The sequence below is a fragment of the Scyliorhinus torazame genome, chromosome 18 (genome assembly GCF_047496885.1).
Source record: "Scyliorhinus torazame isolate Kashiwa2021f chromosome 18, sScyTor2.1, whole genome shotgun sequence".
NCBI lineage: Eukaryota > Metazoa > Chordata > Chondrichthyes > Carcharhiniformes > Scyliorhinidae > Scyliorhinus > Scyliorhinus torazame.
The window spans coordinates 22,423,069-22,567,247 of NC_092724.1; the positions used below are offsets into that span (position 1 = coordinate 22,423,069).

Here is a 144,179-nt window from a genome sequence, read left to right on the forward strand (position 1 = left end):
TTGGTCATGCTAAATTGCCCCTTAATTGAAAAAACAAATGAATTGGGTACTTCTAATTTTTTTTTTTTTTTAATGACAGTGCGAATGGTGGTTTGATAAGCCATATGGCCTACTCCAGGTCCTATTTCCTCTGCTCTTTGACAGGGTTTGTCTTATCTGTGTTGCCCCACATAGTCCAACAACCTGTAAACATTTTCCTGCCCTGTAGGGATAAGTTAGCGGCATTGGTTGGAATTCGGTCTCTAAATTCCAAGTCTCTCCACTGTTCTCCCAGAAATCAGTTAATCTAACAATGGTCCAGGAATCAAACTTGGGTATTTCTCAACTGCGAGACTCCCTTATTGGGGAAAATGTAAAAGTAGGCACCCTTAAAAAAGAAATCATGACTCATTTGATGTTTAGAAGGATAAAATTTATTTAAGCACAAACATGCAGCAGTTCCTACATTTTGCAAGAAAATGTTTGATTGACCTTCTTCCACAGATTAAAACGTTACTGAGCAACTATCAGAGATGTCCAAAACGGTTGAGATTTCTCCTGCCGGATGTCAGGGCCTTAGTGACACATCCCCAGGTTTTTCTCCGAGTGTTTAAAGCAGCTGCAGAGAATTGCTCCCTCAGCCACAGGGTCAAGGTATACGAGAGCAGAGTGAGATGCACTACAGTCTAGTCTTGCACCGGAATCTCTGCAGAGTGGGTAGATGAGAAAGGAGGGGGTTGGACTTCCTCTCCGAATGTACCAGGACTCCAAATTGCTGTCATCTTTACTGCTTACTGTGAGATTCAGCACCGCTTTCATGGTATTGGGAACCAAACAAGACATTTTAAAAAAAAAGAACAACCTCCTCTCTGCACGGTCCTCATTTCTGTGGTGAGGGAAAGAGTGTATTTGAGACCGGAAAGGTAATTGGAAGGAATGCGGCCCAATAGCAGTGGTACAGAATGTTCCGGCATTGTTGTTTTTCACGGAAATCCAACTTGAGTTCATCCCTCGCCAGCACGGTCATCTGATCACTGCACCTTTGAAGAACCAAACTAAACATCACAGCCAACGATTGAATGGTGAAGTCTCCTTGTATCTGCGTGTGGAAGTGTCGGAGTCAGTAATAAGGCCTCCTCGGGTTGTTCTGAAACACAGGACAGTCCACTGTTAATTCATCCAGAAATGTCAGGCAGCAAAAAGAACACAGTCCCACAAGCCTGGCTGACAAACCAGGATGGTTGGAACATGACCAGCTCTGCCTACACCCCTCCACATAAAACACCCCCCGCCATGTAACCGCCTGGGGAAGGCAAACAAGGGGGAGCAAAAACCTAGGGACAATAAGGGGAAAAACATAATCTGGAAAATGCTCAAGTCAGCAGCCAGATGGCGAACTCACAACCCTGGACAAGTGCAGCCACTATAACAGGGCATTCCACTCGATTGCCCCATTGGCTCAATATCCATCCATCAATACCCTACATCACCCACGCACCGCGGCTACACTGTGAACAAATTCGCTGTAGTAACACAGTTAATTCAACTTTAAGCTTCCTGTGACCCTGAAACTGAGGATAACGGCAGCAATGTAGTGGGAACATCATCACCTCGCAGTCACACACAGAATCAATGACTAATACTAGACCACGGAGGCCAATTGTCCCAATGTCCTATTCAATCAGAAACATAGGAACAGGAGGCCATTCAGCCCCTCAGCCCTGTAGATCAACTAAAATGAAAGCAGTATCCTTTATTTTCAAATTTAAGATCCCAAATCCAGCGATCGAAGTCTTTACGGAGAAGAGGAGGCTCTCGGGTAATCGGAATAAATTCCATGAAATTGGAACGCACAACACAGAGTGGCAAGAGCCCTTGGCCCTTTCTCCACCCCTTGTTGTGATCACCTACCAGCGGGTTGGGCCTGAACCTGTAGGCCAGCATCATCCTCTTGCGGAATGCTTCATACTCATCATCGTCTTTATTCAGCTCTGCTGGGCGATCGATGCCAAACCCAGCTCCATCCATCGCTGTAGTCCCTCTGTGCAGGCAAAAAATAAAGAGGCAGGTCAGTCACATGGAGAGACTAGAGAAGCTGGGATGTGTCACCTCAGAGCAGAGAAAGTTAGAGAGACTTAAAATCAAAATTACTGGGCATATTGAGAGAGTATATGTGGGGAGATTGTTTCCAGTGGCAGGAGCGTTGGTAACCAGAGGGGCAACCGTTTTAAGATAATTGGGAAAAGAATGAAACTGGAGAGGAGAACTTGTTTTTTTTGGATCTTGTTATATTTCTTACTTGCCGCAAAGAGAAATAGGTATGGAGGTGCCCCAATCCTCATCGCCAGTTTTCTCTCCTGTTATATTTCTTAGTTGCCACAAAGAGAAATGGTATAGAGGTGCCCGCATTCTGGATTCTTGTGAAACACGATGAGAGGTTTATTAAGAGGTGTTGCTCATACAATTAAAGGTGGTGATCTGTTCAAAGCCCACACAAACACTCTGTTGACGTCACTACACATCACATGACACAGAACCAGCAGGAATGTATTCCCAGATACATAACAGATCTGCAATTAGATTGAGATTCAAAAAGCATGCAGATCTGGAGAATTGGCACGTGTGGAAGTGTTCCCCCCCCCCCCCCCCACCCCCACCTAATCCTGCAAGGAATAACCTTGGCTGTGTTTTTTTTAATTTAAAGTAACCCATTTCCCCCCCAATTAAGGAGCAATTTATTGTGACCAATCCACCTACCCTGCACATCTTTGGGTTGTGGGGGTGAGACCCACGCAGACATGGGGAGTGTGTGCAAACTTCACATGGAAAGTGACCCGGGGCCGGGATTGAAGTCCTCAGCGCTAGGAGGCAGCAGTGCTAGCCACTGTGCCACCTCCTTGGTTGTGTTGAGAATATAACATAACTCAGGCAGTGGCCTGATGCCATGTGATTTCCTGCTCTAGGCTATTGGCCATTTCATCATTCATATTAGGTTCAGATGGGCATCCAAATTGGAAAATTAAAATGAGAAAAGGCGAATAAAGGGGGGCATTCAGGGTGGTGGGCAAATGAAGGGGCAGGATTGGGGTTGGCGGTGATGTCTCCCATTTCCAACTATCATGATACTTACCATCCAAGTTGACATGCGCAAGAATGGCCTCCAATACAGATCTTTTGCTGTACAAGGATTGGGATTAAAATAACTACCAACAGGTAGTATTGAGGAAGCAAGTGGGCTGCAGAAGGACTTGGACAAGCTAGGAGAATGGGCAATGAAGTGGCAAATGAAATACAATGTGGAAAAGTGTGAGGTTATGCTCTTTGGAAGGAGGAATCTAGGCATAGACTATTTTCTAAATGGGAAAATGCTTCGGAAAGCAGAAACACAAAGGGACTTGGGAGTCCTTGTTCACAATTCTCTTAAGGTTAATGTGCAGGTTCAGTTGGCAGTTCAGAAGGCAAGTGGAATGTTAGCATTCATGTCAAGAGGGCTAGAATACAAGACCAGGGATGTACTTCTGAGGCTGCATAAGGCTCTGGTCAGATCCCATTTGGAGTATTGGGAGCAGTTTTGGGCCCCATATCTAAGGATGTGCTGGCCTTGGAAAAGGTCCAGAGGAGGTTCACAAGAATGATCCCTGGAATGAAGAACTTGTCTTATGAGGAATGTTTGAGGACTCTGGGTCTGTACTCGTTGGAGTTTAGAAGGATGAGAGGGGATCTTATTGAAACGTACAAGATACTGCGAGGCCTGGATAGAGTGGACGTGGAGAGGATGTTTCCACTTGTAGGAAAAACTAGAACCAGAGGACACCATCTCAGATTAAAGGGACGATCCTTTAAAACAGAGATGAGGAGGAATTTTTTCAGCCACAGGGTGGTGAATCTGTGGAACTCTTTGCCGCTGAAGGCTGTGGAGGCCAATTCACTGAGTGTCTATAAGACAGAAATAGATAGGTTCTTGATTAATAAGGGGATCAGGGGTTATGGGCAGAAGGCAGGAGAATGGGGATGATAAAATATCAGCCATGATTGAATGGCGGAGCAGACTTGATGGTCCAAGTGGCCCAATTCTGCTCCTATGTCTTATGGTCTTATTCCCCCGCCCCCATTAAAAGTACATTACTGGTACTTCGAAAACATGGACAACAATGTTGAAGAATGCTCGTCGCAGAATTGTCATGAAGGCACCCAAAAACTCCCTCCCTATTCCCCAGTTTAGGCAACTGAATTATTTCATGCACCAGAGCCTGGGTGGTCCACTACTATTTCAGTACCTGGGGACGGGAGCTTTGATGCCTTGTCCGTCCGAGCCCAATCCATCGCCCTCCTTCCAGCCCATTTTCATAAGCATCTGGTAACCAATGTTCTCCACAGTAATTTTGAAATCCTTGTAGTCAGAGTAATCCGGCTCTCTCCCTTCCTGTGAGAGACGAACAAGAAAATGTTGAAGCATTCAGACACTCGGAACACTGGCAGGGTGCGTGCACGCATTTCCCCCATGCTCTCACTGACCTACAACAGTTCCCAATTCAGCAAGCCCTCGCTTTTCAACTTCTCATCCTAGGTTTTCAAAAGCTCTCCATTGCCTCTCCCTTTACTATCTCTAATCTCCAGCCCAACAACCCCTCACCCAGAACTCTGTACTCCTTCAATTCGTATGCATCAATGATTTTCATTGCTCCACTACTGGCAGTAATGCACCTTTTCTTTGTTCTGTAGTGGATGACTATCTGGTTACACGCATCAGCCCTTCAATGCTTATGCTCAGTCACAAATGAGCAGTGGCTTCAAAGGGGTCAAATTGTGCGCAGTTTGTGCGGAAACCATTCAATTGCAGCATGGAGGCAACATTGATTGGCAGCCGATTCTTAGAAATCTAGTCCTGAAGCACTGGAATTCGCTCCACAAACCATTCCATCTCTATTCCCTCCTCCAAGAAATTCTTTAACATCAAAATCTTTGACCAAACTTTGAGTTCATCTGTCCAAATATATCCTTAGGTGGCTCAGGATCAGCTATTCTTTGATGTTGCTCCTGTAAAACACTCAGGATGTTTTTATCATGTTAGAGGCACTACATTCTCCCAGTGTCTGCCTAGGTCTCACCCCCACAACCCAAAGATGTACAGGGTGGGTGGATTGGCCAGCTAAATTGCCCAATTGGAAAATGTTTTTAAAAAGGCATGACACAACTGCAAGTTGTTACTGTTGCTAAATGTCATGATGGTCCAGATGTTGGTGGCACTTAACACGGAATATCATAGGTCCGCAGCTTCTATCTTGATGTGCACTAGGTACAATTGAGGCACTGCTAGCTGTGCAGAGAATTGCAAAATTCACTTTCATAACTACAAGAATGAATTCAATCATTACCAACATGCTTCACTGATAGAAAAGCCTGAATCCCTGATTAAGGGTAGCTTGAATGAACCAAAATGGAATTGGAAAAGCAAGCGATAAAACTCAACCTTGTCCACTAACTGTGATGACAGCATGAAATCAATTGGCAAGTCTCAATCGAGCTCCCACTAACTACAAGCCTACAGCATAGAACATCTCCTAATTTGTCCCTAAATCTCATTGCTAGTAGACCAAGAGGGCTGGTGTAGACAAGAAAATGTCACGCCAGTGCAGTGGGGGCATTCTTCAGAATTTGACCAGAAAAACATTTGTGGGTAATGTAGAGGGAGCTTTACTCAGTACCGAGCTCGTGCTGCACCTTCCATGGGAGTGTTAGATGGGGACAGTGTAAACGGAGCTTTACTCTGTATCTAACCCCATGCTATACCTGTCCTGGGAATGTTTGATGGGGACAGTATTATCAGAACTTTACTCTGTATCTAACCCCATGCTATACCTGTCCTGGGAGTGTTTGATGGGGACAGTGTAGAGGGAGGGTAACTCTGTATCTAACCCCGTGCTGTACCTGCCCTGTGAGTGTTTGATGGGGACCGTGTAGAGGAAGCTTTACTCTGTATCTAACCCTATGCTGTATCTGTCCTGGAGTGTTTGATGGGGACAGAGTAGAGGGAGCTTAGCTCTGTATCTAACCCCGTGCTGTACCTGTCCTAGGAGTGTTTGATGGGGACAGTGTAGAGGAAGCTTTACTCTGTATCTAACCCTGTGCTGTACCTGTCCTGGGACTGTTTGATGGGGACAGTGTAGAGGGAGCTTAGCTCTGTATCTAACCCTGTGCTGTACCGGTCCTGGGACTGTTTGATGGGGACAGTGTAGAGGGAGCTTTACTGTGTATCTAACCCTGTCCTGTACCTGTCCTGGGAGTGTTTGATGGGGACAGTGTAGAGGGAGCTTTACTCTGTATCTAACCCTGTGCTGTACCTGTCCTGGGAGTGTTTAATGGGGATCTTTAAAGGGAGATTTACTCTATATCTAACCTGTGCTGCAACAGCCTTGGTTAAGATCAGAAAGGATTACTCAAAAGCAGCAACAACGACATTCCAATAGGTAGTATTTTTGGGTAGACTAACTTACCTTTAGAGCTTTGAATGTCTCCATGAATTTGTCCAGTTCATCAGGGGGTAGGAAGTCTCCAATGAAGTGTTTCCCTCGCCCCATCTCGGTCAGTTGTTCTGCCCATTCTATCAAACACAGCACAAATCGTGTTGGAATATAGGCAACTAGCTGTGTGTACCACTGCCGATGCTGTGACCCTCATAGGACCAGGGACATAAGACTTTAATAAATAGAAAGAGGGAAAAGGCCAATTGGCTCCTCAAGCCTGCTCTCCCATTCAATTAAATCATGGCTGATCTTCGACCGTAACTCCACCTTCCTGTTTAGTCACCTTATCCCTCGATAATATCCAAAAATCTCTCTCTTGGATATATTCAATGATTGAGCTTCCACAGCCCTCTGGTACAGAGAATCCCAAAGATACAGAACCCTGAAGAAAAGTCTCGCCTTTGTTTTAAATATGGCTGACACCCATTATGAGACTCTAATCCCTCGTTCTAGACTTTCCGGATAGGGGAAACAATCTCTGCAACTACCCTGTCAACCCACTAAGACAAGAGAACATAACCTGTGGTTCTCAGCAAGGAAGAATTCAATCTTTGACCCTTTCCACCGATGCAGTGTCGTCAGAGTCCATTATACCGAGTTGAAAGGAAGAGAAAATCTGCACCGACAACCTCAAGATGTCCCAAAGCGCTTCACAGCCAATGAAGTGCGTTTGAAGCACTGTCTTTCAGATAAGCTCAGATCACCAGGCTGAGCACATCTTGACATCACCCGCGGTCACCCTGCTGTTTAAATCCTTTATGATCTGCTTAAGCCTGAACCACTGCAGATAGCCACACCCCCCATGTTTACCTCAAATTTGTGCACACTGCTGCGATTCCCCCACATTTACCTCTCGTCTTCTCCATCTCCATGTGCCGCAGACGATGTTCCCAGGTTCCACCATCACCGTCAATTTCCTCGTCGCTGTCATACTCGTGTCTGTGATCCTGAACGGCTTTCTCCCACATCATCTGCATCTCATGCATGGCTTGTTTGTGCTTCATGATCATGTCATACATTTGCTGCATCTACAAACCAACCAGAATTCACTTTAGTCATCCTCCCAAATCCCCACATTGCTTCAGATCCCTCACCCCTTCCTTATACCCAGCCGCCCCCTCACGGAATCTTGGGGTGCTTTAACTCAGTCTTACGTTCTCCAAAAAGCATAGCTTTCTAGTAATATTTCTACTATTCCTCTACATCATCACTGGCCTCTCACTCTCTGTTTATGCATTACCTCATTTTAGATCCTCAAATGCTCATGTACAACCTGTCCAATATATCTCTCCTTAAATGGTAATCTCTTTCTCCATGTCCCTGCCGGTTTCCTCTCTGCTAATGCCCCTGGACAGCTATTCCTTGCTCTCTGCAAACAACTCGATCCAATCCCTCTCTAGCTCTCTCTGAACTCTGCTGAGCTGTTTCTCTATTCTGGTAATATTGCTACAAAGTCCCTCAGCCCATCTTTCCAAGTGCCCCTGTCTGGTTTCTGCCCCTTTACAAATAATGCTGCTTGGTCCTCTCTCTCTCTCTCTTCCTCCCTCTCTCTGTAGCTACAATGCTTCAGTGTCAATTTCTCTTTGTCTGTCCTTCCCCAGTGTCAGCATCTACGCCGGTTTCCTCTCTCTGGCTAATTATCACATTTAACTAATATCTGTATCCTGTATTTTTTCTTTCATTCACTCACTGTGTTGGCCTCGTGATTCTCCCTCTGAAAATAATACTGTAAACCCTCCTCTCTCCAAGCATTGCAGTTCCCAATCTCAGTGCAGTTTTTTTCTCTTATCTTACATTAAATTGGTAGCTTCTCAAGGACAATTAGGAGATGGACAATAAATGCTGGCCTTGCCAGCAATATCCATGTTCCATGAATGAATTATCAAAAAGGTTTGCGTTTGGCACGAAAGAGGCACATTTTGGAAAGTAGAAGAGGCTTCAGTTCTGCAAAGCGTTAATGAGGAGGGGTGAGCAAAGTGAGAAGAGTCAGCATCCTAGTCAGAGTGTTTAATCAAAGCTGACAATGCTGCAGGTCAGAGCAACAGTCCCTAGAAACAGGACGCATCCAACCCTAGTTGCTGCTGCAACAGAAATGGTGGTGCGCCTGCATCACTGCAGGGCTGTGCTCCCCTTGGCAACACCCTCCCATAAAGATCATCGCAATGGAATTTACCTCCTGCTGTTCCTTCAACTGTTTCTTCTGTGCATCACTGAGCTCGTTGACTCCCACCAATCCGACCGGCTTACCTTTCTGATAGCCAAGTCCCTTCAAATCCTGAGCTGCAATCGCACACATACACACACAACGGGCATTAACTTAGCATGAGAGAATAGTGTAACAATTAGAATAAAACCCCCAGGAGCTCATGTACCCCTTCATACTGGTTTAACATAACTCTGGGCCTCCATCTCCATAGTAGGTAGCCCAGGCTGGAATTTTCCACCGCTCCCCTCTCTCTCCAGAAAAGGAACACAAGGGAAATATTGCTCGAAAGCAGGGCACACCCAGCTTCCACACAGCCACTGATAAAATCACATAATCACACAGCACAGATGGAAGCCATTCAAGCCCTGGACCAGCTCTTGGAAGGATTAATCCCACTCTTCCTTCTCTTTGCCCAGAGCCCTGCAAACTTTTCTTCTTCTGAGTATTTATTACAGTTCTCAAGTGTCTTTGGTTTTCATACGTCTCTGCTATGCAGGAAGTAACAAGCATGAACCCAGGAACTTGCAATCAACAGCTCAGCGTGTGGAGTATTACTGGGACCAGGTCCATCGCCCAGAGTTGCTCAATGTTCAAAGCATTGCGAACTTTGAGCCCTGTTGGGGACCATGACTTCTGATACAAAGGTTAGTGACACGCCATCAGTGTAACCATGCAGTGATATATCACTAATATTGAGTGCAAGAAAACATACTCAGTACAAACCAACTGGGACATGGTAATGGGGGTGTCAGGGTTCAGGAAGACACCAGTTCAGGCTCCAACAACCATAGCTTTAAAAAGGATGAAGTCCCTGCAACTGGAGGAGCACAGCTACCAATCAGCACAGAAGGCCATGTTTCTTTTGTACCCAGGCACCAATGTTGACTGGAGGCATTGTGTCCCCGCTCTAGGAGTCGAAACACCACAACCAATAAGAATTTTTAACAAGAGGAAAAGATCATTTACGAATTAGGAACATAAAAATAGGAGTACCAAGCACATCCTTTTCCTCATAATGACTCCACCATTCACTTTCTCCCCATATCCCTGAACTGCACCACTTCCCTCCAGAAACACATCCACTTTCCCTTTGTACATGCCATTAGGGTCCACCCTCCTTGGCAGCTTCAACTTGGCCATTCCAGGTTGCACCTCAGCCCAGCCTTACCCCTGACTTTGTGCCACAAGACTGACAAGACCACTTTCTTGATCACAGCACTTACTTGTTAAGCCGGGAAGTTGCATCGATAAAGCCAATTCAGGAGGGGGAAGTTCAATCTTGTCATCCTCTGGGCCCCACCGGCTCTTCTTTTTCTTTTTAAACGAGGAATTGGAGGAAGATGAAGATGCTGGCACGGATGCAGGCTCGGAGGGTGAACTACCGGAAACAGGCTCAGGAGAACCTTTCCGCTTCGGTGTGGCGGGAGAGGGCATCGCCATCAAGCTGGCTTGGACGGCTTTCTGTGCGATGGTCTTGACTTTACAGAAGACTTCAACCGTGTCCCTGTAGTATCGATATGCATCGCTGTTCTGGTTGTAGAGAAACCTACAGAGACAAAGAGAGTACCTGGTGCTAGAAAACTGCACGCTTAGATTCACAAAACTTAACAATACAGAAGAAAGAAGGTAATTCAGGCCACTTGTTAATGCGTATTCGCTGAAAGAGCTGTCCACATAGATCCCTGCCCCTTCCCACATCCTTCAAAATTTTTATTTTCTACATATTTCTCTACATCCTTTTACATAGAATAATATTGTACAGAAGCAGCCTCCTCTACCCCCTGTTCCTGTACTGATTCCTAATACTGATTCTACTTTCACCATTGTTGCTGGTGGCACCTCTCATATCCCAATAACCCTTTGCACAGAAGAAAACTAATTCTCCTAAAGTCCCCGCTATTCTTGAGTGACAATATAAATTGTACGCTCTCTGATTTACTGATTCACCAACTGGTGGAAATAGTCTTGACAGTTTTATTGAAACCATTCATACTTTGAGCACTTCTTATCAAGTATGCTCACCTTGTCCGTTCTCCAGTCTCTTGCCGAGACACCCCGACCTGCACAGAATTCCTAAAGTAAGGCTCCCAGACCGGCCAGAACAACAACTTGCGTAGCATTTTTGACACAGTAAAGCAATCTCAAACTCTTTTTGGGTCGGATTACCAAGCAATATTTGACGCCAAGCCACAAAAGGCAATATTAGGACAGGTGACCAAACGTTTGGTCAATGAGGTAGGTTTTAAGGTGTATCTTGAAGGAGGGCAGAGAGGCAGGGAGGTTTAAGGAAGAAATTCCAAAGCTTAGGGCCTAGGCAGCTGAAGACATGGCCACCAATGATGGAGTGGAGTGATTAAAATCAAGAATGCTCAAGAGGCATACTGAAGGGCATCAATTGACAGCAGGACGGGAAGGCCATCCACAGGCATTCCCATCATGGATTTAACAAGAGTGGAGGCAGTAAAGTGGCATGATCCCCACCCACCATCCTCCAGCCACATTAAATCCCCCCCGCCCTATCCCATACCAAATTCACCACGGGAGGGTTGGGGCAGGGGATACAGGGTTGTGGGATTAAACTCTGCATCGGGAGTCAGAAAAAAAGTGATGAATCTCTAGCCTTAGATTTACCTCAATCCTGTTTGCGGGACACCGCCATACACAAATTCACTGAAACATTTCCTACATTAAGCAGAATGGGCCTATATTCTCTGGGCTTTAAAAGAATTAGATCGCATTGATAGAGCTCGACAGGGGAGGGTGCAGGGAAGCTGTTTTCCGCTGGCTGGACAGTCGAGAACTATGGGGTCATGGTATCAAAATAAGAGGTTGGTCATTTAGGACCAAGAGGAGGAAACATTTTCTTCACTCAGCGAATCGTATATCTTTGGAATCCTCTACCCAAGAGGTGCTCTGTGGATAATCTGTCAACGAGTGCATTCAAGACGGAGATTAATGGGTGGCACGGTGGCACAGTGGTTAGCACTGCTGCCTCACGGCGGCGAGGTCCTGGGTTCGATCCTGGCTCCGGGTCACTGTCCATGTGGAGTTTGCAGATTCACCCCGTGTCCGAGTGGGTTTCACCCCCACAACCCAAAAGATGTGCAGGTTGAGGACTTCCGGTGGCGGCCATGACCTGCTAGGTCGCGCGTTCACAGCAGCTCCTGCCGAGGTCGGTATTTCGGGCCGCTATATGGGACGACGGCGGCATTTGGAGGCTGAGACCGGTGTGGGAACGGGCGCGGGAGAGGTTCCCCCTGGTGCCGCATGGAGAGAACTAGGAGTGGGACCGGCAGATGCGCGAACGCGGGGAAAAAGGTAGAGAAGGTCCAGGAAGACAAAATGATGGCCGGAGAAGATCGGGAGGTGAGGGCCCAGTGGGCCAAAGAACAACAAGAATTCCTAAAAAACTGCTTTATGGAGCTTAAAACGGAGATGTTGGCCTCCATGGAGAAGATTGTGGTGGTCCAGAAGGCGCAGGAGAAGGAGATCAAGGAGGTGAGGGGGAAGGTGGCGGAGAATGAGGACGAGATCCTGGGCCTGGCGGTGAAGGTGGAGGCGCACGAGGCGCTACATAAGAGATGGCAAGAGAGGCTAGATGACCTTGAGTACAGGTCTCGGAGCCATAATCTGCGGATCCTGGGCCTTCCCGAAGTGCGGAGGGGGTGGACGTGAACACGTATGTGACCACGATGTTGGGGACGCTGATGGGCGCGGGGGCTTTCCTGCGGCCCTTGGAGCTGGATGGGGCGCACAGGGTCCTCGCCAGAAAGCCGAGGGTGAACGAGCCACCGAGGGCAATGGTGATACGGTTTCATTGTTTGACAGACCGGGAGCGAGTCCTGCGGTGGGCGAAGAAAGAGCGGAGCAGCAAGTGGGAGAACGGCGAGATCCGCATCTACCAGGACTTGGGAGCTGAGTTGGCGAGGAGGCATGCGGGGTTCAACCGGGCTAAGGCGGTCCTCCACAGCAAAGGGGTGAAATTTGGACTCCTTCATCCGGCGAGACTCTGGGTAACATACCAGGACAGGCACCATTACTTTGATACGCCGGATGAGGCGTGGTCATTCATCAGGCACGAGAAGCTGGACCTGAACTAAGGGACTGTTGTATGGGGGTGAAATGTGCGGGTGGGGGTGGCCCGGGGGTAAGATGGCGGGTAAAGCATAAGATTATTCGCTTGTCTGCTCCAGTTTGGTTGGTGGTTGTTGTTTGTTTTGTTTTTCAGGGGTTTGGTTTTAGGGGGCGGGAAACGTCCAGGACGGGTTGTCCGGCGCACGGGAAGGTCCCGGTTGGCGCTTGCCCCTCTAGCCTGCGGGGGAGAGGGGGGGTGGCCCGAAGGAAGCAACAAGTTTAGGGTCGGCATATAGAGGCGGGAGCGGCTGGGGTCAGCATGGGTGAGCTGACTCACGGAAGCATAGTGGGGGGGAAATCAGAGCTAAGCTGAAGGGGGAAGGGGTGCTGCTGTGCTGACTGAAGGGGAGCCAGGTGAGGGGAATGGATGGAGAGTTGGGCTGGGGGGCCACCGAGGGGAGGGCTGGAATCAGGAGGCGGGGGCACGTGGCTGGCCGAAAAAGGGAGATGGTTAGTCGGCAGGATGGGGGGGGGGGCAACCCCCCGACCAGGCTGATCACGTGGAACGTGAGGGGCCAGAATGGGCCAGTTAAGAGGTCCCGCGTGCTCTCGCATTTAAAGGGATTGAAGGCGGACGTGGCCATGTTGCAAGAGACGCACTTAAAGCTCGCGGACCAGACGAGGCTGAGGAAAGGATGGGTGGGACAGGTGTTTCACTCGGGGTTAGACTCAAAGACCAGAGGAGTGGCTATTTAGGTCAGTAAATGAGTGGCATTTGAGGCGGGGAGCATCGTGGCGGACAAGGGGGGGCAGGTACATAATGGTGAGTGGAACGCTGCAGGGGGCCCAGTTGGTGCTAGTGAATGTGTGTGCCCCAAACTGGGACGATGCGGACTTCATGAGGCGCGTGTTGGGTAGGATCCCGTACTTGGAGTAAAATAACCTGATTATGGGAGGGGACTTTAATGCGATCTTGGTTCCGATTTTGGATCGTTCCAAGTCCAGGTCGGGAAAGAGGCCGGCGGCAGCCAGGGCCCTGTGGGAGTTCATGGGCCAGATGGGGGGGGGGGGGGGGGGGGGGGGGTGGACCCGTGGAGGATTGCGCGGCCAAGGGCGAAGGAGTTCTCCTTTTTCTCCCACGTCCATAAAGTCTATTCGTGGATACTTCTTTGTGTTGAGTAGGGCGCTGATCCCAAGGGTGGAGGGGGTCAAATACTTGGCCATTGCGGTCTCGGACCATGCCCCGCACTGGGTGGACCTGCGATTGGGGGCGGAGTGGGGGCAGCGCCCTCTCTGGAGACTGGATGTGGGGCTGCTGGCGGATGAAGTGGTGTGTGGGCGGATAAGGAGGAGGATTGAGAACTATGTGGGAGCGAATGACACAGGGGGGGTAACGGTGGCAGTGGTGTGGGAGGCTTTGAAGACGGTCGTTAGGGGAGACTTAATCTCCATCAGGTCCCACAGAGAGAAGGAGAGGGCGGAGAGGGAGAGGCTGGTGGGAGAGATACTCCGGGTAGACAGGAGATACGCGGAGGCCCCAGAGGGGGGGGGCTGCTGAACGAACGCCGGAAACATCAGGCGGAGTTCAACTTGCTGACCACGGGGAAGGCGGAGGCGCAGTTCAGGAAAGAAAAGGGGCAGTCTACGAGTATGGGGAGAAGGCGAGTAGGATGCTGGCGCACCAGCTGCACAAGAGGGAGGCGGCTAGAGAGATTGGGGGAGTGCAAGTTAAGGAGGGCAACATGGTGCTGAGCCCAGAGAGGGTCAATGAAGTCTTCAGGGAGTTCTATGTGAACTTATATGAATCGGAACCCCCTGGGGAGGGGGAAGGGATGAGGCAGTTTATGGACCGGTTGAGGTTCCCAAGGGTGGAAGTGGAGCGGGTGGAGGGATTGGGGGCTCCAATTGAGTTGGAGGAGGTAGTCAGGGGGCTGGCAGGCATGCAGACGGGCAAGGCCCTGGGCCCGGACGGCTTCCCCGTAGAATTTTATAAGAAGTTCTCAGAGCTACTGAGCCCGCTCCTGCTGAGAACCTTCAATGAGGCAAAGGAGAAAGGGATCCTCCCTCCGACAATGTCGCTGGCGTTGATTTCGCTTATCTTGAAGAAGGATCCGCTTCAGTGTGGGTCCTACAGGCCGATATCGCTCCTGAATGTAGACGTCAAACTGTTGGCAAAAATTCTGGCCACCAGAATAGAGGACTGTGTCCCGGGAGTGATTGGGGAGGACCAGGTGGATTTTGTTAAGGGCAGGCAGCTGAACACGAATGTGAGGAGGATCCTGAATATTATCATGATGCCCTTGGAGGGGGGGGGATGCAGAAGTGGTGGCTGCAATGGACGTGGAGAAGGCCTTTGTGGGAGGCGCTAGGCAGGTTTGGATTCGGTGAGGGATCCATAGGGTGGGTCAAGCTGCTGTATCAGGCCCCTGTAGCGAGTGTGTCCACGAACCGGCTACGGTCGGAGTATTTCAAGCTGCACCGGGGGACAAGGCAGGGGTGTCCCCTGTCCCCGTTGCTGTTTGCCCTGGCAATTAAGCCGTTGGCCATTGCGCTCAGGACTTCAGGGGATTGGAGGGGACTGGTGCGCGGGGGAGGGGAGGAGCACCGGGTCTCCCTCTACGCGGATGACCTGTTGTTGTACATTTTGGACCCGCTAGAGGGGATGGGGGAGGTCGTGTGGATCCTGAGGGACTTTGGGAGCTTCTCGGGGTATAAATTGAACATGGGGAAGAGTGAGCTGTTCGTGGTCCACGCTAGGGGCCAGGAGGAGAGACTGAGGGAGCTCCCGCTCAAGATAGTGGAGAGGAGCTTTCGGTACTTGGGGATACAAGTGGCCAGGAACTGGGATGCCCTGCACAGGCTCAACTTAACCCGGCTAGTGGAGCAGATGGCGGGAGAGTTTAAAAGGTGGGATATGCTCCCGCTTTCCCTGACGGGATGGGTGCAGACTGTGAAGATGACGGTTCTCCCCAGGTTCCTCATCGTCTTTCAGTGCCTCCCCATTTTCATCCACAAGTCCTTTTTTAAGCGAGTGAATAGGATTGTTACGGGATTTGTGTGGGCGAATAAAACCCCGCGAGTTAAAAGGGCATTCTTGGAGACTCCTGGATTAAAGGTTCTGTGTGGTCGCTGGCTGAAACTTGCGGGCAGTCACAGTTCCTACCCAGTACCAGGAGCGCGCTGTCGAATTCATCCAGCTATTCCCCTGGGATTTGGCGCCTTATCGCTAGCAGATGCCGGGCGTAAACCTGGTTTACTGGGCGAATGTAGTGCCCTTTCAACAGGGCCATCAACTGGCTCTGCCGAACTTCTGCAGCTCTTATTGGGCGGCCAATGTGGCCATGATTAGGAAGTGGATGATGGAGGAGGGGGCGGCATCATGCAAAGGCACCAGCCTGGGGGCACTAGTCACGGCTCCGCTGCCGTTCTCACCGGCGCGATACACCACAAGTCCGGTGGTGATGGCGGCACTGACACAGGCAGGAGGAGGGGGCCTGTGTGTGGACCCCGATACGGAATAACCATAGATTTGCTCCAGGTAGGATGGATGGGGGGTTCCAAGGCTGGTATCGGGCAGGTATGAGGAGGATGGGGGACCCGTTTATAGACGGGACTTCCTCCAGCATGCAGGCGCTGGAGGAGAAGTTCGGCCTGCCCCCGGGAGGACAGGGTGGTGTCTGGCATCTGGGTAGGGGAGGGGAAGGTGTCAGACATTTATCAGGAGCTGCAGGAGGTGGAGGAAGCCTCAGTGGAGGAGTTGAAGGGCAAGTGGGAGGAGGAGCTGGATGAGGGCCTGTGGGCCGACGCCCAGGGCAGGGTGAACTCCTCTTCATCATGTGCCAGGCTCAGTTTAATTCAGTTTAAGGTGGTGCATCGGGCGCATATAACGGCGGCAAGAATGAGTACGTTTTTTGGGGTGGAGGACAGGTGCCCGAGATGTGCAGGGAGTCCGGCGAACCACGTCCATATGTTTTTGGGCATGCCCGCCGCTTAAAGAATTAAGGCAGGGGTTTGCGAGGTTGATGTCTAGAATTTTGGACACTCAGGTGAAGGCGAGTACAATAGTAGCGATATCTGGGGTGTCGGAGGATCCGGGAGTGCAGGAAGCGAAAGAGGCCGAGGTACTGGCCTTTTCCTCCCTGGTAGCCCGGAGACGGATCTTGTTAATGTGGAGGGACTTGAAACCCCCGAGTGTGGAGACCTGGGTTAGTGATATGGCGGGGTTCCTCGGCCTGGAGCGAATAAAGTTCGCCTTGAGAGGGTCCTTGATGGGGTTCTCCCGGCGGTGGCAACCTTCCCTTGACTTTCTAGGGGAGCAGTAAGTGTCAGCAGCAGCAGCATCCTGGGGGGGGGGGGGGGGGGGTCTGTTGATATAATGTAAGTTTTATATGAAGACAACACCCACCTTGTTCTGTTTAATAATTTTTGTTCATTTTTGTTATTATTTGTATTTCTATCTTTGTTATGTAAAAACGTTTGTTGGAAAAGCTTTAATAAAACACTTATTAAAAAAAAAAGATGTGCAGGTTGGTGGATTGGCCACACTAAATTGCCCCTTAATTGGAAAAAACAATTTGGGTACTCTAAATTTAAAAAAAAGATGGAGATCGATACATTTTTGGGAAATAAGTCAATCAAGGGATATGGGGCAGGACAGGAATATGGAATTGTGATAGAAGATTGGCCATGATACTGAATGATGGAGCAGACTGAAAGGGACTAGTGGTCTCCTCCAGCTCTTATCTTTTAAGTCACGTACGCTACAATTCCCAACAGTAGCTACGCTTCAGAAGTACTTAATTGGCTGTGAAGCACGTTGGGATATCCCAAAGGCATGAAAGGCACTATATTAATGCAAACTTCTCTTATAGTTGCTTAAATGACCACAAGCCACACAAACCAGGCAACACGATAAAATAGTGATTACCAAAATGCTGGATTGTCTCGATTGTCCCGAATGGCCATCTCTTCCACATCCGGACCCCCGTCAGCCACAAACTTCGCCAGCTTCTCAATCACACTCCGGATCTCCGGATCCTCTGGGGGTGAAACTTTAAGCAGGCTATCAGTACTTGAGTTCAACTCACACACCCAACAGTCAACAGCCAAACAAGGTCTACAAGATTGGATAGGTAAGAGTAGGATACAGGGAGAGCATCGGTTAAATCACACTCAAGTGGTTTAATGGAGACAGTGTCTCACACAATTGCACTTAGCTCTCAAACCTCCCGGGGTGTTACCTGGTTATTCTGTAGACAGTGTACCAAAAAGTTTACTTCTCTGAAGAGGGAGCTTTAGTCTATATCTAACACTGCTCTATCTGCTCTGGGGAGTGTTTGATGGGGTCAGTGTAGAGGAAACTTTACTCTGTATCTAACCCCGTGCTGTACCTGTCCTGGGAGTGTTTGATGGGGACAGTGTAGAGGGAGCTTTAATCTATATCTAACCCCATGCTGTACCTGTCCTGGGTGTGTTTGATGGGGACAGTGTAGAGGGAGCTTTAATCTATATCTAACCCTGTGCTGCCAATCTACGGCTAGATACTAATTCCTCCCTTCTAATATAAATTATTTCCTTCCAACAGAAACAATGCGACAGGAAACAGTCACTAATAAATCCAATAAGGAATTCAGAAAGTGGAATTTGCTATCCCAAGGAATGGTTGAGGTAAATAATATTGGTGCATTTAACGGAAAAATAGGAAATGCCTTGTGAGAAAAAGGACTAGGATCTGCTGACATGGTGAGACTAAGAGAATGATGAGGAACATAAAAACCAGCATAGATTTCTTTGGCTATAATAACAGGAGAAAATAACAAAAAGGCAAGGAGCAAAAATAAATCGCAACGTCCTCCCATTGATGGAGCATCTGTCCAACGTCCGTTCGATTCACCAACCACAACATCCCACTAATTCTAAACTCTGATTCACTGTCAGAGTCTCATCTTCAATACATAAGACCATAAGATACAGGAGCAGAATTAGGCCACTCGGCCCATCGAGTCTGCTCCGCCATTCAATCAGGGCTGATATGTTTCTCATAACCCCTGATCCCCTTATTAATCAAGAACCTATCTATCTCTGTCTTAAAGACACTCAGCCCTCCATAGCCTTCTGCGGCATAGAGTTCCACAGATTCACCACTCTCTGGCTGAAGAAATTCCTCCTCATCTCTGTTTTAAAGGATCGTCCCTTTAGTCTGAGACTGTGTCCTCTGCTTCTAGTTTTTCCTACAAGTGAAAAGATCCTCTCCAAGTCCACTCTACCCAGGTTAGCCTGAACGCTAATAAGTGGTCAGATTAACTAACCTTATATTTATGCTTTAATACAAATGTAATCAAGTCAAAATGAAGAACTATTAACGTCTTAACCAGTGACACTGATTACCAGTAAATCAATTGGTTTTCTGTTTTTGTGGCAAACTTGATTTGTATTCCCTTAGTTTAGATAGTTGAGAGGGTGATCTAATCGAGGTCTTCAATATAGGGATTTGAGATGATAGATGCAGAGAAATCTGGCGAGGGAATCCAGACCAAAGGGGCAGAATCTTAAAATTAGAGTTCGGTCATTCAAGACTGATGTGAGGAAGCACTTTCTCATACAAAGGGTTGTGGAAATCTGGGACTGTCACCGCTGTGAGTCTGTTGAAATTTGGGACTGAGTAAATAGATTTTTGTTGAGTGGGTGGTATCAAAGTATACGGCTCAAAGGTGGGTAAATGGGGTCAAGATGCATATCAACAATGATCGAATTCAATGAAGGACACGCTCAAAGGGCTGAATGGACTCCTCCTGTTCCAATTTAAAGTGCAATTTCTCTGGCTGTATCTTGGTACCAACAGATCAGAAACTTTAGTGAAGACGCTAAGAAGCAGCAAATTCTTTGAAGGTGGCAAGACAAATTAAGAAAGTTGTTCAAAAAGCATAGATCTTTGCTTTTACAAATAGATGCACAGAGAATTGGGGGACCTTCTGTGTCATGCTAGCCTATGATTCTACAGAACACAAAAGCAAAGAAATTGTGCTAAACCTTTGTAATAGTGGGTTACACCTCAGCTGGAGTATAGTATCCAATCGTGGACACAACACTCCAGGAAGGGTGTCAAGGCCTCGGAGTGGGTGCAGAGATTTCTGAATATGCTTCCAGAGATGATTGATTTTAGTTAAGTCGAGAGACTAGAGAAATTGGGCTTGTTCTCCAGAGGAAGTTGAGAGATTAACCAGAGGTGTGTAAATTATGGTAGGCTTTGGTAAGAGTGAATAGGAGAAACTGTTTTCACTGACAGAAACCAGAGGACATAAACTTATGATTGGCAGAAGGTCTAGAGAACACTTGAGACATTTTTACAATGCGGGTTATGATCTGAACCACATTGCCTGTAAGGGTGCTGGAAGAAGATTCACTAATGTCTAAAATAGAATTGGATGAATGAATCAGGGAATGTTTTTATAGGGCAATGGGGAAAGAGAAGGGAGAGTGGAATTAGTTGGATAGCTTTTTAAAAGAGCTACACATGCATGATAGGCTGAATAGACTCCTCTGGAACAATTCAACGGTTCGAGCACGGATTAACGGCAAAAAGAATCGGCCTAATTTCCCCTGCTCCATAAGGGAAGTTAACATATCTATTGAAGTAACTAAACTTGGCTTCAGTGCACAAATATAGAAGCATACTGTGTGTGGATGTGTGTGTGTGCGTGGGGGGGGGGGGGGGGGATATTCTTCAGACAGTGTGCATACTGCACTGTCAAATATCTAAGACTATCCTTTTTTTTTAAAAAAAACAACCACATTTTTCAATTAAGAAAAAAAGCTACTGGCTCTATTGGCTGGATTTCAATCCATGTGGGAGGGGTGAAAGGTCAATCGAACAACCCACTTTGGAACACTGCCCTCTGAAGTGTGCACAGTTTTGAATCTTTACGCATGAGGTTCAGTCTTAAAGACAGAGATTGTCTCCTTCCGATTCTCCTACCTTTTGGCACTGAAGACGGCGGGGTGGTGGAGGTTGGCACAGGTGACCTGGGCACTGACAGCCCAGACAGTTTCTCTCGTTTGATTTCAGCCACCTTTTTTTTGTAATAAAGAAAAGCTCGGCTGTTGCGATCATACAAAAACCTGCAAAGGTGGAGGAAATTATTTTCAGCATCTTTCTCCTGTGAAGAAACCCCAGCAGGTGGTCTCCGCAGCATTATACAGAACACGACAAGCTTCTTACAGGGTATTTATTCACCCACATCCTCATTTGTTCCACCGCCCTTGGGCCAAACAAATCAGCTCCATCAGTTTGCATTTCCCTGACTGTACTACCATCAGACCGGTCTGGAGAGCTGTCAAGGGACCGGATCTGCGAACGCGGGCACCGACAGGCGCTGCGAACGCGGGCACCGACAGGCGCTGCGAACGCGGGCACCGACAGGCGCTGCGAACGCGGGCACCGACAGGCGCTGCGAACGCGGGCACCGACAGGCGCTGCGAACGCGGGCACCGACAGGCGCTGCGAACGCGGGCACCGACAGGCGCTGCGAACGCGGGCACCGACAGGCGCTGCGAACGCGGGCACCGACAGGCGCTGCGAACGCGGGCACCGACAGGCGCTGCGAACGCGGGCGCCGACAGGCGCTGCGAACGCGGGCGCCGACAGGCGCTGCGAACGCGGGCGCCGACAGGCGCTGCGAACGCGGGCGCCGACAGGCGCTGCGAACGCGGGCGCCGACAGGCGCTGCGAACGCGGGCACCGACAGGCGCTGCGAACGCGGGCACCGACAGGCGCTGCGAACGCGGGCACCGACAGGCGCTGCGAACGCGGGCACCGACAGGCGCTGCGAACGCGGGCACCGACAGGCGCTGCGAACGCGGGCACCGACAGGCGCTGCGAACGCGGGCACCGACAGGCGCTGCGAACGCGGGCACCGACAGGCGCTGCGAACGCGGGCACCGACAGGCGCTGCGAACGCGGGCACCGACAGGCGCTGCGAACGCGGGCACCGACAGGCGCTGCGAACGCGGGCACCGACAGGCGCTGCGAACGCGGGCACCGACAGGCGCTGCGAACGCGGGCACCGACAGGCGCTGCGAACGCGGGCACCGACAGGCGCTGCGAACGCGGGCACCGACAGGCGCTGCGAACGCGGGCACCGACAGGCGCTGCGAACGCGGGCACCGACAGGCGCTGCGAACGCGGGCACCGACAGGCGCTGCGAACGCGGGCACCGACAGGCGCTGCGAACGCGGGCACCGACAGGCGCTGCGAACGCGGGCACCGACAGGCGCTGCGAACGCGGGCACCGACAGGCGCTGCGAACGCGGGCACCGACAGGCGCTGCGAACGCGGGCACCGACAGGCGCTGCGAACGCGGGCACCGACAGGCGCTGCGAACGCGGGCACCGACAGGCGCTGCGAACGCGGGCACCGACAGGCGCTGCGAACGCGGGCACCGACAGGAGCTGTAACACGGGCACCAATGCGATCCTGTTCCTGTTTTATGTAAGCTACATCATTGACTGATGGAAGAGAACGATGATACTCACGAGAAGGCAGGGTTATCCCTGTTGTTCTGAATGGCGAGCTTTTCAACCTCACGGCCCCCATCCGCTACATATTTCGCCAACTTTTCAGCGACGCTCCGGATTTCTGGCTCCTCTGGGGGTGAAACTTTAAGCAGGCTATCAGTACTTGAGTTCAACTCACACACCCAACAGTCAACAGCAAACAAGGTCTACAAGCATGGTTGGGGTAAGAGCAGGATACAGGAAAAGGGCGGGTTAAATCAAGGTTGAAGCTAATATTGAAAACATTTATGACGTAAAACACCCCCTGCTGGCATTGGATTTGTTACTGAGAGAAAACAAAAGTATTCACTCCGTCAACCTACTCAATACACACAAAGGACTGCTCCCCAAGTAACTTCGTGTAAATAAAGTCAAGGTTTGTTGTGTTACAGACGCATTTGTTCGATTTGTGGGCTGTGGTTAGCGGGTCTAAGCCGGGATAGTTGTTGAAGCCTCAAATGTCTCGGGTGGGAAACGGAAATCAGCTCCGGTTTCCTCCCTCAATCACTAATGATGATTAATGTCAGGGAGTGCACGTGCAAACCAAGGACAGGATCACACTCAGCTGTGATATTTCGAAAGGCTCAATACCCGGCTACCAGCACCTATCTATATGTCACATGATGGAGGTACCATATCTGTGGAACTGAATCCCCAGCAAGAATCAGGGATGTCAGGAAAGGGGACATGGAGGCAAAAGAGGAGAAAAATAATGAAACCTTCTTGCTCTTAACTTTTGGGGGATTCTTTGCCAAAACATGGAGACAGTTGTCTCCTTTCAATACAGGGCTGGACCCTTGATATTAGCTCCACTGGCAATCTGCTGGAGAAGTGCACTTTCTTGACAGCCATTGATTAGGGACACCCACTCCAAAAAGATTCTACATCGAATTTCCACTGGCACATATCCCTTTTCAAAATGTTCCTAACTCTCCCTTTGGCACTACATTTATATAGCACATTTCACGACTTCAGAATATCTCAAAACATTTCCAGGACAACTCAAGACTTCGGAGCTGCAGTCACTGTGTAAGGCCCGAATGTGGATACAACAAGCTCCCACAAACAGCAATATGATTAACGATCAGATCATCTGTTTCAGTGATGTGGATTGAAACACAGAAGTTCCAAGACGTAGAGGAGAACTCACCCCCCTCTTCTTTGAATAATCAAATCCTAGCCTGTAGGAAGGATTCTTCATTTTAATCCATTCTTTCTGAAACTATGGAAATTTGCCATTTATGTTCCTTTCCTCCAGAGTGGAAATAGGAGCTTCATTGGTCCTTATTCACGTTGGGCTTAGCATACACCAGTCATAGTCCAGTGGGTAGCTCGGAGTCAGAGGGTGCAGAGAAACCTATCTTTAATAATTAGTTTTAGTTATCTGCAGTTATCAAGGAGTCAAAGTATTAATCAATGTGTTTGGCACTAGTATCACACCATGAGAGCCTCATCTTTTTAGGTATAGTCCTCCTTGACAAGTGAAATGCACCATATTGCCTTAGGCCAAAGGAAAGTGTCGCAAATGCGGCAGAGATTGGATTCTGGGGAATGGTTTGACATTTTTCCTCACAGAAGTGTATTGTGCAAAGTAAAATAGCTTAAAGTCTTGAGCTACAATTCTATGCCTTGTTATGTATTTATATTGATTTCGGAGCAGCAGCACTGAAGCTGCATTGGGCACAGCATAATGATACATGCAGGTGTCACCGATCACGAGTAACTGTGCAGAGTAAAAAAGGAGGCTGGGGGCAGCACGGTGGCACAGAGGTTAGCACTCATGCCTCAAGGCACCGAGGTCTTAGGTTCGATCCCAGCCCTGGGTCACTGTCCGTGTGGAGTTTGCACATTCTCCCCGTGTCTGCGTGGGTTTTGCCCCCACAATCCAAAGATGTGAAGGGTAGGTGGATTGGTCACGCTAAATTGCCTCTTAATTGGAAAAAATGAATTGGGTACTCAAAATTTACATTTAAAAAAAAGAGAGCCTGTACTGCACACACTGCATTAATAGAGCTCCTTTAATTTGTCAGCCTCCGTGCCTCCTAGCATCAATCCTGCAGACATAACAGTCTTAAATATTTAACTTACCCAAGTGCCTTAAAGAGAAACAGACACTTCCCTTCAAAGCATACAACAGACCTACTCATTGCTGTGGTTTTGTAGCTTGTACTTGTGACTTCCATTTCTCATAGTAATGTATACTGCGCTCCCTCAACTTTAAACAATCATCTCCATGCACAGACTTTATATGTACTGTTGTAATTTTATAATTGGTATATTAGTTTAAATTGTGCATCATAGATTTTTTTTTTTTAAGTAACTTGTTCCAGGCATCAGCAGTCACTAGGAAGCCACATAAAGACATCTGAATTCTCCAGAATGCCCAAGGTGTAACAATTAGGCATCCTGGGATGGTATACGTGACAATAAATCTAAATGAGCCGGAAGCATCGATCACGAGGAAGTGACACCACACATCCTCTTATTGTAAATAAACAGACACAAATTACCTTGTGACGCCTCGTTATCTCAGTGGAAAGTTATAAACTTTATAAAATAATCGGGAAAAGTTGCAATGACAAGGATATTCCCGCTAGTGAGCTGACATCTTAGGGAACTAGTCAGCAATTCATGGGAAGTGATATCAGCAAGGTAACCATCTCCCTTAATGTGGAGATGCTGGCATTGGACTGGGGTGAGCACAGTAAGAAGTCTTACAACACCAGGTTAAAGTCCAACAGGTTTGTTTCAAATCACTAGCTTTCGGAGCGCAGCTCCTTCCTCAGGTGAATATCCACTCAGTTGAGGAAGGAGCAGTGCTCCAAAAGCTAGTGATTTGAAACAAACCTAACCTGGTGTTGTAAGACTTCTTACTGTGCTCACCTCCCTCAAGAGAACAGTTGGACCCGAATCACACATCACTTAACCACGTGTCATCTGGACTAATCAGAGATTGGGGATACCACTGCATAGAGGTAGTGGCTAGCAAGGGTTAATAAGCAGCAAGGAGACTAAAAATATAGACTTTGGTCAACAAAACAATAAGAGACAGCACCACAATCGGCCAGAGGCTTTGAGCCAGTGTTCCACTGCTACTGTTAGGTATTGCATTTTGTACTTATCGCAATTAACTTTATACATTTTGTGAAACTTGTGACAATATGCTCATATGCAGAGTGGTCTGTAGCCAGTCGAAAATGTAGATTTGTTTCAGAAAAGTGCTCCCATCTCATTCTAACAATTGCAATTGATTTAAATCTGACAATTTAGATTAGAGTGGCAATTTAAATTAGACAGAACCCCAGGTCTTATAAAGGTTATGGCTCTCAGCACCCACTCCAGAGACTCAAGCACATAATTAAACTGACACTTCCAGTGTCACGCCAAGGGAGTGCCATGCTTGTGCCTCTCAAGTGGCGTAAAAGATTCAGAGATGAGAAGAGGAGTTCCTCTGATGTCCTGGGCAGTATTTATCACTCAACCAACACCGAAAATCAGATGATCTGGTTATTACTATTTGTGGGAACATTGCATGCACAAATTAGCTGCCATGTTAGCTACATTATAACAGTGACTACACCTAAAACTCATTAGCTGCAAAGCATTTTAGGAGGTTGTGAAAGCCACAACATAAACACAAGTCCTTTGCATTCACCGACTGTAGTTTTTGCATTGACTCAAGGGAATCTTGTCTAATTTTCTACATCATATAATTACCAGTGCAGTAACAGCACCAATGACAAATAATTTAATCACTGATCAGCTACAAAATAAAAGTTTGCCCTTCCTCCCCAGTTCCCTCCTCTAATGTAAGTTTTTCACAGTAACTTCATTGCAGTGTTAATGTAAGCCTACTTGTGACACTAATAAAGATTATTATTACTATAATGGAACTGCAGTACAAAAGTCCCCACTGTCTTTCCCAAGGCGGTTCTTTAATAATAATAATAATCTTTATTGTCACATTAACACAAATGAAGTTACTGTAAAAATACGCTAGTTGTCACACTCCATTCGGGTACACAGAGGGAGAATTCAGAATGTCCAATTCACCTAACGAGCACGTCTTTCGGGACTTATGGGAGAAAATCGGAGCACCCGAAGGAAACCCATGCAGACACAGGGAGAACGTGCAGACTCCACACAGTGACCCAAGCGGGGATTGAACCCGGGACCCTGGAGCTATGAAGCATCAGTGCTAACCACTGTGCTATCGTGTCGCTCAATTACAGCCAATTAAATCCTTTTGAAGCGCAGCTAGCACTGCAATGCTGAAAATGCAGTAACCAATTTGTATTTAATGGGGTACCAATGTGGAAAAAACATAAGCAATGGAAAGGAGACTGGATAGCAATCAGGTAGGACCCCAGCTGATTCTTTTTTCTTCTCCCGCAGAGAGCCAATGGACTGGATTCCGGGCGAGACAGCGCCTTCAAGAAATGGGGTAAAACAAATACCCTCTCAGCAAACTTCACAGCATAGCAGAAACCACTAAACAGGAAGGCACATTAGTGCAGTTTAAGCAACACAAGTTACCTTTCACTTCTGCCCACTGCTCAAGGTCGTCATCCTCCTCCTCATCATCATCATCTGGCGACTGGAAGACGCTAGGGCGGGCTGCGATTGGCATCTGCTTGGCATGGGTGTAGTTCTTCATCGGACATAATGTGCTTCCCAAGGATGCCACTCCCAGGCCAGGTCGCTTCCCAATCAGAATCTGCCTCTTCTGTGCCTGGGTCCCTGAGGGGCTGGTGGAGTTACTGCTATTGCTTGTTGGTACCCCTTCAGGGAAAAAAGAATATTGAGGATTAGGGAGTCAAATATTGCAATCAAAGACAAACTTTCTCAAGTCAAAAGCACAAAACAGGAAGATGCATTGAAGTCCCACCCAAGACTACTTCCAATTCAGTCTGCATTTTGGTAAGAGGGATACCATTTGTTCCCACTCCAAAGAGTGCTGTAATAGGAGAAGATCATAAGACCACAAGACATAGGAGCAGAATTAGGCTATTCGGCCCATCGGGCCTGCTCCATCATTCAATCATGGCTGATATGTTTCTCACCCCCATTCTCCTGCCGTCTCCCCACAACTCCTGATCCCTTGGTTAATCAAGAACCTATCTATCTCTGTCTTAAAGACACCCAGTGATTTGGCCTCCACAGCCTTCTGCAGCAAAGAGTTCCACAGATTCACCACCCTCTGGCTGAAGAAATCCCTCTTCATCTCAGTTTTAAAGGATCGTCCCGTCGGTCTGAGGCTGTGTCCTCGGTCTAGATTTTCCTACTAGTGAAAAAAATCCTCTCCATGTCCACTCTATCCAGGCCTCGCAGCATCCTGTAAGTTTCAATAAGGTTCCTGCCTCATCCTTATAAACTCCAACGAGTACAGACCCAGAGTCCTCAATCGTTCCTCATACGACAAGCTCTTCATTCCAGGGATCATTCTTGTGAACCTCCTCTGGAGCCTTTCCAAGGCCAGCACATCCTTCCTTAGATATGGGGCCCAAAACTGCTCACAATACTCCAAATAGAATCTGACCAGAGCCTTATACAGCCTCAGAAGTACATCCCTGGTCTTGTATTCTAGCCCTCTTGACATGAATGCTAACATTGCATTTGCCTTCAGAACTGCCAACTGAACCTGCTCATTCACCTGAAGAGAATCTTGAACAAGGACTCCCAAGTCCCTTTGTGTTTCTGATTTCCTCAGCATCTTCCCATTTAGAAAATAGTCTTTCCCTCCTTTCCTCCTTCCAAAGTGCATAACATAGGTAGAACAAGGACAGAGGTTCTGCTAAGGAAGTATGAACAGCTAGGAGCTAAATCAAAAAGCAGAATCAAAAAGATAATAATCTCTGGATTACTACCGGAGCCATAATTGGCACAGGGTCAATAAGATTAAGGAGGTGAATGCGTGGCTCAAAGATTGGTGTGGGAGAAATGGGTTTGAATTTGTGGGACATTGGCACCAGTACTAGGAAAGAGGGGTACTGTTCCGATGGGACGGTCTTCATCTGAATCATGCTGGGACCTAAGTTAAAGGAGAAGGTAGACGTGCAGGTTAACAACGAGGACTTTAAACGAGTTAAAGGGGTCAAGGGCTCAGGAGAGGTTAGTAAAGTTTCCAGAACATGTAATAGAACAGAGAGTATAGAAAGTGGTGGAATCTTAGCTTCAGGTAGAGCAAAAAAGGGGACAAATATGAGAAGGGGAGCATTCAGTGCAGGACTGAGAGTGTTGTACCTAAATGCACACCATATACGAAATAAGATAAATGAGGACTGGAAAATGGCTAATGTAAGACTCCTGTTTAAGAAGGGAGGGAGGCAGAAGACGGGACATTAGAGGCCGGTTAGCCTGACTTTGGTCATTGGTAAGATTTTAAAGTCCATTATTAAAGATGAGATTGCGGAGTACTTGGAAGTGCATGATAAAATAGGACTGAGTCAGCATGCCTTCGTCAAAGGGAGATCATGCCTGACAAATCTGTTAGAGTTCTTTGAGGAGATAACAAGGAAGTTAGACAGAGGAGAACCAGTGGACGTGATTTATTTAGATTTCCAGAAGGCCTTTAACAAGGTGCCGTATAGGAGGCTGTTAAATAAGTTAAGAGCCCATGGTGTTAAGGGTAAGATGCTGGCATGGATAGAGGATTGGCTGACTGGCAGAAGGCAAAGAGTGGGGATAATGGGGTCTTTTTTAGGATGGCAGCCAGTGACTAGTGGTGTGCCTCAGGCATCATTGTTGGGACCACAGCTTTTCACAATATACATTACCGATCCGGAAGAAGGAACGGAGGGCACTGTTGCTACGTTTGCAGATGATACAAAGATATGCAGAGAGGCAGGTAGTATTGAGGAAGCAGGCGGGCTGCAGAAGGACTAGGACAGGTTAGGAGAGTGGGCAAAGAAGTGGCAGATGGAATACAATGTGGAAAAGTGTGAGGTTGGTATGTTGTTGGTACCTACGTGGACCACGACAACAGCATTTGTACCCTCCCACTCCACGTTCCCCTGAGGCCCAGATGAGATACCCCAAACCCGAGCACCAGACAGACAACACAACCTTCGGGATTCTCGATCCTGATCATAGAGAAGTGTCAATGCCCCTAACTATACCATCCCCTATTTTATTTTTTTTAATAAATTTAGATTACCCAATTATTTTTTCCAATTAAGGGGCAATTTAGTGTGGTCAATCCACCTGCACATTTTTGGGTTGTGGGGGAGAAACCCACGCAGACACGGGGAGAATGTACAGTGACAGTGACCCAGAGCCGGGATCGAACCTGGGACCTCAGCGGCGTGAGGCAGCTGTGCTAATCACTAGGCCACCGTGCTGCCCTGACCATCCCCTATTAAGACTACATTTCTTTTCTCTTGTGGCGGTATCCACTCTATATTAAAAATTGATCAGAACTGACTTTATATTAAATCATGTATTAACTCTATATTAAAAACTGATGACTGATGAAGTCATGTATCTCTTGTAAACCATTACTTATCGCAATAATGTTTTTCAACAAGTATTACAGACATCATCTTTGTAAAAGCCCAGCTGCAGTGAGCTCATTAAGTCTAGTGGCCTTGTCTAGAAATAAGCCTTGCCAACTAAGGGAGGCTACTGCTTGTCTAGTGACCTTGCCAACTAAGGGAGGCTACTGTTTGTCTAGAAATAACTGTTGGGAGTTGATCTAGTATCTTCAGAAGCAGGTGCTCTGCTAAACCTCCCTTCGACTCCCTAAGTAAGAAAACCATGTAAATGTTTAAGCAAAAGGCTGTGAAAAAAGATTCGCTTAGAGAGCTGTTTAGGAGATTGCTGAGCGTTTACCTGACCAAGCCGCTGCCTTTATCTCGACTCGTAGAGTTCTGCTATTGATTGAGTATTGAACTCCGAGGCTACTAGCCGTTGTAAGTATGAATTGTTTATAGCCTAATCAATTATGTAGTTAGGGAGTTCAAAGGCTAACTCATCACATATCCAGTATTTGCCGAACTGTATCATTTATTAAAAACTTGTATTACCCTTATTCTTTAAATAAATTGTGTATATATTTTACCATACAGATCCGTGTCTATTTTCATAAATAAGTGTGACATTTAACTAAGGCTCATCATATTCTCACCTCTGAGGCTACTGGAGGATGACTTACCCATACCCGGCTCTCAGAATAAGAAAGATTTAGTTGAAGTTAAGGATAAGATAGTCCCCTAAGTGATAGTCTATCTCGTATACTGAAGGTAGTGAAAGCAAGAAACATTGTTGATACTATAATTAGACATCCCAAACAGTGAGTCTTACTTTAGATATTGACAAGACCTTGTCTGGTAGCTTACAACCTCAACTAATCAGAAAGATCTTAGGGAGAATACTCCTCGACTGCTACACTCTCCCCCACTTGAATGGCTCCCTGTACCACGGTGCTGTGGTCAGTTTGCTCATCTTCTCTGCAGTCCCGCTCCCGTCCACACTGGGAGCAAGCATCTCAAACCTGTTGGACAGGGACAAGGGCTGACGCCCCTGCAACCCTACCTCCTGGATCCCTCTACCTGCCTCACTCGCAGCCACACATCCCTGTCCCTGATCACTGGCCGAATTTAAATTAGTTATTCTAAGGGATGTGACTGCTTGCTGAAACACAGTGTCCAGGTACCTCTCCCTTCCCCGCTCTGTCACAGCGCCCGAAGCTCAGAATCCACCTCATCAACTCTGACCCGAAGTTCCCCAAGCAACCAACACTCACTACACCACATTATGCAGGAAACACACATTACTTTACCCTCCATCTCTATTTTGTTTAATTAGTTTTTAATTTGGTGTTTTAATTGTAATTTGTTTCGTATAACTTTTTTTGTAGATCTCTCCTCATTAACTCAGTCTCAAAGCAATTTATAACCAGAAGCCCTTACAGATTATAAACCACGTTCAAACTATAAATTATAAAAGTTCTGAAGACTTACCACCTTTACCCACTACTAACTAATCAGCTCTCTCCCTTTTAGCCTCAGCTGCAGCAGGGCAAGACCCCTCTCTGAAGATTTTAAAAGTTACACAGCAAGGAGAAAAAGCAAGAGCACCTCTTCCCGCTCTGTACTGAATCCCCATTCTGCTTCAAATTCCCAAGTTTAAATCGCCCTCTGTCTGTGCCTCCCTCCGGGTGTGGGCTCTCCCACTGGTCGTGCGTGGCCTCTTCCACTGCTCGTGCGCAAAGCTCACTGTTCGATATGCGAGAATGATGTAAAACCTTTTGCCCAAAACCAAATCAATTTAGGCCGTACATATGAATTAGAAGGGCTGGGGCAGTACGGCATTTGTCACAGGTCAAATCAAAATTTTGATAAATCTTAGCTAATTTAACTTTGGTTAGGTGGGTACGGTGCAAGAGTTTAAATTGTAGCAACCCACGTCTTTCACAGATAGATGAGGAGTGTGCACAAGAGAGAACGGACACCCAACTATCTTCTGAAAAGTCCGAATAAAAATCTTGCTCCCACAAGAGTTTTTAAGGTAGAGAGTGAAGGGCGATGTAGTGAAAAGATGAGAGAATACAACTGAATGATCTCTCCAACAAAAAAAATTAGCTCAAATATGGAATCAATTGGCGATTTAGGGTGCGTGGAAGCAATTTATTTTGAATGCAAAATCTCTGACTTGACTTTTAAGTAGCAAAGAAGTGGTCTGTATTTTTATCCATCTACTTGCCTTGTTCCATAAACCTAACACCCTTGTGTAACAAAAATCAATCTCAGTTTTGGATGTCTTGTGGCTTGGAAAGGAGAGCACCAGCCTCTAAGCTAGAAACTCCAGGTTCAAGTCACGCTCTGGGCTGATTATCTACCTGCTATTCCTTCGAACACTTCCCCGTGATTCTCAAAGGAAGAAAAAAACGTGTGAAGTCCAAAGATGTGCAGGTTAGGTGGATTGGCCATGATAAATTGCCCTTAGTGTCCAAAATTGCCCTTAGTGTTGGGTGGAGGTGTTGACCTTGGGTAGGGTGCTCTTTCCAAGAGCCGGCGCAGACTCGATGGGCCAAATGGCCTCCTTCTGCACTGTAAATTCTGTGATAATCTATGATTAATTTTTTTTTTTTAATAAATATTTTATTGAAAATTTTTGGTCAACCAACACAGTACATTGTGCATCCTTTACACAATATTATAACAACACAAATAACAATGACCTATTTTATAAACAAAACAAAAAATGAATAAATAATAAATAACAAAAATGAAAACTAACCCCAATTGGCAACTGCCTTATCACAAGTAACACTCTCCAAAAATATAATTTAACAGTCCAATATATAATTATCTGTAGCAACGACCGATACATATTATACAGTATATATTAACAACCCTGAGAGTCCTTCTGGTTCCTCCTCCCCCCCCCCCTCCCTCCGATCCTGGGCTGCTGCTGCTGCCTTCTTTTTTCCATTCCATCTATCTTTCTGCGAGGTATTCGACGAACGGTTGCCACCACCTGGTGAACCCTTGAGCCGACCCCCTTAGAACGAACTTAATCCGCTCTAGCTTTATAAACCCTGCCATGTCATTTATCCAGGTATCCACCCCCGGGGGCTTGGCTTCTTTCCACATTAACAATATCCTGCGCCGGGCTACGAGGGACGCAAAGGCCAAAACATCGGCCTCTCTCGCCTCCTGCACTCCCGGCTCTTGTGCAACCCCAAATATAGCCAACCCCCAGCTTGGTTCGACCCAGACCCCCACTACTTTTGAAAGCACCTTTGTCACCCCCATCCAAAACCCCTGTAGTGCCGGGCATGACCAAAACATATGGGTATGATTCGCTGGGCTTCTCGAGCACCTCGCACACCTATCCTCCACCCCAAAAAATTTACTGAGCCGTGCTCCAGTCATATGCGCCCTGTGTAATACCTTAAACTGAATCAGGCTTAGCCTGGCACACGAGGACGACGAGTTTACCCTGCTTAGGGCATCTGCCCACAGCCCCTCCTCGATCTCCTCCCCCAGCTCTTCTTCCCATTTCCCTTTTAGTTCATCTACCATAGTCTCCCCATTTGTCCCTCATTTCCCTATATATATCTGACACCTTACCATCCCCCACCCATGTCTTTGAGATCACTCTGTCCTGCACCTCGTGTGTCGGGAGCTGCGGGAATTCCCTCACCTGTTGCCTCGCAAAAGCCCTCAGTTGCATATACCTGAATGCATTCCCTTGGGGCAACCCATATTTCTCAGTCAGCGCTCCCAGACTCGCGAACTTCCCATCCACAAACAGATCTTTCAGTTGCGTTATTCCTGCTCTTTGCCACATTCCATATCTCCCATCCATTCCCCCCGGGGCAAACCTATGGTTGTTTCTTATCGGGGACCCCCCCCAAGGCTCCAGTCTTTCCCCTATGCCGTCTCCACTGTCCCCAAATCTTCAGTGTAGCCACCACCACCGGGCTTGTGGTGTAGTTCCTCGGTGAGAACGGCAATGGGGCTGTCACCATAGCCTGTAGGCTAGTCCCCCTACAGGACGCCCTCTCTAATCTCTTCCACGCCGCTCCCTCCTCCTCTCCCATCCACTTACTCACCATTGAAATATTAGCGGCCCAATAATACTCACTTAGGCTCGGTAGTGCCAGCCCCCCCCTATCCCTGCTACGCTGTAAGAATCCCTTCCTCACTCTCGGGGTCTTCCCGGCCCACACAAAACCCATGATGCTCTTTTCAATCCTTTTAAAAAAAGCCTTCGTGATCACCACCGGGAGGCACTGAAACACAAAGAGGAATCTCGGGAGGACCACCATCTTAACCGCCTGTACCCTCCCTGCCAGTGACAGGGATGCCATATCCCATCTCTTGAAATCCTCCTCCATTTGTTCCACCAACCGCGTTAAATTTAACCTATGCAATGTGCCCCAATTCTTGGCTATCTGGATCCCCAGGTAACGAAAGTCCCTTGTTACCTTCCTCAACGGTAGGTCCTCTATTTCTCTACTCTGCTCCCCTGAATGCACCACAAACAACTCACTTTTCCCCATGTTCAATTCATACCCTGAAAAATCCCCAAACTCCCCAAGTATCCGCATTATTTCTGGCATCCCCTCCGCCGGGTCTGCCACGTATAGTAGCAAATCGTCCGCATACAAAGATACCCGGTGTTCTTCTCCTCCTCTAAGTACTCCCCTCCACTTCTTGGAACCCCTCAACGCTATCGCCAGGGGCTCAATCGCCAGTGCAAACAATAATGGGGACAGAGGGCATCCCTGCCTTGTCCCTCTATGGAGCCGAAAATATGCAGATCCCCGTCCATTCGTGACCACGCTCGCCATCGGGGCCCTATACAACAGCTGCACCCATCTAACATACCCCTCTCCAAAACCAAATCTCCTCAACACCTCCCACAAATAATCCCACTCCACTCTATCAAATGCTTTCTCGGCATCCATCGCCACTACTATCTCCGTTTCCCCCTCTGGTGGGGCCATCATCATTACCCCTAACAGCCTCAGTATATTCGTGTTCAGCTGTCTCCCCTTCACAAACCCAGTTTGGTCCTCGTGGACCACCCCCGGGACACATTCCTCTATTCTCATTGCCATTACCTCGGCCAGGATCTTGGCATCTACATTTAGGAGGGAAATAGGTCTATAGGATCCGCATTGTAGCGGGTCCTTTTCCTTCTTTAAGAGAAGCGATATCGTTGCTTCAGACATAGTCGGGGGCAGTTGTCCCCTTTCCTTTGCCTCATTAAAGGTCCTCGTCAATACCGGGGCGAGCAAGTCCACATATTTTCTATAGAATTCGACTGGGAATCCATCCGGTCCCGGGGCCTTTCCCGCCTGCATGCTCCTAATTCCTTTCACCACTTCTTCTACCTCAATCTGTGCTCCCAGTCCCACCCTTTCCTGCTCTTCCACCTTGGGAAATTCCAGCCGATCCAAGAAGCCCATCATTCTCTCCCTCCCACCCGGGGGTTGAGCTTCATATAATTTTTTATAAAATGTCTTGAACACTCCATTCACTCTCTCCGCTCCCCGCTCCATCTCTCCTTCCTCATCCCTCACTCCCCCTATTTCCCTCGCTGCTCCCCTTTTCCTCAATTGGTGTGCCAGCAACCTGCTCGCCTTCTCCCCATATTCGTACTGTACACCCTGTGCCTTCCTCCATTGTGCCTCTGCAGTGCCCGTAGTCAGCAAGTCAAATTCTACATGTAGCCTTTGCCTTTCCCTGTACAGTCCCTCCTCCGGTGCTTCCGCATATTGTCTGTCCACCCTCAAAAGTTCTTGCAGCAACCGCTCCCGTTCCTTACTCTCCTGCTTCCCTTTATGTGCCCTTATTGATATCAGCTCCCCTCTAACCACCGCCTTCAACGCCTCCCAGACCACTCCCACCTGGACCTCCCCATTATCATTGAGTTCCAAGTACTTTTCAATGCACCCCTTCACCCTTAGACACACCCCCTCATCTGCCATTAGTCCCATGTCCATTCTCCAGGGTGGGCGCCCTCCTGTTTCCTCCCCTATCTCCAAGTGTGGAGCGTGATCCGAAATGGCTATAGCCGTATACTCCGTTCCCCTCACCTTCGGGATCAACGCCCTTCCCAGCACAAAAAAGTCTATTCGCGAGTAGACTTTATGGACATAGGAGAAAAACGAGAACTCCTTACTCCTAGGTCTGCTAAATCTCCACGGGTCTACACCTCCCATCTGCTCCATAAAATCTTTAAGTACCTTGGCTGCTGCCGGCCTCCTTCCAGTCCTGGACTTCGACCTATCCAGCCCTGGTTCCAACACCGTATTAAAATCTCCCCCCATTATCAGCTTTCCCATCTCTAGGTCCGGAATGCGTCCTAGCATCTGCCTCATAAAATTGGCATCATCCCAGTTCGGGGCATATACGTTTACCAAAACCACCGTCTTCCCCTGTAGTTTGCCACTCACCATCACGTATCTGCCCCCGTTATCCGCCACTATAGTCTTTGCCTCGAACATTACCCGCTTCCCCACTAATATAGCCACCCCCCTGTTTTTCGCATCTAGCCCCGAATGGAACACCTGCCCCACCCATCCTTTGCGTAGCCTAACCTGGTCTATCAGTTTCAGGTGCGTTTCCTGTAACATAACCACATCTGCCTTAAGTTTCTTAAGGTGTGCGAGTACCCGTGCCCTCTTTATCGGCCCGTTCAGCCCTCTCACGTTCCACGTGATCAGCCGGGTTGGGGGGGCTTCCTACCCCCCCCCCCCCCCTCCCCCCACCCACCCTTGTCGATTAGCCATCCCCTTTTTCCAGCTCCTCACCCGGTTCCCACGCAGCTGTATCTCCCCCAGGCGGTGCCCCCCCGCCCATCCCCTCCCATACCAGCTCCCCCCTCTCCCCAGCAGCAGCAACCCAGTAATTCCCCCCTCCCACCCCCCCCCCCCACTAGATCCCCCGCTAGCGTAATTACTCCCCCCATGTTGCTCCCAGAAGTCAGCAAACTCTGGCCGACCTCGGCTTCCCCCCGTGACCTCAGCTCGCACCGTGCGACGCCCCCTCCTTCCTGCTTCTCTATTCCCGCCATGATTATCATAGCGCGGGAACCAAGCCCGCGCTTCTCCCTTGGCCCCGCCCCCAATGGCCAACGCCCCATCTCCTCCACCTCCCCTCCTCCCCCCATCACCACCTGTGGAAGAGAGAAAAGTTACCACATCGCAGGATTAGTACATAAAACTCCTCTTTCCCCCCTTTTTAACCCCCCTCTTCGCCCTCCACATTCGCCCCACCACTTTGTTCAAACGTTCTTTTTAATAACCCGCTCATTCCAGTTTTTCTTCCACAATAAAAGTCCACGCTTCATCCGCCGTCTCAAAGTAGTGGTGCCTCCCTCGGTATGTGACCCACAGTCTTGCCGGTTGCAGCATTCCAAATTTTACCTTCTTTTTATGAAGCACCGCCTTGGCCCGATTAAAGCTCGCCCTCCTTCTCGCCACCTCCGCACTCCAGTCTTGATAAACGCGGATCACCGCGTTCTCCCATTTACTGCTCCGAGTTTTCTTTGCCCACCTAAGGACCATTTCTCTATCCTTAAAACGGAGGAATCTCACCACTATGGCTCTGGGAATTTCTCCTGCTCTCGGTCCTCGCGCCATCACTCGGTATGCTCCCTCCACCTCCAACGGACCCGCCGGGGCCTCCGCTCCCATTAACGAGTGCAGCATCGTGCTCACATATGCCCCGACGTCCGCTCCCTCCGCACCTTCAGGAAGACCAAGAATCCTCAGGTTGTTCCTCCTTGCGTTGTTCTCCAGTGCCTCCAACCTTTCCACACATCGTTTCTGATGTGCCTCATGCATCTCCGTCTTCACCACCAGGCCCTGTATGTCGTCCTCATTCTCGGCTGCCTTTGCCTTCATGACCCGAAGCTCCCGCTCCTGGATCTTTTGTTCCTCCTTTAGCCCTTCGATCGCCTGTAGTATCGGGGCCAACAGCTCTTTCTTCATTTCCTTTTTGAGCTCTTCCACACAGCATTTCAAGAACTCTTGTTGTTCAGGGCCCCATGTTAAACTGCCACCTTCCGACGCCATCTTGGTTTTTGCTTGCCTTCCTTGCCGCTGTTCTAAAGGATCCACTGCAATCCGGCCACTTTCTCCTCCTTTTTTCATCCGTATCCAGGGGGGATTCCCTTCTGGTTTACCGCACAGTGTTTTTAGCCGTCAAAATTGCCATTGGGGCTCCTATCAAGAGCCCAAAAGTCCGTTTCACCGGGAGCTGCCGAAACGTGCGACTCAGCTGGTCATCGCCGCAGCCTAAAGTCCCATCTATGATTAATCTAGGACAAGGTTCGGCACAACATTGTGGGCCGAAGAGCCTGTTCTGTGCTGTATTTTTCTATGTTTTAAGATTCAAAACGAACAATCTCAGTTTTTGAATTTTCAATCACAGGCAGATTCAATTATAACTTTTAACTTGAATACAAACTGAAGATTACATTTGGGATGAATGGGCTACTCCTACGCTTTCAATCCCCCAGTTTTCTGCATACCTCATCTGTTGGCATTCAGAGTGGAGCACAGTTTCTGAGCTATTAGCTGCCCTCCAGCACCTCATTCAAGCAGACAATCATTGTATCGGAGACCAGGTCAGTGCATGGAAAGTGGGGTGGGGATAAACTGTACTGGAGGCCAAACCTGCACAACATACATTCAGCAGTCAGGTGCAGGAAGCCCATTTGATCCTGACCAATGGCACTCAGATGAATGGGTATACCCCTACTACTGGTCCTTCGGAGGTCTGCTCTGTATAGCTGACTTCACTACATTAAGTTAAGTCTGCCTGGACTCCATACTCTCCTTACCTGTACTTGCTTTCTCCTTCTGCATCTTCAAGAACTGCTGCAGGAAACTCCCGTCATTGGCAAACTTGTTGGATGTGTTCTTTTGGTCGATATCACTGTAGGATAATTAGAATGATGGTGAATTCCTGACAAATCAGCGAAAGCAGTGCCAGAAAGAACCATTTTCAATTTCAACTAGACAGCTCTGAAAATATACTTCACACATAACAAGTAAAATGTCCATCTAAAATCAACTCAACCCAACTAGAAAAAGTATTAAAACGTGCGCCCATATGCCCAAATGGGGGATAGATTAGGTTAATCTGCTTGTGCTGTGGGTTAAGCAGAGGCTTTGGGCTCAAACTCAAACTTAGTCAATGAGTTGATAGTCTTCTCCCCATGTACCTGATGGATCCTTTGTGAAATTAATTTGGTCAACTTAGCCTAGTTTTGAGTGACGGAGGGACAATAAAACACCTAATTCAATACTCAGTTGATGAACAGTGTGGAACAACAGAAATTGTTAACCTTGGTGAAATGCAATGCAATTAACTTGTTTGGCTAAGGTGTATTAATGGGACAGTGTAGAGGGAGCTTTACTCTGGATCTAACCCTGTGCTGCACCTGGCCTGAGAATATTTGATGGGGATAGCGTAGAGGGAGCTTGACTCTGTATCTAACCCCGTGTTGTACCTGTCCTGGAAATGTTTGATGGGGACAGTGCAGAGGGAGCTTTACTCTGTATCTAACCCCGTGCAGTACCTGTCCTGGGAATATTTGATGGGGACACTGTAGAGGGAGCTTTACTCTGTATCTAACCCTGTGCTGTACCTGGTGTGGTGTCAATTGATGCTGACACTTGGGAGCCTGAAATTCAATATGTTACATCCATAGTAATAGCATTCCTCAGCTCAATAAGCTCAAGTTAAAAGTGAAATGAACGGCATACTTGTCAGAAGTAATAATCACCACGTACTGAGCAGGTGTCACTTGCAGCTTTGTGAAGCTGTCCTTTTTAGCTCTTTCCATTTTGGCTTCAATTTCCTTTTTCTTCTGTGCTATCAGCTCCTCTTGTTTCATTAGATTCACATACAATTTATTGGGTCTGTTGGAGGAACCCAGACGCTCCAGACTGAAGGATCGCTCACTACTGGGCTTGGTGGCCCCACCAGCCCTACCTACAATAAAGAAAAATCAAAACACAAAAACATATCAATCTAGGAAACATTTACAAAAAGGATAATTCTGCTCGTCAATTAGTTTTGTGCAAAAAATTGTCAAAGTCTCGCGCATTGAAATGACTGGACATATGGTGGATTGAGGAACCAATGAGAGAACAGACCATCCTCGACTGGATATTAGAATACAACCATAGGATTCCTACAGTGTAGAAGGAGACCATTTGGTCCATTGTCTCTGCACCAACCCTCTGAAAGAGCACCCTGCCTAGGTTCACTCGCCTGCCCTATCCCCATGACCTCACCTAACCTGCACATCCTTGGATACTAAGGGACAATTTAGCATGGTCAATCCACCTAAGCTGCACTTCTTTGGAGTGTGGGAGGAAACCGGAGCACCAGGAGGAAACACACGCAGGCGCAGGGAAAAAGTGCAAACTCCAGACAGACAGTCTCCCAAAGTCAGAACTGAACCTGGAGCTGTGAGGCAGCAGTGCGACTACTGTGCCACCGTGCTGCCCTGTATTGTGTACTGAGAAAAAAAAAATTGACAATCTGGCTTGGGGGGGGGGGGTCGCTTGGGAATGAGCGACCATAACATGATAAAATTCTTCAACAAGATGGAGAATGACGCGTTGGTTCTGAGACTAGGGTCCTGAATCTTAATGAAATAAACTACGATGGCATGATGTGCAAATTGCCCACAATGGATTGGGAAACATTACTTAAAAGGATGACGGTGGATAGGAAATGGCAAAAAATTCAAAGAGCGCATGGGTAAACTGCAACAATTGTTTATTCCGTCAGGCGCAAAAATAAAACTGGAAAGATGGCCAAACCATGGCTTACAAAGGAAATTAGAAAAAGTGGGTAATTATAGGCCGGTAAGCTTAACTTCGGTTGTAGGGAAAATGCTGGAATCTATCATTAAGGAGGAAATAGCGGGGCACCTGGAGGGAAATTGTCCCATTGGGCAGACGCAGCATGGGTTCACAAAGGGTAGGTCGTGTCTGACTAATTTGGTAGAATTTTTTGAGGCCGTTATCAGTGCAGTAGATAACGGGGAGCCAATGGATGTGGTATATCTGGATTTCCAGAAAGCTTTTGACAAGGTGCCACACAAAAGGTTGCTGCATAAACTAAAGATGCATGGCATTGAGGGTAAAGTGGTAGCATGGGTAGAGGATTGGTTAACTAACAGGAAGCAGAGAGTGGGGATAAATGGGTGTTTCTCTGGTTGGCAACCTGTAACTAGTGGGGTCCCTCAAGGATCAGTGTTGGGCCCGCAGTTGTTCACAATTTACATAGACGATTTGGAGTTGGGGACCAAGTGCAATGTGTCAAAGTTTGCAGACGACACTAAGATGAGCGGTAAAGCAAAAAGTGCAGAGGATACCGGAAGTCTGCAGAAGGATTTGGATAGGTTAGGTGAATGGGCTAGGGTCTGGCAGATGGAATTCAATGTTGCCAAGTGTGAGGCTATCCATTTTGGGAGGAATAACAGCAGAATGGATTATTATTTAAACGATAAGATGTTAAAACATGCTGCTGTGCAGAGGGACCTGGGTGTGCTGGTGCACAAGTCGCAAAACGTTGGTGTGCAGGTGCAACAGGTGATTAAGAAGGCTAATCGAGTTTTGTCTTTCATTGCTAGAGGGATGGAGTTCAAGACTAGTGAGGTTATGCTGCAATTATATAAGGTATTGGTGAGGCCGCATCTGGAGTATTGTGTTCAGTTTTGGTCTCCTTACCTGAGAAAGGACATATTGGCACTGGAGGGAGTGCAGAGGAGATTCACTAGGTTGATCCCAGTGTTGAGGGGATTAGATTATGACGAGAGGTTGAGTAGACTGGGACTATACTCATTGGAGTTTAGAAGGATGCGGGGGGATCTTATTGAGACATATAAAATTATGAAGGGAATAGATAGGATAGATGCGGGCAGGTTGTTTCCACTGGTCGGGGAAAGCAGAACTAGGGGGCATAGCCTCAAAATAAGGGGAGGTAGATTTAGGACGGAGTGTAGGAGGAACTTCTTCACCCAAAGGGTTGTGAATCTCTGGAATTCCTTGCCCAGTGAAGCAGTTGAGGCTCCTTCTTTAAACGTTTTTAAGAAAAAGATAGATGCCTTTCTAAAGAATAAAGGGATTCGGGGATATGGTGTATGGGCCGGAGAGTGGAGCTGAGTCCACAAAGATCAGCCATGATCTCATTAAATGGCGGAGCAGGCTCGAGGGGCCAGATGGCCTACTCCTGTTCCTAATTCTTATGTTCTTATAATATTAGATCCAAAGAAGAGGCATACAAATTGGCCAGAAAAAACAGCAGACCTCCGGGTTGGGAGCAGTTTAGAATTCAGCAAAGGAGGACCAAAAGATTGAGTAAGAAGGGGAAAATAAAGTATGAGAGTAAGCTTGTGGGGGAGCATAAAAACAGATTCAATCAATTAGGATTAAACTTGCTGGAGTTCAGAAGAACGAGGGGGGATCTCATAGAAACCTATAAAACTCTAACAGAACTAGACAGTGTAGATGCAGGAAGGGCGTTCCAGTCTCCTTCTCCTCTAACTCCTTGCTCAAATACCCATCTCTCTGCCATATTAGCCTCCCGCACTAGCAAACAATCAGTGAGAATATTTGTCCCGTTCCTATAGAGTTGTAACCCTAGGACTCTTCTTCAGAGCTCAGTTCATACTTTTTATAGGTTTCTAAGAGGTACAAACAAATGATGGATATTTTTGCACTATCAAAGAATCATAGACTAATACAGCACAGAAGAGGTCCTTCAGTCCATCGAGTCTGCACTGGCGCATGAAAAACATCTGACCTGCCTACCTAATCCCATTTGCCAGCACTTGGCCCATAGCCCTGAATGTTATGATGTGCCAAGTGCTCATCCAGGTACTTTTTAGAAGATGTGAGGCAACCCACCTCTACCACCCTCCCAGGCAGTGCATTCCACACTATTCCCACACTCTGGGTAAAAAGGTTTTCCCTCAAATCCCCCTTGAACCTCCTGCCCCTCACCTTGAACTTGTGTCCCCTCGTAACTGTCCCTTCAACTAAGCTGCACCTTACCCACCCTGTCTATGCCCCTCAATCTTGTACACCACGATTGGGTTACCCCCTCCAGCTCCAACGAAAACAACCCAACCTCTCTTCATAACTTAAATGTTTCATCCCAGGCAACATCCTGGTGAATAGTCTCTGCACGCCCTCCTGTGCAATCACATCCTTCCTATAATGTAACGACCAGAATTGCACACAGTACTCCAGTACTATCAGAACCCTCAATAATACATTGCTAAAAGGGAAAGCCAATCCCTCAAACACTGCTCTCTGGCTGCTCCACAACCATAAAAGCATCTGTACAGTTTTTAAATGGAAGTTCATCAGTATTACCAAGTGTGATCGGACTCTCAGGAACTGGCCAGATCAATACAGCCCTTCTCTCATATGGTCACTACCTAGAAAATACCCTGATCCTTGCCACCACATTAGAAATGAACAAAATCAGAAAGAGCTGAGGCTACGTAACAGACCAGTCAGTAGCTGCAAAGAATAAAAACAAGATATTGATTCCAGGCATGTAACTCTTCATCAGAACACTACATCAACTGAATCAATGTATCATTCTGCACTGCAGCAAATGCCATAAACAGAATCTATAAACCGTGCCAACATGTAAACAACAAACTTATTTTTGTAAAATCCTGATGTGTGCATCTCGGACATCCAAATCTGCAAACAATGGGGTGAGAGTAATGGTGGGATCTTCAAAGTAAACAAAAGACAGCAATTGCACTTGGACACACAAAAACCCAGAGTGCTTGCACATCAACGGTGACATATTCTTAGGGCAACAACTCCTGAAATCTGGACAAGGTTGCAAGAGCAAAACGTATGCCACATTAACCAAGAATAAAAACTTTGGTTAAACAATGACAGACGATAACCAATTAAAACAAGTGAGAAGTAACTCCACAAACAATAATTAATTCCCCATCGATGTCTTGGGACATAGTAAGAAGAGGGACGGGTGAACACTTTGAGGTAAGTGGGAAGAGGAGAGTCAATGATGGAAAATTCTCCAACTGGGGCTAATCTGAATTCTCAGCTCTTGTTGGGAGGCAATAACCCTCAGGTAGTGTTAACCCCTGTCCTTCCCTCGTTATTGTTAGTTTAGCCATCAGATGGAAAGTGCATTTGGTTCGTGGAGGTTTTCCCCTCAATTCTAGCGGCTGCTTCCCCTAGTCTACCCCCATTAAACTCCTTCCTCAGCCCCCCCGCAAATCCCAACACCAACCTGCCTCACCCTCCATGGCCATGGCTTCATATCCTAGTGCCGTCACTTCCGACTAGCCAGGGATAACCGTCACACCACCGGATGTCTTGGCTCTGTGCGCCGGGCCCTCTGGGGGTTGTAGTCTCCGGCCCCGTTGGCCTCATTAGCGGGATGCGGACAAAAACTACAAACGTGTGTCCAGCCTACAAAATACACCGAACTAACCTATCGTTCCAAATGTATTTGCCCACGCATATCTGCATGAGAAATATGTGCTTATCCGTTGAAATAAAGAATTTGAAGAACTGTTTTTCCCCCAGAAGGTGCGGGTGACTTCCGGTGGGGAAGGGAAGTGACATGACGGCAGCAATGGAGGAGAGGTTTTGTCCAGGTTTGTGGGGCTAAAGTGGGGAAGGAGAGGAGATGCGGGGGCGGGAGGGAGGTGGGGAAAGAGACGGGGGATCGTACCTGGGCCCTGCCAGAGCTTTGAAGAGGGGAGGGGGACTGGAAAACCCCCGCTCTCCAGCGGCTCATAATGAAGCGGGGCCTGTAACCGGTAACTAGGGGCAACCGGGGTGGGGAGGGGACAGGCCTGATCCCCACCTTCGGGCAACAAGGCCTCGTCTTGGGGGGGAAAGATCTGACCCCCCCCCCAAAAAAAATCCCGGCAATAGCTGGGATGTATTCCTGGAGGTTTCGTTCCATGTCCTCCCGCCTCCTCCAGCAGCCTCGAAGCCCCCCACCCCACCCCCATTTTCATATTTCTAAAACAAAAGTGTTCACGGAATATGAATGAACACCATTTTTTTAAAACCTCTAATGTTTGTCACAGCAGGCTACAGGAGTTTAAACTTCACTTTCTGGAGACTCCGGATTAATCCTGGAGAACTGGTGACACTAATCCCAGGGCAGCTGGTCCCTGCTGGGGAGGGGAGGAGGGGGGGGGGGGGGGTGCTGACGCCCCGCCTGGAGTGATTGGGAGTAACAAAGCTCTGTATCGGCAAAAGGGGCTGATAACTCCATCCCAGGGCAATGATGTGCTGTTTTGATGGCAAATCCGATGCTCTGTCCCAGACCCCCTGATGCAACAAGGCCCTGGCTGAGGAGGGAATTCATACCTGGTAATTGCCACCTGGTAATGAGGGGTAACTGGCCCTCATTGGAAAATGGGTAAAAGATCTGACCCCCCCATTTCCCTTCCAAAGGCATTCTGACATTGAAGGAGATCCCAGCCCTTGGTCCGATTAAAACAATCATGAAAATAAATGCAGAAAGTCCTGAGAACACAAAAATATCAGCATCTGACTGATTAACCTTTGGCTGAGGCAAAAAACGAGAGTCCTCACTTGTTTTCTCATGCTGACAAATCTGTTGTGTGGAGAGAAAATGTTCTGTCGTTTCTTGACAAAATTTGTTGTGCGCATGTAGACGTTTGTTCTTTTTAAGTTTGAGCCTTCCTGTGGCTCTGTTTAACAACCATCTTATTGGTGCACTTATTGACTTCTGTTAATAAATGGGTTTGAGTTATATTCAATGTAAATAAAAATCCACTGTGGTCTCTGCTGTCAAACTGCACATTCACTACTGCAGTGAAAGGTTCATTCTGCTAAAATAGTTTCTATCATCTACTGCTGTTAATAATATCCAGCCCCAGAGGGTCATTTTTCAAATTGGAAACCATATTGTCAACAGGTGTATTTCTTTTGGAACCATTGTATGGTGTGCATTACCTATTTTAAGCTCTTTAAATTATACCCAATGCCCAGTGATCATCTTCCATTGCCAGTCCGATGTGCAGAATTTCCCATGTTCAAATGTACTGTATGAATTGTAAGCCTTCGGAACACTGATAGAAATGGCAGACTTTTAAGTGTTGTTGATACTGCTGATCTGTTCTTCATTGTGTATTTGTACAGTTGTAAATTGCTTCTCCAGGCACACCCAAGTTTGGAAGGACAGATCCAATAACTGTTGCTGCTGAATAACTTTTATAGTTCGAATGGACACAACTTGACAATTTAGGCTGTTTTTGCATATGCTACCACAAAGAGTAGTTGAGTGGATAACTTTATTGTGTTTAAGGGGAAGCTGGATAAATACAAATGGGGAAAAGGATCAGAAGGATTTGGTGAATAGGGTGAGATTAAGAGGGATGAGTGGAGGTTCATGCTGGCATGGACCGCTTGAGCTGAATGACTTGTTTCTGTGCTATACTTGCTTTGTAATAGTTTTTAAAAACTGTCACTAAACAACACACTGACCTTGTTTGTCCCTGTGGAACATCCGACTGGATCAGTGAGCCAGACTGATTCCTTCTGATTTTAAATAGCAACAGTAGCTGAATAGGAAATGGCCTCCTGTGCTTTTAATTAATGTTAACTAAATATTGTCACTAAACAACACACTGACCTTGTTTGTCCCTGTGGAACATCCTACTGGGTCAGTGATCCAGACTGGTTTCTTCTGATTTTAAATAGCAATAGTAGCTGGATAGGAAGTAACCTCCTGTGCTTTTAAGTAATGTTAATTAAAAAGGAGGAAGATGGAATTGTGTATATCACATTGGTTTGATTATGAATCAAATCTCTATAATTAGTGCTTTTGTTCAATAAATTAAATCTATCTGAGGCCCACAGATATTTCAATTTTAGTGGTTGTAGTAACACGGGGCAATATGGTACTCTTTTTGTGTCTGCATTCAGATGGAGAGTGATCTATCCAATATATTAGTGAAATTGTTGATGCCTGTGATGCATTTTCATCTGAGAACACAGTTTTTTATATTCTTTCATTGGATTTGGGCATCACAAGATATGTGTTTGTTGCAGGGTTGTGTGTACAGTGATGGAATTGAAAGGAAAAATATTGTCTCATATCTGCTGGTTCAGAAACATTCTTCCTGTTGAGGGTGTCCAGCGAAGGTTCACCAGACTAATAGCAGGACTGACATATGAAGAAAGACTGGATCAACTGGGCTTGTACTCACTGGAGTCTAGAAGAATGAGAGGGGACCTCATAGAAACATACAAAATCCTGATGGGACTGGACACGCTAGATGCGGGAAGAATGTTCCCGATGTTGGGGATGTCCAGAACTAGGAGTCACAGCCTAAGAATAAGGGGTAATCCATTCAGGACTGAGATGAGGAAGAACTTCTTCTCTTAGAGAGTTGTGAACTTGTGAAATTCTCTACCACAGAAAGCTGATGGGGCCCGTTCGTTGGATATATTCAAGAAGGAGCTGGGTGTGACCCTTGCAGCTAAAGGGATCAAGGTGTATGGAGAGAAAGCAGGAGCAGGACACTGAATTTGTATGATCAGCCATGATCATATTGAATGGTGGTACAGGCTCGAAGGGCCGAATGGCCTACTCCTGCACCTATTTTCTACGTTTCTATTATCTTTCATCTGAACTAGTCCAAATTGATTATCCCTCCAACTACATCAGGCACTTTAATGTTGATGCCCCCAGGGAACAGTCTACAAATAAGGAGACTACATGGCCTGGTGGGCTGCATGTTAAAGATTCCAATTTCTTTTTTAAAACAATTTCTCTTAGAATAGTTTTTTTGACTGGAGACAAAACCTTAAATGGAAAGCAACCTAAGATTTCCCTTCTCCCTTTTTACATCTAAGGGAAGAAATGATTGCAGATTTGTGCAAAGTCCGGGTACTTCTCCTAATATCAGCAAAGGCTAAGAGGAGATTTGATAGAAGTGTTTAAAATCATGAATGGTTAGTCGAGTAAATACAGAGTGTCTCCAACGCGTGAGGGGTTGAAAACCAAAGGGGCCAGATTTTAAGATGATTGGCGAAAAAGCCAGAGGTTTTATGAGGAAATTCCTTTTTTAAAATAAATTTATAATACTTATAAAATTTGGAGTACCCAATTCTTTTTTGCCAATTAAGGGGCAATTTAGCGTGACCAATCCACTTAGCCTGCACATCTTTTTGGGTTGTGGGGGTGAGACCCACACAGACACTGGGAGAATGTGCAAACTCCACACGGACAGTGACCCAGGGCCGGGATCGAACCCGGGTCCTTGGTACCATGAGACAGTAGTGCTAGCCACTGTGCTGCATGAAGACATTCCTTTTTATGCAGCAAGTGGTTTGGATAGTGCTACAGGTGATGGAAACAGATTCAATAATAACAGGATTACTCTTTAAAGGAGCCGACACAAACTTGATGGGCTAAATGGCCTATTTCTTGTGTTGTACTATTCTATGATATCTAGTTGAGCATGACCTGCAGTTCCCGATCGCTAAAAGATGTGCACCAAATGATCTTCCAAAAAACATACTTTTAAATGTGAAGTTTTATGTCTTGAATGCTGTTCTTCTTTCCCATTCCTAGTTTAATAATGTTCCAGGCTTTAGACTTTATCTATAGAATGGCTTATTCTTACTAAATCTTGAGTAGAAAGTGATAATAGTATTTGCCTTGAAAGCGAAGTACAAATACTGCTGTTTGCATTTTCTGGTTCACCACAGAACCTGACTAACTGCGCTTTGATCTTAACAGGTAAGTAAGTGTAAAGTGGAGCAGTGAAGTGTGGGGTGGCTGGTGAGGAAGACAACCTCACTGACTCTCTGACATCAGGAGGCCTAACCGAAACTTGGGACATCCTATTCTGATATCCGTAACTAGGGTTTTGTGAGGAGGATGTTGAAATGAAGCCCACTTTTAATGAACCGAAGGGAACTGAGAAGCCCCCACATCTGGAGGTGACCTTGATGCTTTTTAATATCTTGCATGTTAAGATGCTTATTTTGAATTTGCAAATCTTCGTCTTCAACTTCAGTCCTGATACTGGTAATGTCTCTTTCCTCTTTGGCCTAGAGGGAGGTTTTGGCCAGAGCACATCTTCCCTTTCTTCAGCTGTGGAGGGCAGTCCTGTGGCAGCTTCGTTTGATTTTATTTCACATGGATTTCTTTGCACATTCTTGTGTCTCCCCTACTTCCTCTCGAACATCTTTACAGATGGAGCAGGGGGCAGTGGTTTTCCATCAGTCATCTTTGCATAATAGTGCACTTTCCTTCATGCTGTGCAATGATTGTTTTTCTGTTCTGATTCAAACAGACTACATTTAAGAGTTGGACTTGGTGTCGGTAATTAATTCTTCCTTTGTCCTTGAGGACAGTGACGCTTATCAAATACCGCTTTTTCTATGTGGTACCAAGTTTTAATCCCATTGACCATTCATTCCTCTATTATTTTCCTGCTCCTACATCATGCATTATTCTTCAAGCCTCTGGTTTTCTTCCATTGGGAGGCTGAACTTGGTTGTTCTCATTCTGTGTGTCCAATTATTCCATATATAAGAAGGTTGCCCAGCTATTGTAGCAGGAGAACTGGCAGCGTCGGAGTCAATGACACCCTGTAAAGCTGGTGATATTGCAAGGGTTCATCCTAGAAATGTTCTAAAGTGCACATAACTTCCTTGGAAAAATACCAAAGAAGATTTTGTAATTGTGAGAGCAACCATTGAGATTGCACACAAATGGGGGAGACGAACAGTTGTTATAATAAAGATCTCCATGTAGACATACTCACGATATCATGGATGTCTGTGTGTACCGTTGATACTGTACACAAATTGACTGCCACGTTACCCAGATTATAATGACTGTTCCTCAAAAATATTTCATTGGCTGGAAAACTCCATGGTACGCCCTGAAGTCGTAATAGATGCTGTAGAAATGTGAGTTTTTCTTTAATAATATATGCAAAGCACAACTCATCTATCAAAGTCATCTCTGAGCCGAATAAATTCACTTCTCCTCATATTCTCACGGAACTTTCTACCTACACACCACCAGTATATTTTTTCAAAGGACTACATTGGAGATTATTTTCAAAGCAGACTCACCAGCATTCATTTGCGCTGCCATTCGAAAATGGGATTTCCAAATGGTGAAAACGTAAATTCACGTTTTTGTCTTGGTGTCAACCAGATGGGTTGCTGAAGTGATAGGTGTCAAAGAAATGCACCTTTTTCCCAACATTGGTGCCAGTCCACATAGGATGTTTTCTACTGGAATTTTATGTTTTGAACTTGCCTTGCACATTTTGTTTTATTTCCATGGCACATTGAAACCATTATCTGACTTTTCTTGTGGAGTCAGCGGAGACTGTAAGAAGACCAGAGACATTCATTGAGGATGACAAGTTTTGGAATATTTTGCAAGCTCATGAACCATTCAAAAACTCTATCCTTGGTTTATGTGTAAAGGCTAGTTTGGATGGGAGCTCTTTACAGTCAGCTACACTCAGCTTTTAGCCAAAGGATAAATTAAGGCACATCAATGTGTTGGAAATGCAGCTACATAAACTTGCACCTCCACATATAAACCTACACAATTCTGTCTTTTGTGGCTCACAAAGGAGGAAAAAACTAGCTATGGAATCTGCGCTGCTGAATTTGGTTCTAGGTGAGTGGATTACAAGTGGCCAGCATATCTTGGCCAGTATGATCCAGAGTACTTGGTCTAAAATTGGCTTTTTTCAAGCTGTTTTCCTCTACTTGAGCAAATGGGTTCATGTCAAAGCATTTCATATCTCCATTCACCATGCATTCTCAAGCCTAGTGGACAAAAGATGTGAGGCTCTCTCATTGTTTAGTATCTTGAGGAGGACAATGCATATCCCGGTTGATAGGACAAATGTTTCCTGTTTTTCTTACTTGCATCTCTTGGATTATGTCGGATTTCCCAAAAGCAGTTAGTCAGGTGCATTTGTGGTTAAAAACCCATCATGTCTTTCTGATCTTTGTGGCGTTATCAGCATGCCCAAGTGATCTCTAATACCTTAGCTTTTACATGAGATATAGATTACAACTTTTTAAAAACATTGTTTCAATTTTAATAACAGAAAAGCTAAACACTTTTTTTCTTCCTTTCTTCCCCCTCTATCATTGAAGAAATGCTCAACTATGCACCCAGGCGATATCCCAGGGAATCTTATGAAGAAAATGCACAATACGATGGCCTTCCCTATGATGACTATGAATCTCCATCTCACAGATCGGAGAGATGGAGGAATGTATCCAATAAGGCAGAAATGCCGTCTGAAGATAACAGACGATATTATGATGATGCTTCCTATTCTGCTTCAGCAAGAAAGAATTTCTTGGAGCACCATGAGAGGGATGATCACCATTCACAGTATAACGAATTAAGGAGCCCTGCTGAATCTAGTGGGAATCCAGGGTTGTTTCGAAGACCAGCAAATTCCAATGGCAGTCCTATTAGGAGAGGATCTGGAATCTACAGAAGATCAGTGAGCCCGATTGAGTCCAGAGATCGGTCAGGATCATACAGAAGGCAAACAAGCCCAAATAATTGGCAGTCTCGGAGTTCAGCTAATGACTCCAGAGGTTACCAATTCTATAGGAGATCCCAAAGTCCCAATGGCAGAGATGGTCAAAGTTTATACAATAGATCCCAAAACCCTGTTGATAATACAGGACACTCAGAATCTCACAGACGATGCTGGAGCCCTGGTCATGAGACCAGGGATCAAGGATCTAATCCTAGATCTAGGAGCCCTGTTAAGGCACCTGATGCAGAGCTATACAAGTTATTGAGTAATGTTATTGATAATGCTCGGCGTTTGGCAGCTAGTAAGAATGATTCCTCACACACATCCTGGAGAGATCCATCCAGGGAATGCTCTCAAATGGATTCTTCCAGTTACCAGACCACTACACCTACAGACGGGTTCCATGCAGCTGAGGATTATAACCCTCGCTTGAACCAACACAGTTCTACTCATAAATACACCGAAACTTCCAGAAGGGGTCATTCTTTTCCTAAAGTGCCTCCTAAAAATGTACGAGGGCCTTTGCTTAAGCGTCCAAAGGTTCAAGGACGACAGGGCCTTCTAGGCAGAGCTCCTGGCCTTCTCGGGACAGCACCTGGCCTTCTAGGGGCTGCCCCTGGTCTTCTAGGGGCTGCCCCTGGCCTCCTAGGGACAGCCCCTGGCCTTCTAGGGACAGCCCCTGGTCTTCTAGGAACAGCCCCTGCTGGTTTAGTGGGGTCTTCTGTGTCCAGCATGCCAGTGACCACCTACAAAAATGTTTCCACAGACTCTTCTACTCATTTGCATTCATTGGGGAATATATCTGCTCTAGGTAGTCAAATGGAACTGGGACAGCAAATAATAAAATGGGCTGGTTTTCATAGCGTTGCTGTTGACCATTCCATAAAACCGAATTTTGATCCCAACACGGATACCTATTCTAAGGTAGCAACGGCCTTCCAGTGCTTGATGGCAAAGCAGCATCAGGATATCTGTGATTCGACAGTAGCGGCACATTTAGGTCTCACGTACCCTGTGATAGATAATGCTTTTGTGTCTCTGTTGATAAGGAAGAGTGTCATTACGAGTAGGTTAGAGTTGGATGATATTGTGCATAAAGGAGAATCTTTTTTGCAAGAGATACAGAGCAAGCTGCTGGAATGCATAGGCCCACTTCTTGCAGTAAGCAACAATCATGAGCTGAGCTCTAAGGCTCAAAGCTCACAGATCCCTGACAAACATGCCAGTGAGCTAGAGCAGGCAATCATAGCTTGCCGCCAATCAATGGTGTTCATTGGGCAAATCTTTGCTTTTGTCAGCGAAGAAAGAAGGAAAAATTTGTTGCAGAACACCGGGCTGAACTCAGTGGCTCCAAAATACGATTATTTCATGAATCTGGAAAGCAATCAGCTGTTTGGGAACAAATACATAAATGAGCTGAAGAACCGAGTGGAGCAAATCTACCTCCCCCCGTTACATAGCCAGGGTTCTTGTTCCAGTAAATTCACAACAAAAGCAGAGGAACAATCAAAGAATGATGCTGCAATCAAGCCCTCAAGAAGTAAGTACTCAAAATTAATCTCTGATAGTTTGTAATATTTTACAACAGATGGATAGCTTGAATTAAATTTGTGATTAGAATACATTGTAGTTTTATCAAGTCTCGATTGGTGATATTTTGAATGTGCCATAATTGAAATGTTAAATATGACTTTAATATCAGACAACACAGTGAAGCCATTGATGTCAATGAATTGAGGCTGCGGCCCTCCTTTGTCCAGTTGCTGGCCTGGCTGGTACCCAGTGCCTCCAGCAGTTGGCTACATTGATGCTTTTCAGTGGTCTGGGAGTGGGTCTCGCACCTTTTCTTTTTGGTAGCAGAATCCCAAGTGCCTTGGCAAGGAGCAAGGTTGCTGTTTCAATTTGGCTCCGATCACCAGGAAAGCTGGAACATTTCCCTTCAAATTTCTATTGTGTGAGATTCCACTAAGAATTCCTGCTAGCTCACCACCTTCCACGGAGATGGCTTGAACTGTTGTGTTTTTTTAAGTTTCCTCTTTGGCAGATGCCAAAGCCAGCAAGCAGACAGAGAAAGGTTCCTCGGCATCAGACAGCAGCAATAGATGGAAGACCGAGAAAGGCTCAGCATCCACTGATGGCAGTGGCAGGAGCATTGCAGAGATAGATGCAACAGTTGTTGAGAGCGTCCACCCCCCAGGAGACACCGAGGTCAAGACCATTATCGATAAACTCGCTATGTTTGTAGCAGAGAAGGGTGAAACAGCAGAGAAAGCAGTCATCCAGTTCAAGAAGGACGATGCCAATTATCGGTAAGGGCAACTATAAAATACCACAGACTTTGGAAATCAGAAATATAAACACAATATGCGGGAAATATTCAGCAGGTGAAGCATCACCTATGGAGAGAAAAATAATTAACATTTCAGATTGTGATCTTCCATCACAACAGTTCTAATGGTAATTGTTAACGTTAACTCTTTTTCTCTACACAGAGGCTGGGTATTTCTAGCATTCTGTGTTTCGTTTATAGAACATAAGAAATAGCAGGATGTGGAAGCTAAATGCCCCCTTGAGTCTGCTTCTGTCATTCAGTAAGATCATGGCTGAACTTTAACATTCACTTCACTTTCCTGCCCTGTCCCCCACACGCGTTCATCCTCTTGGTGCCCAAAAATCTATTAATGTTAATCCTGAATAAATGCAACTTGGCATCCACAGACCCCATGGCTAGAGAATTCCAAAGTTTCAAAACTCTGAGACAAGCGAATCACGTTAAAGGGACAAGGTCAGAGAAGCTAATTTGTCCAAAACATTGTCCCCCTTTTAAAATAGAAACATTATAACCCGTTTAAAATAAGTGATCTTGTCAGGTTAGGTCCCTCTTTGAGCCAGGCTACTCATAAGACCATAAGACATAGGAGAAGAATTAGGCGACTTGGCCCATCGAGTCTGCTCTACCATTCAATCATGGCTGATATGTTTCTCATCCCCATTCTCCTGCCTACTCCCCATAACCCCTGATCCCCTTATTAAACAAAAATTTTCGATCTCTGTCTTAAAAACGCTCAGTGATTTGGCCTTCGCAGCCTTCTGCAGCAAAGAGTTCCACAGATTCGTCACCCTCTGGCTGAAGAAATTCCTCCTCATCTCTGTTTTAAAGGTTCGTCCCTTTAGTCTGAGATTGTGTCCTCTGCTTCTAGTTTTTCCTACAAGTGGAAACATCCTCTCCACGTCCACTCTATCCAGGCTTCGCAGTATCCTGTAAGTTTCAATAAGGTCCCCCCTCATCCTTCTAAACTCCAACAAGTGCAGACCCAGAGTGCTCAACCGTTCCTCATACGACAAGCTCTTCATTCCAGGGATCATTCTTGTGAACCTCCTCTGGACCCTTTCCAAGGCCAGCACATCCTTCCTTAGATACAGGGCAAAACTGCTCACAATACTCTAAATGGGCTTGGACCAGAACCTTATACAGCCTCAAAAGTACATCCGTGGTCTTGTGTTCTAGCCCTCTTGACATGAATGCTAACATTTAATTTGCCTTCCTAACTGCCGACTGAGCCTGCATTAGAGAATCGTGAACAAGGACTCCCACGTCCCTTTGTGCTTCTGATTTCCTAAGCATTTCCCCATTTTGAAAATAGTCCATGCATCCATTTCTCCTTCCAAAGTGCATAACTTCACACTTTTCCACATTGTATTCCATCTGCCACTTCTTTGCCCACTCTCCTACCCTGTCCAAGTCCTTCTGCAGCCTGCCTGCTTCCTCAATACTACCTGAACTTCTACAGATCTTTGTATCATCTGCAAACTTAACAACAGTACCTTCAGTTCCTTCTTCCAAATTATTAATGTATATTGTGAAAAGTTGTGGTCCCAACACCGACCCCTGAGGCACACCACTAGTCACAGGCTGCCATCCTGAAAATGACCCCTTTATCCCCACTCTCTGCTTTCTGCCAGTCAGCCAATCCTCTATCCATGCCAGAATCTTACCCTTAACACCAGGCTCTTAACTTATTTAACAGTCTCCGATGCGGCACCTTGTCAAAGGCCTTCTGAAAATCTAAATAAATCACGTACATTGGTTCTCCTTTGTCTAACTTCCTTGTTACTTCTTCAAAGAACTCTGATAGACTTGTCAGACATGACCTCCCCTTGACGAAGCCATGCTAACTCAGTCTTGTTTTATCACACACTTCCAAGTACTCCGCTATTTCATCTTTAATAATGGACTCTAAAATCTTACCAATCACCGAAGTCAGGCTAACCGGCCTATAATTTCCCATCTTCTGCCTCCCTCCCTTCTTCAACAGCGGTTTTACATTAGCCACTTTCCAGTCCTCTGGGACCCTTCCTGCCTCCAGTGATTCCTGAAAGATCACCACCAATGCCTCCGCTATCTCTTTTAGAACCCTGGGGTGTAGTCCATCCAGTCCAGGTGATTTATCCACCTTCAGACCTTTTAGTTTCCCCAGAACTTTCTCCTTAGTGATGGTCACTGCACTCACCTCTGGCCCCTAATTCTCCTGGAGCTCTACATCCCACCGGTGTCTTCCACTGTGAAGACTAATGCAAAGTAACTATTTAGTTCCTCTGGCATTTCTTTGTTTCCTATTATTACTTCTCCAGCCACATTTTTCAGTGGTCCAATGTCTATTTTTGCCTTTCTCTTACCTTTTATATGTTGAAAAAATCTCTTCCTATCTTCCTTTATTTATTTTTTTCATAAATTTAGAGCACCCAATTCATTTTTTTCCAATTAAGGGGCAATTTAGCGTGGCCAATCCATCTACCCTGCACATCTTTGGGTTGTAGGGGCAAAACCCACACAAACGCGGGGAGAATGTGCAAACTCCACACGGACAGTGACCCAGAGCCGGGATCGAACCTGGGATCTCGCGCCATGAGGCAGCAATGCTAACCACTGCGCCACTCTGCTGGCCTTATCTTCCTTTATATTACCTGCTAGCTTGCACTCATATTTCATCTTCTCCCCCTTTATTGCTTTTTTCGTTGTCCTCTGCTCGCTTGTAAAGGCTTCCCAATCCTCTGGCTTACCACTAATCCTCGCCACTTTATATGCTTTTATGCTGTCCTTGACTTCCCTCGTCAGCCATCGATGCCTTGTCCTCCCTTTAGCATGTTACCTCCTCCTTCGGATGAATTTCTGTTGTTTCTCCCAAATAACCCCTAAAACTCCTGCCATTGCTGTTCCACTGTCTTCCCTGCTAGGCTCCTTTTCCAATCAACTCTAGCCAGCTCCTCCCTCTTGCCTTTGTATTATCCTTATTTAATTGTAATACTGTTACATCTGATTGCAGCTTCTCTCTCTCAAACTGCAGGGTAAATTCTATCATATTGTGGTCACTGCTCCCTAAGGGTTCCTTTACCTTAAGTTCCCTAATCAAGTCTGCCTCATTACACATCACCAAATCCAGAATTGCCTGTTCCCTAGTAGGCTCTGTCACAATCTGCTCCAAAATACTATCTCTTAGACTTTCCACAAATTCCTTTTCTTGGGATCCACTACCAACTGCACATTGAAGTCCCCCTTGATTATTGCAATATTGCCTTTTTTACATGCCTTTTCTATTTCTTCATTTATTTTCTGCCCTATTTCCTGACTACTGCTAGGGGGCCTGTACATAACTCCCACCAGGGTCTTTTTACCTTTGCGATTCCTCAACTCTACCCACGGAGATTCTGATCCTATATCACTCCTTGCTATCAATTTAACTTCATTCCTTACTAACAATGCCTGCCCCCTTTGCCCATCTGCCTGTCCTTTCAATAGGACACATATCCTTGGATATTTAGATCCCAGCCCTGATCCCCTTGCAGCCATGTCTCTGTGATGCCCAGAACATCGTACCGGCCAATTTCAATGTGTGCAACAAGCTCATTTACCTTCTTCCGCATACTGCTCGCATTTAGGTACAACACCCTCAATCCTGCATTGACCACCTGCCTTCTCACACTTTTTTGCTCTGCCTGAGGGTAATGTTGTTCTCTTATTTTGGTTCTCTATTTCCCCTTCAGTTATTAAACCCATTCTGGTTCCCACCCCACTGTCATACTAGTTTAAATCCTCCCATAGCATACCCTATGCTGTCAAATAGAGATCATGTATTAAAAATGCAGTCTTAAAGGCAGCACGGTGGCGCAGTGGATAGCACTGCTGCCTCACGGCGCCGAGGTCCCAGGTTCGATCCCGGTTCTGGGTCACTGTCCGTGTGGAGTTTGCACATTCTCCCCGTGTTTGCGTGGGTTTCGACCCCACAACCCAAAGCTGTGAAGGACAGGTGGATTGGCCACTCTAAATTGCCCCTTAATTGAAAAAAATGAATTGGGTACTCTAAATTTATTTTAGAAATGCAGTCTTATAGCCCATTTTCATGATTGAATATACTAACGAAAGTCACAATAAAAGCCACCTGAATCAAGTACTGAAGGGCTGTGGGTGCTCAGGAGATGTACCACAGTGAGAATTATTAGCAGCTTCAGAAGGGGTGGATGAATTAATGATGTTAGCTATGTCCTCTGTGCCGGCATTGGCTGATAGATGCCCACTCTCTTGACTATAGATAATGCCTGGCCCAGGAAACAGTGAGGAACATAGAAAAGGGAGACTTATCGACTAACGTTTGTTTGAAAAAAAAAATTATTTTAAAGGTTTTTGCTTGACACAAGAAGCAACGAATACAGGTATTACAAGTATAAAGTGGCACAGTACTCTAGAGAAAACACCTGCCAGTCAAGCAAACCCGGTGCTGCAGAGAACCAAGAGTCAGGATGTAAAACATCCACGGACAATACGCCAAGTGCACTCCAAAATGAGTTCCTGATGCAAGTTGAGAGTTCAAAAACTTGTCCAGCTACAGAAAAAGGTAGGGACAACATAACTGTTCTGAGGAATAAAGTGACCTTGGCGTGTTTGTCCATAGATCTCTGAAGGCAGGAGGGCAGGTTAGTAGGGTGGTGAAAAAGGCATATGGGACCCAGAGATTACAAAAGCAGGGAGGTCATGTTGGAGTTGTATAGAACTTTGGTGAGGCTACAGCTGGAGTACTATGTGAAATTCTGATCACATTAGAAGAAGGATGTGATTACACTGGAGAGGATGCAGAGGAGATTCACCAGGATGTTGCCTGGGGTGGAACATTTAAGTTCTGAAGAGAGGTTGGATAGGCTTGGGTTTTTGTTGGAGCAGAGAAGATTGAGGGGCGAACTGATCGAGATGTACAAGATTATGAGGGGCATGGACAGGGTGGATAGGGAGCAGCTGTTTCCCTTGATTGAAGGGTCAGCCATTAGTGGACACAAGTTCAAGGTGAGGGGCAGGGGGGTTTAGGGCAGATGTGAGAAAAACCTTTTTACCCAGAGGGTGGTGACGGTCTAGGATGCATTGCCTGAGAGGATGGTAGAGATGGGTAACCTTGCATCCTTTAAAGAGTACCTGGATGTGCACTTGGCATATCAAAACATTCAAGGATATGGGCTAAGTGCTGGCAAATGGGATTAGGTAGGTAGGTGTTTTGCATATGTTGGTACAGATTTGATGGGCCAAAGGGCATGTTAAAAGTATTATATAGATTCAGGTTTTAGCTGTTGGCCATTAGGTTTTGACTGTTCAACAAGCCAGGTTAAATTCCCACTGACCTATTGAGCCAAGGCTGACCTGCAACACGTGTCAGCTTAGTCACCGATTTAAACCTAATTAAAAAGTCTTATTGCATTCTGATTAATCTATTTAATCAGTTGATTATAATTGCAGGGCAAACAATGGAGAACAAGTTTAAGGTTTCTGTAGAGGCAGGATATTGTCTTGGTACCAAATCAACAACAGAATTATAATTACTGCGTGCTGAGTGAAACTATTTGTAAAGGTAAAGTAAAAACGTCGTACTGCTGTAAAAATATAAGAACTCATTAGTAATAAAAGGCAAAATTATTGATTAGGAATAAGTCAGTTCCATTCTCATTATATGAAGTTGTATTTTAACAATTATATAGTGATATGATACAGAGTTGTGTGAATTGTCACGTAGAGGGAGTAAAGAGAATTGCCTGCCTGTAATAGTATTTAGATTTGTAATTTTCTAAGATACTGAGCTCAGAATTGTAGCAGCTTAGTCCCCAAATTTAATCAGCAAGGTAATATTGCAAATACTGCCTTATAAGTGTAGACTTGAGCACTGCTGCATATATGCTGTATTGCTTAATAAATCTTTACTATCCTTGTTTAATAATAATTTTGAGGAATAAATTATAAATAAAAACCCTGACTTCTAATGCTGGCATGACACAACTGTGGGCCATTTTTTTTACAATTGTCTCCAGAAGGTGCTCATTCATCCTGGGGTATGGGTCCTCAAAAGCTAAATGACATCTGTGATCTCACCCTGTGGCCACTCTTAATTTATTAGCTTAGACAGTGAGTGCCAGCACAGTACTGAACTGAACGGTATTTCATGACCAAGACTGATTTACTCTCTGCCGTCTGTCCATCGTTGCAGAATTTGCATTAATGTGCTTGTCTATTTCTGATTTGGGGTAAAGTCGGCCATGGCCTGGGAGACAGTTGGCCTGCCTGAGTGCAAGTGTATAGTGTGTGGTGGTGAATTAGGTGAGGAGGTACAGTGAGAATCAACAGCAAGTTACTGTCTCTGAGTGATTTGTGCTTTCTGCAACTTAACTTGTTTTTCTTGCAGGTGATCCTCTTGGTGATGCAAAAACGAGAACCACTGCAGAGAAACTGGCCAAGTTTGTGGCTGAGTGTGGCCCAGAACTGGAAGAGATTGCCATTGAAAACAATCGCGATAATCCAACCTTCTGGTAAGAGTACAGAGACTGGCTGCTTGCTGGCATGTCAGGAATATGAGGGTATGAAACGGGGTTCTTTTCTAGCAGTAAGAGGTAGGTACCCTTGCACTGTCTGGCCCAAGAGTGCCTTGGATCAGTTAATCCCAAAGTTAATGTTTACTTTTCCCAGGTCATATACACTGCCTGGGAGGATGAGGTGGTGGCAAGGGACACTGAATTTTGTGTGTTCCAATCGTACAGCAGATCTAACGACTGACCAATTAATTCTTCGTAGCGGTGTCGGACAACCCGGGGTTGGAAACGGGTGCGGAGGCAGATGTAGCCTTCGCCTCGTTGATCGCCGGAAGGCGGATCCTGATGGGATGGAGAGCAGCCTCTCCACCCTGTGCCCTGGCGTGGTGGGTGGACCTGCTGGAATTCTTGACTCTTGAGAAGGTTAAGTTTGAACTGAGGGGAAGAATGGAGGGGTTCTACAATTCATGGGCATTATTCATCATGCACTTTCAAGAACTGGATAACATTGAACATTAGTTGGGGGGGGGGGGGGTTGAGGGGAGGGGGACTGTGTGTGTTAATGGTGACTATGGGTGATTCCTGATTCCTTTTTGTCTTTTGTTTATGTTATCATACGGGCTAATTTTGGTGGGAGGATGGGATCGTTGTTATTGATATGGGGATTGACATTATGTTTTTTACTGATTATTGTTTATTGTTGGTGGGTGCAAATCTGGGAGAAAATGTAAAAAAGGAGGCGAATAAAAATATTTATAATAAAAAATGTTTTTTAATTTATTCGTAACGGGTTTGTTCTCTTATTTTTTTAATCCAGAATCACTTGGGGGCATCCCGAAGTTGTGAAAAACGGTTTACAAATATAGATTCATTTTGGATCAGAGTCGGAGTGAACGATTTGGATGTGACTCCCCAAAACAGATTTCGGAGAGGCAACTCTGTTTGAAAAAACTATATATAAATAATTTGCATTCACAACCTCAGGATGTTCCAAAGCACTTTACAGCCAACAAAGTATTCTTGAAATATAGTTACTGTTGTAATGTATGAAATGATGCAACAACTATTGATACAGCAAGATCCCAAAAACAGCAACGTGATAAATGACCAAGTATTCCATTGTAAGCTGTAGTTTGAAGGAGTTTCCATCGTTATAGATGTCAACTTTTGGGTGAAGCACTAAACCGTGGCCCCTTTTGATGAGGCCAGTAAAGATCCCACGGCCAATCTTTAGAAGGAGAGCATAGGGATGCTTCCCTGTATTGTGATCAATATTTATCCCTCAGCCTGTATCACTAAAATAAATTAACTGGACATTATCACCTTGCTATTTGTGGGATCTTACTGTGTTTCTGTCCTCCCACAATAGGCATGTGAGTGCCCATTGGCTGCAACATTTTGCCATCCTCCTGCTCATAAGTAGAGGTGCTGATCTGTTTTCGAGAGGAGCGGTGATCACAGTGGTTCCCTTTGTTTGCATCTTTGCAGGTTTCTCTACGATGAAAACAGTTCCTATTACAAATACTACAAGGAGAAGGTGAAGGATTACAGTGAGATGGTGGAGAAATCCAATACTTCCACAGATCCTGCACCGGAGTCGGCATCCTCAACACGTTCCGTTCTTCCCAGGAGACGGAAGGGACTGACTCTGAAAGTGGGCATGCTGCCACCCAAAAGGCTCTGCCCAAAGGCAACTTCATCACCGGGTATGCATTGACAAAGTGAAGCCAAACTGTTTCCATTTCACTAAACATGTACGGATAAAGGTTGCTAAACACGATGGTTATCCCACCTACTTCTTACTATCTTACCCAATAGAGGGCCACTGTCCATCACAGGTAGATATTAGAGAATTATAGAAATCAAGCTTCAGTTGAAATATTGGTTTGTATCTTGTAATTGATCTATTTTTAAAAAAATTATTAGTTCCCAGCTCAGATCCACAGCCTTTCATGTAAGAAAATGAAATATTCTGTGAAAATTGCTGACAGGTCCATTCATTGCTCATGTCTTGGACTCTAAATCTCTTTAGTGCTGCACTGAAGTGCCAGCCCGAGATATGAAGGCTAGTCCTGGAATTGAGGTTTGAAACAACCACCTTCTGGCCCAGATGCATCAATGCTACCCAAGTCAAACTTGTCACACCTAAAGCTGATCCAAATGTATTCAGGGTTTGAATGAAGGCCCCTCAAAAGCTTATTCACCAAATCGCATTGGCACTTCAATGCTACCCATTTGGGCCTGTCATTGATCTGTTGCAAGTTCGGCAGCGACAATCGCGGTGTCTTTTATTGAAGTTGACTGACCAAACGCTAGATATACTTGGCTACTATGCAACCCAGAGGTTTAACCAGGAAACCTCCCTGTGATCTGGACCACACCTTCTGCCCTTCGTATGCTTGTTCTTCAATCTCTCCAAAGATATGAGTTTCACACTAAATGAAGTGAAGCTTGGTTTGAACAGTTAAAAGGCTTCATAACACAGTTTGGTGACCGTTTAGGGCAACAGATACAACCAGATTCACTTAAGATAGTTTGCAAAACTTATTTTCATGGAACGTTCTAAAAGTAATGAATGCCTGGTGATATCTGCCCCGCAGTGGATTAATTGCTTTAATAGAATAGCCTCTATGCATTCTGTCCTACATTCAAGAGCAGAACCTGCTGTTATCCTTTGCAACCTTTTGCTGTCTTACTCCCTGTGCAATGTCCTGTTTAGAAAGTCTCTCTCCCTCTGCCTCAGAAGGCTCTCTCTGCCCCAAAAGGCTGTGTATCTTCACAGACAGACTGAGGTTAAAGGGTTTCCAACACATTGTCAAGAGATGTTTACTGATAACCTGTTAACAGTTATTATGGCATCTTTGTAACAAACAACTTCTGATTAGTATATTTAACCAGGTCTAACCTGTATTCCTTTAATAGACTGTCCTGAGAAAATTATCCCTTTTGAAGCCAGCCCAAACTTAAAAGTCACTTTTTAAAATAACTTCTATCTGCAACCTCAGTGAAACATTATCCAAAAAATAAAATAATAATACACAAGCGTGACTTGCCATTCTGGCTGAATTGCTGTCTCTGTCCTTTCGTTTGTTTCTAAAATCACAGGCGAAAATCACTAATAAATGTGTGCTGTCATTTCAGTCCGCGAGCTGAAGAGAATCGGCTATGACAAGCCAACATACAAACCGAAGAAAAAAATGGTAAGATTAGGAACCATCGTGTACAACCCAGCATTCAGGTCATCCCTATTGCTACTTATCTTCCTAATTATCAGTCCTGTTCCCAACCAGATATTTATTCTGCTGTTTTATTTTAAGACATCAATTCATATATTAATAGTTATTTTCTCTGGGAGTTCATTCCATACATTGCTGCTAGGGTGGATATTTGAGTGCATGCTTGGTAAGTGCAGGCAAATAGTTTTGTTTATATGCCCATTTTCTTCAAAACTCCCAAAAACATCAGCACTATCTCAATATGCAGCATGTTCTCATCTCTGAAGACCACAGGTTCCAGTCGCATTCAAGAGATTTGAGCCCCATAATTCAGGTTGAGTCTCCCAGTGCTGCACTGTTGGAGGTGCAGTTTTTCAGTTGAGACATTAAACCAAGACATTAAATCTGTCTCCTCAAGTGGATGGAAACAATCCCACAGCCATTATTTGAAAAAAAGAGCAGAGGGATTCTCCCTGGTGTTCTGAAACTAATATTAATCCTCAATCAACAACACTAAAACTAATCATTGATCTAATAGCTGCTTGCGGGATTTGAGTCAGAAGGTTGTGGGTTCCCATTCCAGAAGCTTGAGCCCATAATCCAAAGTAACACTTGCGGTGTTGTATACGGGGAGTTTTCCTGGGTGTCCTGGCCAATATGTATCCCTCAACCAACATCACTAATAACAGATAATCTGGTCATTATATTACTATTTGTGGGACTATGCTTTGTCCAAATCTGATGCCACATTTCCCTATGTTACAACAGTGACTACACTTCAAAAAGTACTTCAGTGGCTGGAAAGCCCTTTGTGATGTCCTGAGAATGTGAAACGGCCATATAAAAATCCAAGTCTTCCCTTCTTTGAAAGGCACTTGGTCTTCTGGGTGCAATTCCTCAGGGGTCAGGCACCCTTCAGTAGGTCACCCAACTGACCACCCTTCATACTTAAGTCCTAAGCATCAGAACTGAGCCTGCTCTTGCCCTTGCCCATGAACCCTCTAATTAGAGTCACTGGATGGTGGTGAGGAGAGCACAAGCCATTTGACCCTGCCAGGCTAGGAAAGCACACGGGATGCTCTGGGTACATGCATTCAAATCCCACCCTGGCCGCTGTTGAATTTTAAATTAAATTAATAAAACCCGAAGTTACGTTGTTGTAAAACCACCTGGTTCATTAATGTCCTTCAGGAAGGAAATCTGCCATCTTTACTTGGTCTGGCCTACATGTAACTCCAGACCCACAGCGATGTGGTTGGCTCTTAACTGTCCTCAGAACTGGCCTAGCAAGACACTCCGTTTAATTAGAGATGGGCAACAAATGGTGGCCTTGTCAACCACATCTCATGAAAGGATTAAGATATTGGCGAACTCAACATTGTCCAGAGACCAAACCAGGAATCTTCTGACTTATCAGACTCGGGTCTGAAACAAATCGTTTCTTTACTCCACTGAAAGCTGCTGACACTGGTGAAATTGGTCCATTGTTGAGGATATAAATGTTTATTCTGATCAAATGTTTCCCTTTCAGAGAAATGAGGATATAAATTACACTAAAAACAAGCTGGCGGTGGACAATGTTGGGTACAAGATGCTGCAAAGAATGGGCTGGAAGGATGGAGATGGGCTGGGCTTAGGAAAACAGGGCATCAGAGACCCTGTCAACAGGTATGAAACAGGTCGGAGACTTTGGTCCTAGTTTCAAACATGGCCAAAACTCCTGGGGTGCATCTTTGTTTCTCTGTGAGCCATAAGGACCCCAGCACAATCATCTCTCTTGTTAATGAGATCATAGTATGCGTTGTCATTCAGTGCCTCACTGTGAAATAGGAAACTAGAACCTTGCACCTCAGTAATGCATGATGGCAGACATACAACGTACACTGGAGCTGCAAAATCACACTGCAATTTCAACTGTATAACACTGCGTACAACACTTGGTTATATGTATAACACTGGCTGTATTACAGTACTGGTGGGGTCAGGTCTATCATGTATAACACTGGTATATTGTATTAGTGGGGACAGGTCTCACTGTTACATGAGGGTACAGTACTGGTCAGTACCAGTCTGTCACTGTATAACACTGGGATATATTGTATATTCATGGTATTTCTAGTGTTTCCTCACAAGCAGCCTTGCAGTAGGACATGGGCACTTTAAGAGATTGATCATATGACATCAAGATGACACCATCGGCAGTTTGCGTGGGCAAACGGACTGTGACATCGCAGCCTGTTAACGTCTTTTTAAAAAAATTTAGAGTACCCAATTCATTCCAATTAAGGGGCAATTTAGTGCGGCCTATCCACCTACACTGCACATCTTTGGATTGTGGGGGCGAAACCCACACAAACACGGGGAGAATGTGCAAACTCCACACGGACAGTGACCCAGAGCCAGGATCGAACCTGGGACCTCGGTGCCGTGAGGCAGCAGTGCGAACCACTGTGCTGCCCTGTTAATGTCTTTTTAGATTACCCAATTTTTTTCCAATTAAGGGGCAATTTAGCCAGGCCAATCCACCTATCCTGCTTATCTTTGGGTTGTGGGGGCAAAACCCACGCAAACACGGGGATGGTTAACGTCTTCTTAATAAAGATCTTTGTGGGCAGCATGGTGGCGCAGTGCTGAGCACTGCTGCCTCACGGCACCGAGGTTCCAGATTCGATCCTGGCTCTGGGTCACTGTCCGTGTGGAGTTTGCACATTCTCTCTGTGTTTGCGTGGGTTTCTCTCCCCCCCCCCCCCCCCCCCCCCCCCCCCCCCCCCCCCCCCCCCAACCCAAAGATGTGTAGGGTAGGTGTATTGGGCATGCTAAATTGCCCCTTAATTAGAAAAAATGAATTGGAGCACTGATAGGAACAGACCAATCACTGAATAATGTTGGGTACAGTACTGGTGGGGACAGGTCTGTCACCGAATAACGTTGGGGTACAGTACACGTGGTGACAGGTCTGTCACTGTATAACATGGGTACAGTACTAGTGGGAATGGGTCTGTCACTATAACACTAGGGTATAGTACTGGTGAGGATGGGTCTGTCACTGTATAACACTGGGATACAGGAACCAAAAAGAAAATGTTGGAAAATCTCAGCAGGTCTGGCAGCATCTGTAGGGAGAGAAAAGAGCTAACATTTCGAGTCCAGGTGACCCTTTGTCAAAGCTGGGATACAAGACTGTGAGGACGGGTCTGTCACTGTGTAACACTGGGCTACAGGACTGGTGGGGATAGGTTTGTCTCGGAGATGGTAGAGGTGGAAGCAACATAAAGGAATATATTCAGCATCACACAACCTTAATCTATATTAGCTCCAATGTTTTTTTTTTCTCATGCATTGGTAGCAATATACTAATTAAATCCTGTGATATACCTGTACATCTTTCAACGTAAATCTCTCTCCTCTATAGGGGTGTGACATCGACAGACAGAGCTGGGCTAGGAGTTCCCATTACTGCAGAAATGGAAGAGGCGGATAATGAGTTTGCAACTTTCCGTAAACGGATGATGGTGGCGTTCAGAACCAAGCTGCTGTCTAAATCCTAGGTACATATGTCATACACTGACCTCTTTATAAGTTGTTTAAATGCTGAAAATCATCTAAAGTTTGTGAGTGGGAACTTAATTGGTTAAGAATGACTTGTATTGGGAGGAGTTTGAGTTGCCAGGTGGGAAGGGGTTCCGGTACCTGTAAGTACGGGATTTTGTTCGGAGGCAGGTCTCAAGCTTTCCGCACCTCCCACAAAGGGGGCTACAGGACAAGGTGATGTCAAAACAGGAGTTGGGGAGGGGAAGGTCTCGGAGGTATAAAAGGAGCTGATGGAGTGGGAAGGAGTTCCAATAGGAGAGGTGAAGAGGAAGTGGGACGAAGAGTTGGGAGGGGAGTTGGAGGTTGGGCTATGGGAGGAGGCCCTGCAGAGAGTGAACGCGTCCTCGTCGTGTGCCAGGCTCAGCCTGATCCAGTTCAAGGTGGTCCACAGGGCTCAAATGACAGTGGCCGGATGAGCAGATTTATTGAGAAGGTGGAGGAGAGGTGCGAGAGCTGTGGGGGAGGTCCTGCGAATCATGTGCACATGTTCTGGGCGTGTCCAAGGTGGAGGGGCTTTTGGCAGGGATTTGCGGACGTCATGTCTGAGGTCCTGCTAGGGAGGGTGACTCTGAGTCCAGAGGTGGCGATATCCGGGAGCCCAGTGGGGAGAGAGGCCGACATTTTGGCCTTTGCTTCCCTGGTGGCCCGGAGACGGATTCTGCTGGGATGGAGGGACTCGGAGCCCCCGAAGTCGGGGGTATGGGTAAGCGACATGGTGGGGTTTCTCAGGTTGGAGAAAATCAAATTCGCCTTAAGCGGTTCGTTACAGGGGTTCGCCCGGAGGTGGCAGCCGTTCATCGACTTCTTTAAGAAAAATTAGTCTGTCAGCAAGGAGGGGGGTAAAAGGGGGGAAGCATAGAAGTGACAAATAAGGGTAGGAAAACCAATGAAGGGAGGGCCGTGAGGCGGAGTGTTTATATGGACCTTGTTGGTTGGGGTCTGTGTATGGGGGGGGCTATGTTATTGTGGGTTTTTTGTCTTTGTTGGATTTTTCTGTTTAAGTGTTCAAATTATAAATGCCTCAATAAAATATTTTCTAAGAAAAAGAATGACCTGTATTTATAAAGCTGATCTCAGTTCTTGGGAAAGCCCCCAAGTGCTTGAAATGCATTCATTTATGTTCAGTTGACACAGCACACAAAGACAGTGACATCGTGGTAATGTCATTGGACTAGTAACACGAACCTGTCTCCCATCCATTGACTCTTATCTGCACCTCCCGCTGCCTTGGGAAAGCGGGCTGCATAATCAAAGACCCCTCCCACCCGGCTTACTCACCCTTCCAACTTCTTCCATCGGGCAGGAGACACAAAAGTCTGAGAATATGCATGAACAGATTCAAAAACAGCTTCTTCCCCGCTGTTACCAGGCTCCTAAATGACCCTCTTATGGACTGACCTGATTAATACTACACTCATGTATGCTTCATCCGATGCCGGTGTCTGTGTATTTACATTGTGTATCTTGTGTTACCCTATTATGTATTTTTGCTCACAGAAAAATACTTTTCACTGAACTTCAGTACATGTGACAATAAACAAACCCAAAGCTCTGGGGACATGGGTTCAAATCCCACCATGGCAGCTGGTAGAATCTGAATTCAATAAGTCTCAGTAATGGTGACGATGACTGCTGTTGCGATTGTTGTAAAAACCCATCTGCTTCACTAATGTCCTTTAGGGAAGGAAATTTGCCATGCTTACCCAATCTCCATGTGACTCCAGACCCACAGTAATGTGGTTGACTCTTAACTACCCTCTGCAAGAATTGAAAAACACAGGCCAAGTTTATGCTGCAGAGGGGACACCTAGTCCCATAACCTTCTATTCATTTCACCCTCTTAAATGTATCTATAATAATAATCTATTTGACTCGACTACTCCATGTGGTAGTGAGTTCTATGTTCTTATCAATCTCTGGGTAAAGGGCTTTCTCATGAATTTCCTATTGGATTGATAGTATCTATATTATAATGATTGTTGTGGAGAAGTTAGCTTGACCTAGTATCTGGCCCTAGGACTGAGAGGAAGAAAAACAAAACAGAGTTCCCATTCCTGACCACTGTCCTAGCAGGTCACCGCATGAAGGTACATTTGTGTGTAGGTGTCAGGTGAGCACAGGATGGAGCTCGGCTGTGATGTCCTCTGTGTTTGTGTAGCCTGCCAACCAGTCACTGGATGAAACAACGGGGACAGGCAATGCTTACCATAGGGACCTATACCCTAGTGAGACAACCTTCAAGAGAAATGGGGATCTGCATCCCAGAGAGTCAGCACTGTCAGGAGAGGAGGGAAACAAACTGAGTTGGTAGGGCGGGGAGGGATGTGGAATTTATAAACTGTCAGGAATTAATCCTATTTTATTATTTTTGTTTCAGGTTAATGTCGGGCTGGTGATGCTGGGAGTTTCTGGAAAGTGGAGGATGGTCTTCATGGCACAAGCTGATTGGATTTGAGGCCACAGGAAGTGAAGTGACTTGAAAATACAAAATATTAAAAATGGAATCTATCCAGATGATGAATGTATGATGGAACCCATTATACATGGTGACTTGCTGCACCTAGCAACCCAGTAATTCACTATACTCGGTAACTCACTGTATGTGTTATCCTGACCGCAAAACGACACAATCCAGCGCAATCCAGCGCTCCAATTGGATACTCCAAATTATCCAATCACTCAACAGGAGCAAATGTTGGTGTATCTGGTTGGCCAACCTGGGTGTATACAATTAGCCCTTTTGATGTCACAGGATGAACCGTTATAGGAAATCTATAATGCACTTGCTTCGTTTTCTTCTTTTTTTACAATGTGTCTTAACATATTCTCCATTTTAGATATTGTTTTTATAGACTAATTAGGTTGCCTCTGTCCCCATTACCCAGTGTTTTTTCTCTCTCTCTACAACTCAGTTTCAGGTAATATCTTGGATTTTGCTGTCGCCCTGGTCTTAGGTAAGTATCTGTCTCGACCACATGGAAGTTCACAGTTGCATTTTCAGTGAGTTGCAGGTGGCAAATGGGTGTCTGCCCAAACATATAGTTGGGAGCACAGCAAGCTTTCAGACTGCAAGTGGAGACTCTCCTTGCCCCTTGACCTTCGGTATACTGCAACCATCCATAGCCAATCCAAGTATTAATCTAGGGACATCTAGGCTCCATCACTTATTTGTGTTTGTGCGCAGACTCTCACATCATCACAGGTACAAACAAATACAAAATGGAGCATACGGATAGACAATTATTCAGTTGTTCCAATAGCCAGAAGAAACTTATCAAGTGGAGGATCTAACAGGATAACTGACGGTCAAGTTTGACACTGCAGGGACAGATTTATAGTGAAACTGTAAACACAGTTATAGAACACCCATTTAGAGGCTCACCACAGATTATAGTCTTGCCCTTCATAATGCCAACAATTCCCCAAGATCGCATTGACCTTCAAATTGCACTGGCCCCATTATCATAAGGTGTGCCCAAATCCCATTGGGCAATGGCACAGATGTGCAAGGACAATCCTACCGAGGGTGTAGGGTGGGGATAAAGAGGGGTTCTTGTTTCACCACGAGCGTAGCTGTATGGTCTTGGTCACATGGGAGTGGACAAGAGGTGACAGCACTAGACTGAGTATGCATCAAAAGTTTGGTATGGAGACAAATGGCCCTAATGAAAAATTCTTACAGAGCTATGAGTTGTAAAAAGTATTGTAGCGAAAGTGCTTGTTCAGATTCCTGTGTTCTGTGCTGTTCTCCTTACTTAACTATCGTGTTTGTCATGTTATTTATATCAGTAGTCAAACATTGTGAGATTTTGCTGAATTATTTAGTATTGCTTTACTTATCTTGGTCACCGTGCATGCGGCACGCAGCATGGTGGTATCATTCACCACTGGCCTCGCCGACCCTCCACAACTGTACTAAAGGTGCCCGTTGAACACTGTCACCTTTGAGAGTCCATGAGTTAAAGAGAGTGACGGTTTCTTACAGATGAAAGTTTATAATCTGGATATACTGAAAAAAAAATAAAGCGTGTGTGCTTAAAACGTGTCTCACAGTACTATGTTGTAATCACATGTCCCTGAGTTCATTGTGTAGCCATTTTGTGCAAAGACCGATCACGCAAACAGCAATAAGATGAATGAGCAGTTAATCTATTTTTGATGCTGTCAGTTAAGGGTAGAATATTGGTCTGGCCATCGGGAAAGCTCCCTGCTCCTCTTCCAACTACCTGAACCCCTAGAATGTGCAGAATGGATCTCAGTTTGATGTGCCATGAGATAGACGACTCTTCTAACCCCCTCAATAAAGCACTGGATTAAGATGTTTGCATCTCTAGAGTGGGGCTTCAACACCAGAACCAGGAAGGAGCTACAATTGATAGGTTGGGAGAGAAGGCAGCTGAGGGGTTTGAAATTCTGATTTACCTAACTTGGCCCCTAGAAGAAAACATTTCAGCTCGGAGCTGTCAGTGGCCTCCAGTGAACCTCAGGAGCCAGAGCACAGGAGGAGCTTGTCGATTTTCAGCCATCCCAGGGCCCCTCGTTTAACCTTTTCTCTTTTTTTTTCTTCTGTCTTCCTTTCTCCCTCTCCAGTTATATTATTCTCCTCTGCTTTACCCCCTCCACACCTCCTTCAGTTATTTTTCCTTCACCTTTTCTTTTCTCCCCTCATTTGTGCTGTAACCTTTTTAGAAATATTTATTGAAGATTACTATACAGCTGTTTTTTATTGGCAACTGGGATTACAATCAGCAACTGAAGGCCAGCCACCCCACCGTCCCCGTGCCCTAAACAACTCTTACCTCACAAATGTTTACTCTGAGGTCACACCAAGTTTGAGGCATTAACATTTGGTCACACCAGGAACGGTTTGGGAAACACGAGTAAAATGTCACAAGGTGCTTGACAGAGTTTAATCGGGCAAAAATTGACAAGAGGACAGAAAGAAATATTAGGATAGGTGTCTCACAGCTTGAACAAAAGTAGCTTTTTGAAAAGTATCTCAAAGAAGGAGGCAGAGAGGTTTAGGGGTCAGACAGGTGAAGACCCAGCCTCCAACAGTGAAGTATAGAGATTGGGGATAAGCAAAGTTGTCAACCCTCCAAGATTGTTTTTGACTATTCAGGTATTAAAGATTAATCTGGATGTTACTGTGAAAAAACTGGAGAGAAATATCACAGTGCCATTTTTTTTCATTCTCAATGAACACTTTTGTTTCCCAGTTATTAATACAAGCATGAATATTAATTAACTGTGCATATTAAAGATGGATAACCAGATTGTTTGATTGGTCAAGGAAGATGATGAAAAAAAGAATACATCTATCCAGATTTGGGAATCCCAGGAATATACAAGACCCCAGAATTGACAGATATACTATTTCTAGCGGCAATATCTTAAGCGTTTTCATTCCAGACACCCCATCTGGAGTAGTGTGTAGGGTATTGGCCTCCTTGTATAAGGAAGGATCTAAGTGCATTGGAAACAGTTCAGAGAAGATTTACTAAACTAATGTTCCTAATATCAGGAATGGGCAGGTTGTCTTTTGAGGAAAGGTTGGAGAGACTAAGCTCGTATCCACTGGGGTTTCAGAGTAAGAGGCAACTTGACTGAAACATGAGAGTCTTGAGGATTGAGAGGGTGAATGTGGAGAGGATGTTTCCTCTTGTGGGCTAACCATAGAATATAGAATTTACAGTGCAAAAGGAGGCCATTCGGCCCATCGAGTCTGCACTAGAACTATAGGTCACTATAAAAGCTCAGATGGCCCGAGGTTCAATTTGACAACAAACGTAAAGGCCACTACGGGGCTTACAGCTCCAAAGTCCCAGTTTTTAGCCGGTCCCAATCAGGCTGGTTTTTACAAAGCAATTTCACAAGCCCCAGCTGATGGGCCTCTGCCCACTAGTGGGGGAGCTTGTATTCCACGAGTCCAACAAGGATATCAATTGGGATGTCCCCATGGATCTCGTGAGAGTTCTGGAGGCGTAGGCTATTGGCCTTTCTGTCCCATCATCCCACCGATGGGACAACACTGCCCCAATGTGCCATAGGGAGAGGTGTCGCACATGAGGATGAGCGGCTTCAACGGATCGTAATTTTGAAGATAAACAGCTGTCGCTTTACTCTGGCAAATGCTTCCAGTTGTGGTGCTTTCCATGTCCATTGCCGGGGTTTTTTTAGGAGCGTGTGAAGAGGCACCAACAAGGTAGCCAGGTTCAGGATAAACTTCCGGTAATAGTTGACAAGTCCCAGGAATGAGCTCCGATCTGTCGCATTCTCAGGTGTCGGTGCGCCCTTGATGACCTGGACGTTTTCCTCCATCAGATGCAATCCGTCCTTAGTGATGCGGTATCTCAATATATGACGTCTTTCGCCTGGAAGACACACTTGCCCCTTTTCAGGCGAACATCCACATCGGAAAACCGTCAGTGGATCTTTTTTAAGTTGCCCAGGTGTTCCTTCTCGGTGGCTCTTGTGAAAAGTACATCATCCAGGTAGACAGCCACCCTGGAGAACCCTTGGAGGATGTTTTCCATTACCCGCTGGTAAATTGCACATGCTGATGACACCCTGAATGGAAGCCGGGTGTACTCATACAGACCCCGTGTGTTAACGTTGACGTATTTTCAGACGCCGCACCTAACTGGCTGGAGGTACATGTGGCTCATCTCCAGTTTCGTGAAGGAGTGGTCCCCAGCTACCTACGTGTACTGGTCCTCTACGCATGGGATACCTGTCCAGGTGGGAGGCCTTGTTAATGGTCATTTTATAGTCGCCACACTGGCGAACGGACTTTACTGGCTTCAGCACCGGGACCGCTGGTCCGTCCACTCTGTGAACTGAGTGCGGTGTATGATGCCTAGGTGCAGCAGGCGGCTCAGCTTGTCATCCACCTTCGCAAGCAGGGCTTATGGGACTGGATGGTCCCTAAAATATTTGGGCTGGGCCTCTGGGTTGACATAGATTTTAGTTGTAGCCCCTTTTATCTTTCCCAGGCCATCCTGGAAAACCTCCAGGCACTTTCCGAGGATTTCGTACAAACCACAAGTACCCATCCGGAAGATTTGTTGCCAGTGCAAGCGAGTTGTTGTAACCAGTCACAGCCAAGGTGGCTGGGTCCTGGTCCCTGCACCACTACCAGTAGTAGCCAGACCAACTGCTGTCCATGGGTAACCGTGGTCCCAATGATGGTCAATGGTTCTATGGTGTATGTTGCCAGCCGGGCCTCAGTATCCTTCAGGTGCTGGATCCCCAGACGGAGTTTATGGAATGTCCATTGCCCAATAATTGAAATCACAGCTCCTGTATCAATTTCTATATGCACGGGGTGAGCATTAACTTGGAGGTTTATTCTTATGGAGGCTACTTTGGGGCCCTGATGCAATTTAACTGCATGAAGTCATCTTCCTCGGGCGGGGTACTTGTCTCACCTGGCCAGGGTGAAGCGCTCCTTGGCGATTCTGGTAGCCTCGACAGCCACGGTCCTTGCAACTGCAAGTGCAGCACAGATGTGGGTAATCTTAACTATCCTCGGGAGATATCCCGTTGGGCTGTGGCCAGCAGGTCTGACAACGACACTGTTTTGTAGGAAACTATGTCGCATAAGGTGGGGGGGCGGCGCTCGTCTGAATGGGTACTGGCCAACGCTGTGCATGTCGTAATCCATGAAACCCTGGAGTTCCTGAACCGCCTTTTCCGCGTTCTCGTGGGAGAACAACAACTCTACTGCCCATTTTAGATCCAAAGAATCGTCATATTATTTATGCCTCACACCAACTGGTCTCTCAATATCTTAGGGAGGGATGGGCCAAAGTCACAATGCTCGGCTAACTTGCAAAGGCGTGTCAAGAACTATGTAACCGGACTCACTTCCGGTGGCGGCTATGAAGGAGTTGATTCGCACATTTGGTGGCTCCCGCTTGGGTTGGAACTTTTCCCCCGATTTTTTGGCGGATCTGAAATGGAAAACTGATGTTGGATACAACTGTGACGAGGAATCCTACATCCGTGCATGGAGAAGCGGACCAGGAGTGCTCGCAAAGGAAGAAACAGGCGAACGGAGAAGGCTTGGGCTGAGGCTGCAACGGGAGAAAGCATGGCGGATGACCGGAGTTCTGGCTCGACGACCCAGCGGTCGACAGAGCAGTTGATGCAGTTTATACCGGAGGGCTTCGCAAAGCAGAAACAGGACTGCTTGGACCCGATTAAGGAGTCGATTGTGTGACTGGAACTCACACTGGATGCTCAAGACCGGGCGATCCAGAAAGTGGAGAAGGCACTTACTGAGCAGGAGGAGCAACAAGCTGCAGTGGAGTTGGAGGTGGGAATGTTGAGAGACCAACAGAAAAGGCTCTAGGAGAAGGTGGAGGACCTAGAGAACAGGTCCCGCCGGCAGAACATGAGAATAGTGGGTCTCCCGGAGGGATCTGAAGGAACGGAGGCAGCGGCATACATAGCGGCTGTGTTTGAGAAGCTAGGGCAGCGCGGTGGCGCAGCGGGTTAGCCCTGCAGCCTCACAGCGCCGAGGTCCCAGGTTCGATCCCGGCTCTGCGTCACTGTCTGTGTGGAGTTTGCACATTCTCCCCGCGTTTGCGTGGGCTTTGCCCCCACAACCCAAAGATGTGCAGGCTAGGTGGATTGGCCACGCTAAATTGCCCCTTAATTGGAAAAAATGAATTGGGTACGCTAAATTTTTTTTATTTTAAATTTTTTTTAAATGAGCAGCTACTGGGGGAGGGGACGTTCACCCGACGCCTGGAGGTGGACAGGGCGCACAGAGCGCTAGTGAGGAAGCTGCGTGTGGGTGACCCCCCACCCCCCGAGAGCAATGGTGGTGAGATTCCACAGGTACCTTGACAAGGAGTGCATTCTACGGTGGGCCAGGCAGACGCGGAGCTGCAAATGGGAGAACAGTGTCCTGCTTATATATCAGGATCTGAGCACAGACGTGGCCAGGAGAAGAGCGGGGTTCAACCAGATAAAATCAACACTTTTTAAGAAGAAGGTAAAGTTTGGACTACTGTACCCGGCCCGTCTTTGGGTTACGCACGACGAGGAACATTTCTACTTCGAGTCGCCCGAGGAAGCGATGGACTTCGCGAGAAGGAAAGGGCTGGTACCGGACTAAGGTGTTTGGACTGAACTTTGCTGCAGTGGTCATGTGGGCTTTTTTCTCTTCTTTGCAGTTTTATTTTTAAAAGAAAAGTTTTTGTCTTTGGATGTTACTTGTAATGCCTTTTGTATTGAGCTGGGGTCTGCAGACAAGCTGCTTGAGTTAAAATTTTCATTTGCACTGATGGGGGATGGAGGTGTGAATGTTAGATGTTGGATCTTTTTGATTTTCTTTGTGTTTTTCCTCTGGGAAATTGGGTTGGGATTGTTTACGTTTGCATATGTGTGTACGAGCCGGGGGGGGGGGGGAAGGGGGAACAATAGGTGGGAAAATGTCTGGTGCCATGGGCGGGGTCCACCAAGCTAGCTGGTCAGACTAGCTCATGGAAGCGCAGTGGGGGGTGAGGAGATGGTATGCTTGTTCGAGGGGGCTGTGTGTATAGTGCTGTTACTAGGGGCGGGGGGAACTTTTGCTGTGGGACAATAGGGAGAACGGGGACGGAGGCTGCCCGGGGGCGGGCCTGCGGCTGCGTGGGACGCGGGCTGGAGACTGCCCCAAGAAAGGTGATGGCTGATCGAGGGGCGAGAAGCCCCCCGCAACCAGGCTGATCACAAGGAATGTAAGAGGGCTAAATGGGCCGGTTAAGAGGGCACGCGTGTTCGTGCATTTGAGGGGTTTGAAGACGGACGTGGCAATGTTGCAGGAGACGCACCTTGGAGTAACTGACCAGGTCAGATTAAGGAAGGGATGGGTCGGGCAGGTTTTCCACTCGGGGCTGGACACTAAGACTAGAGGGGTCGTGATCTTGATTAATCAGCGAGTGTCATTCGAAGCGGGAAGAATAGTTGCGGACGCGGGGGGGTCGGTACATTATGGTCAGCGGAAAGCTGGAGGGGCTACCAGTGGTACTCCTGAATGTATACGCCCGAATTGGAATGATGTGGAGTTCATAAGGAGAATGTTGGGGAAGATCCCGGACCTGGAATTCGCATAAGCTGGTTATGGGGGGGACTTCAACAGTCATTAATCCAGGGCTAGACCGGTCTAGCTGAAGGACAGGCAGGGTGCCAGAAATGGCAAAGGAGCTAAAGGGGTTTATGGAGCAGATGGGGGGGGGGGGGGGGGGGGGGGGGGGGGGTGGTAGACCCATGGAGATTTGGGTGGCCGAGAGTGAAGGAGTTTTCCTTCTACTCGCCCATGCATAAAGTGTACTCCCGGATTTATTTTTTTAATCCTGAACAGGGCTATACTGACGGGGGTAGTGGACACTGATTACTCAGCGATCGTGGATCATGCCCCGCACTGGGTTGACCTACAGGTGAGCAAGGAGAGTAGCCAGCACCCGCACTGGAGGCTGGACATGGGACTTTTAGCTCATGAGGAGGTGTGTGGGCAGCTGACAAAATGTATCCAGAACTATCTGGAAGTCAACGATACGGGGGAGGTTCCGGCTGTGGTGGTCTGGGAGGCGCTGAAGGTGGTGATTGGAGGGGAGCTGATCTCGATACGGGCCCACAGGGAGAAGGCAGACAGAGCAGAGATGCACCGACTGATAAAGGAAATACTACAGGACGACAGGAGGTATGCGGAGATCCCAGAGACGGCTTCTAAGGGAACAACGGAGGCTACAGGTGGAATTTGGCTTGTTAACTACAGGGAAGGCGGTGGAGCAGCTGAGGAAGGCAAGGGGGGCGATCTATGAATATGGGGGGGAAGGCCAGTAGAATGCTTGCGCAGCAGCTTAGAAAGCAGGAAGTGGCCAGGGAGATTGGGAAAGTAAGAGTGAGAGATGGGAACCTGGTCGGAGATTCAGCTGGGGTCAATAAGACATTTGAGAAATTCTACAGCAGGCTGTATGAGTCGGAACCCCCAGCTGGGCCGGAGAGGATGAGGCAATTCTTAGGGGTCCTGAAGTTCCCGAAGGTTGAGGAAGACTTGGTAGAAGGGCTGGGGGCCCCAATCTGGTTGGAAGAGATAGCAGATGGACTGAAGGCCATGCAGTCGGGTAAAGACCCGGGACCGGACGGGTACCCCGTGGAGTTTTACAAAAAGTTCTCTGGGATGCTGGGGTAGCTGCTGATGAGGACATTTAATGAGGCAAGGGAGAGGGGGGGGGCTTCCCCCGACGATGTCACAGGCCACTATCTCATTGGTCCTGAAGTGGGATAAGGACCCGGAGTTATGCGGGTCCTACAGACCGATTTCCCTACTAACTGTAGACGCCAAATTGTTGGCTAAGATCTTGTCCTCAAGGATTGAGGACTGCGTCCCGGATGTGATTGGGGAGGACCAGGCGGGATTTGTTCAGGGGAGGCATTTGGCGGCCAACGCAAGAAGGCTGTTGAATAGATTTCATAGATTTCATAGAATTTACAGTGCAGAAGGAGGCCATTCGGCCCATCAAGTCTGCACCGGCTCTTGGAAAGAGCACCCTACCCAAGGTCAACACCACCACCCTTAGCCCCATAACCCAGTAACCCCACCCAACACTAAGGGCAATTTTGGACACTAAGGGCAATTTATCATGGCCAATCCACCTAACCTGCACATCTTTGGACTGTGGGAGGAAACCGGAGCACCCGGAGGAAACCCACGCACACACGGGGAGGATGTGCAGACTCCGCACAGACAGTGACCCAAGCCGGAATCGAACCTGGGACCCTGGAGCTGTGAAGCAATTGTGCTATCCACAAGGCTACCGTGCTGCCCCCGAATGTTATCATGATGGCCCCAGAGTGTAGGGACATAGAGGTACTGGTCGCAGTGGTAGAGACGACATTTGACCGGGTGGAATGGGACTATCTGTGGGGGGTACTGGGGCAGTTTGGATTTGGGCGGGGCTTCATTGACTGGGTCAGGCTGCTGTATCAGGTGCCCGTGGCAAGTGTTCGGATGAACAGGCTGACATTGGGCTATTTTAGGCTGCACCGGGGGACGAGGCAGGGATGCCCCCTTTCCCCGCTGAAGTTCGCACTGGCCATAGAACCGCTGGCAATTGCCTTGAGAGCCTCAAAGGGCAGGAAGGGACTGGTCCAGGAGGGTAGAACACAAAGTCTCGCTATACGCGGACGATCTGCTCTAATATGTGTCGGACCCATTGGAAGGGAAGAAATTATGGGGATTCTCGGCAATTTTGGCCGGTTTTCGGGCCACAAATTGAACATGGGGGGGCGGGGGGAAGCGAGATGTTTGTGATCCAGGCAAGGGGACAGGAGAGGCAATTGGGGAAGCTGCCCTTTAGAGTGGTAGGGGGAAGCTTTCGGTATCTAGGCATCCAGGTAGCGCGGTAATGGGAACGGCTGCACAAACTAAATCTGGCCCGACTAGTAGACCAAATGAAGGAGGATTTTCGGAGGTGGGACACGCTCCTGCTGTCACTGGCTGGGAGGTTACAGACAGTGAAAATGACGGTTCTCCCAAGATTCCGGTTTGTGTTTCCGTGTCTCCCCATCTTTATTCCTTGGTCCTTTTTTAAACGGTTCAACAACGTGATCTCTGGCTTTGTATGGGCGGGTAAGAGCCCGCGAGTTAAAAAGGGGGTGCTGGAGGGTAGCTGGGGGGAGGGCAGGCTGGCACTCCCGAACTTTAGTAATTATTACTGGACGGCGAATATAGCCATGATCAGGAAGTGGTTGGTGGAGGGGGGGAGGGGGGGTGGTTGGTGTGGGAGCGAATCGAGGCGGCATCTTGTAAGGGCACTAGTTTGGGAGCGTTGGTAATGGCACCTCTGCCGTTCCCGTCGGCACGCTACTCCACCAGCCCCATGGTGGTCGCGGCCCTGAGAGTCTGGGGGCAATGGAGGGGACATGTGGGAGCAGAGGGAGCATCGGTCTGGTCCCCAATTTGCAATAATCACCGGTTTACCCCGGGGAGGTTAGATGGAGGGTTCCGGGGGTGGCAGAGAGCAGGGATCGAGAGGATGGGCGATATGTTTATAGAACAGAGCTTTACCAGCTTGAGGGAACTGGAGGTGAAATGTGAACTGACGGGAGGGAATTAATTTAGGCATTAGACTTCCTACACAGGCAGGTCGCAACATTCCCGCTCCTACCATCAAGGGGGTTACAGGATAGGGTAGTTTCCAGAGTGTGAGTGGGAGAAGGGAGGGTTTCGGACATTCATAAGGAACTTATGGGGCCAGAGGAAACACAGACCGAGGAGCTAAAACACAAATGGGAAGAGGAGTTCGGTGGAGAGTTAGAGGATGGTCTCTGGGCGGATGCATTGAGTAGTCAAAGCATCCACAACGTGTGCCAGGCTCAGCCTGATACAATTTAAGGTCATTCACCGGGCTCACATGACAGTGGCCCGGGTGAGCAGGTTCTTTGGGGTAGAAAATAGGTGTGTGTGTGGGCCAATGAACCATGTTCACATGTTCTGGGCATGCCCGAAGCTTAGGGGATTCTGGCAGCGGTTTGCGGACGTCATGTCCAAAGTATTGAAAACAAGGGTGGTACCGAGTCCAGAGGTGGCGATTTTCAGAGTGTCGGAAGATCCGGGATTCCAGGAGGAGAAAGAGGCAGACGTTCTGGCCTTTGCCTCTCTGGTAGCCCGGAGACGGATATTATTAGCTTGGAGGGACTCAAAGCCCCCGAAGTCGGAGACTTGGCTATCGGACATGGCTAGCTTTCTCTGTCTGGAGAAAATCAAGTTCGCCTTGAGAGGGTCACTGTTAGGGTTCGCCCGGAGGTGGCGACCGTTCGTCGACTTCTTTAGGGAAAATTAACCGAGTGCTGGAAGCAAACAGAGTGTATCTGAGTTTGGGTAAGGCTGAGTTCGGGTAAGAGGTGAGTGAGGACTGTGTTTTTTTGGAGTTTGGTATTTGGGGTTGAGTTTCCAGAAAAAAAAATCCCAATTAATTAAGTAAATTAATTAACTAGTTAAGGGAATTTGGTGCTCATCTTAAGGAGGTGCAGAGAAGCAGACCTGTGAGGGAGTCTCGGGAGCAATTACATCACAGCCAGCAGGTCAGCTGGGAGCTGGAGAGAGAGAGCCGGGACATTGCAAACAGCGCGGGAGATTTAAAAAGCACGGGAGCTGCGAGTCAGAGCGGAGAGTTTAAAAGTTTGCGGCCTGGGAGAGGTAAGTACTGTTTAACAACCTCCTTACCTTGCAGGTCAGCTGGGAGCGGGAGAGAGAGAGAGCCGGGAAATTGAAAACAGCGCGGGAGATTTAAAAAGTGCGGGAGCTGCGAGTCAGAGCAGAGAGTTAAAGGTTTGCGGCCTGGGAGAGGTAAGTACTGTTTAAAAACCTCCTTACCTTGCAGGTCAGCTGTTAGTTTCGGGAGATCAGTGTCGGGAGCAGGCCTCTTGGCTGACTGTAAATCAGGAAGGATACAAAAGGTGTGGTTGAAGTGCCTTTAGAAACAGAGTGCTGGAAGCAAACAGAGTGTATCTGAGTTTGGGTAAGACTGAGTTCGGGTAAGAGGTGAGTGAGGGCTGTGTTTTTTTGGAGTTTGGTGTTTGGGGTTGAGTTTCCAGAAAAAAAACCTCAATTAATTAAGTAAATTAATTAACTAGTTAAGGGAATTTGGTGCTCATCTTAAGGAGGTGCAGAGAAGCAGACCTGTGAGGGAGTCTCGGGAGCAATTACATCACAGCCAGCAGGTAAGTGATTGGCTTGTGACTGGTCAGTGATTTCTCTCTTTGACTTTATCTTAGCTGTGTAGTGTAGTTCAAATTTAACTTCAGGTTTAAGTCATGGCAGGAGAGCTCAGACCCGTGTCATGCTCCTCTTGTGAGATGTGGCAAGTCAGGGACCCTTCTGGTGTCCCTGACTCCTTCATCTGCAAGAAGTGTGTCCAACTGCAGCTCCTGTTAGACCGCTTGACGGCTCTGGAGCTGTGGATGGATTCACTTTGGAGCATCCGCGATGCTGAGGAAGTTGTGGATAGCACATTCAGTGAGTTCATCACACCGCAGATTAAAATTACTGAGGCAGATAGGGAATGGGTGACCAACAGACAGAGGAAGAGTAGGAAGGCAGTGCAGGGATCCCCTGCGGTCATCTCCCTCCAAAACAGATTTACCGTTTTGGAAACTGTTGGGGGAAATGGCTCACCAGGGGAAGGTGGCAGCAGCCAGGTTCATGGCACCGTGGCTGGCTCTGCTGCACAGAAGGGCGGGAAAAAGAGTGGCAGAGCTATATTGATAGGGGATTCAATTGTAAGGGGAATAGACAGGCGTTTCTGCGGACGCAAACGAGAATCCAGGTTGGTATGTTGCCTCCCTGGTGCAAGGGTCAAGGATGTCTCGGAGCGGCTGCAGGGCATTCTGGAGGGGGAGGGTGAACAGCCAGCTGTCGTGGTGCATATAGGCACCAACGATATAGGTAAAAAACGGGATGAGGTCCTACAAGCTGAATTTAGGGAGTTAGGAGTTAAACTAAAAAGTGGGACCTCAAAGGTAGTAATCTCAGGATTGCTACCAGTGCCACATGATAGTCAGAGTAGGAATGACAGGATAGCTAGGATGAATACGTGGCTTGAGAGATGGTGCAAGAGGGAGGGTTTCAAATTCCTGGGACATTGGAACCGGTTCTGGGGGAGGTGGGACCTGTACAAATCGGACGGTCTGCATCTGGGTGGGACCGGAACCAATGTTCTCGGGGGGGGGTGGGGGGGGGGGTGGTGTTTGCTAGTGCAGTTGGGGAGAGTTTAAACTAATGTGGCAGGGGGATGGGAACCGATGTAGGAAGTCAGTGGGGACGGAAACAAAAGGTAGGAAGGGAGAGTGTGGAAATCATGACCAGAGAAAGCAGGGCAGAGAGCAAGGAAAGTCTACATTAAACTGCATTTATTTCAATGCAAGGGCCTGACGGGCAAAGCGGATGAACTCAGGGCATGGATGGGCACATGGGACTGGGATATTATAGCTATGACTGAAACATGGCTAAGGGAGGGGCAGGACTGGCAGCTCAATGTTCCGGGGTACAGATGCTATAGAAAGGATAGAACAGGAGGTAAGAGAGGAGGGGGAGTGGCGTTTTTGATTAGGGAGAACATCACAGCAGTACTTAGAGGGGATATATCCGAGGGTTCGCCCACTGAGTCTATATGGGTGGAACTGAAAAATGAGAAGGGAGAGATCACCTTGATAGGACTGTACTACAGGCCCCCAAATAGTCAGTGGGAAATTGAGGAGTAAATATGTAAGGAGATTACAGATAGCTGCAAGAATAATAGGGTGGTAATAATAGGGGACTTTAACTTTCCCGACATTGACTGGGACAGCCATAGCATTAGGGGCTTGGATGGAGGGAAATTTGTTGAGTGTATTCGGGAGGAATTTCTCATTTAGTATGTGGATGGACCGACTAGAGAGGGGGCAAAACCTGACCTCGTCTTGGGAAATAAGGAAGGGCAAGTGACAGAAGTGTTAGTGAGGGATCACTTTGGGACAAGTGACCATAACTCCATTAGGTTTAAGATAGCTATGGAGAATGATAGGTCTGGCCCAAGAGTTAAAATTCTTAATTGGGGCAAGGCTAATTTTGATGGTATCAGACCGGAACTTTCAGAGGTCGATTGGGGGAGACTGTTGGCAGGCAAAGGGACTGCTGGTAAATGGGAGGCTTTTAAAAATGTGTTAACCAGGGTTCAGGGTAAGCACATTCCCTTTAGAGTGAAGGGCAAGGCTGGTAGAAGTAGGGAACCCTGGATGACTCGAGATATTGAGACTCTGGTCAAAGAAAAGAAGGAGGCATATGACGTACATAAACAACTGGGATCAAGTGGATCCCTTGAAGAGTGTAGAGATTGTCGAAATAGAGTTAAGAGGGAAATCAGGAGGGCAAAAAGGGGACATGAAATTGCTTTGGCAAATAATGCAAAGGAGAATCCAAAGAGTTGCTACAGGTACATAAAGGGAAAAAGAGTAACTAGGGACAGAGTAGGGCCTCTTAAGGATCAACAAGGACATCTATGTGCAGAGCCACAAGAGTTGGGTGAGATCCTGAATGAATATTTCTCATCGGTATTCACGGTGGAGAAAGGCATGGATGTTAGGAAACTAAGGGAAATAAATAGTGATGTCTTGAGAAGTGTGCATATTACAGAGGAGGAGGTGCTGGAAGTCTTAAAGCGCATCAAGGTAGATAAATCCCCGGGACCTGATGAAATGTATCCCAGGATGTTGAGGGAGGCTAGGGAGGAAATTGCGGGTCCCCTAACAGAGATATTTGAATCATCGGCAGCCACAGGTGAGGTGCCTGAAGATTGGAGAGTGGCGAATGTTGTGCCCTTGTTTAAGAAGGGCAGCAGGGAAAAGCCTGGGAACTACAGACCGGTGAGCCTAACGTCTGTAGTAGGTAAGTTGCTAGAAGGTATTCTGAGAGACAGGATCTACAAGCATTTAGAGAGGCAAGGACTGATTCGGGGCAGTCAGCATGGCTTTGTGCGTGGAAAATCATGTCTCACAAATTTGATTGAGTTTTTTGAGGGGGTGACCAAGAAGGTAGATGAGGGCAGTGCAGTAGACGTTGTCTACGTGGACTTTAGCAAAGCCTTTGACAAGGTACCACATGGTAGGTTGTTGCAGAAGGTTAAAGCTCACGGGATCCAGGGGGAGGTTGCCAATTGGATTCAAAATTGGCTGGACGACAGAAGACAGAGGGTGGTTGTAGAGGGTTGTTTTTCAAACTGGAGGCCTGTGACCAGTGGTGTGCCTCAGGGATCGGTGCTGGGTCCACTGTTATTTGTGATTTATATTAATGATTTGGATGAGAATTTAGGAGGCATGGTTAGTAAGTTTGTGGGGGTCGTTTAGTGTAGATTAGGAGGCTAGAAAAGGTGGGACCTGTGAGAGAGGAGCTGAAACACAAATGCGAAGAGGAGTTAGGTGGAGAGTTAGAGGATGGTCTTTTGCTTTATGTTTGTAATTGTATGTACACTGTTTCTTCTGTTACTGTTATAAAACCATAAATACCTCAATAAAATGTTTATTAAAAAAAAAGAACTGTGTAACCGATTCCCCAGAGGTTCGCCTGGCCATGTTACAGCAGTATGATTACCAACGGCTTGGGGTCATAATGATTCGCAACAGGTTCTAGGAGTTCGCTAAAGGTTTTTGAGTCTGGGGCCACCGCGTAGGTGAGGCTCTTAATTACGCTGAAAGCCGGGGTCCCGCGGGAGGTCAGGAGTATTACCTTTTGCTGGTTATTTCAAGCAATGCCATCTGACTGGAAGAAATACTGCATCGTTCGGTATACTGGGCCCAGTCTCCCTACCCTGCATCAAAGGCCTCTAGATTTCCGGCATTTTTAAAGTCTCACCGACCTTGTGCTTGTGCTGGGGAGTCCCAGTGCGTCCAGCATATCCATTTCCTCGTCGACAGTATAAAAGCTCAGGAGGCCCGAAAAGGTAAATCCAAAAGAAGTTTGATTCGACAACAGAAGTAAAGGCCACGACTTCCGGTGGCTGCCATGGAGGAGTAAGTCACACATTCGATAGCTCCTGCCTGGAACGATTTTCGGACCTATTTTCCCGATTTTTCTCGGACTTTATGGGATAGATCGGTGAAGTGGACAATATTAAGAAGGATTCCCTCTCCGATGTATGGCTAATTAGACTAGAAGTGGCCGTGTGAAAAGACTCAGCCCTGATAGAGTGAAGCAGTCGGAGCTGGTATCGCGGCGCAGCATAGCGGAGGGTCAGGACCAGGGAGCGGTGGCTCAGTGGTCTAAGGAGAAACAGATGAAGTTCTTTAAGGACTGTTTCGCTGAGCTGAAAAAGGAAACGTTGGACCCGATCAAGGCATCGGTTGATCAAATGCTATTGAATCGGGCGGCCCAAGGGAAAGCGATACAAGAAATTGAGCTGAAGTTATCCAGCCAGGAGGACTATCTAACCGTGCTGGAGCACAAGGTGGAGGTATTAGACAATCGCCACAAGAGAATGCAGGAGAAGCTGGAGGACCTGGAGGACAGGTCCAGGAGGCAGAACTTAAGAATTGTTGGCCTCCCTGAAGGAATTGAGGGGTCGAATGCGGGAGCATATGTGGCGGGCAAGCTGGAGACGCTGATGGGGGCTGGGGCGTTCTCTCGGCCCCTGGAAGTGGATGGAGCGCACAGAGCCCTCGCAAGGAAGCCTAAGGTGAATGACCCGCCGAAGGCCATGGTGATGCGTTTCCACCATTTCTCAGACAAAGAACTCGTCTTGCGGTGGGCCAAGAAAGAGCGGAGCAGCAGATGGGAGAACAGCGAGGTGCGCATCTATCAGGACCTGGGAGCGGAGCTGGCCAAGAGACGTGCTGAGTTCAATCGGGTGAAGGCGATCCTCTTCAAGAAGGGGGTGAAATTCGGGTTGCTGTATCCAGCGCGGTTGTGGGTTACGCATGAAGACAGGCATTTTAGAAACGCCTTAAAGGACACTTAAGTCTCGAAGAGGTTATGTGGCGGTGGTTCGTAATTTTTGTATTGTTTCAAACAAGATTGTATGTAGTTTGGGGTTAATTATTGGGCTGGGGTATGTAGTTTGAGGGTGCTTTGTTTTGCAGGGATTTGATGCGGGGGGGGAAGGGTGCCCTGAATTTGGTGCTATTCTGTGCGTGGTCGGGTCTGGTTTCAAGCGATTGTTTCTTCATTGGTTTATGTTAATTTCCTTCTACTTGAGGTTGTTTACTTATTGGGGAATGCAATGCTGTTAAATGGTTTATTCAGGTAGGGAGAGGGGTTTGAACAATAGGGCGTCAAACTGTTTGGCACCAGGGGCGGAAGTTACCATGGTCAGCATGGGTCAGCTGACTCTCGGAAGCTCGGTGGGGGGTGAGTAAGTGCTAAGTCGGTGCTTGACCTAGGGGATTAGGTTTTGGGTGCTGTTTGGGGGCGGGGGGGGGAAGAGAGAGGCTGCTTTGCTGACAGGGGAGGAACTATTATTGGGGAACAAATGGGAAGTCGGGAATGGCTGCTACTCATGGGGGTGCTCGGGAAGCGGGGGGCGTGGGCTCAGGATTGGCCAAAAAAAGGTTATGGCTAGTCGGCAGGGGGCATGGGGGAGTGGTGGGGGTGGGGGGTGGCAGCTCCCCCGTCCAGGCTGATTATGATTACGTGGAATGTGAAAGGTTTGAATGGGCCGGTCAAAAGGGCTCACGTTTTCACGCATTTAAAGGGGCTGAAGGCAGACGTGGCAATGCTTCAGGAGACACATCTAAAGATTATAGACCAGACGAGATTGAGAAAGGGTTAGGTTAGTCAGGTGTTTCACTCTGAGCTGGACTCAAAGACCAGGAGGGTAGCAATATTGATCAGTAAGCGAGTGGCGTTTGAGGCTGGAAGAATTGTGGCAGATAAGGGAGGTAGATATATAATGGTGAGTGGGAAGTTGGAGGGTGTACGAGTGGTGCTTGTGAACGTATATGCTCCGAACTGGGACGATGTGAGATTTATGAGGCGGGTGTTAGGCAGGAGCCCGGACTTGGAGTCTCACAGCCTGATCATCGGGGGGGACTTTAACACGGTCATTGATCCCGAACTGGACCGGTCAAAATCCAGGACTGGGAAGAGGCCTGCCGCGGCAAAGAAATTGAGGGGTTTTATGGAGCAGGTAGGGGGGTGTAGCCCCGTGGAGATTTGAGCGGCCGAGGGCGAAGGAGTTTTCGTTTTTTTTCTCATGTCCATAAAGTTTACTCCTGTATTGATTTCTTTGTTCTGAGCAGGGCGCTAATTCCGAAGGTGGCAGGGACGGAATATTCAGCAATTGCAGTCTCTGATCATGCCCCGCATTGGGTGGATTTGCGGTTGAGTGAGGAGAGAGGGCAGCGCCCGTTGTGGAGACTAGGTGTGGGGTTGTTAGCGGACGAAGCGGTCTGCGGCGGGTGAATAAGTCCATCCAGAATTACCTGGAAACAAATGACATGGGAGAGGTATCAGCAGCGATGGTTTGGGAGGCTCTGAAGGCAGTTGTAAGAGGATAACTAATTTTGATTCAGTCCCATAGAGAAAAGAAGGAATGAGCGGAGAGGGAGTGATTAGTGGAGGAGATACTTCGAGTGGATAGGGGATATGCGGAGGCCCCGGGCTCTGGGCTCCTGAGGGTGCGTCGGAATCTACAGGCGGAGTTTGAGTTGTTGACCACGGGGAGTGCGGTGGAGCAGTTGAGGAGGGTAAGGGGGGGCGGTTTACAAGTACGGGGAAAAGGCGAGCAGGATGCTGGCGCACCAGCTTAGGAAGAGAGAGGCGGCCAGGGAGATGGGGGCTGGGGCGGTAACATGGTCTTGGACCCGGGGGGGGGGGGGGGGGTGAACAAAGTTTTTAATTAATTTTATAGCAAGTTATATGAGCCGGAACCCCCGGCTGGAGCAGAAGGGATGCAGCAATTCCTAGATCAGTTGAGGTTTCCGAGGGTGGAGGAGGACCTGGTGGAGGGGCTGGGGGCCCAGATTGAGGCAGAGGAAGTTGTTAAAGGACTGGAGTGCATGCAGTCGGGCAAGGCTCCGGGGCCGGACGGTTACCCGGTGGAATTTTATAGGAAGTTCTCAGAGATGTTGTGCCCACTGCTGGTGAGGACATTTAACGAGGCTAGAGAGAGGGGAATCCTCCCCCAAAAAATGTTGCAGGCCTCGATTTCACTCATTCTTAAACGAGAGAAGGATCCGAAGCAATGTGGGTCATATAGGCTGATTTTACTTTTGAACGTAGATGCCAAGCTGCTGGCTAAGATTTTGGTCACTAGGATAGAAGACTGTGACCCGGGGGTGATAGGGGTGGACCAAACTGGATTTGTTAAGGGTAGACAGCTCAATGCTACATCCAGAGGCTTTTAAATGTAATCATGATGCCCTCAGAAGAAGAGGAAGCGGAGGTGGTGGTTGCGATGGATGCGGAGAAGGCTTTTGATCGGGTGGAGTGGGAGTATCTGTGGGAGACGCTGGGAAGGTTTGGGTTTGGTGAGGGCTTTATTGACTGGGTGCGATTGCTCCAGCAGTGTGCATGAACCGGCTGAGGTCGGGGTATTTTAAGCTACACAGGGAATGGCAGGGGTGCCCCCTCTCCCCATTGCTGTTTGCTCTGGCTATAGAGCCGTTGGCCATGGCGCTGAGAGCATAAAGAAATTTGACAGGGGCTGGTTCGGTGGGGGGTGGAGCATCAGGTTTTGCTTTACGCGGACCATCTGCTCTTGTCCATTTCGGACCCGGTGGAGGGGATGGGGGAGGTTTTGCAGATCTTGGGGGAATTTGGCAGGTTTTCGGGGTATAAATTGAACATGGGAAAAAGTGAATTGTTCGTGATCCATGCAAGGGGGTAGGAGAGGAGACTGAAGGAGCTGCCGCTTAGGATGGTAGAGAGGAGCTTTCACTACCTGGGAATACAGGTGGCTCGGAAATGGGAGGCACTACACAAGCTTTATCTAACCCGGCTGGTAGAGCAAATGGAAGGGCACTTTAAAAGATGGGATATGCTCCCGCTAAGGTTGGCAGGGAGGGTACAGACCGTGAAAATGACGGTGCTCCCCAGATTTCTGTTTGTTTTTCAGTGCCTCCCCATCTTCATCCCTAAGGCCTTTTTCAAGCGGTTGAATAAGATTATTTTGGGCTTTGTGTGGGCGATGTCTAACAGGAGTTGTTGGAGGCGGAGGAAACCCCGGTGGAGGAACTGAAGGAAAGTTGGAGGAGGGGTTAGGTGGAGAGTTAGAGGCGGGTCTGTGGGCAGACACCCTAAGCAGGTTAATTCCTCATCATCATGTGCCAGGCTCAGTCTAATACAGTTTAAAGTGGTACACCGGGCACACATGAAAGCGGCGAGGATGAGCAAGTTTTTCAGGGTAGAAGATAGATGTGCGAGGTGTGCGGGGAGCCCAGCAAACCATGTCCACATGTTTTGGGCATGCCCGAAGCTTAGAGGATTTTGGCAGGGTTTTGCTAAAGCAATGTCCAGGGTGCTGGACACGCGTGTGGTGCCGAGTCCGGAGGTAGCGATCTTTGGAGTGTCAGAAGATCCGGGAGTTCAGGGGGTGAAAGAGGCCGACGTTCTGGCCTTTGCCTCCCTGGTAGCCCAGAGATGGATCCTTTTAATGTGGAGAGACTCGAATCCCCCGAGTGTGGAGACTTGGGTCAGTAACATTTAAAAAAAATTTTTTAAATAAATTTAGTGTACCCAATTCATTTTTTTTTTCCAATTAAGGGGCACTTTAGCGTGGCCAATCCACCTAACCTGCACATCTTTGGGTTGTGGGGGCAAAACCCACGCAAACATGGGGAGAATGTGCAAACTCCACACGGACAGTGACCCAGTGCCGGGATCGAACCTGGGACATTGGCGCCATGAGGCAACAGGGTTAACCCACTGCGCCACCGTGCTGCCCTTGGGTCAGTAACATGATTGGGTTTCTCAGGCTGGAGAAAATAAAGTTTGCCTGAGAGGGTCAATGCTGGGGTTCTCTCGGAGGCGGCAGCCGTTCGTCGACTTTCTCGGGTAAAATTAAAATGTCGGCAGAAGCAGCATTCTGAAGGGGGGGGGTAGGTGCAATATGGTTGAGGGATGTACAGAAGGGGTTGGCTGGGAAATGTTTATTCTACCATGTTGATGTTTATGTTATTATTATTGCTTTTTGTTATTGTTACAAAAATTTAGCAAATACTTCAATAACATTTTTGTTTTAAAAAGTAAAGGCCACACCGGGGCTAACAGATTCCAAACGGGATTACCGCCAGGCAGGGCTGGGTCTTGCAAAGCGATTGCCACGAGCCCCAGCAGATGGACCTCTGCCCACTAGCGGGGAAGCTCATATTGCACCGGTCCCACAGGGAAATCAATTGGGATGTCCCCGTGGGTCTCATGAGGGTTATTACAGTCACTTTCCTTTAAATAAGGGATCGGGGGTCCTTTTTTTCATCCCTATGCACAACCCATAATTATTTGATCCTGGTGTGTCTGTCCGGTGCAATGGTCTTGGGAAGGTTTTGGCGATGGGGAGCCGCGTTAGGCCAAGAAAGTCTTTGTTTGATTGAGGTGGCTAGGGCGGGGCCCAGTTCGCAGTGGCGTTTTCACTGGTGAGCAGGCCTACGCTTCAGCAATGCCGTCGGCACTGAGATGACGGCTGCCATTGTGCCAACGGTCTCGGCTCCCCGGCCCAGATCATTGGTGCTCATGTTGATGAACTGCCAGATATCCTAAAGAGAATGGATGAAGTGGAGAAGAGAATCCTGTCAGTGTATAGGGCAGTCTCCTCACTGGGGCTCATCTTCAGTCCTTGGAAATCCTGCTGCACGGTATGTCGAACATCCTGGTTGATTCAGGGAGATGGGGCCAGAGAAGAAGTATCATACATAGAAACAAACATAGAAAATAGAAGCAGGTGCAGGCCATTCGGCCCTTCGAGCCTGCTGTGCCATTCATTATGATCACGGTTGATCCTCAAGTTCAATAACCTGAACCCGCCTTCTCCCATTCCCTTGATTCCTTTAGCCCCAAGAGCTATATCTAATTCCTTCTTGAAATTGCACAATGTTTTGGCCTGAACTACTTTCTGTGGTCGCGAATTCCACAGATTCACCACTCTCTGGGTGAAGAAATTTCTCCTCACCTCAGTCCTAAAAGGTTTACCCCTTACCCTCAAACTATGAGCCCTAGTTCTGGACTCCCCCATCATCGAGAACATTCTTTCTGAATCTACCCTGTCTAATCCTGTTAGAATTGTATAAATTTCTATGGGATCCCATCTCACTCTTCTAAACTCCAATTAATATAATCCTAACCGACTTAGTTTCTCCTCATATGACAGTCCCGCCATCCCAGGAATCAGCCTGGTAAACCTTCGCTGCACTCCCTCCATAGCAAGAACATTCTTCCTCAGATAAGGACACCAAAACTGCTCACAATACTCCCAGGTGTGGCCTCACCAATGCAGTAAAACATTTATGGGTAGCACAGTGGGGAGAACTAGGGTCCCAGGTTCGATTCCCGACTTGGGTCGCTGTCTGTGTGGAGTCTGCACGTTCTCCCCGTGTCTGTGTGGGTTTCCTCCAGGTGCTCTGGTTTCCTCCCACAAGTCCCGAAAGACGTGCTGTTAGGAAATTTGGGCATTGTGAATTCTCCCTCTGTGTGCCCAAACAGCCGCTCGAATGTGGCGACTAGGGGCTTTTAACAGTAACTTCATCGCAGTGTTAATGTAAGCCTACTTGTGACAATAAATTAAGATTACTTTACTATTCCTCTCACTATGAAGGCCAACATACCATTTGCCTTCTTTACTGCCTGCTGTACCTGCAAGCTTATTTTCAGTGACTAAAACATGAGGACACCAAGGTCTTACTAAGTATCCACCTCTCAATTTATAGACGTTCCAATAATAACATGCCTTCCTATTTTTACTACCAAAGCAGATAACCTCGCGTTTATCCACATTATACTGCGTCTGCCATGCATATGCCCACTCACTCAAGTTGGGTAATAACGCCCTCCTTGAGGATTATGGCAGAGTGGTGAAATCATTCAAGGTTCAGTGGAGCTCCAGGATGTCACACATCCAGAGCAAGTAACTGTCAGAAAATCTAGGAGTGGTTTGGAAGTAAGTTATTCCCAGAACTGGGGAACATCAGCCCAGAAGATCTCAATTCTGACCTTGGCTCTGTGCTCCGTGACCCGGTGTCATTTGGGATGTTAGCTTCAACAACACTAGGTGATGGTTTGGGGAAGATTAGACAGCATTCTCCCTCTGTTCACTGCCAAGTGAGGCCAGTGGAGTGTGTGTGCGTGTGTGTTTAAAATCTGGGGGGAAAAAAGCTTGTCTCGGTGATAGTGAGCACTGTCATTTAAAAAATGCATCTTGTTTACCCATGTTCCTTCGGGAAGGAAATGTGCCATCTGTAGCCACCTGGGTTGGCCACTTCCCGACTTAAAATGGAGAACCGCAAAGACTAAAGGGAAATTCAGCCAACACAGGCAAAAACGAGCAAGTGCCGAAATCCTGTGTATTGGAACTTGCATAAACCAGACGGCACTGAAACCAGCAGCCATCTGCATAGTAATGAGCGATTCCCAGGCACAATTGATACACTTCAGGTGAACAAGGCCAAGCCAGACTCCTCTGCGCCAGCGAGAGCCAAGACAAAGGAAGGCCAACGGACACTCGGGGACCGCCCAGCGATCAGGGAGCAACTCCAGTATTGGAGAAATCGATCCAAGTGATCGAAACGCAGTCCAATCACTCGGAACCAGGTACGGGGTCCGCCCCGAAGGGTGGGAAGCCCCTGGGGACTATAAAGTAGAGCCCCAAGTTCAAATCGGTCTTCTTGGCAGGGTCACTCAGCAGCGAATCAACCCTTGAAAGTGAACTGTCCAAGCTGCCGCATCAACCAAGTAAGTCTCAAGTCAACGCTCGCTACGAGATAGGCGCTCCTAGCTACCAGTCCATACCAGCTTTTGAATCCTGCAGTTTCAGAACCCGAACGAAAGGCCATTTGTTCCCCTGACCTGGTGGGCCAGTTCCGAAGCTAAGTATAGGCCTTTTAGTGATAGAGAATAGTCTAGAAAGTAGAGTTTATGCATGAGTAGTGATTTACTGTGTATAATAAATATGTTTTGATTTGAATCTTACTAATTGGTGTGTTGAGTTATTGATCAGTACTTGAACTTGAACCTCGTGGCGGTATCATAAAGATACCTGGCGACTCTAGAGTGAAGGTTATAAAACAGAGCAAATTGAACCAACCAAAAGTTAGCAACACTTCCTTCCCTGGTTTGGCATATGTGTGACTCCAGACCCACAGCAATGTGTGCGGATCTTAATTGGCTTCTGAAATAGGCCAGAAAATGACTTAATTATTCTCAAGAAGATGGCGCATCGCCACCTTCTCAGGGGCAATTAGGGATGGGTATTAAATGCAAGCTTTCCAGCACAGAGGGAGGTCATTAAGCCCACCATGACCACGCCAGACTTCTGCTAGGGTAACTCGCGTGGTCCCACTCCCCTGCTTTTTCCCCATAACACTGCTAATTTTGTCTCTTTGGATAATTATCCAATTCTCTGTTATTCTTGGTGTCGGGTAAATAAGATGAGGGAGTTACATGTGTGGCTCAAAGATTGGCTTGGGAGAAATGGGTATCCATTCATGGGACACTGGCAGCAGTACTGGGAAAAGAGGGAGCTGTACTGTTGGGATGGTTTTCACCTGAACTGTAATCGGGACCAGTGTTCTGGCAAGTCAAGTAATAGGGCGATAGAGAAGGCTTTGAACTAAAAAGGTCAAATGGGAGAAGATGTCTGAAACTAAAGGGAAATGACAAGGCAATGGAGCAAGGTAGCAATAAGAATAATGATATTCAGAGCGTGGCAGGAAGGGGCAAAATGTACAAACTTAGTGTACGATAGCAGATAAGGACAACTGAAGGCTCTGTATCTGACTGCCCATAGCATTTGTAACAAAACGGGTGAATCACCAACTCAAAGAGAAATAAATATGTACAACCTGATAGCTATTACAGAGAGGTGGCTACAAGGTGACCAAGCGTGCTTGACATTCTGGAAGTGCAAGAAAAGATGGTGGTGTAACTCTGTTAAGGATGGCAGTTACATTATTATTTGAATAAAAATAAAACTAATTGTATGAGTGTGTATTCACTTGACAGGCATGGGTTGAGACTTTGCCTTTGCTTCCCTTCATAGTTGATCATCTTGGAAATAGCTGCCTCATACTTACTGACTGCATGGGCGAGATACCTCCAGGAGTGGAGGAGAGATGGGCTGGGATGGGAGATGACCAATATAATTTGGAAAGGGCCAAATGATAAGGTGGCAGTGGGGAAAGATTGTTTTAGTTAAGCTGAAGTTCACTGAAAGCCCAACTGGGATAATGGTGACATTTGGCCCTTAGTTTTAGCAACACTGAGAAAAGGAGGGGGAAAGGTTAGACAGGGTCAATTGTCTGGTCACTGTATGGTGACTCTGCTGGAGTACGTATGTGCGTCTTTGGAATAAAAAGCTAGTGTCCGTCATGGTGATTGTATAACTGGTGGATTTGTCCATCCCGAGTTCATGTGAATATGGGAATCCATGGGGCTCTCTCAGACCAGTCTCCCTCTGTTCTATTCTTTGGAATTTTCAGAATGAGTTGGGAAATTGTAGCAAGGCAAAAGAGAGACAGAATTTGCAGTCAGTCGGCCGAAGGTTAAAGGGATCATGAAGAGCGCACAGCAGCCAGTCACAAAGCAACAGGGACAGAGAGCGACACTCAACACACACGGCTTCGAGATAAGCTTCCGGTTGCGGTGATGCCGAGCTAGCCGCACGTTTCGGCGGCTCCAGCTCCGACGGACCTTCGGGCTCTTTTAAGAGCCCCAACGGGGAATTTTCTGTCGACCCAGCCCGGTGTGGGAGAAGGGAGTCCCCCCCAAACGAAGGAGGAAAAAACCGGCGGCGGCGGCTGCAGCGTGAGGAATCATCGACCAAAAGGTCAGAGGGAGAGAAGTTCAAGATGGCGGCGGAGAAAGCGCAGGCGACATGGGGGCCTGAGCAGGATGAAATCGTGAGACGGTGCGTGGAGCTGCTGAAGAGGGAGGTGCTGACCCCGATGCTACAGGCAATTGAGGGGCTCAAGGAGACATTAAAGACCCAGGAGACAGAGCTTTGCGTGGTGGAGCAGAAGGTGACAGATATTGAGGACGAGATCCTGGGCCTGGCGGTTAAGACTCAGACGCACGAGGCACTTCATAAAAAGTGCACTGAAAGGATCGAGGCCCTAGAAAACGGAGCGCGAAGGAAGAACCTTCGGATACTTGGTCTCCCTGAGGGTGTGGAAGGAGTGGACTGTGGAGCGTACGCAAGTACGATGCTGAGCTCACTGATGGGTGCTGAGACCCCTACGGGCCCCATGGAGGTGGAGTGGGCAAATCGGATTCCGTCGAGAAGACCAAAAGCGGGAGAACCACCGAGGGCGATAATCGTGCGATTTTACCGCCTTAAGGACAGAGAAGAGGTCCTGAGATGGGCTAAAAAGGTGCGGAGTAGCAGATGGGAGAACGCTGTGGTACAGATATACCAGGATTGGAGTGCGGAGGTGGCGAGAAGGAGGGCGAGCTTCAACCGAGCCAAAGAGGTGTTGCATAAAAGGAAGGTGAAGTTTGGGATGCTGCAGCCGGCAAGACTATGGGTCACGTATCAGGAGAGACACCATTATTTCGAGACGGCGGAGGAAGCATGGTCCTTCATCAAAGAAGAGAAATTGGATGGGAACTGAGGGACTGATGCTGCTGGAAATGTTATTGTTATTGATTTTGTTAATGTTATGGGTGAAGTTAATTGAGAAGCAAACTGGGAAGGGGGGAGACATTGGGGAAATGTGGGTGCCGGTGATGGGGGAAAGACGGGACACAGTCGGAGAATGGGGAAGGGGAGGGGGAGGGGAAAGGGAGCTGCGCCATAAGAGGCGGGTCAGGTAAACGGATGTTCCCGCGCCAGAAAGAATAAGGCGGGAAGACAGGCGCAAGGCGGATGGGAGTTCCCCCACACGGGGGGGGGGTCGAGGAGTGAGCAGGAGCAGCCGGGGTCAGTTGAAGTCAGCTGACTTACGGAAGTGACATGGGGGGAGCAATCAAGCTAGATAGGGATCTAGCGGGGGGGTGGGGGGGAGGAGGGGGACAACTGGGTTGCTGCTGCGGAAATCCAAAAGGAAATGGCTAAAGAGTGGGTGGGCGGGGATGGTGTGCGACGCTGGGGGAGCGAGCGGGAGCGAGGAGGCGGGATATGGGACTGGCCTAGAGAAGGTAATGGCTAGTCGACACGGGAGGGGGGCAGGTAGCCCCCTAGTGAGGGGAACATGAGAGGCCTGAACGGACCGATTTAAAAAGGGCCCGAGTGCTCGCGCATTTGAAAGGACTAAGGGCAGACGTGGTTATGCTCCAAGAGACGCACCTAAAGGTGGCGGACCAAGTTAGGCTAAGGAAAGGATGGGTGGGACAGGTGTTCCACTCAGGACTGGACGCAAAAAACAGAGGGGTGGCCGTTTTGGTGGGGAAACGGGTAGCATTTGAAGCAAAGAACATCGTAGCAGATAGCGGAGGTAGATATGTAATGGTGAGTGGTAGGCTGGAGGGAATGGAGGTCGTGTTGGTTAATGTGTATGCCCCAAATTGGGACGATGCGGGATTTATGAGACGGATGCTGGGGCGTATACCGGACCTGGAGGTAGGAAACTTGATTCTAGGAGGGGACTTTAATACGGTGCTAGACCCGGGGCTAGATAGATCCAGCTCAAGGACCGGAAGGAGGCCGGCAGCGGCCAAGGTACTTAAGGGGTTTATGGACCAAATGGGGGAGTGGATCCATGGCGATTTCTTAGACCTAGGGCTAGGGAGTTCTCCTTCTTCCATAAAGTGTACTCCCGGATAGATTTTTTTGTTTTGGGAAGGTCGTTGATCTCTAGGGTGGAAGAAGCTGAGTACTCAGCCATAGCGGTTTCGGATCATGCCCCACATTGGGTGGACCTGGAATTAGGAGAGGGCAGGGAGCAGAGAACACTCTGGCGATTAGATGTGGGACTGATGGCGGATGAGGGAGTGTGTGCAAGAGTGCGGGGGTGTATTGAGAGATACCTGGAGGTCAATGACGACGGCGAGGTCCCTGTGGGAGTGGTTTGGGAAGCACTAAAAGCGGTGGTCAGAGGAGAGCTGATCTCTATTGGGGCCCACAAAAGGAAAACAGAGGCCAAGGAAAGGGAAAGATTACTGGGGGAGATTTTAAGGGTGGACAGGGAATTTGCAGAGACCCCGGAGGAGGAATTGTACAGGGAGAGGAGACGGCTCCAGACGGAGTTTGACCTTCTGACCACCAGAAAGGCGGAGGTACTGTGGAGGAAGGCACAGGGGAGGAGGTATGAATATGGGGAAAAGGCTAGTCGCCTGTTGGCTCATCAATTGCGAAAGAGGGCAGCAGCGAGGGAGATAGGAGGAATTAGAGACGAAAGGGGAGACACGGTGCGAAGGGCAGGAAAGATAAATGAGGTGTTCAAGACCTTTTATGAGGAACTGTATAGGTCTCAACCCCCAGAGGGAGAGGAGGGGATGCGGCAGTTCCTGGACCAATTGAGGTTCCCGAAAGTGGAGGAGCAGGAGGTGGTAGGCCTGGGGACACCGATTGAGGTGGACGAGGTCATTAAGGGACTGGGAAGCATGCAAGCAGGGAAGGCCCCGGGGCCAGACGGGTTCCCGGTGGAATATTACAGAAAATATGTGGACTTGTTGGCCCCGTTGATGGCGAGGATGTTCAATGAGGCCAGGGAAGGGGGGACTCTACCCCCGACGATGTCGGAGGCGACGATATCGCTAATTTTGAAGAGGGACAAAGATCCGTTGCAGTGCGGGTCCTATAGACCTATTTCACTATTGAACGTGGATGCCAAATTGCTGGCAAAGGTACTGGCATCGAGGATAGAGGACGTGTCCCGGGGGTGGTGCACGAAGACCAGACAGGGTTCGTAAAAGGGAGACAACTGAATGTTAACGTGCGACGACTATTAGGGGTGATAATGATGCCCCCAGTGGAGGGGGAGGCAGAGATAGTGGCGGCAATGGATGCAGAGAAGGCATTTGATAGGGTGGAGTGGGAGTATTTATGGGAAGTGTTAAGGAGGTTTGGGTTTGGGAACGGGTCTATTAGCTGGGTTAGACTTCTTTATGGGGCTCCAACGGCAAGCGTAGTTACAGGTCGACATAGATCGGAGTATTTCCGACTATAAGGGGAACAAGACAGGGATGCCCGCTGTCTCCATTGTTGTTCGCGTTGGCAATTGAACCTCTGGCCATGGCGTTGAGAGACTCCAGGAAATGGAGAGGGGTGATTAGAGGGGGAGAAGAACACCGAGTCTCGTTATACGCGGATGACCTATTGTTATACGTGTCGGACCCAGCGGGGGGGATGATAGAGGTTATGCGAATTTTGAGGGGGTTCGGGGAATTCTCGGGGTATAGGCTAAACATGGGGAAGAGTGAATTATTTGTGATACATCCAGGGGACCAGAGTAGAGAGATAGAAGGCTTGCCGCTAAGGAAAGTGGAAAGAAACTTCCGATACCTGGGGATTCAGATCGCTAGGAGCTGGGGAACCTTGCACAGACTTAATCTGACACGGCTGGTAGGACAAATGGAGGAGGACTTCAAGAGGTGGGACATGCAGCCTCTATCGCTGGCGGGCAGGGTGCAAGCAATTAAGATGATGGTCCTCCCGAGGTTCTTATTTGTATTTCAATGTCTCCCTATATTAATCACCAAGACCTTCTTTAATAAAATAGACAGGAGCATCACGAGCTTCGTGTGGGCAGGGAAAGTCCCGAGAGTAAGGAGGGGGTTCCTTCAGCGTAGTAGGGACAGAGGAGGATTGGCACTACCAAACTTGGGCGATTACTATTGGGCCGCCAATGTGGCAATGATACGTAGATGGATGATGGAGGGTGAGGGAACGGCGTGGAAAAGACTGGAGAAAAAGTCCTGTAAAGGGACGAGTTTAGAGGCACTGGTGACGGCGCCGCTACCGTTCTCACCTAAAAAGTTTACCACGAACCCGGTGGTGGCGGCAACACTGAATATCAGGGACAGTGGAGGCAACAGAGAGGGGTGCGGGGAGCCCTGGTGGGGTCCCCTATCAGGAACAACCATAGGTTCGCCCCAGGAAGAATGGATGGAGGATTTCAGAGCTGGTACCAGTTGGGAATTAGGAGGGTGGGAGATTTATTTATAGATGGGCCTTTTGCGAGCTTGGGAGCATTGGAGGAAAAGTATAAGTTGCCCCGGGGTAATTTCTTGAGATATATGCAGGTGAGGGCGTTTACTAGACAACAGGTGAGGGAATTTCCGTTGCTCCCGACACAGGGGATACAGGACAGGGTGCTTTCAGGGGTGTGGGTCGGAGAGGGCAAGGTGTCAGAGATTTATCGAGAGATGAGGGAAGAGGGGGAGGAGTCGGTGGGCGAACTAAAAGGAAAGTGGGAAGAAGAATTAGGGGAGGAGATAGAGGAGGGTATGTGGGCTGATGCCCTAAGCAGGGTAAATTCCTCTTCCTCATGCGCCAGGCTTAGCCTGATTCAATTTAAGGTGCTACATAGAGCACACATAACGGGAGCAAGATTGAGCAGGTTCTTTGGAGTGGAGGACAAATGTGGGAGGTGTGGCGGGAGCCCGGCAAACCACGCACATATGTTTTGGGCATGCCCGGCACTGGAAGGGTATTGGAAGGGAGTGACGGGAGTGATTTCGCAGGTGGTGAAGGCCCGGGTCAAACCAGGCTGGGGGTTAGCTCTATTTGGAGTTGCGGAAGAGCCGGGAGTGCAGGAGGCGAAAGAGGCCGACGTTGTGGCCTTTGCGTCCCTAGTAGCCCGGCGCAGGATCCTACTCATGTGTAAGGAGGCAAAACGCCCCGGACTGGAGGCCTGGGTAAACGATATGGCGGGGTTCATTAAACTGGAGCAGATAAAGTTTGCCCTGAGAGGATCGGCTCAAGGGTTCACCAGGCGGTGGCAGCCATTTCTCGACTACCTAGGGGAACGTTAGAGGGAAGACAGATGACCAGCAGCAGCAACCCAGGGGGGGGGGGGGAGCGGGGAGGGGTTTAGTTTAGTTTAGGTCAATAGACAAGGGGGGTTTGTTACTTGTGTATGGTTAAAAATTTCTGTGTTGTTACTTTCTGCGTTTGTTTTGTAAGAGGAAAAATTGTTGTTTTGGAAAAAAAATTTCAATAAAATATATATTTTTTTAAAACACACACGGCTTCAAAAGCTCCGCGTGGAGGTGACTGTAACAGGGAGCTTGGGAGCGTGGGGAGTGACCTCCTCAATTAACGGTCCAGTGCCCCATACACTCCTGCAAACTAATGTTAAGTTCATGTTGCACGTCAGTATTAATGAGGGAATCGCTTAGCCGATGCAAGGGATGAAGAGTTACACCAAAAACTGTGTACCTCCAGATCTTGCTGCTTGATTTAAGCTGCATGCAATGTTCTCTGTATGTATGGATAGTGAGGTCTTTGTAGTTGAAGTGATCAGTGAACATACGGTTTTGCAAATTAACAAAACTGTTTATTAATCAACTAAAACACTAAAGGGTTTCTATGATGTCTGTGATCTCCAGAATTTGAGGATTGTGGGTCTGCCTGAAGGAGTTGAAGCACCAAGACCGACTGAGTATTTTGCTAGGATGCTGGCGAAACTATTGGGGGAGGGGGAGGATTCCTCCCGATATGAACAGGATCGGGCTCATCGGTCGTGGAGGCCTGCGCCAAAGGCGAGTGAGCCGCCAGGGGTAGTGGTGCTTCCGTAGGTACAGTGTGAAGGAGAAGGTCCTGTGCTGGGCCAAGCAGAAGCGGGTGGTGCAGTGGGCTGGAGCTGGTATACTTTACGGTAGAGGTGGCGAGGAGGCGGGCTGCCTTCAACCGGGTGAAGAGGGCACTGTACATTGGCAAGGTGCAGTGCGGCATTGTATATCCAGCGAAGCTGAGGGTGACTTACAAGCTCAAGGACTTTTATTTTGGAACGGCGGAAGCAGCGGAGGAGTTTGCGAAGGCAGAAGGACTGTGGCAGAATTGAGAAATGGCCATGTGCCGATGTAACCTCATGACTGTATTTTCTTCTTTTTTGTTTCATTGCATGCGGGTGTATGGGCTAAAGGAGCCAATGTTGTATATATTTGGACAAGGGAAGTGATGGGACTTTCACTCGAAGCGAAGGCTCTTTGGGGTGTAAATGGTTATACGGGGTTTGTGTGCTAAAAGGAGATTTCTGGGCTTTCCTAGGGCTGGGCAAGGGGGAAAGGGACCCGGGCGGGGGCCTCCACGCTGGCCGGTTTAAGCCGACCAGTGAACGGGAGTGAGGTGGGGGGAGGGGCTGCGGCCATCAGAGCCTGGCAGAACAGGGTCCGAGTGGTCTAGCTGGGGTGGAAAGTTGGGGGGAAGGAACCAAGGTTGGGGGAGGAGTTTTACAAGAGGCAGTGGATGGGAGGAGTTGGAGAGGGGCGGGTGTTTACAACTCTTGGGTATCATGTACGGTACTCTTTCACTCTTTCAGAGGTTGGATGGCATTGAGTGTAGCGGGAGGGGGAGTGGATTCTATAGGTTAATGGTGACCATGGGCGGTCCCGGACTCCTTTTTCTTTTTCTCCTTTGTTTTTTGTTTCCACACTGGGAGGGGTTATTTTATTGGATACATATATTGACAGGTGGGCCGTTGTTTGGGGTGGAGGGAGGATGGGATCGTTGTTATTGTTAAGGGGATTGATTTTGTATTTGTTATCATTTACTGTCTGTGGGTGGGGTGTAAATTTTGAAGGAAAATGTGAAAATGGAGAATAAAAACATTTTTTAAAAAAAATCTTTCATTAAGTTCAAAAACTACCAAAGAACCAAGAAAATGGGAGTCATGGCTGCAGTACCACTAATTGTCAGTTGCTGGTGATGCTGTGTAGTGGATATTGTAATGTGCTGTGACACAGCCCATGCTCAGTGCAAAGCTGCTCAAATACCAAAAGGGAAACTTGACTTAGCTGCCACAACAATTTTGCAATTTGTGTATTATGAGGAGTTATCTGAAGTCAAGATAAGTAACTCTCAGGCTAATTGTGATGATTGTATACATAAAACCAGACATTAACACAAGAACACCTTTACACAGTTAGCAGTACTTTACAAACATTTCCTAAAGGTTTTGGCTTAAATAAACTCAGAGCTCATCACCCTTTTGATGGCAACAGTCCTCATAGATTTTTAATCTATACCAAATTCCAGTAACATTCCCACACAACGCCTTGCTGCTCTGAGGGGAAATCTTACACAAATCCCCCTCTCTGAGGGTGGAGTAGAGTGATCTTCACAGGCCTGTTTGAGATCTCCCAGTCACAACAGCCTTCAGTCTCATTTTATTTATTTTTCTTTTCATTTGCCATTTTATTGTTTCGACAATCCTTGAGAAGTTCATCTTCCCAGAATTGATCAATTGTTTTTATTACTTTTGTCATGTGAGAGTACCCTTTAAGAAATGGGTATTTAAGAAATGTACCTTTAAGAAATGGAGCTGCTCATGTTACTGGAGTGATGTCAGAGTGTGGGTGGAGCTGAGCTCCACTTCTGCTTTTTAGTTTCAGTTTGAGAAAGCTTTGGTGTGTCTGTGTTTTTCAGTGAGCTGAATCTGAAGTTAAAAGTGGGCTGCACTGCCGTTGATCTCTGCCATCCAAAGACTATCTATGGATCATTTGGTGAATTTAGAAGAATTATAAATGTTTTCAGTCTTGAATGTAAACCCTAATGTGCTCCTGTTTGAAGGTTTGTTAAGTCTTTTGGATGTTAAAAGGACAGCATACAGATTACTTAGTGTTGTATTCTTTGGGGGGTGTATTTGATTTACTGGTTGCTAAGATATTCACTGTTTGTTTTAAAAAGGTTAACTTGAGTTCATGGAATACACATTGTTTTGTTTTAAAAACCACTGGTCCATTTTCTGCTGTACCACACCTGTAGAGTGAGTCGTGTGCTCCCCATACCACAATCTATTAAAAGTTGTGGGTCAGGTGAACTCCATGATACACTTTGGGATTCTCTAAAGCCTGACCCATAACACTTTATAAAGTAAACTCACTGTATTGTCTCATTCATTTACGATCTCCCAATTGTATAAGTTCCTTTTGAATAGGAACAATAGTTAGCTTCAAGTCACTCCCCTTATCTTAATGCAAATTTCCATTCATGCTGCTTCTCTCAGACTTCAGGTTTAGATAAAGGATCTGGATCGTTGCAGGCTGGGAGGGCCGAAGGGCCTGTTCCTGTGCTGTAATTTTCTTTGTTCTTTGTTCTTTTAGATCATCTAAGCTCTGCTCATCCACTTCGAACCACTTGCCTTCAAACCTTCTTTACCAAAGTTTTGACCTTTGCATTCTATCGTTGATAATTAAATTAGTCACACCCTTACTCAACCGCTCAGGTTTGCATCCTAGTAAGGGTCAATATGACAATGATCATGCAAAAAAAATTTAAAACTATAATTTTCTTCACAAATGCATCTAATTCCCCAGAAGATGGCACCATTGCAACAATAATGGTGAATGCTCAGTGGCGCTATCAGCTGGAGGCAGCTGGTACTGCAGTCACATTGAGGAAACAGTCAGTACTTTGTACCGCTGCGATAGCCCATGGCTGTCTGGCAACAGGCCAAAGGATATTCATAGAATTCTTGAATACTTTTCATAATTTCCCTCTCTAATAAAGCACATTTCATGAAGGTGAGTATTTTTTATTTGCATTTGTATTTGCAGCTGATGAATTATTTAAATGTGATCACTCTAGTAGGAGAATGGAAACACCAACTAAAACACTAAAGATCCCACAAACTGCAACTGGGTGACTGATCGGGTAATTAGGTTGTTGATTCATGGAGCAATTATAGTACATAAAATCCCTGCGGTGCAGAAGGAGGCCACTCGACCCATCGAGTCTTTGGACTGTGGGAGGAAATCGGAGCACCCGGAGGAAACCCACACAGACACGGGGAGAAAGTGCAAACTCCACACAGTCACCCAGGCGGGAATTAATAATAATAAAATAATAATAATAATCACGTATTGTCACATGTAGGTTTCAATGAAGTTACTGTGAAAAGCACCTAGTCGCCACATTCCGGCGCCTGTTCGGGGAGGCCGGTCCGGGAATTGAACCCGCACTGCTCGCATTGTTCTGCATTCCAAGCCAGCTCTTTAGCCCACTGTGCTAAACCAGGGCTTCATTCTTTAATACCATGTCGGAGGTATACCGTGTGGATTTAGATCCGTATCTGCTGGGAGCCATATTTGTTGTGTCAGATTTGCCGGTGATTCAGTCTGAGGTAGAGGCAGATGTTGTCCCTTTGCCTCACTGTTAGCCCGGAGGCGAATATTGCTTGCTTTGCAGTCTCCCGCTCCACCCAGTGTCTCTGCTTGGTCGGGTGGCTTGATGTCATTCCTGTGTTTGGAAAAGGTCAAATTCACCATCAGGGGGTTGGTGGATAGGTTCTATCCAAGATGGCATCCATTTATTTCCTTTTTTAAGGAGTTAGTCACCGTCAGTTGTGAGTGGGTTTAGGTTCGACTGAGTATTTAAGTTGTGTGTTTCTGTTTTACCGTTGTACTTGATTGTGACTTTGTTTTCTTTTGTATTCTTTTGTTCTAGTTTATGGTGATTATTATGACTTTTTAAAATAAACATTAAAAAAATAAACTGAGCTGTCATCTACTTCTTATGGATCCCAGGGCAATGTGAAATTCTCCTGGTGTATTGGGCCTAATGTTCCTCCAGCAAAGCAAATGGCCTACTTCTGAGTGGCAAGGCAGCAGAGTGGTGAGCACTGTTGCCTCACAGCGCCTGGGACCCAGGCTCAATACCAGCCTTGGGTCACTGTCTGTGCGGAGTCTGCACGTTCTCCCCGTGTGTGCGTGGGTTTCCTCCGGGTGCTCCAGTTTCCACCCACCGTCCAAAGATGTGCAGGTTAGGTAAATTGACCATGCTAAATTGCCACTTAGTGTCCAAAGGTTAGGTGGGCTACGGGGATAAGGTGGGGGCTTAGGCCTAGGGAGGGGACTCTTTCAGGGGGTCAGTGTCGACTCGATGGACAGAATGGCCTCCTTCTGCCCATGATTCTAGGTGCGTATGGCTAACAGGACCAAAAGAACACTTACCTTCAACATTTGGGGGAAAGAACACTCATCTTTTCCCGACTCAAGTGGGTCCTGAGTAGGACCTTACACTGAATTGAGGCTCAGCCAGACACATGATGATGTGGCATTAACCTCGCTCCAAATCCCATCAGTAAGAATGGGGCTCAATTCGCTTTCCCATTTTGCCCTCACACCGCTTAATGGAGCAGTATCTGATGAGAGATAATATGGTCACATAGATCTGAAATAGACCCACTGCCAGGCTGAGCCAGGAAGGAGGTGCCGCCAGAGGAAAGAAAGGAAAACCATTACGCAAAGCACCGGGAACTCGAGAGGGGCAGTGAATGGATTAATCCCTGTTGGTGAGGGGCAGTGAATGGGTTAATCTCTGTTGGAGAGGGGCAGTGAATGGGTTAATCTCTACTGGGGAGAGGCAGTGAATGCGTTAATCTTTATTGGGTGGGCAGTGAATGGGTTAATCTCTGTTGGAGAGGGGCAGTATGGATTAATCTCTGTTGGTGAGGGGCAGTGATTGGGTTAATCTCTGCTGGGGCAAGGCAATGAATGGGTTCATCTCTGCTGGGGAGAGGCAGTGAATGGGTTAATCTCTGTTGAAGCGGGACAGTGAATGGGTTCATCTCTGCTGGGGAGAGACAGTCAGTGGTTAATCTCTGCTGGGGAGAGGCAGTGAATGGTTTAATCTCTGTTGGAGAGGGGCAGTGAATGGGTTAATCTGAATTGGGGAGAGGCAGTGAATGGGTTAATCTCTGCTGGGGAGGCAGTGAATGGGTTAATCTTTGTTAGGGTGAGCAGTGAATGGGTTAGAACATAGAACATACAGTCCAGAAGGAGGCCATTCGGCCCATTGAGTCTGCACCGACCCACATTAAGCCTTCACTTCCACCCTATCCCCGTAACCCAATAACCCCAGCTAACCTTTTTGGACACTAAGGGCAATTTAGCATGGCCAATCCACCTTACCTGCACGTCTTTGGACTGTGGGAGGAAACCGGAGCACCCGGAGGAAACCCATGCAGACACGGGGAGAACGTGCAGATTCCTCACAGACAGTGACCCAGCGGGGAATCGAACCTGGGATCCTGGCGCTGTGAAGCCACAATGCTATCCACTTGTGCTACCGTGCTGTTACTCTCTGATGAGGTGGGCAGTGAATGGGTTAATCTCTGTTGGAGAGGGGCAGTGAATTGGTTATTTGCAGCTGGGGAGAGGCAGTGAATGGGTTAATCTCTGCTGGGGAGAGGCAGTGAATGGGCTAATCTCTGCTGGGGAGAGGCAGTGAATGGGTTAATCTCTGTTGGAGAGGGGCAGTGAATTGGTTACTTGCAGCTGGGGAGAGGCAGTGAATGGGCTAATCTCTGTTGGAGAGAGGCAGTGAATGGGTTAATCTCTGCTGGGGAGAGGCAGTGAATGGGTTAATCTCTGTTGGAGAGGGGCAGTGAATTGGTTACTTGCAGCTGGGGAGAGGCAGTGAATGGGTTAATCTCTGCTGGGGAGAGGCAGTGAATGGGTTAATCTCTGTTGGAGAGGGGCAGTGAATTGGTTACTTGCAGCTGGGGAGAGGCAGTGAATGGGTTAATCTCTGCTGGGGAGAGGCAGTGAATGGGTTAATCTCTGTTGGGGCGAGGGGGCAGCATACCGCCTCCTCCATTCATTCTGCTTTGTCCCACTCCCACCTTGCCAGCGCCGCTCGGGATCAGCAATGAATTGTCAGCTTTGTTCGTGAATCCCACCCTGAGAATATTTTTTTGAAACTGCAAAGAGTAACTGTTACTCTGCCGACTGAATGTCACAAATGCCCAGCTACATCACTGTTAACCAGCCCGAACTGAATAGATTCAGGTTCAATAGCACTTCAAATATTTAATGAACTAAACCAGCCTTTCTCATTTGTTTTCTCTGAATTTATCAAACTCATAACCCAATTGTACGCCAGTAAAGGGTTAATATGTGTCCATGCCTGGTAAATTATATTGGAGCAATTTTCAGGAGAAGAACCAGAGGCTTCCTAAAAACACCGGGGGCGAGATTCTCCATTCCCCGATGCCGATTTTGTTCTCGCCGATCGGGCAGAGAATTCCTTTTGACGCCGATATCGGGGGCGGTGCCTGTTTGTCACAGGTTTTGTATGCTTCGCCCCCTCCGAACCGGCATCATCGCAGCGCGCGCTGTGCACCATTGGGACAGCCTCAGAGCGTCACCTGAAGTCCCTCCCCCCGATGCTCCACCTGCAATGGGCTGCATTCACGACAGCGATGTTCACGTCTGGTCTCAGCCTTGTGAGAACCCGGCTTGGCGGCTGTGGGCTGTGCCCAGAACCGCCACAGTCAGGCGGGTGCCGTGCTGCTGGCCGGGGGGGCTTCTGTGTGGGCTGGTGGGGGATGGCCAGGGGATGGCGAGGGGGTGACCAGGGCGGCACTATCTGGCAGGTCGGGTCCTCGCACGGTGCAGGTCGTCACCGTGCCCATGCGCGGCCACGGACCCAGCCATTCTCCGGCCGTTTATTTTGTGGAGGCCGGGGGTTTTACGCGGCATGGCTGCTAGCCACACACCGGTTATAGCATTGGTGAGGGGGCGCTGCCAATTTTTTTCCGCGTAAAACGCCACGGATCGTCCTCACTTAGCCTCAGCAACCGAGAATCGGCCCACTTTTCTCGGAGCTCCGCTATGAGATAATGGGCAAAATTCTACACCCCTCAACGCCCGAAACACGAATTGCGATTGGGCGGAGCATCGGGCGCCAGCCAAAATCGAGATTTGCACCCAGCGCCAAACCGAACGCCATGCACCGGTCCCTCGCTGGTGGTGATAACGAGGTTTACGAACCACGGCGTTGCGGAATGCAAAACTGGCATTTACATTCATTTGCATGTCATTAGCGAGTTGGACCCGGTATGCTCCAGGCCTCCGCGATGCTCCACTCTTCTCAGGCAGAGGTCACGCAGGGCGGTTTACTACAGGTATTTACAAGCTGGGACTGGACACCGTGGCTGCTGAGCGGGGGAGAGAAGGTCAGGGAGAGACTTGGTGACAGCTCTGTGGATTCAGGGTGTCTCCCTCAGGATCAGCGTGGCCTGGCTCAGGCCCCCATTGCTGCAGGATTTGTTTGAAACGCACCCATTTGGTACAAGTTACAGGCCCCTGGCTGCTCACTCTGCTGACTGCTCACTGTGTCCTGTAAATGTTCACAGAGCCTCTGGTCATTTGGGAGCCCTCCCAGGCCAACCCTCTGGAAAGCCTCAGACCCCAGCTGACCCATCACCAGGATGGACGTGGCCAAGCTCGATCAGTGACACACCAGGTGCTGCCACTCCTCTGTGCCCTCATCGGACGCTCTGCCCCACTGCAGGGGAAGCAGGGGAGTAGCAGAGCTCACCCCTAAACACAGGACACATGCCTTTGGCACATTCCCTGGCACACTGCCCCTCATCGGTCACACTATCAGCTGGCCCACTCCTCCGAACCATAAGCATCTCCAAGCCCTGCCTGCTCACTGCATCCCTGCTCCCATCCATCCTGCCACCGGACAGGTTGTCACAACCTGTGTGTCACACCCAGGATCCACATCAAACTGCAGCTACACTCGCTGTTTTGTTATGCTCTTGACGCAGCATAAGCTGCTTCCTTGATGTGCACTCTGACAAAGGAAGGTTCAGACTTGGAGATAGCTTTAACACATTTATTAAACTATTAACGATTCTCCTACTCGGATGCGACGCTACTGTTAATCCTGCTATTGCTACTCAGACTGACTAACCAGCCTGCTACAATCCACGTGGTGGGTGTGATGTTCAATCAACCCTGTGTCTGTACTCACTGAGAGTCTCCACTGGAAAGAGCCTGAGCATGTGTGATGTGTCCTTTTATATGGGTTGGTGTAATGCCATCCTGTGGCAGTGTTACCTCTGTGTGTATCTTGAATGCCCATTGGTCATGTCCCATCTTACTGACCTATTGGTTGACTGTCTGTGTGTCATGTCTCTGGTGCTCCCTCTAGTGTCTAGCTAGGTGTAGTGTACGTACAATAACCCTTTGTGTACTTACAGTGATGGATATCACCACACTCCCAGCAGACACATCCTCCCCGGACTCAAGCCCACCTGTAAGACCTGCTCACACAAATGCCTCTAAGCATGGAGGCAATTGGTGGCACACGGTGCCCTTCTCCACCGCACAACCAGCTGCCGCCCTACTGTCGGGATAACATACGGCCCACCCAATGAGGACACCACAGTAGACCTTACTGAGGAGGTAGGACATGGGCTGCAGAGCCCATTGCTGCCATGGGTTGCGGCAGTAACTGGTACCCCTGTTGACAGGGACGGGTGGTGAGGATAAATGCCACTCACTGCTGGGGACAAGGGTGGAAGGCAACATATCTGGGGGAATGGCTGATGGGTGTGGGTTAGTTTGTGGGGAGGACATGTGGAGGGCAGAGCTGAAGTGCAATCCTGGATCACCATGTAGCCTGTTCGATTTGGATGGGCAAGGGAATACTCATCTTGTTAACATGTCTTCCCTTTTCCTCCCTGAAGAGAATGAATTTTGAAGTATAGCCAGTAATGCTCACTTGGCTGCAGCAACCTTTGCAGATCTGGAGGCACAGGGCCTGCGAGGGGAGGACCCTGCACAAGAAGAGCCTGCTCTGGAAGAGCAGGGGCTAGCTGGGGAGGCTAGAGAGCTGGTGTCCAACAAACCGAGGAAGAGGTGTGAAGGAGGCGCTGCATCAGGCCGCGTTTATACCATAGGCGCCTGTCCTTCAAGGACCTGCCGGTCCATGCGTGCTGCCAAAGACTTTGGCTAACCAGGGAGACCATGCTCCACCTGTGTCAGTTGGTGCTGGGACCACAACTTTTCACAATATCCATTAACCATCTGGAAGAAGTGTGATGGGCCAGGGTTTAGAAAACTCCAAAGTGTTATGGGGCAAAGTTTAGAGAACCCCAAAGTGTATCATGGAGTTCACCTGACCCACAACTCTTAATAGATTGTGGTATGGGGAGCACATGGCCCACTCTACAGGTGTGGTAGAGCAGAAATAGAAACATTTTTTAAAGCAAAACAATGTTTATTCTATGAACTCAAGTTAACCTTTTTAAAACATACAGTGAACATCTTAGCAACCATCAATTCAAATACAACCCCCAAAGATTACAACACTAAGTAATCCTTAAGATGTCCTTTTAACATCCAGAAGACTTTAAAAAAAACCTTTAAACAGAAGCACATCAGGTTAAAGTCACTACTGAGAGCAGTTATTCGTTTTAAATCACCAAAGGATCGATTTACAGTCTTTAGAATACAGAGAGAGAGACTCATACACCTTCTGGCTGTGACTGCAGCTATCCAGCTCTGAAAATTAAACTAAACACACCCTGCAGCAAACAGCCTAAAACGAAAGTAAAAAGCTGACAGGCAGCCCAGCTCCACCCACACTCTGACATCACTGATAAACACCCATTTCTTAAAGGTACATTTCTTAAACACCCATTTCTTTAAGGTACTCTCACATGACAAAAGTATATTAGGGAGTTCACCTGACCTATAACTGCCAATTGAATTTGGCTAGGATGAGCACAAGAGCCTTTGCTTCAACAGGTTTCTTAGGTGCTTTTAATCAAAAACCGAGCTTTATTCTACGAATTTAGTTAACATTTGTGTAAACACACAAAGTAAGAACTTTTATCAACTACAAGCGTAAAGACCCCACACAGCTACAGTAATCTATGTATAACCCTTAATGAATTCCCCCCTTAACTGTTCCAATTCAATAACAAAATCCAAGTGAAACCAGAAACCCCTTTTCAAAGGTGTGGCCCAGCACACGGCCTTCTTACTGGTATAAGGCTTGTTATTGATACTCTGTTCCCCTTTTCAAACAACAGGTTTGTATTCCTTCCAGAAAGCAATTATCTCTTTTAAGTTATCAAGCAGTCTGGAAACAGCTTTTAAAATGAAGATAGGGAGACACTTCTTTCAACCTGTACAGTTCAGAAAACCAGTCAAAACTCAAAGCGAAAGTAAAATCCACAGAGCCACAGCCCAGCTCCACCCACACAATGACATAATTGAAGCCATGTGATAAGACAAAAACATTTCTTTTTTTTTTAAATAATTTTTTTTAAAGGTTTTCATAAAATATCAATAACAAAATGAAAAAAGAACCCAACAGGGTTAAGTACAAAGCACAGTCGAGAAAGGTAACCCTCCATACCCCTCTCCCCCCTGTACATAAATCATAGAATCATAGAATCATAGAAGTTTACAGCATGGAAACAGGCCCTTCGGCCCAACCAGTCCATGCCGCCCAGTTTTTACCATTAAGCTAGTCCCAGTTGCCCGCACTTGGCCCATAACCCTCTATACCCATCTTACCCATGTAACTATCTAAATGCTTTTTAAAAGACACAATTGGACCCGCCTCTACTACTACCTCTGGCAGCACATTCCAGACACTCACTACCCTCTGAGTGAAGAAATTGCCTCTCTGGGCCCTTCTGAATCTCTCCCCTCTCACCTTAAACCTATGCCCTCTAGTTCTAGACTCCCCTACCTTTGGGAAAAGATGTTGACTATCTACCTTATCTATGCCCCTCATTATTTTATAGACCTCTATAAGATCACCCCTAAGCCTCCTACGCTCCAGGGAAAAAAGTCCCAGTCTATCCAGCCTCTCCTTATAACTCAAACCATCAAGTCCCGGTAACATCCTAGTAAATCTTTTCTGCACTCTTTCTAGTTTAATAATATCCTTTCTATAATAAGGTGACCAGAACTGCACACAGTATTCCAAGTGTGGCCGTACCAATATCTTGTAAAACTTCAACAAGACGTCCCAACTCCTGTATTCAATGTTCTGACCAATGAAACCAAGCATGCCGAATGCCTTCTTCACCACCCTATCCACCTGCGACTCCACCTTCAAGGAGCTATGAACCTGTACTCCTAGATCTCTTTGTTCTATAACTCTCCCCAACGCCATACCATTAACTGAGTAGGTCCTGGCCTGATTCGATCTGCCAAAATGCATCACCTCACATTTATCTAAATTAAATTCCATCTGCCATTCGTCGGCCCACTGGCCTAATTGATCAAGATCCCGTTGCAATCCTAGATAACCTTCTTCACTATCCACTGTGCCACCAATCTTGGTGTCATCTGCAAATATATAAGAAATTAATATTAACACCCCGACTTAACACAACAGGTATATACACCCCCTCAGACCCTTCAGTGTAAATAACAATAACACAAAAAATAATTATAAAGAAACCCCCCCCCCCCCCCGCCCCGAGTTGCTGCTGCCATTGACCAATGTCTACCGTTCTGCCAGGAAGTCTAAGAACGGTTGCCACCGCCTAAAGAACCCTTGTACCGACCCTCGCAAGGCGAATTTCACCCTTTCTAATTTAATGAACCCCGCCATATCGCTGATCCAGGATTCCACGCTTGGGGGCCTCGCATCCTTCCACTGAAGAAGAATCTTTCTTCAGTGGACCCTACCCGCCAAGGACAGCGGCAACGCATCCCAACTCTTGAACTCCTCCTCCATTTGCTCCACCAGCCTTGTAAAATTAAGTCTATGCAGAGCCCCCCAGCTCCTGGCCACCTGGACCCCCATATACCTGAAGCTCCTCTCCGCCCTTTTTAGTGGGAGCTCGCCAATCACCCTCTCCTGGTCCCCTGGATGAACTACGAACAACTCGCTCTTCCCCATATTGAGCTTGTACCCCGAAAAGTCCCCGAATTCCCTAAGGATCCTCATTACCTCTGGCATTCCTCCCACCGGGTCCGCCACATACAGCAGCAGGTCGTCCGCATAAAGTGACACCCTGTGCTCCTCCCCACCCCGCACCAACGCCCTCCAGTTCCTTGACTCTCTCAGTGCCATAGCCAGGGGTTCAATCGCCAGTGCGAAGAGCAGGGGGGACACGGGACACCCCTGTTTCGTCCCTCGGTGCAACCAAAAGTACTCGGACCTCCTCCTATTTGGGGCCACACTCGCCATCGGGACCTCATACAACAGCCTAACCCACCTGACAAACCCCTCCCCAAACCCGAACCTCTTCAGCACCTCCCACAGGTACCCCCACTCTACCCTATCGAAGGCTTTCTCAGCGTCCATCACCACCACTATCTCCGCCTCCCCCTCCCTCGCCGACATCATGATAACGTTCAAAAGCCTCCGCACATTCGCGTTCAACTGCCTCCCCTTCACAAACCCCGTCTGGTCTTCATGGATGATCTGCGGCACACAATCCTCAATCCTCGTGGCTAAGACCTTCGCCAGCACCTTGGCATCTACATTTAGCAAGGAAATCGGTCTGTAAGAACCACATTGCAGGGGATCCTTGTCCCGCTTCAGGATCAAGGAGATCAGTGCCCGGGACATCGTCGGGGGCAAAGCCCCCCCCTCCCTTGCCTCATTGAAGGTCCTGACTAACAGCGGGCCCAACAGGTCCATATATCTTTTATAGAATTCGACCAGGAAACAGTCCGGCCCGGTGCCTTCCCCGCCTGCATGCTTCCTATCCCTTTGATTAGCTCCTCCAGCCCAATCAGGGCCCCCAGTCCCACCACCAGTCCCTCTTCCACCTTTGGAAACCTCAATTGGTCCAGGAAGCGGCCCATCCCTCCCTCCTCCCGTGGGGGCATGGATCGGTACAATTCCTCGTAAAAGTCCCTGAAGACCCCATTGATGCCAACCCCACTCCACACCACACTCCGTCCCCTGTCCTTCACTCCCCCGATCTCCCTAGCTGCGTCCCACTTCCGAAGCTGATGCGCCAGCATCCGGCTTGCCTTTTCCCCATACTCGTAAATCGCCCCCTGGGCCTTCCTCCACTGCACCTCCGCCTTCCTGGTGGTCACCAGGTTGAATTTGGCCTGGAGGCTACGCCTCTTCCTCAATAATCCTTCCTCGGGCTCCTCCACATCCCTCCTGTCTACCTTCACCATCTCCCCCACCAGCCTCTCCCTCTCCCCCCTGCTCCCTCCGCTCCTTGTGGGCCCTAATGGAGATCAGCTCTCCCCTCACCACCGCCTTCAGCGCCTCCCATACCATCCCCACTCGGACCTCCCCGTTGTCGTTGGTCTCCAAGTACCTCTCTATACTTCCTCGGACCCGATCGCTCACCTCCTCGTCCGCCAACAGCCCCACCTCCAAGCGCCACAGCAGGCGCTGGTCCCTCTCCTCCCCATCTCCAAGTCCACCCAATGCGGGGCGTGGTCCGAAATGGCTATTGCCGAATACTCGGTATCCTCTACTCTCACTATCAGCGCCCTACTCAGAATGAAAAAGTCGATTCGGGAATAAGCCTTATGGACATGTGAGAAGAATGAAAATTCCCTAGCCCCCGGCCTTGCAAATCTCCAAGGGTCCACCCCTCCCATCTCGTCCATAGACAAAAACATTTCTTAAAGGACACTGCCATGACAACTCCTCCCAAGAGAAAAAAGTAAACCATCAACTTCAAAGGTTTTTTTTTTAACTTTTCACTGACCCATTAATAACTATTGACAGTAAACATACATTTTTTTAACAAAAACAAAACAGGCAAACATTTTCAATATGTGGTTTTCCTGCAACAGGAATCCCTCTTGATTGGCAGTCTCTTTGGACAAGAAGGTCTCTGCACAATCCATCCATTTCTCTACTTTCAGATACGTTCATTCAATCCGATCACAAAGACCCTCATAATTCTCCAACATAGGAGCAGTGGTTAACACAGCCTTCGGGCAGCACGAATGGTGGTGGTGGTGGGGGGGGGGGGGGGGGGGGGAGCGAATGGTGGGGGGGGAGAGAATGATGGGGAGGGAGAGAATGATGGGGTGGGAGAGAATGATGGGGGGGGAGAGAATGATGGGGGGAGAGAATGATGGGGAGGGAGAGGATGGGGGGGAGAGAATGATGGGGGAGGGGTTAACCCTGCTGCCTCACAGCGCCAAGATCCCAGGTTCGATCGCAGCTCTGGGTCACTGTCCGTGTGGAGTTTGCACATTCTCCCCGTGTTTCTGTGGATTTCGCCCCCACAACCCAAAGATGTGCAGGTTAGGTGGATTGCCATGCTAAATTGTCCCTTAATTGGAAAATGAAATGAATTGGGTACGGTAAATTTATTTTAAAAAACAAAAAACACAGCCTTCAGGCCTTCAAATGTCTGTGGACACTCCGCTGTCCACTGAATTTTGCTACGCTTCTTCAGCAAGTCCATCAGTGGAACAACCATGCTGCTAAAATTTGGCACAAATTTACAGTAAAAAACAGTCATGCCAAGAAATCACATTATTTCCCTTTGTGTTGAGGGTATCGGAAACTCTCCAATGACTTTTGTTTTCACATCGCGTGGGACCATTTGTCCATGTCCAATTGTATGGCCAAGGAAAGTGACTTGGCCTTTCCCAAACACTCTTTTTGCTAGGTTTACCACTAAACCCGCCTCCTGAAGTCGATTGAATAACTCCATCAGATGCTTCAAATGTTCTTTCCATGTCTGACTAAAAATCACCAGATCGTCTATGTATACCGCACAATTGGGTAATCCTTAAACGACTTTGTTGGTTAACCATTGAAATGTGGCCAAATGCCATAACTTTGAATTGGTACATACCATTTGGAGTCACAAAAGCTGAAACCTCCTTCGCCCTTTCGGATAAAGGTACCTGCCAGTAATGTGTAAGTAAATCCAGTTTGGAAATAAAAGCTGATTTTCCCATTTTCTCAATGCAGTTCTCCAACCGTGGGATAGGATAAGAGCCTGTTCTTGTAACTGCATTAACTTTTCTACAGTCCACACACAATCGTTGGGTACCGTCCGGATTCGGTACTATCACTATGGGTGATCTCTATTGCCTGCAACTCACTTCAATTATGCCATTTTTAAGCATACTTTCAATTTATTTTTGAACCTGTGCCAATTTTAGAGGGTTAAGTCTATATGGATGTTGTTTAATTGGAACAGCAATTCCCACATCTACATCATGTATAACCATTTTACTTCCCACTTATTTCCACAAACTTGCCCATGTGATATTAATAACTCTTTGAGGTCAGTTTGTTTTTCCTCTGGAAGGTAACTCAATAATTTATCCCAATTTTTAAGAACATCCTCATTATCCAATTTTATTTGAGGAATGTCAAATTCGGAATCATCTGGATTTGGTTCTTTACTTTGAGTAAGAATCACTAAAGCCTCCTCCTTTTGCTTTTCTGCCCTTTCAAAATACCTTTTAAACATATTCACATGACACACTCGGTGAGTTTTCCTTCTAGCTGGCGTTCTTACCAAATAATTCACCCCACTCAATTTCCTTTCAATTTGATAAGGTCCGCAAAACCTTGCTTTTAAAAGTTCACCTACCACTGGTAACTAAAACTTTATCTCCAGACAAAACTACGAACTTTTGCTTTCTTGTCCGTTACCTGTTTCATCACATGCTGTGCAACTTTTAAATGTTGTCTAGCCAATTCACCTGCTCTGTTTAATCATTCCCTAAAATTTGACACGTAATCCAATAATGTAAGTTCAGACTGCCCTTGCACCAATTTCTCCTTAATCAATTTAAGTGGTCCTCTTACCTCATGACCAAAAATTAGTTCAAAAGGACTGAATTTGGTTGACTCTTTAGGTGCATCCTTAATTGCAAACAGTACAAATGGAATTCCATTAACCGAATCCTCTGGATAATCTTGACAATAAGCCCTCAAAATTGTCTTTTACGTCTGATGCCACCGTTCTAACGCTCCCTGCAATTCTGGATGCTACGCAGTTGATTTAAATTGTATTACTCCTAAGCTATCCATTACCTCCTTGAAAAACCTCGAGGTAAAATTTGATCCTTGATATAATTGTATTTCTGTGGGTAGTCCATATATGGTAAAACATTTATGTAGCTCTTCCATAATCTTATTAGCTGCAATATTGTGTCCTGGAATGGCCTCTGGAAACCTAGCACACACATCCATTATAGTTAAAAGATATTGATTCCCACTTTTTGTTTTAGGAAGCGGTCCTTCTCAATCAAAAAAGACCCGTGTAAAAGGTTCCTCAAATGCTGAAATGGGTATTAAGGGTGCTGGTTTTATCATTGTTTGAGATTTCCCTATCACATGACATGTGTGGCATGATTGACAACATTTAGCTTCATCTTTATGTAGTTCAGGCCAATAAAAATGTTTTTGTGGGCAGCACGGTAGTGCAGTGGTTAGCATTGCTGCCTCACGGCACCGAGGTCCCAGGTTCGATCCTGGCTCTGGGCCACTGTCCGTGTGGAGTTTGCACATTCTCCCCGTGTCTGCGTGGGTTTCACCCCCACAACCCAAAGATGTGCAGGGTAGGTGCCATGCTAAATTGCCTCTTAATTGGAAAAAATGAATTGGGTGCGCTAAATATTTTTTTTAAATGTTTTTGTATTTTAGCTTGAGCTTTCCTTACTCCCAAATGACCACCTACTGGTACCTCATGTGCTACTTGCAACACCTCCTTTCTATACCCGAACGGCAATACCATTTGAACTTCGGCCCACTTTTCATCTGCCTGCATATGTAAAGATCTCTATTTTCTCATTAAGACATCATTTTTAAGGTAATAACATTCTGGTATACACTCAGATTCTTCTTCCGTGTATGCTTTCTGATACATCTGTTTTTTTTTTTATCTTTCTGTCGTAACTCCGCCAACTTTCCTGAACTAAAAATATCCACCTCATCCTCCACCTGTTCTTGTTCTTTTCCAACCATCTGATCAAAAATTGTTTCTGATAATTGCACTTCAACTTTATCTTCACTCTTTGATTTCACCTCTTGTCTTAACCTAACTTTGTGACCTTGTTATTACACAATCAGGAAAAATCCCAGGATATTCGTTCAACAATTTAGTTTTTTTATTTTCCACTGGCTTATCCACCTGTGATCCAGCTATATAATTACCCAAAATAAACTGTATTCCTGGGCAAGATAGTTTCTTTAATACCCCTATTACCACTTCACCACTCTTCACTGAACTTTCAAACCTCACCTTATATAATGGAACGCTACTCTTCTCACCATGAATTCTACATATTACCACCTTTTCTGGTAATATTCCTCCCAAACTACATAACTCCTCATCTCTTACCATCAAAAATTGACTAGCTCCCATATCTCTTAAAATTGTGACTGCTTCACCTACTCCTCCTGGTACACAAGAGTAAACTTTACCCACACAAGTAAATTCTTTAAAGAGATCTGGCACCTTCTTATCAATCACCTATTGATCAGGCTGTACATTCTTTTAGTCCTCCTTCGCTTCATTTGGGGTTTCCTTTACCACTTTAACAAACCCCACTGGCCTATCCTGTTTTACCACATCAGCCTTCCCATTGCTTTTCTTAAACCCCCAACACTGACTTTACATGGGCTAGTTTATTACAGTAAAAACATCTGAAACTTTTCATTTCTCTTCCACCCTCTTGGATTTATTTTTTTAATCTGAGGTACACTCTCCTTATTATCTCCCATCAGATCCCATTTACCTTTACCACTTAAGTATTTCTCCTTTCCCCAGTTTCTATCCCTCACAGGCTGAAACTGATGTTGGAAACCAAACTTTGATTTATGAACCAATTCATAATCATCTGCCACTTCTGCTGCTAATCTCGCAGTTTTAACCCTCTGCTCTTCCACATGAGTTCTCACTACATCAGGAATTGAATTTTTAAACTCCTCCAAAAGGATAATTTCTCTGAGAGCTTCATACGTTTGGTCTATTTTCAAAGTCCTTATCCACCTATCAAAATTACTCTGTTTGATCTTTTCAAACGCTATGTATGTTTGACCAGGTTCTTTCCTTAAATTTCTAAATCTTTGTCTGTAGGCTTCAAGCACGAGTTCATATGCACCTAAGATGGATTTTTTTCACCTCCTTATACATCCCAGATACCTACAATGATAGTGATGCAAAGACATCACTAGCTCTATCGACCAACTTTGTTTGAATCAGTAATACCCACATGTCCTGTAGCCATTTCATTTCTTCAGCTACCTTCTCAAATGAAATGAAAAAGGTTTCTACATCCTTCTCATCAAACCTTGGCAATGCTTGGACATATTTAAATAAGATCCCCACCAAGCCTTCGACTATGGCCTCTTGTTCACTATCCTCATTGCTATCCCCAGACTGTACGTTTCTCTTTACCTCCGCCAATTTTAACTGACTGTCACGTTTCATGGCCAATTTCTGAAGTTCAAAGTCTCTCTCTTTTTCTTTTTCCCTGATCTGTATTGCCCTTTCTCTCGCTTTTTGTTCTGCTAGGGCTATTTGTTATTTTTCCCTTTCCCCTCTCTCCTTTTCTTTTTGTTCTGCCCAGGCTAATCGTTCTTTTTCACTTTCTTCTCTGTCCTTTTCTTTTTCCCTGATCGATACCTCCTATTCTCTTTCTTTTTCCCTCACTTCTCTCTCCTTTTCTTTTTCCCTGTTCTGAACCTCCCCTTCTCTTTCTTTTTCCCTCTCTTCTCTCTCCTTTTCTTTCTCCCTGAACTGCACATCCCTTTCTCTTTCTTTTTCCCTCATTTCGTATTCAAGCTGCTTTAATTCTTTTCATGTTAAAGCTGCTTGATCAGTAATTGAATTCTTGCCATTTCCAATGATCCTGACTGTGTCCAGGCAATTTGAAATGCTCAGCTACCCCTGCAATTACCTCTTCTTTTCGTATTTTGTCAGGCAATGTTAACTGCAATGTTTTTGCCAAATTTAAAAGCCTTTTTTTAGTCTCTGTTTGTAAGGTACTGCGTGTAACCTTCTCCACCCCCAAAAACTTCTGAGCCTCTGAAAGAACCATTGTCCACAACACACTCCCTATTTAAACTTGAATAAAACACCTGAAAAGCAAACACAAATATGCTCACCCCTCACTGTCTTTAAGTTCACTAAGCCAACCCAATCACGAAAGATATTCTTTTATCCCTCGAGCCCCCAATTTTCTTGGGCAAGGGTTTTGAAAGCTCCAAAGTATATCATGGAGTTCACCTGACCTACAACTGTTTATTGAATTTGGCGAGGATGAGCACAGAGTCTGCCGTTCAGGTGTTAGTCAATAGAGTTCTTAGGCATCTTTAATCAAAAAACAAGTTTTATTCTATGAATTTAGTTAACATTTGTATAAACACACACAGCAGGCATGTTTATCAACTACAAACATAAAGACCCCACACAGCTACAGTAATCAATGTATAACCCTTAATGAACCCTTAATGAGGCTTTTCCCCAGGGTAGAGGGGTCAATTACTAGGGGGCATAGGTTTAAGGTGAGAGGGGCAAAGTTTAGAGTAGATGTACGAGGCAAGTTTTTTACGCAGAGGGTAGTGGGTGCCTGGAACTCACTACCGGAGGAGGTAGTGGAGGCAGGGACGATAGGGACATTTAAGGGGCATCTTGACAAATATATGAATAGGATGGGAATAGAAGGATACGGACCCAGGAAGTGTAGAAGATTGTAGTTTAGTCGGGCAGTATGGTCGGCACGGGCTTGGAGGGCCGAAGGGCCTGTTCCTGTGCTGTACATTTCTTTGTTCTTTGTTCTTTGAATTCCCCCTTAACTGTTCCAATTCAATAACAAAATCCAAGTAATACCAGAAACCCCTTTTCAAAGCTGTGGCTCAGCACACGGCATTCTTTTTTTTTAGAATACATTTTATCGAAGCATTTATAATTTTAGCACACGGCATTCTTACTGGTATAAGACTTGTTATTGATACTCTGTTCCCCTTTTCAAACAGCAGGTTTGAATTCCTTCCAGAAAGCAATGATCTCTTTTAAGTTCTCAAGTAGCGTGGAAACAGCTTTTAAAGTGAAGATAGGGAGACACTTCTTTCAATCTATGCAGTTCAAAAAAACAGTCCAAAACCCAAAGCAAAAGTAAGAGCCACAGCTCAGCTCCACCCACACGATGACTTCACTGAAGCCATGTGATAGGACAAAAACATTTCTTAAAGGGGCACTCCCATGACAGAAGGAACTGAAGGCACTGTTGCTACGTTTGCAGATGATACAAAGATATGTAGAGGGTCAGGTAGTATTGAGGAAGCAGAGGGCTGCAGAAGGACTTGGACAGGCTAGGAGAGTGGGCAAATAAGTGGCAGATGGAATACAATGTGGAAAAGTGTGAGATTATGTACTTTGGAAGGAGGAATGGAGGCATAGACTATTTTCTAAATGGGGAAATGCTTAGGAAATCAGAAGCACAAAGGGACTTGGGAATCTTTGTTCAAGATTCTCTTAAGGTTAATGTGCAGGTCCAGTCGGCAGTTAGGAAGACAAATGCAATGTTAGCATTCATGTTGAGAGGGCTAGAATACAAGACCAGGGATGTACTTCTGAGGCTGTATAAGGTTCTGGTCAGACCCCATTTGGACTATTGTGAGCAGTTTTGGGCCCCGTTTCATAGGAATGATGTGCTGGCCTTGGAAAGGGATAAGAATTATCCCTTGTGGAATGAAGAGCTTGTTGTATGAGGAACGGTTGAGGACTCTGGGTCTGTACTCGGTGGGAGTTTAGAAGGATGAGGGGGGATCTTATTGAAACTTACAGGATACTGTGAGGCCTGGATAGAATGGACTTGGAGAGGATGTTTCCACTTGTCGGAAAAACTAGAACCAGAGGACACAATCTCAGACTATAGGGACTACCCTTTAAAACAGAGATGAGAAGGAATTTCTTCAGCCAGAGGGTGAATCTATGGAACTCATTGCCGCAGAAGGCTGTGGTGGCCAAATCATTGAGTGTCTTTAAGACAGAGATAGATAGGTTCTTGATTAATAAGGGATCAGGGGTTATGGGGAGAAGGAAGGAGAATGGGGATGATAAAAATATCAGCCATGATTGAATGCGGAGCAGACTCGATGGGCCAAGTGGCCGAATGCTGCTCCTATGTCTTATGGTCTTATGTTGCCCGACGCTCACTGGGCCATCTGGGTGTGCCCTATGTTAACAGAAAAAACATACAGCTCATTTGCGACCACCAGATGAAGATCATGCACGTGTGTGCACGCTTCCTGGGGAGTGTGCTCCTCGATAGCTGCATCCTGGGGTAGTCGGTCATCCTCGGCCTCTTCGAGGACGACCCCAGGATGGGCGGCTGGCTCTTGGGAGATAAGGGGTACCAACTGAGGACCTGGCTAATGACATCAGTACAGAGGCCGGTGACCGAAGCGGAGACCCGGTACAATGAGTCCCATGTGGCCACTCGGCCTGTCATAAAGCAGTGCATCGGAGTCCTCAAGATGTGATTCCAATGCCTTGACTGCTCCGGTGGTGCCCTCCAATACACCACCCAGAGGGTCGCCTGCTTGTGGTCTGCTGTGCCCTCCACAATCTCGCACAGCAGCGGGGCGATGAGTTGGGGGTTGGTGATGAGAAACATGTGGCCACCGAGAAGGAGGACGAGGATGATGAAGTGGTGCTGCACCAGCAATAGCTGGAGGACGAGACCGGGGAGGAACCTGAAGACCAGCGGGAGGCTGCAGGACAGGCGGCAGCGGTGAGGGCCCGGCAAGCCCGGAGGGCCAGGGAGACCCTCATACTCACCCCCCCCCCATAGGCCGTGGCCTGGTCCATCACCCCCCACTCCATTCTCCCACCCTCCCAGTCATTTTCTCCCCATCATTCCCCCACCCCCCATTATTCCCCCCCATCATCTCCCCCATCATTCCTCCCCATCATCCCCCCCCCATCATTCCTCCCCCCATCATTCCCCACCCCAATCATTACCCCCCCCACCATCATTCCTCCCCCCATCATTCCCCCCCCATCATTCCCTTCCCATCATCATTCCCCCACCCCCATCATTCCCCCCCTCCATCATTCCCCACCCCAATCATTACCCCCCCATCATTCCCCCCCCATCATTCCCCACCCCAATCATTACCCCCCCATCACCCCCCCCCCATTATCCCCCCCATCATTACCCCCCCCCCCCATCATTCCCTCCCCCCCCCCATCATTCCCTCCCTCCCATCCATCCCATCATTCTCTCCTCCCTCCTTCCCAGATTCCCGCCTCCATCCCTGATATTGATTTGATTTGAAACTGAACAAGGAAATGGAGAAATCGCGCCTTCGTCGCTCTGGATCCAGGTGAAGGATCGTCTGGCTCGCTGCCGCTGATTGGCTGGCGGTGTGGTAATCCCGCATATGAATGAGCTGTGACGCGCTGGGCGGGGTTCTGGGCCCGGCAGCAGCGGCGATGGCGGCTCTGCAGCGAGGAAGCGACTCCGGGAGCGGGCAGCAGCGCCCAGCCTCCGCCCTGGTGGTGCTGGGGGAGTCCGGGAGGGCCGAGCTGCTGCGAGATGCCATTGTCCAGGTCCAGCGGGGTGAGGCCTGGCGCGGACACAGTCCCGACCGGGGGGCGGGATTGCAACCTAACCCTGCCCGGGATTCCGGAAAATCCCCCGTAAAACGCGCCCCGGGGGCTTCCATCGGTTTAAACATTGCCGGGGCTGTCAACGTGTTGTAAATGGTTAATACCCGCTGCTGGGGGTGTCTGCAGCAACCCCTCGCAAACCGCTTGGTCGCACTTTTTGCACGGCGTTTGGGGGATTTTATTGTTGTTTGGAGTGATCGTTTTGCGGGGGGGGGGGGGGGGGTAGGGGGTTGAAATCGCCCCTTTTGCTCATCTAAAACCCCGGAGGCAGGAGCTGACTGCGTTCCTGTGATTGCCGGAGAGCCCTGTCCCTCTGTCTGGAAGCGAATCACAAACGCTCTCACCCCCCCCCCCCCCCGGGGCTGCTCTCTGGGATGGGGGGGTTGACGATCCTTTTTTCTCGTATTTGGTTAGGAATTGGTTTAACAGTTTCTTCCGCTCTCCCAATAACAAAACAGCCGTCCACCGTACAAAGGGCCGCTTGTAATTTTATTTTGGGGGGGGGGGGGGGGGGTAAATATTTTCCCACATGTATCCTCGGGGCAGTTGTAATCCGAGATGGGCTCCCGCCTGTCTCTGCAACGGTGGAATTTGAATTTTTTAATGCATTCCCGCAGAAACGCCTCCTTGCGTCTGCTTTGCGGGATATCCTGTTCCTGTGATATCCGAAAAACATGAGAGGGAGGGAAGACATTAAAATCTCGATCCCGATTTCCCTGTAAATGTGCAGAGATAATCTGCGGTTCCAGGGTTAGCGACAGAGCGATTTCCATGTTGCAAACTCCCACGGTACCTGTTTAATGTCAGAGAACTGGATACATTATGTCAATTTTACTCTGATACAATGTGTCATTTCCTGTTGTATCGCCGTGTGTCGGTTTCCTTTTATGACCAATACAATGAATCAGTTTCATCTTCTGATACATTGTATCCGTGGTCAATTTCCTGCTCATACAGTAGTCATTGCCTTGCGGCTGTTTAATGCCGCTAAATCAATGGCTCACCCAGCTGTCCCAATGTGCTATTATCCATTAGCTTTATTTAAAATCTGTGTGGTACCCACTGTCTCCTCAGCCCCCCCCCCCCCACCCTAACAGGACCCCTGATCCCCCTACAGTTGCTCTGTCATCGCCAAACAATCTTGTACAGTGCGGATCACTCTAACTTTTGTTATATGGGAGGCACTCCCATTGGTCGTTGGAATAGTTGTACATGAATTGTGAAATAACAACAGCAGTGTGGGAACGGCTGAAGCATTTCGGGTTGTGCAGTGTGAATCAGGGTGATGACACTTGGTCAGAACTGAATCACTGACCTGAAACTTTAACTGATTCTTGGTCAGTTGCATGGCTGGGAGTAGGAAGTTGCCCAGTGTCACCAAAACGATACTGGGACCGAAATGGTTAAATGTGGCAATACAGTGATTAGCACTGCTGACTCACAGCGCCAGGGACTTTGGTTCAATGTCAGCCTTGGGCGACTGTGGAGTTTGCTCTGGGTGCTCTGGTTTCCTCCCCAGTCCAAAGATAGGTTAGTTGGACCGACCATGATAAAATTGTGCCTTGGTGTCGAGGGATTTGCAGGTTAGGTGGGGTTAAGGGAATGTGGTGGGGGTGTGGGCCTCGGTGGGGTGCTCTTTCAGAGGGTCGGCGCAGGCTCGATGGGCCAAATGGCCTCCCTCTGAACTGTAGGGATTCTAAGATATATTGGATAAACTTGGCTTGTGTGCACCAAAGCTCTTTAAAGCTGAAGCCTCACTTCCTCATTTCAGCTCTTTTCTTTTCTCCCCCATGTCCATGTTGTCTCCTTCTGACCGCTGGTGTTTCTTTTCCAGGGATCCTCTCCTGGGACATTGATGCTGCTGCCTTCAGCCTGGATGAACAACTCAAGCTCTTTGTGTCCAGACACTCTGCTACCTTTCCTGATGAAGAAAAAAGTGAGACCTTCATTTCATTTGTTGCTGTGACTTGTGCAAACATATGGACTGCAAACGTCTCCCAGTTTCACCCAATGGTTCTTTGCAATCCTTGGCAGCAGATTTTCAGTGAATTTCAAACACTGAAAGTTTGAGGACTTTTTGTCTGTGTTTGCTAATATTTCTATTGGGGTGATTTGAGGATGGGCTGGTTTTAATTGCGAGTTGATTATACATTTTTGTCTGTCTCAAATTATCTATTTATACAGTAAGAGCAGCTTTCGAGATCTTGGACTGTCCTCAAACACTCACTGACGGGGGTACTGTTACGGATGCAGCAGCCATTTGTACAGGGCAAGTTCTGTCGCCTGTTGAGGGATAAATATTGGCCAGGAAACTGAGTGGATTTCCCTGCAAATAATGTTGTTTGATCTCCTCCAGTACAGGAACTCAAAACTGTTGTTCCTTTTAGGGATGGATGGTTGAGATTCCAACCCAATGTCTCTGGATCACCCAGTAGTGGTGCACAGATCAAATCATCAAATGATCTGAAGGTTGCATTTTTCAAGCTGTGTTGAGTGAGCTGATCTCAGCCTCCATAAGTATGGACTCCCACAATTAGCTTTTGTACCCATGGCTAGGAAGAGGGATATTGAAGCCAGGGTTCTTGTTTGTTTTTTTGTCCAGGCATCAATGCTGGGAGGTAGGGGTGCAGCTGAGTGGCTATCCATTATTTTGGAAGGTTCTGAATCTGCTGTGATGCCCCATAAAGGGGATTATCCTACTGTGGTTGGCTGTCCAACCCCGTACAGAAAAGATGGATGGTTGGACTGGAGGGTTGAAGTCAGCTGATCTCGTGGAGATGGCATCTTCAGTCGAGGAAGATGACCTTGGGTGGATGAAGAAGAGCAGATTTCTGCTGTGTCAACCCCCCCCCCCCCCCTTCCTTCACTTGTGCTTTTCTGCTTACTGATTATGGGGATGTGAGCTATGAGCATGTCATAGAATTTACAGTGCAGAAAGAGGCCATTTGGCCCATCAAGTCTGCACATATCCTTGGAAAGAGCACACTGCTTAAGCCCACACCTCCGCCCTAACCCCTTAACCCGGTAACTCCACCTACCCTTTTAGGACACTATGGCCAATCCACCTAACCTGCACATTTTTGGATTGTGTGAGGAAACCGGAGCACCCGGAGGCAACCCACGCAGACACGATGAGAGCGTGCAGACTCCGCACAGACAGTGAGTGTCCCAAGCCGGGAATCAAACCTGGGACCCTGGAGCTGTGAAGTAACAGTGCTAACCACTGTGCCGCCACTAGGTGACTGAGGGAGTCTCTCTGAATGAATGAGCATCACAGGGTGCTTGGGTCATCTGCCCTGTGAGATATCCTGTTCTCCAACACTCAGCCCATTGTAGTGTGGGGTCCTCTGACTGGCTGGACATGAAGCCACAGCTTTCACAGCCTCAGTGGGCTGAAGTCAGTGGTTCCAACAGGGCGGAGCCTGTGTCGCACAAGCTGCATGTTTTGGTTACTTCCGTGCAGCAGAGGTCCCAGCAGCACTATTTGTAACTAGGGAGTCTGTCTCGGCAGTGTATCTGTCAATTGTTTCACATTGTTCTCACTTTCTGGACCCCTGTTCAAATCTGTGACGGTGGCATGTAACTCAACAAAGGTAAAATACTTGCATTTATTTGAATAAATGTAATATCTGGAAGTCCAAAACTGTTCCTTAGTGATTCCATCCTTCGCTCCAATAGTTTCCTGAGACTAAGCCAGAGAGTTTGCATCTTGATGTTATATTTAATTGACGAGTTTCTTTCACTAAGACTGCGCATTCCACCTCATTATGTTGGTTCACCCCTGTCTCAGCTCATCGACTGCTGAAACCTTCATCCATACCTTTTCTATTTGAACTCATTTCTGGCTGACCTCCCCCATTCCCTCTGTAGACTTGAGACCATCCAAAGTTCCGCTGGCCCAGTCCGAAGTCCCATTTGATCATCTGCCCTGTGCTAATCATGGCTCCCAATCTGGCAATACCTCAGTTCAAAAATTCACATCCTTGTTTGTAAGTCTGTGATTCTGCTCCTCATTGTCGCTGATCTCCACCAGCCCTAAAATCCCATGAATTTCACTGATTTTAATCGCTGCACCATTGGCTGTGCGCTCTCACTAAGGCCTTTAGCTCTGGAAATTGCTTCCCAAATGTCTCCATCCCTCCTCCTATCCTTTGGGACATTTGTTAAAGTCTACCTCTGACCCAAGCTTTTGGGCACCTCCCTTTGTGACATGGCATCAGATTTTGTTTGCTAATTGTGCCTTGGGATGTTTTGTTATGTGGAAGGTGCTATATGAATGCAGGTTGTAGTCCACAACCTCGATGAACCAAATTCCAGCCAATGAAATGTGCTGTTAAAATGCAGGAAATGTGGCAGTTGATTTGCATACAAAGATTCATCAATACTGATCAGACAATTTGCATGCAATGTTGTTTGAAGGGTAGATTTGACTTGGACACCAGAAAGGACTCTCCTTTTCCAATAGTAACAGTGGGACCTTTCACATCCACCCAAGGAGGGTTGGTGGAGCCTCAGTTTAACATCTTATCACAAGTTGCCGCCTTCAACACTACCGCACCCTCTCAGTAAAGCACTGGAATCAATGCCAGCCCTTTAATCATGGATATTGTGTGAGTGAAGTTCATTTGGGAGGTGTAAAAGATATCAATAGATGTGTGGGCACTTAGAATCAGCTGAGCTGATTTGGACGGTCAGCCATGATCTTATCAAGAGGCTGAATGGCCTTCAATATTTCAGTATTCGATTCCTGTTTCTTGCTGTGTGGCAGATAGTCTATTGTGTGCTTTGATTCTGGTTGTGGGGCACTATGGTTTGACTGCTGTGCCTGTTATTTTGTCTGGATTTCTATCATTCCACACTTCCTCCTCCTCCTCTCTCGTCACAAATCTTTCCCTGTCCAATGTTAGTTGGCGGGAGGGGGGGGTTGCAACAAAGGTTGAGTGTGGATTCCTTCTGACCGCTGCCAACAGGTGTTCATGCTTTGGGGCGGGCATGAATGTTGGGAATCTTGGCCATCTGTGTCCATGCGTGTTTTGTCTACTTTCTGTTCCTGCTTCTCTCTGCTCCCAGAAGCAGGGTTTAGTGATTGAACACTGAGCTGAATGTGGTTTGAAACAACCTCGGGGAGGGGTGTGCATACTTTTAATGACTCATTAAAAGTATGCACACCCCTCCCCGAGGTTGTTTCAAACCACATTTATAGAGACGAGGAATTCATGCAAACAGTTCTGATTTATACCAAGTCTAGTTATCATCATGCTTCAAAGATTGTGGACAATCGACTTGTCCAAAAATGGGAATGAAATAAATAAAAATTGGGATGTTTCTAACAATCTGTTCATTTTGGTAGCAGTTGCTAACTGTACAAAGTGTGTATGATTGTGCTGTGGTCTGAGCATTCCCCTGCTATCAACATCCTGGAGATTGTAATTGACCAGCCATATTACCAGAACAGGTCAGAATCTGGGAATTCAGTGGTGTGACCCTGACTCCCCAAAGCCTGTCCACCATCTACAATTCACAAGCCAGGAGTGTGATGGAATACTGTCCACTTGCCTGGATGAGTAAAGGGAATGTGACACCATCCAGAACAAAACAGCCCCTTGATTGGAACCATCCACCGCCTACAACATTCACTCACTCTCTCCACCAGCAACATACCAAGCCAGCTGTGTGCACCATCTCCAAGATACACTGCAGGAACTCAACCAAGACTCCTGTAACCAGAAGGACATGGGTAGCAGACGCTTGTGAACACCAGCACCTGCATGGATTTGCCCCTTCCTCCGACAAAGTCTCACCCCAGCACGGTAGCATAGTGGTTAGCACAATTGCTTCACAGCTCCAGGGTCCCAGGTTTGATTCCCGGCTTGGGTCACTGTCTGTGCAGAGTCTGCACGTTCTCCCCCTGTGTGTGGGTTTCCTCCGGGTGCTCCGGTTTCCTCCCACAGTCCAAAGATGTGCAGGTTAGGTGGATTGGCTATGCTAAATTGCCCTTCATGTTGGGTGGGGTTATGGGGATAGGGTGGAGGTGTTGATCTTGGGTAGGGTGCTCTTTCCAAGAGCCGGTGCAGACTCGATGGGCCAAATGGCCTCCTTCTGCACTGTAAATTCTGTAAATTAAATTAAAATTAAATCTTGACCTGGAACTAATGTGCCTTCACTGGTGACTGGGTCAAAATCCTAGAGCTCTCCCTAATAGCCATGAGAATGAAGTTTTGTGAAGGTGCTCAGCACCACTTCAAGGACGAGTAGGGATGGTAAATAAATGCCAGCTTTGCCAGTAGAGGAACCTTTTTCCCTTGGCAGAGAGTTCAAAAACCAGGGGTGATGGATTTTGAGCTTAGCAGCAGAATGACTAGAGGGCACATTCTTGTGCAGAGGGTAGTGGGTATCTGAAATTCTCTCAGTTGGTGGAGGAGGCAGAGACCTCAAACTCTATTCTGGATCTGCACCTTAACTGCTGTAAGTTGCAGGGCTATTGGCCATGTGCAGGAAGATGGGATTGGAAAGGGCACCTGGGCAGGTGTCTTTGGGCCAGGATGCACCCAATGGCCCCCTACTGTGAGAATTCCCCTTTCTATGGGAATGAGGCTATGATTAGAATGTGGCCCCATATCAAATATGGAGGGTGATGAAACACATTGGATTAAATATTCTCTTCCCCACCCCCCAGTGATGCTGGGGGAGGTTTCCTGAATATTTATGTCTTAAATCAATATCACTAAAGCAGATTATCTGTTTATTTTTTTAACTGCAGCCTGCTGTGCACAAATTAGCTGCTGGTTTTTTTTTAATATAACAATAATGACTGGACGTTCTTAAGTACTTTGTTAGCTGAGAAGCACTTTAGGGCATCCTGCTGTTGAGGCAGCACAGTGGTTAGCACTGCTGACTCAACATCAGGGACCTGGATTCAATTCCGGCCTTGGGTGACTGTTCTCCCCGTGTCTGCGTGGATTTTTTTCCCACTGCCCAAAGATGGGCAGGTTAGGTGGATTGGCCATGATAAATTGTAATTGGTGTCAAATGGTTATGGGGAGTGGGCCTGAGTGGGCCAGGATACTCTTTCAGAGGTTTGTGCACACTCCAGTTCCTTAGTACAGAGCTTGAATATTGTTGCAAAGACAGACATGTGACTGAAACTGCCTCCAGGCCTGTTTGAGAGCTGCACAGTGAACTGATCTGGATAGTCATCGTCCCACAGGACCGTTCTGATATGCTATGTTTTGCTGCTATTTACTTTTCTCGTTTGAAGGGCAGTATATGAACCTTGTTCACCCTGCATTCACTGCAGTTACACCCACCACTAACAGTTCACAGGAAGAATGGCTGTTATCAAACAAGTGACTTTGTTCTGACCTGCAGCATTTGGGGTGGGGGTGAATTCAGCTGCACTGCAACACAAAGCTTTTATTTTTTTCTGTTGAAAATCTTTACATTGATTTTTTTGGATTCTAAAGTATCTTCTGGCTGCTCCTGCAATTTGACCCAGAGCCTGCCCTTCGAATCATTTTTTTTTTTGGCTTCTTGCCATTGGTGACCTGACTGGGATTCTCCCAGATCGTGCTCCTCTGACTGGGATGAGCCCACAGTACCTCCCCGTGAGAAGTGGTGCCAGTGTCTCACCCCATTTCACAGCTCCTCGGCGCGGCAGCCCAACTCACCGATGTCCCATACGAGCTTCCCACCATTCCTTGCCATCTCAGCCATCAATATATCCTTCTATTCCTTTCTCCCTCATATATGTTTATCCAACTTCCCCCTTAAATGTACCTATTCAATAATTCACTTCAACCACCTGTGGGAATGAGTCCCACGTTTTCACCATTTTGGATAGACTGTTCTCCTGAATTCCTGATTGGGTTTATTGGTGACTGCCTTCTATTGATGGCCCCTAGCTTTGTTCTCATCAATTAACTCTTTCTTCTCCTGGATGAAATCGGTCCAGGGACATCAGCCAGCCACAGCCCGGCAACTTCAAACGCTGTCCATCCAATTAGTGCATTATGGAGAGGAATATGTTTGGGTAATGGTCCAGGCAAAATCTCATCCAGGAGGAGAGAGGTCCACGTGTACAGGAGATAGATTTGCAGTATAATCAACCTGCATCCAGGTGTATTATTGATGAACCTAAGGGACTCTCCATCGAGATGGCGCATTCCATTCTCTGGAGAGAACTCCAGTTTTATACAGCCCTGGGCTGAATTCATTTGCTTTTAATCTGTTATGATCTCCAGCCAGCTTCTAATTTTATCTGCTTGATTTATATCCTGTTTGCTGTCCCCATCAAACACTCCCAGGACAGGTACAGCACGGGGATAGATACAGAGTAAAGCTCCCTCTACACTGTCCGCATCAAACACTCCCAGGACACATACAGCACGGGGTTAGATACAGAGTAAAGCTCCCTCCACACTGTCCCCATCAAACACTCCCAGGACAGGTATAGCACGGGGTTAGATACAGAGTAAAGCTCCCTCTACACTGTCCCCATCAAACACTCCCAGGGCAGATACAGCACGGGGTTAGATACAGAGTAAAGCTCCCTCCACACTGTCCCCATCAAACACTCCCAGGAAAGTACAGCACGGGGTTAGATACAGAGTAAAGCTTCCTCTACACTGTCCCCATCAAACACTCCCAGGAAAGTACAGCACTGGGTTAAATACAGAGTAAAGCTCCCTCTACACTGTCCCCATCAAACACTCCCAGGACAGGTACAGCACGGGGTTAGATACAGAGTAAAGCTCCCTCGACACTGTCCCCATCAAACACTCCCAGGAAAGTACAGCACGGGGTTAGATACAGAGTAAAGCTTCCTCTACACTGTCCCCATCAAACACTCCCAGGAAAGTACAGCACGGGGTTAGATACAGAGTAAAGCTCCCTCTACACTGTCCCCATCAAACACTCCCAGGACAGGTACAGCACTGGGTTAGATACAGGGTAAAGCTCCCTCTACACTGTCCCCATCAAACACTCCCAGGACAGGTACAGCACGGGGTTAGATACAGAGTAAAGCTCCCTCTACACTGTCCCCAGCAAACACTCCCAGGACAGGTACAGCACGGGGTTAGATACAGAGTAAAGCTCCCTCTACACTGTCCCCATCAAACACTCCCAGGGCAGGTACAGCACGGGGTTAGATACAGAGTAAAGCTCCCTCGACACTGTCCCCAGCAAACACTCCCAGGACAGGTACAGCACGGGGTTAGATACAGAGTAAAGCTCCCTCTACACTGTCCCCATCAAACACTCCCAGGGCAGGTACAGCACTGGGTTAGATACAGAGTAAAGCTCCCTCGACACTGTCCCCATCAAACACTCCCAGGCCAGGTACAGCACGGGGTTAGATACAGAGTAAAGCTCCCTCGACACTGTCCCCATCAAACACTCCCAGGGCAGGTACAGCACGGAGTTAGATACAGAGTAAAGCTCCCCCGTCAAACGTTGCTAGATATACGGTGCTGGTGATAGTGTTGAATCTTGACCACAGCCAGTCCTTCATCAGTCGAGGAGGGTGGGAATTGTTCGATAATGCACCATTCCATTGAGTGGTTTTACTGCCCTAAAAGTGCTATAAATGCAAATTAGCTGTTTTGTTCTGTTTTGGGTTTCCCAGTACTTTGATTAACAGCCTGGTCAGTTTTTCTTTTCCTGTTTCATGCACTGTTTCTAGAGGATTTAGCTAACTTGGTGCAGTGAGATTGGGGAATGATCAACAGAGACTGTGCCAAGTTGTGGAGGAGGAAGGAAATGCTGTCTGTGTGGGACTGGGTAATCTCTCTTCCTCATTCACGCAGAGAGAATGAGCCCATGTTGTGAGTTTGTGCTGACGGATGTCTGAACCGTACGGCTACATGGAGGCCTTGTTGCTGTCCACCAGTTAAACTGAACACATTGAGAAAGAGGGGGTCTTGGAATTTTCATTCCTGTTTGACAGTATTGAAGATTGGGTTTGATTATAGTCACTTAAACTTCTTCCAATGAGTGACTGCTGAAAGAAACAGCCGAGGAAAATGGTCGGGTCACGAGGTGGCAAATGGTCGGGACATGAGGGGAGAGTCGGAAATCCAAATTATTCTTGAAAAGCTTTTCACTTGGTGTCTTGCACTTAATACGTTTACTTAAATTCCTTCAATTCTGTGACAGACCCGTCCCCACCAGTACTGTACCCCAGTGTTATACAGTGACACACATCCCCACCAGTACTGTACCCCAGTGTTATACAGTAACAGACTCTTCCCCACCAGTACTGTACCCCAGTGTTATACAGTAACAGACTCTTCCCCACCAGTACTGTACCCCAGTGTTATACAGTGACAGACATGTCCCCACCAGTACTGTACCCCAGTGTTATACAGTGACAGACCTGTCCCCACCAGTACTGTCCCCAGTGTTATACAGTGACAGACCCGCCCCCACCAGTACTGTACCCCAGTATTACAGAGACAGGCCTATCCCCACCAGTACTGTACCCCAGTATTACAGAGACAGGCCTATCCCCACCAGTACTGTACCCCAGTGTTATACAGTGACAGACCTGCCCCCATCGGTACTGTACCCCAGTGTTATACAGTGACAGACCCGTCCCCACCAATACTGTATCCCAGTGTTATACAGGGACAGACCTGTCCCCACCAGTACTGTACCCCAGTGTTATACAGTGACAGACCTATCCCCACCAGTACTGTCCCCAGTGTTATACAGTGACAGATCCGCCCCCACCAGTACTGTACCCCAGTATTACAGAGACAGGCCTATCCCCACCAGTACTGTACCCCAGTATTACAGTGACAGGCCCGTCCCCACCAGTACTGTACCCCAGTGTTACACAGTGACAGACCTGTCCCCACCAGTACTGTATCCCAGTGTTATACAGTGACAGACCCGTCCCCACCAGTACTGTCCCCAGTGTTATACAGTGACAGACCTGTCCCCACCAGTACTGTACCCCAGTATTACAGAGACAGGCCTATCCCCACCAGTACTGTACCCCTGTATTACAGTGACAGGCCCGTCCCCACCAGTACTGTACCCCAGTGTTACACAGTGACAGACCTGTCCCCACCAGTACTGTATCCCAGTGTTATACAGTGACAGACCCGTCCCCACCAGTACTGTCCCCAGTGTTATACAGTGACAGACCTGTCCCCACCAGTACTGTACCCCAGTATTACAGAGACAGGCCTATCCCCACCAGTACTGTACCCCTGTATTACAGTGACAGGCCTGTCCCCACCAGTACTGTACCCCAGTGTTACACAGTGACAGACCTGTCCCCACCAGTACTGTACCCCAGTGTTATACAGTGACAGACCTGTCCCCACTAGTACTGTACCCCAGTGTTATACAGTGACAGACCCGCCCCCACCAGTACTGTACCCCAGTGTTATACAGTGACAGACCTGTCCGCACCAGTGCTGTACCCCAGTGTTATACAGTGACAGACCTGTCCCCACCAGTACTGTACCCCAGTGTTATACAATGACAGACCCGTCCCCACCAGTACTGTACCCCAGTGTTATACAGTGACAGACCCGCCCCCACCAGTACTGTACCCCAGTGTTATACAGTGAAAGAATGTCCCCACCAGTACTGTCCCCAGTGTTATACAGTGTCAGACCCATCCCCACCAGTACTGTCCCCAGTGTTATACTGTGACAGATCTGTCCCCACCAGTACCGTATCCCGGTGACAGACCTGTCAGGTGGTGTTTTATTATTCAATTTGTTCTTGTTTTTTCTGCCTTAGGCCAGAAGATCCTCCATCACCGTGGTGATGCTCTGGAAACATTGGTTTTGATAAACCCCTCTAATGAATGTCTGTGTGCTGAGGTGAGGCATCAGCTGTTCCTCTTTAACCTCATGGTGTTTCTTTATATTCCAGTCCACCACTCCTCCCCATTTCTCACTCTCCCAGGTTTTGAGCAGCTTCTCTCCAGTAGCTCAGTGTGGGTGGAGCAGGCCATTCTGTCTGCCTGACTCTCAATGTGGCTGTGTGGTATCAGATTTGTCTTGTGGTGGGCGGACACTACAGCTTACTGCGTTTCTGGTCACTGCTGGTAATCTCCTTTGGTTAAGGTTTCTTTATGATTTTGCTGCAATTTGAGCATCTCTAGTCTAGTCAGCCATGACTCAGCTAACACTCTCTTGCCTTTGAGTCCCCCCCCCCCCCAATGCCTTAGCCAATATTTCTCTCAACCAACATTACTAAAGCAGATTTTATGATCAATCAGCAAATTGCTGTGTGTGGGGTGTTGCTGTGTGCAAATTGACTGTTTTCTACAGTGTTGATAGTTAGCTGTGAAGTCCTTGGGTGTTGCAAGGTGCTATATAAATGTAAGTTCTTTAATTGGATCAGTTGTTCAATGGATGTCCTTCAAAGGAGCATTTGTGGCTCTGATTCCTCTTTGACACTGAACTTGGTGTCACCCCATTTGTCCACTTTCAAACTAGGCTCCGCGTGGCAACTGGGGACAGGAGGCTGACAAAAATGCAAGGCCCTATTAAATTTTTTAAGACTATCCGTTTCCACAGCTGATTTCTGTCTTGCTCTTTTGGTTCTAGGTACGGACTCTGATATCTGCAGAATCGAGACACAAACTCCTGGTGTTGGCTGGACCGTGTCTGGAGGAATCGGGTGACCTTCTCTTGCAGAAAGGATCCTTCACATTCCAGGATTTCATCCAGATCTTCACAGACAAGGAGGTTGTCTCCAGCAGTGCTATCTCCCCTTTTGCTGTTGACTCTGCTACCACACTGTCCCTTAAAGTTAATGATTTCAAAGTTGGACTGCACCTTTGTTTGTTTGATGCTCGGGCTTGTGTCTAATCCTGTGCTGTATTCTGTGCTGGGAATGTTTAAGGACAGTTTAAAATGAGGATTAAGAATTTTAAAATGGAAGCGTTGAAAATGGGTTAATGGGATATGCAGCAAATTGCAGCAGGCACCAGTGTTTTGGATGAGCTGAAGTTTGTACCAATGTTAATGGGATGGTGTATTGATAAGCGATATTTTGCTTTCCTCCTAGATCGGGGAGCTGTTGAGTTTCACACCTCCTGCGAACAAGGCCAGCCTTACTCTTGCCTGCCCTGACTTGGGAGAATGGAAGAAATCCAGCTTGGAAAAACACAGTCTCCAGGAGTTCATTGAGATCAGGCTGAACCCTCCAGTCACACAGCCGGAGATGGAAGGGTTGCAGGAATTCCTGGAGTATCTCTCTGAAACCATGGAGTCGTCTTCGCCCTTTGACCTGCTGGAGCCCCCGGCCACAGTGGGCTTCCTGAAGCTCTCCAAACCTTGCTGCTACATCTTCCCTGGAGGCCGGGGAGATTCGGCCTTCTTCGCCGTCAATGGCTTCAATATTCTGGTGGATGGGGGGTCGGATCAGAAATCCTCGTTCTGGAAGCTTGTCCGTCACCTCGACAGGATCGACTCTGTCTTGTTGACTCACATCGGAACTGACAACTTGCCCGGAATCAATAGTTTGCTGCAGAGGAAGTTGGCAGAACTGGACGAGGATCAATCTCTAGGCTCTGAAGTGAACGGCGATTGGATGAAACATCTTATTTCCCCTGAGATCGGTGTCCTGTTTCTCAATGCACCTGAAAGGCTCCAACATATTGAGAGAAATAATGTCCGTCGAAGTGTTGATGAGGTTAGTGTGACGCTTCAGTATCTGGATCTACTGCGCATTGAACCGCTGCCACTTCATAGAACTGTTGGCAGTGCTTTAGAACCAATCATTCTCTTTCAAAAGATGGGAGTTGGACGTCTGGAGATGTATATCCTTAACCCAAGTAAAGGCAGTAAAGGCCTGGACTTCTTGATGCAGCAATGGACAGGCAATGGTTGGCCCAAAGGAGGGGACACTCCGATTCAGTGCCTGGTGTCCGTTTGTGCTCTTATTGTTTGGCACCCAGCAAGTAAAATGGAGAAGATAATCAGAGTACTGTTTCCTGGTTGCACACCTCAAGACAAGATATTGGAGGGACTGGAGAGGCTGAAGCATCTGGAATTCCTGAAGCAACCCTCCGCTACCAAGAGCGAACTAGAAGCTCTTCAAAAAGACAAGGGCCCCCAACCTAAACGGGCAGAAAGTCGGGAGAGTCTCAAAAGCCTCACCAAGGCAGGGTGTAATTCTGCATCTAGCCTGGTGGGGGCGAGGCCAGGGTCTGCCAAGGACAAACACAGGGTGGAGAGGAAGGACAAGCCTGCTAAACCCAAAGCTGACACGGCAACAGCAAGCGAGGGAGTAAAAGAGTCTCGTTCGAATATGGCGGCAGATCTGAAGGCTCGAGAACAACTTGGTGACAAACTGAAAGCAGACGCCAAGCCAAAACTGCAAAAGAAAGAGGTCAAATCAATGAAAATGGAGGAGAGCAAGGATGCAAGAATCTCTAAAAGGGAAGAAAGAAAAGAAACTGAGGAGAAGAAATTGGCGAGGAAAGATGTGGCCAAGCAAGTTAAGAAGGAGCCTAAAAATGATGATGGAATAGGAGCAAAGACTTCCATTAAAAAAATGTCTGCAGTTGCTGCTAACAGCAGAAAGAGTTCAGCAAAAGCCAATGTGCCAAATAAAGAGGTCAAAAAGGATCCCACTCCTACAAAAGGACTAGTGAAAGTCAGACCCAAAGTTCAGAAAAAGGGGTCTGCAGCAGAATGCAAGCAGACTCCAGGCAGTGTATCTCTCTCTGAGAAGGGAGTTGAACTGGGCGCCTCCAAGTTGTCCACACCAGAGGACATGACAGCAGATTTTGAAAAGCTGGGGCAAGCAGGACCGGGGGTGCAGGCTGGAGATGTTGAGGTCCTGAACCAGGCTAAGACAGTGTTGGAAGGGAGTGAGGGGACCGTGATGGCGCCAGATGAACCGTCACCTGATGAGGGCTTTACCACGATGGAAAACGAAAGCGAGCTCGAATCTTCTCCCCAAGATGACGATCAAGTTGTCAACGCTGACGTCATGGCGAGTGAGGAAGCCGTGGTCTTGGAGTGGCCTGAGGTGCAGAAGGGAGGCAAGGTCAAGGAAGAGAAACTGGAAGCCAGAGGTGATGCCAAGGCTGGATCCGATCAAGGTATGATTAGAATTAATCATATTAACGGTCTGATCTATGATACTGAAAATGAAGATGGTTTTGAGATGGAAAGTCCTGATAAGTTCAGGTACTTTGATGAAAAGTTGAGCCCTAGTAGGAACATGGCGGCCCTTTCACCTCTTGCTAAGACCCCACGGAGTGATCGTAGTGTCAATTTTGACCTAACACCAACTGAGCTCGGGCCACCAGATGAAATGAAAGGGCAGATGTTTGTCAACAACCAGGAGATTCTGGAGGACCATTGTGCAAGCTCTGAGGAGAGGACCTTGGAGATGGTGTCTCCTCCAGGATCTGGCCCTGCCAGTGCTGGCCACACCCCTTTCCATCAATCACCAATTGATGAGATCATTCCCAGAAGTGAAGATGGTTTAATTGAGAGAGTTTCCAGCCTCCTCAATGAGGAAAACCAATTGAATAATGCCTGTAATAAGCCTGTAGATGGAGGACCCCAGTCAAACGCGAGGCCGCATTTTGAGAATGCCAATGCTCCGCTGGACAGACACGCTGGCTATCTGACCTTGAGTCCATTCAAGGAAATTGTCCCTGATGTCTCGCCAACTCTGACAACCCCTTCATTGCCAGCTGAAGTTGGCTCTCCTCATTCCACAGAAGTTGAGTCTCTGTCTGTCTCCTTTGAACAGGTTCTGCCACCTCTGAGTGAAGCTCTGACCTCTCCACGAGAGGACAATCAGAGGGGACCTCTCAATGGTCTTTCTCCTGAACACGAAGCACTCTCTGGGAAAGGCGACCCTCATGGCATGAGCCTGCCCTTGAAGTCATTGCAAGATACGTTTCGGCCTCCACAGGTGCTGCCAGTCCATTCCTCGGCAGATGGGGGTTGTGCATTAGCTCATGGCGATGGAGTTGATGGGCATTTGCCACGTATGGTGGGTCTTCCATCTGAATCCCCTCATGATGTTGACTTGTGTCTCGTGTCACCGTGTGAATTTAAGCACCCAAAGACTGAACTCTCCCCTTCCTTCATTAACCCCAGTCCACGAGAGTTGTCAGATGAGAGTGATCTTTCCCAGGAATTTGCCAAGCCAATTGTGCAAAGGAGAGGTCACAAGTCTCCCTCCAGTCGAAAGGCAGCGCTGGACGAAAGGACCCCAACCTCTGCTAGCGAGTCCCTCCCAACCCTCTCTGGTTCTGATGCCCAACGTGGGACGGAGGACTGCCCATCCATCACTGCCGATGGGGGCATTGACTCAGAGGAAGACTCTGAGAGCCTTCCTGCCGATAGGTCTCATCCACCCTTGTCCTCCAGACCACCTGACCCGCCTCCCGCCCCAATGAAAGACCCTCACCCGCCCCCACCCCAACCTGGCACCTGCATGGTAGACCCTGAGGTGCTAACCCAGAACTCTACCAAAAACGTCTCCGAGAGGACGAAAGGCAAAAAGTTGGGTTCTAAGCCGACTCTGGGCTCAGCTGCAAGGAAAACTGAAAACACTAAACAATCGACTCTCTCCAAACCAAAAGGTCCCCAGCTGACGTCTAAGGAAGTAGATAAATTGGCCACGAGCAATAAGAGCGGACAACCTGGAAAGGTGTCCCGGGTGAATTCCAACCAGTCGATAAATTCTGAGGAGAAGAAGGGAAGGAATCCTCAAACCACAAGCTCCAAACCACTTCGCAACACTGTCACAGGTCAGTTACAAAATACAGGTGAGATTTGCAACATAGGCCACTTGGGCCCCAGGGACCTTGCACAGGGTTCTTCCAATTAGATTGAGGTGTCCATATATATAGATCCCCAAAATGTAATAATAGGGCACAAAAACAAACCCAGGTGAATGGGATGCGAGGTCTTTCTAACTAAAGGACGAAAATATAAAGAGGTGGGAAGGTTTCTGCAGCTATGCAAAAGCCTGGTTAGACCACAGCATAGTTCTGGGCACCTCACCTTGGGAAATATTGATCTTTGAAGGGGTGCAGTATAGATTGACTAGAATGTTAACAGGATTAGATTGCGAAGACTGATAAACTAAGCTAGTTTTCTCTGAAATACAGAAGGTTTAAGGTGGGTGGGGGGGGGGTGGTGGAATTTGACAAATTTTCTCTTCCAGATTTTTTTAAAAAATGAATAGCCTAGATGGAGAAAAACTTCTTTTTTTTTTCTGCAATTGAGAGTCCGGATCATTCAGGAGAGGTCATAGAATCGTAGAATTGACAGTGCAGAAGGAGGCCATTCAGCCTATCGAGACTGCACCGGCCCCTGGAAAGAGCACCCTACTTAAACCCAGGCCTCCACCCTGTCCCCGTGACCCAGTAACCCCACCTAAACTTTTTGGACACTAAGGGGCAATTTAGCATGGCCAATCCACCTAACCCGTGCATCATTGGGCTGTGGTAGGAAACCGGAGCACCCGGAGGAAACCCACAGAGACATGGGAGAGAATGTGCAGACTCCGCACAGACAGTGACCCACGCCGGGAATCGAACCCAGATCTCTGGCGCTTAGAAGCAACGGTGCTAACCACTGTGCTACCGTGCCACGAGAGGTGTTGCAAAAACATTTCATGCAAATTGCAGAATTCTCTCCCACAGGAAACCGCTGATGTGAGCTTAATTAATCATTTTAAACCTGAGATTGATGGATTTCTGCTCGGCAAACCATGCTATGAAAGTATATGGAGCTACACTGGGGGGCTGGATGGCGTACAAATGCAGGACTGTCCTTTAATTAGAATTGCTGGACTGAACCGAGGGGCGGCTACGTTTCCATGCTGCTGCTGGAAAAATTGTTTTTGTCGTCGCCGCCTTTCCTGGGGCTGCTGGGATGATGTTGCCACACCACATCCTGAGAGACTAGACACTGAGTATCACTGGACTGATGGAGTGGATTGCTTCACTCCTGTGTTAGTCATGGCTCGGTACAGAACTCATTGGCTTCCAAAGTTGCCCAGTTCATAGTTAAAGCTCCACAGTCCCATTGGCCAGTTTTTAAAATGGCTGAGATTGGGACTTGGGCACTTAAGTTGACTGCAGGTGAGCAGGCATCTTTCCCCACCCCAGGTGTAGGGACAAGTGCCTTCTTTCCCCCACTGCCCCCTCCCTTCCCCGCTCCAAAAGTGGTTAGTTCCCATTTGATGCTAGTCCTATTGGAGGGGGGGAGAAAATTAATTTTGCAAAACAGAACAGCATATTTATTGGCAGCAGCACTTCCTAAATGATATATCACTTGCTCTAGTTAAAGCCATCTTCCAACTACAGGGACCCTACTCATTGAATGAGTTGTTGCCGTTGCAGGTCCAGTGAGCAAATGCCCTCCTGTGGCGCCACCTGTGTATGTCGACCTTGCCTACATCCCCAATAACTACAGCGCCAGAACGATCAACACGGACTTTTTCAGAAGGCTGAGATCTTCAATCTATGTCATAAGTGGGGATGACCCACAGAAAGAGATATCAATGAGGAACATCCTGGACTCGCTCTTGGAAGGCAAAGCAGTGTGGGGGAATAATATCCAGGTGAGGGGGATTTTGATTAATCACCAGCAGCACCTCTCTTTCCACATTCTTTCCAGCCTCTCCAATGCTCCGACCTCTGCGCTCATTTAATTCCAAGCTCTTGTGTTTCTCTGATTTCAATCAGTTCACCATTGGCCCTTGTATCTTCAGCCGCTAGACTCCAAGTTCTGGAATTTCTTTTTTTTTTTTTTAATATGTTTTAAGTTCTGGAATTTCCTCTCAAACCCCCCCCCCCCTCTCTTTACAGCGCTCCTGTAAACTGCCCCCTTCAACCAAGTCTGTCCTAATATCTCCTTGTACGCCTCGACCAGTTCCCTCTTGCATTCTTGTACCTGAAAAGCAATTTTGTTCTGAATTCTTTCATGAGATATGAGTGTCACTGGCAAAGCCAACGTTTTGTTGCCCCATCCTTAATTACCCTCTTGACCGTAGTGCTGGTGGGCGGTTGTCTTGAACCACTGCAGTCCATCTGGTGGATATAAATGTAAGTCCAACGCTGAGGGAATGCTGCACTGTCAGAGCTGCTGAAAAGACATGTTAAACCAAGGCCCCACCTGCCTCGGGCTAATGCAAAAGATCTCCAGGTGTGGGCAGTATGGTGGTGCAATGGTTAACATTGCTGCCTCACGGCGCCGAGGTCCCAGGTTCGATCCCGGCTCTGGGTCACTGTCCGTGTGGAGTTTGCACATTCTCCCCGTGTTTCCGTGGGTTTCGCCCCCACAGCCCAAAGATGTGCAGGATAGGTGGATTGGCCACACTGAAACTGCCCCTTAATCGGAAAAAACAAATTGGGTACGCTAAATTTATAAACAAAAACAAAAAAAGATCTCCAGGCGCACTTTCGAAGGACAGGAGAATCCTCCCAAGTACCCTGGCCAATTTTTAATCCCTCGACCAACATCTCAAAGCTGACCATCTGGTCATTATCACAGTGCTGTTTGTGGGGATTGTGCTGAAACTGACTGCTGTGTTTCATAGAGAAAGTAGGAGCAGATAGAGGCCGTTCGGCCCTTCAAGCCTGCTCCGCCATTATTATGATCATGGCTGGTGCAAGTAACAACACCAACACCAGATCCATTCTCGTATTGCCCTCTGTATTGGACATAACTAATGTCATTGTTTCTCCCGCACCCAAATGTATATGTACCTCCCCAGTTTCACCGCCCCCAAAAATGATCCTGGCTGATCATCCAACTTAATAGCCTAATCATGCTATTCCCCCATATCCTTTCAGCCCCTTCGCCCAAAGTGCTGTATCTAACTGCTTCTTGAAAGCTTACAATGTTTTGGACTCAACTACTTCCTGTAGTAACGAATTCCACAGGATCACCACTCTCTGGGTGAAGACATTTCTCCTCATCTCTATCCTCAATGGTCTACCCCGTATCCTCAGACTGTGGCCCCTGGTTCTGGACACACCCACCATCAGGAACATCCTTCCTG

At 47.5% G+C, this 144,179-nt stretch overlaps 3 protein-coding genes across 5 annotated transcripts in view; 2 read left to right on the plus strand and 1 right to left on the minus strand.

The window, feature by feature from the left end:
- Nucleotides 1-390: 390 nt before the first annotated feature.
- On the minus strand, nt 391-44,171 carry sugp1 (SURP and G patch domain containing 1). Of its 2 annotated transcripts, none has more exons than XM_072482359.1 (14): nt 44,103-44,171; nt 39,596-39,797; nt 38,641-38,735; nt 26,872-27,117; nt 22,315-22,438; nt 20,759-20,901; nt 17,711-17,834; nt 9,933-10,255; nt 8,677-8,783; nt 7,354-7,531; nt 6,474-6,580; nt 4,257-4,402; nt 1,891-2,020; nt 391-1,126 (listed from the first exon to the last, which is right to left on the minus strand). In XM_072482359.1, the coding sequence occupies exons 1-14, from the start codon at nt 44,122-44,124 to the stop codon at nt 1,100-1,102; spliced, it is 1,974 nt and encodes a 657-aa protein (XP_072338460.1). In that variant the 5' UTR covers nt 44,125-44,171; the 3' UTR covers nt 391-1,099. The 2 variants fall into 2 exon arrangements, with proteins under 2 accessions (XP_072338460.1, XP_072338461.1); XM_072482360.1 differs by having other exon boundaries at nt 44,112-44,147.
- Nucleotides 44,172-44,390: 219 nt separating this feature from the next.
- LOC140395032 (SURP and G-patch domain-containing protein 2-like) lies at nt 44,391-71,090 on the plus strand. The gene is made up of 10 exons (XM_072482361.1): nt 44,391-44,472; nt 51,005-52,945; nt 53,435-53,714; nt 58,081-58,295; nt 60,120-60,243; nt 61,732-61,949; nt 63,385-63,443; nt 64,990-65,126; nt 66,871-67,006; nt 69,427-71,090. The coding sequence occupies exons 1-9, from the start codon at nt 44,439-44,441 to the stop codon at nt 67,004-67,006; spliced, it is 3,144 nt and encodes a 1,047-aa protein (XP_072338462.1). The 5' UTR covers nt 44,391-44,438; the 3' UTR covers nt 69,427-71,090.
- A 52,873-nt stretch (nt 71,091-123,963) lies between these two features.
- Nucleotides 123,964-144,179, plus strand: part of map1sa (microtubule-associated protein 1Sa) — a 26,652-nt gene continuing 6,436 nt past the window's right edge. Inside the window, exons 1-7 of one of the 2 annotated variants that reach the window (XM_072482363.1) lie at nt 123,964-124,113; nt 125,998-126,099; nt 135,921-136,003; nt 136,736-136,876; nt 137,199-139,242; nt 140,746-140,913; nt 142,516-142,736. In XM_072482363.1, coding sequence (XP_072338464.1) covers nt 123,987-124,113; nt 125,998-126,099; nt 135,921-136,003; nt 136,736-136,876; nt 137,199-139,242; nt 140,746-140,913; nt 142,516-142,736 — 2,886 coding nt within the window. In that variant the 5' untranslated portion in view covers nt 123,964-123,986. Of the gene's footprint in view, nt 124,114-125,997; nt 126,100-135,920; nt 136,004-136,735; nt 136,877-137,198; nt 140,914-142,515; nt 142,737-144,179 lie in introns of both variants that reach the window. The other variant, XM_072482362.1, reaches the window with a different exon arrangement.

Excerpts from the sequence above, each read along its gene's own strand:
- sugp1 (XM_072482359.1), bottom strand. The coding sequence starts at position 44,124 with ATGGCCATGGAGGGTGAGGCAG. Across the intron at positions 20,902-22,314 it reads AGGGATAACCCTGCCTTCTC|GTTTTTGTATGATCGCAACA; the intron begins GTGAGTATCATC and ends CCACCTTTGCAG. Across the intron at positions 8,784-9,932 it reads GCAACTTCCCGGCTTAACAA|CTCAGGATTTGAAGGGACTT; the intron begins GTAAGTGCTGTG and ends GTGCGATTGCAG.
- LOC140395032 (XM_072482361.1), top strand. The coding sequence starts at position 44,439 with ATGACGGCAGCAATGGAGGAGAGGTTTTGTCCAG. Across the intron at positions 52,946-53,434 it reads TGCAATCAAGCCCTCAAGAA|TTTCCTCTTTGGCAGATGCC; the intron begins GTAAGTACTCAA and ends TGTTTTTTTAAG. Across the intron at positions 63,444-64,989 it reads ACAAACCGAAGAAAAAAATG|AGAAATGAGGATATAAATTA; the intron begins GTAAGATTAGGA and ends TTTCCCTTTCAG.